The 144,179-nt window shown below is 39.1% G+C and overlaps 3 protein-coding genes across 6 annotated transcripts; 2 read left to right on the top strand and 1 right to left on the bottom strand.

Moving 5' to 3' along the window:
* The first annotated feature begins 41,342 nt into the window (after positions 1 to 41,342).
* On the top strand, positions 41,343 to 82,522 carry GUCA1C (guanylate cyclase activator 1C). The gene is made up of 4 exons (XM_071572567.1): positions 41,343 to 41,546; positions 77,025 to 77,174; positions 79,354 to 79,441; positions 82,392 to 82,522. The coding sequence occupies exons 1-4, from the start codon at positions 41,343 to 41,345 to the stop codon at positions 82,520 to 82,522; spliced, it is 573 nt and encodes a 190-aa protein (XP_071428668.1).
* A 19,262-nt stretch (positions 82,523 to 101,784) lies between these two features.
* On the top strand, positions 101,785 to 120,217 carry HJURP (Holliday junction recognition protein). 3 transcript variants are annotated; one of them, XM_071561893.1, is made up of 19 exons: positions 101,785 to 101,969; positions 102,733 to 102,799; positions 104,123 to 104,187; positions 105,468 to 105,495; positions 108,291 to 108,346; positions 109,483 to 109,522; positions 110,475 to 110,536; positions 111,379 to 111,477; positions 111,606 to 111,704; positions 111,833 to 111,931; positions 112,068 to 112,166; positions 112,295 to 112,393; positions 112,529 to 112,627; positions 112,758 to 112,856; positions 113,598 to 113,685; positions 114,634 to 116,198; positions 116,748 to 116,811; positions 118,016 to 118,102; positions 120,116 to 120,217. In XM_071561893.1, exons 1-19 carry the CDS (start codon positions 101,892 to 101,894, stop codon positions 120,130 to 120,132), a joined length of 2,910 nt encoding a protein of 969 aa, XP_071417994.1. In that variant the 5' UTR covers positions 101,785 to 101,891; the 3' UTR covers positions 120,133 to 120,217. The 3 variants fall into 3 exon arrangements, with proteins under 3 accessions (XP_071417994.1, XP_071418003.1, XP_071418013.1); XM_071561902.1 differs by lacking the exon at positions 112,068 to 112,166; XM_071561912.1 differs by lacking the exon at positions 112,295 to 112,393.
* Positions 113,479 to 135,221, bottom strand: TRAT1 (T cell receptor associated transmembrane adaptor 1). Of its 2 annotated transcripts, XM_071561937.1 has the most exons (7): positions 135,042 to 135,221; positions 129,996 to 130,106; positions 128,335 to 128,371; positions 127,168 to 127,229; positions 125,860 to 125,918; positions 124,571 to 124,714; positions 113,479 to 115,086 (listed from the first exon to the last, which is right to left on the bottom strand). In XM_071561937.1, exons 1-7 carry the CDS (start codon positions 135,142 to 135,144, stop codon positions 115,069 to 115,071), a joined length of 534 nt encoding a protein of 177 aa, XP_071418038.1. In that variant the 5' UTR covers positions 135,145 to 135,221; the 3' UTR covers positions 113,479 to 115,068. The 2 variants fall into 2 exon arrangements, with proteins under 2 accessions (XP_071418038.1, XP_071418029.1); XM_071561928.1 differs by having other exon boundaries at positions 113,479 to 124,714; positions 135,042 to 135,220.
* Positions 135,222 to 144,179: the final 8,958 nt, after the last annotated feature.

The following is a 144,179-nucleotide window of genomic DNA, read 5'->3' as shown; positions in this document are numbered from 1 at the left end:
ACTTTTACTGTGAATTAAACCCCTTGGTGGCATCCTTGCAATATATTCAGGTTGACCATGGGAAGGGCACAGCAAGACTCAATCACTTGGCCCAGAGGAGTGGGGTTTCTTTCATTCTTGTTTTTACTGTTTTGTTGGACTTTTTCAGTCTGGATCCAATAAATATACTTGGTAAAGTAGAAGGAAAGCACAGGGAAAGGGCACAGGTCAAAAATAGTACCAGTGGCAATTTCCAGATAATTTTTGCCTGCTGAGCATAAATGGTAATCAAATAACTGATGTGCTTTCTGTGCAGCTGTCACCTTGTCTGGGAATACATGTAGAGACACAGACCAGTAAATGTCCTGACACCTCTTAAGAAGCATATTTTGTGTAGAAGGATATTAGCAATTCAAAAACTAAACTGGGATCTAAGCAAGGTCATTGGCTGGTCAGACAGTTTATTTTTGACCTAAGCAGTATTTAATTTAGGAAGCAGAAGGACTGGGATAAGCAGATACAAACCTAAATGGGCAGCTGGCTGCTGGGTGATGTTGAAGCTGAGTCAACCTAAAGGGCAATCCCTTTGTCCCCTCACAAAAGAGAGGAGGAAGATGAAGACCAGAATGAGAGAAAGGACACTCTCCCTGTCCCTTGTGATGCTTCAGAATCAGTGAACTTAAACCATTTCTGTGCCAATAGCAAGGAAAGAAAAATGGAAAGGCAAATAGAGAAAAACTATAAATTTTAAATAAAATCTGCCTATGTATGCATGCAAATCAGCTGTAACTCGGTTTGTCCAACTAAACACAATGTTTAAAAAATTGTAATCTGGTTTTTGTAAAGTTTCTTAATTCCAGTGTGTATTACAAATATACACAGTGTGAATAAAATCTGAGCTTTCTCATAACATCTCAGAGTGAAAGTAATGAACAATCTTGGTATGGCTTTCTTATAAATAAAACATGCTACTCTGTTTTGCTTAGGGTCTTTAAGTCCTCAGCTCTATCTTGGTGGCTGGAATAATTAGGTTCTGTGTTGAAGGTCATGATTTTTTTATCAATATAAACATGAATTTGTCACTTTGAAAAAGGAATTTTCTCATGGTTTACAGAATATTTTTTTCATAGTTTTAACTTCTTGGATCTCCCAGATCTGGTTTTTTTTTTTGCCAAGTCTAGTTTTGTCTTCTTACATTAGCATCAAAAATGTGCTTTGGGGGAGGAGCTTTTGGCTGCCTCAGAAGAGTTGCTTTTCTATTTCATCTTAGGTTTCCTTGATAGCCCTCCCTCTTCTACCTTAGGTGCAGAGGTGCTGTTGTAACAGTTGCTGACCAAAGGAAAACGGCTCCCCAGTGAACACTCCACACTCAGCGTGGGGGTAAACCTAAGAGGCACTTTATTAATGATAGAGCCAACCCATAAGGGGTCAGTTAGGGGAGGTACTTGGAACTGGGAGGAAACCTAAAGGGGGTTGTGTGAACAGTGTCAGCAACCATTAAACATCCAATAAGAACTGAGTCCTGAAAAGAGGAAGGAAATCTGAGGGGAGAGCTTTGGAACTTGGATGCAGTTGGGTGAGGGATGGGGTAAAGTGGTTAACTGACAACTGGAATAGCCAATGGGGAAACACTCATCAAGTGACAAGAGAACTGACTAATAGGGACTCAGGGATTGGGACAGGACAGGCGGAAGGGGCAGGTGCATTTCCAGTGGCTGTGCCGGCAGAGGCACAGGGACGATTCCCCCAGGCAGGGCCATGCCGGTCTGGACCCCCCAGCGTGTCTCAGAGCTGCAGCGCAGCAGCGACACCGGCAGCAGCAGCTGTGCTAGCAGCGCAGGCAAGGACCGTGCCTGGACGGGGACAGGCTGGCCTTAGAGATTCATTAGGGAAAAAAACGCAGGGGGAACAGGCAAGAGGGGAATGAACATGGGGTGTGGAAACTGCAGGGGGTGGTACAGAACTAAAAACCTGTATAAAATCTTTTCAACATTCAAATTTCTGGAGTTTCAAGTCTGCTGTCTATTTCTATTCCCATTGGTTCTGCTTCTTCTCGGTCTTCACCCATCCATTTCTTCAGCCATCCATTGCTGGTACTATTGCTTCCATTCTTCTTATGCTATTCATTTCCCTACAATTTTACAATACTTAAAAGCAGTATCTAATATATCAAATGTGACAGAACTCCCCTAAACCGCTGTAAAAAGCTTTTTTGCCCAATTCCCACCTGAAATATCACTGAAGTGTTGTTCGACAGATTTGTATAGCTATAAAAGCTCTCTATTGCTACTATTACACAATTCTCTGAAAATATATTGGTAGGCTTAAGTCTCCATATTTCTGATTCCACCCACTAAACACAACCCAGGCTGTTTCTCTGGCTGACTATCTTTCCCCTTTTGTACAGAGTCATCTGTCAGTTTGATTCTGTTTAAAAAAAAAAAAAAAAAAAGTTGTCATTGTCTTGGTCTCAACACTAACTGTGGAAAAAGGGGGGAAGGAATAAAATCCTTCCACTGGTGCCATGTCTGAACCATCAAAGCTGAAGTGAATACCTGCTTGCTTCATCACTTATTTTTAAAAATGAGGAGTCACCCAAGCATGAACTGAAGTAAGCAGTTAATCTCATGTACGAAGGGAGATGTCGGTTTGATTTCTGATAGTATTTTATACAACTTTTCCTCTCTTTCTCCTTCCATTGGGCTTTCTTTTTACTGTGGTGTTTAATTTACCAGTGGTTAGACACAAATGAACCACTTGTTCTCAGATGGTGTCCCCAGGCCTTTGGGTTTCTGTGCAGCTTGTGTTCCTGTGCAGAGCATGAGAACCAGCCTCTGGTGACTTCTCCACAACTCTGAATTGCTCTGAGAGACCGAACACCTTGGCCAAAGACACACCTGGGCTGTGATGTCAGGGACAGAAACATGGAGCAAAAGAGAAGGTGCTGGTTGTTCTTTCAGGCTACCAATACCTATGGATGCAGTGCTATGGCTTGTTTGCTTGTTACTTATGAGATTTAGAAAACTAATGATAACTGCTGAGTTTCATGGATCACCTCAAAAGCAATTTGGCTCTGGCATGGCATAAAATTGAGCAAAAAAAGTCCCTACTTCTAAAGATGCATTGAGGCCCACAGCTAACCTGGTCAGATGTATGGCACCTGAGGATGTTGTAAGAGGAGAGGGGCTGACTGGGGCAAAGAACTACCAGTTCTGCAGTCACAGTGTGCAAGGGTGGTAATTGCAGGTGTCACAGTCACACAGGATGTTGTTGGGGAGGTTTGGCCCTGAGCCTCCATTTGCACAACACACCGCCTAAAAGCTGACAGGCTGGCAAGGTCACTGTGTCCTTAAGGCAGCTTGAGAGCCAGGTAAACAACTTCAGACCCGAGGTAAACATAGACCTGGTGACGCCTGAGAGGAGCTGCTTGGTGCGTGATCGCTGACTCCCAGCCAATGAGAGCAGACCACCGCTGCGTGATCAGAGACCTTCAGCCTATCCAAAGTTGTTGTGGTCCTCATGTTCACTCCAAAACCCTGTATAAGTTGTTTTCCCCCCAGTAAAGTTCTGAACGTTCCTATTTTTTAACCATCGGAGACGAGACTCTATCTCTGTGAGAATATGTCTGGGTATCTGGCGCTGAACCCGGGGTACCGTGTGGGTTGGCAGCCGAGGCACAAAGAACCCTCTCACAAATGCAACCCTTTCCCCTTCAAATGGTGGAGAATGCGGGCAGGTCCTATCAGAGCTTGAGGTGGATCGTCTCTACCAGCAGCACCCCTGAAGGGACGGACCCAGAAACGGGTGGCCGAGTACTGGTAAAGCCAAGTGCAACCGTGACCGCCAGACGGGACTGAGCGGGACTGTGCTGGGCCAGGACGGGGAGGCTGAGGAAGCGGGAAAGAAGAGACCGAAGGCGGCCAGCCTCGAGTCAGGTACAGGGGTAGTTCCCTCGCTTCTATCATGAGTCACATCGGAAGGATGGAGACCAAATATTTTGCTGCCCAAAGACTTTTACTTAATATGCTCACTAAGCGAGAGGTGGCAGTAACCGGACAATCCCTTGGCAAGCTGGTTTTGTGGGCAAGGGAGCAGGGTTTCTTTGGGAGCCCACCAACACTGTTTGAATTAGCACAATGGTGAGAGTTAGGAAACCTGTTATGGCATCACCATGCACAGGGGATGGACGGAGAAACAGCCCCCCTGCACAGTACCTGGCAATCAGTCAGTAATGCCCTGGAGGAGATGAAGGCGGAAAAAAAGGTCGTTGCAGCTGCGGCAGGCTTTCTAGCGCCGGATGAAGAGTCCTTTGTTTCCCTCTCCACGCCATTGCAAAGTCCCAATCATCAGGTGAAATGTGCACGCTGTGGAAAGCTTTCCTGGGGATGGGGAACATCAGCTTTGCAGTCACGGACATGCCAGCTAAACCACTCCATACTTTAAACGAACTTTTATCTAACGCGGAGCCGGGGACAGGAGAGAATGTGTTAGCCCCGTCTCCAAAACTCGTGCCGCTTGAAAGCCACGCAACGCATGCACGGGGTGCCGAAATCTCTCCATCTGCTGGAACGGAAGTTTCCCCCCCGACGGGCAGATGTCTTCTGCCGGTGAGCGTGGAGGTAGCGGCCAGCCCCCCTGCAGAAATGGGCAGACCCAACTGTCACTCAGCTTCAGTTCCCACGCTCCCCCTATTGGTTCCCACGCCCCAGGCAGCTCCCATGGTTCTCGCTGCGGCGCCAGCTGGCGCCACTCCCGTGAATAGAGAAACTGCCACTCCAGGGGGGAAAATAAAGCCTCTTCGCGAACGAGCAACTGAGGTGAACAGCCTATGGACGTGCATTTCTCACCAACACTGAGAGCCTTCAGCGCTGGCAGAGGAGAGTGAGGAAGTCCCCGAGCCTTTGCAGCCTGGCAAGGGCGGAGCCCTGTCCTCCTCAGCCTCAGGAAAAACGAGACTGGAGCAATGGTTTGGAGTTGTACAAAATGCAGTTTTGGAGGGTGAATGGGCAGAAGCGAGCTCAATAGTGTGCCCTATAGTGCAGGACATTCATGGGGCACAACAATATGAGCAACATGAGTAGAAAGCATTACAACAGGCGAAAAAGACTCTAAGGGAAGGAGGACTAAAAACTGAATCAGGCAGAGCAGTCTTGGATTGGCTTTATACAGCGGAAACAAACTGTCCATATGACTGCCAAAACATCGCCAAATATCTGCTGACTGCCTCCCAACAAATAATATGGAAAAAGGAATGGAGAAGACTAGCTCAGCTGGAGGCTACCAGACCCCGGCCGGCTGGTGACCCTCTTGCTGGACTGACACCTGAGATATTGGTAGGAGATGGTGCGTTTGCACATGTGCAGATACAACTGCAGTACCCCATCGAGGTCCATCACATCACAGCACGGTTGGCCAGACAGGCCTATTATGTGGTGCCTGAGCCTAAACGAGTGCCTTCATTCACTGATGTGAACCAGGGAGTGACTGAACCCTACCAGCATTTCATAGACAGACTGCACCAATCCATTGCTGCTCAATCAGGGTTTAGCAGTGACGAAAAAATATCCGTGTTTAGATTATTTGCCTTTGAAAATGCAAACACTAATACAAAGTCCTTATTGGCTTCGCTTCCAAAGACAGCAGATGTGTCTGAGATGCTTGAGGTGGCAGATTGAGCCAGCCAACATAACCAGACCCAAGCTATGGCAGGAGCCTTTGCTGCAGCCATGAGATCCACACAAAAGCTTCTTGCCGCTGTAGCACAGAAACTCAGTCAGCCTGGCCACTCCCAGGACCTGAGTGCTGACCCAGTGTGCTACAAATGTGGGGCTAAAGGAATATACGTAGGACTTGCACAGAGACTGTATGGTGCCACCATTGCCAAAGGGACACCCACGACACCATTGTTTGTGGATGTACAAAAAACGGGAAAGGGAACGCGAAGGCTCACCGCGCCAAGACACAAATGGCTGACCCAACGCCCTTCTCCAGCTTCCAGCCCCGACCACACATGGAAGCTTAGCCTTTGATGTAGTAGCAGTCGCAGATTTTACCTTATCCAACCAGAAAGCCAAGAGGTGCCCACAGGCATCAAAGGGCCCATCCTTCTCAGAAACAATCCAGTTGGAGCTCTCCTGATTGGACAGTCACCTGCGGGTACAGCAGGGTTAGCGGTGCTCCCTAGAGTTGTCAAAGCTGACCACACTGGAGACATCATGCTAACCTGCTATACTGTTACTCCTCCCATAGTCATCAAGGCACACGTATCACTCAGCTCATCTTCTTTCCAACCGAGGACATTGGGGAAGGGTCGTCAACATCAAAGAACACCCAAAGCTCTGGATTGCCAAGCAGCCCCATTGTTTCTCTCGTTCAACAAATGAAAACCCAACCAGTCGTCACAGTGCTGCTGACATCAGGAAGTGACACTAGAGTCCTCTCCATGATGCTGGACATGGGAGCTGATGTAACCATCGTCAGCCGTGATTCGTGGCCCAAGCGCTGGGAGCTTGTCCCTGCTCTTGATGTGGTCCAGGGAGTTGGAGGTGGCTCCAACCATCAGCAGTCAGCTCAACCCGTGCAGCTTAAGTTCCCAGAAGGACAGATGGTAACTCTCAGACCTTATGTCATGCCGCTGCCAGGCCAGTTAGGAGGCCTCATTGGCAGGGAGGTCATGAGCCAACTGGGAGCAGTTCTCTCAGCCCCCAAGCCAGCTCAATATTTATAGTGCTAGTCACTGTTGAAAAGCCATCCACTCTCAGACTGAAATGGAAAACTGATGCTTCAGTCTGGATTGAGCAGTGGCCACTCCCAGAATGGCGGCTAGAAATCGCCAGGCAATTGGTGCAAGAACAGTTAAAGGCAGGGCATATACAGCCATCAGTTAGCCCTTGGAATACTCCAGTCTTTGTAATCCCTAAGAAGTCAGGGAAATGGCGATTATTACATGACCTGCGCAAGGTGAATGACCAGATGTGGCCCATGGGAGCCTTGCAGCCTGGATTGCCTCTTCCCACAATGCTTCCTAGGGGATGGCACCTCCTAATCATCGACTTAAAGGACTGTTTTTTCACAATTCCTTTACACCCTGAGGATACAAAGAGATTCGCCTTTACTATTCCATCCGTTAACAAAAGTGAACCAGCAAAGCGCTACAAATGGGTGGGTTTGCCACAAGGTATGAAAAATTCGCCTACAGTGTGCCAACTGTATGTGGCACGGGCTCTCTCTCCAATCTGGAAAAGCATGCCTGCCACCATAATTTACCATTTTATGGACGATATATTGATGTTTCAGGAAAAACCTTTTCCTGCAGGCATTGTAGAAACCCTCACCACGCAGTTGTGGCAGAAAGGGCTAGTTGTGGCACCACAGAAAATCAAGACTCAAGAGCCCTGGACTTACTTAGGATGGCGAATCACGTACTCTATTGTTACGCCACAGAAAGTGGAAATCATTGGTTCCATGAGTACGTTGAATGACGCCCAGAAACTAGTAGGTGAGCTCCAGTGGATCCGATCCATGGTAGGATTGACTAACGCTGATATCCATCCGTTCTTATCGCTTCTTCGTGGTACACAGCCAGATGCACCAGTCGATTGGACTGATGATCATGTCAAAGCTCTCCAGGCAGTGGCAAAGAAGCTAATGATGAGCTGTGCTGACAGGTGCAGTGCTTCTCACCCTATTGGAGTTTGGGTCTGCAACCATCTCTCATTTCCGTTTGCCCTACAGATGCAGGACTTCAATTGGCAAAAGGAGAATGCCTGTCGAAGTCAAAGACATTGTGAGGCAAAGGAAATTGCCATCTTAGAATGGATGTTTCCACCTCATACAGCCCCAAATAGCATCTGGCAAAGGACAGAAGTAATAGACTTTTTAATAAGAAAGGGACGACAGCGTTGTGTGGAGGTTCACAGTCAGGAACAAGAGATCAGTGTCCCTATTAAGGCAGCCAACTTTGCATGGCAGTTGCAGCATTCCGAGCCAATGTAAATTGCCTTAATCGGATTTTCCAGACACATCAGTCATGAAGCCCCAAGGAACAAACGCCTGCAGGCCATCAGCCAGTTCTCGTGGGGCGAGGAACCGATTGTCTCAGAGCAACCACTACAAGGACGTACAGTGTTTACAGATGCTGGAAAGAAGTCCAAGACGGCAGTTTGTGTTTGGCAGGAGAAAGCACAGTGTCTTGGTTTGAGGGGAAAAAAACCAAAATGTCTACCCACAAGCGGGAGAGGGGGCCTTCTCCACAATAATCACGCCACTCTTTATCAAATTTAAGAAAAAAGAATTTTTAATAGAAGAAGAATAACTGTTCTTAACTGCTATATATAAACAGACTAGTGCAAACCGCTTCCCCAACACCACAAGAGAAAGAAAAAAAAACAAACAACAACAAACCCAGCAGGTTTTCCTCCAGGAGGAAAGTTATACCTAGGCAGTGTCAAATGTCACAGTCCGGCTGGCTGCGGAGTGAGTTTCCAGTCGTTCCCAGTCCCTCTCCAGTGAGACAGACGAGTGGTTAGCTCTCAGATGAACTCTGTGTCTCTTGTCCCAGATGAAGGAAAAAGAAAGCTGAAAGTGGGGAACCACCACGTGTCCTGCAAAAGCAGCTGCACACCTCTCTCTCTCCTGGGTCACTGCCCCAGCCAGGGCGGGCAGGCTGTGACGGTGCAGGCGGTGGTCAGTGCAGGCGGTGGTCAGGCTGGAACAGAGGCCGGGATCCCAGATGCAGGAACCAGAAGAAACAGCCGCGGCGAGGAGAAAAGCAGCAGCTCAGCCAGAAGCCCCAGCAGTGCCAGCAGAGCCACTTCTCTCCTCAGCAGCCACCGCTCCTGCCTTCCACCGAGCTAAGAAAGATGTCCCCAAAAAAACAAAAGAGACAAACCTGCCCCCATCCAAGTGATCAGTAGTTAACTACTTCTTTTGTTAACTGCTGGCATGGGCAGTTAGTGGCAGGGGAGAGAATTTACATAATAATCCCAAACGACAACATTATCTACCCCTAAATTCTCTTCCATGCCAACACTCTACATTAAACTTAAATTTTCTTTCAAATATTTAAATGTTTACAAATACAGTAATATGAGTCGTTTACCCAGAGATAAGTTCCCCTTGAGGTATACATCGTGTCTCTCCATCTTCCTGCATCACCCACCAGGTGGAACCAGATCCTTGAGCAAAGACAACCCCACGAATGGGTTTGCCTTTGCCTGAGGCAGGGTTGATCCAGACTGTTTTCCCTAGCATACCTCTCAGGTGTATTACAGGGACTTTGTCTCCATCTACAGTGTGAAGGGGTTCTGATTGGGCAGGGCCGGCTCGATTCACAGAGCCTCTAGTGTTGACTAGCCATGTAGCCTTTGCTAAGTGTTGATCCCAGTGTTTGAAAGTCCCTCCACCCAATGCCTTCAAAGTGGTTTTCAACAGTCCATTACACCGTTCAACTTTCCTGGCAGCTGGTGCATGGTAGGGGATATGATACACCCACTCAATGCCATGTTCTCTCGCCCAGGTAGCAACTAAGCTGTTCTCGAAATGAGTTCCATTATCTGACTCAATTCGTTCTGGGGTGCCATGTCGCCACAGCACTTGTTTTTCCAGGCCTAGGATGGTGTTCCGGGCAGTGGCGTGAGGCACTGGGTGTGTCTCCAGCCACCCTGTGGTTGCTTCCACCATGGTGAGCACATAGCGCTTGCCTTGGCGGGTCTGTGGCAGTGTGATGTAGTCAACCTGCCAGGCCTCCCCGTACTTATACTTATCCCAGCGTCCACCATACCACAGGGGCTTCACTCTCTTAGCCTGCTTAATGGCAGCACATGTCTCACAGTCATGGATAACCTGAGAGATAATGTCCATGGTTAAATCCACCCCTTGGTCTCGTGCCCATTTATAAGTGGCATCTCTGCCCTGATGGCCCGAGGCATCATGGGCCCATCGAGCCAAGAACAGCTCTCCCTTGTGCTGCCAGTCCAGATCTGTCTGTGATACTTTCACTTGCACAGCTCGGTCTGCCTGTTGGTTGTTGAGATGTTCCTCATTGGCCCGATTTTTGGGCACGTGTGCGTCTACGTGGCGGACTCTCACCATCAGCTTCTCTACTCGGGTGGCGATGTCTTGCCATATATCGGCAGCCCAGATGGGTTTCCCTCTGCGTTTCCAATTGGTTTTCTTCTATCGGTCTAACTATCCCCAGAGAGCATTGGCCACCATCCATGAGTCGGTGTAGAGGTAAAGCTTTGGCCATTTCTCTCGTTCAGCAATGTCCAGGGCCAACTGCACGGCTTTAAGCTCTGCAAACTGACTCGACTCACCTTCTCCTTCAGTAGCTTCTGCAACTTGTCGGGTGGGACTCCATACAGCTGCTTTCCATTTGCGATTAGTCCCTACAATGCGACAGGAGCCATCGGTGAAGAGGGCGTAGCGTATTTCCTCTTTTGGCAATTGACTGTATGGTGGAGCTTCTTCCGCACGTGTCACCTGCTCTTCCTCTTCATCTGCTAGACCAAAATTTTCACCTTCAGGCCAGTTCGTGATGATTTCCAGGATCCCAGGGTGATTTGATTTTCCCATACGGGCGCGCTGCGTAATCAGTTAAACAAATACAGCACAAGTCATTCTGAACATCTGAGGAGACAGAGGTTCCAAGGCAAAAGTTTAATAGGAGGTATCTTCAAGGAAACCCTCTGTAACAGGGTGGGCATTATTTCCCCTCAATGTCTCTGAACTACAGTGTTTTCTTGATTAAGTTATCTGTTTTCATGAAGAAGACTACTATAATAACAGCAAGAGTGAAGAACATGGCATTTCAATTGCCTTTACAGTTATAAAGGAAAAAGATGCAGATCATATATGAAATTTTGAATGTCTCTATCTCAGATAAGTTCCTCTGCTTCAGTGTACAGTTTAAAATATCAAATTATTTTCTTTATCCATTAGATACATATTTTTTCATAACTGAAGATTTCAATATTGTTACAGCAGTACTGAATATTTCATTTGCACTTGCACTTAATGTTCAGCCTGGATTAGTGTCAGACATGTTTCTTCTGTGACACAGAAAAAATATTGAAAACATTAAATAAACAGAGCTCACTGAAATTTGCCTTAGATCATCAGAACCTCATGCTGTCCAACTTCAAACCAGCATGCAAGGTACTCATTTTCAGATTTGGAAAGACATGATGACTTGAATAAAAAAATTAAAAGTCCTAAAATTTAACATCTGTCTGACTTCCACAGGGCACTTCAATTCAAATGTAATTGATCACCTTCTGGAGCAAATTCAGTGGAACAGGAAGTTAGCCAGAGCTTAAGCCACCTAGAGCTTCTGAAGCAATATAGATGAGTCAGATATATATACTTTCTAGTATCTGCTACTTTTTCTGATATTATGATCAGCCTTCCAATGCCCTTTTGTGTCTTAGCATTGAAGGTTTCAGAAAGAAGAGATCTTGCAGGTCTTTAGCCCTGAGGAATATATTGTTGATTTCTCCCTTCTCATCTTAGGAGGCTCTTGAGGTATTATTTCTGCATTTGTTAATGTGTCATGCACCTTGATTATTCTTTACCGATTAGTTCATGGTGCAACAGAATCTCCTATATATGGTGTCTTTCACAAAAGTTGCATGCTTGTTCTCTGTTCTCTTTGTACCTCTAAACAAGGTTTTGCTCAGTTCTGAGTCTTCATTTCTTCATTTCTTGAACTGATCAGTTGAAGTGGTGAGTTGTATATAGCACTGAGGCCTCCCATGCCAGCCTACCACCCATCTCTCACCATCCCATGCCTGCATTTCTCTAGACCATCTGCTCTGTCTACCCTTTCCAAGGTCTCTCCTATAATACTGTATCTACTACAGAAGAACGTCTGTGTAAAACTATTGTTGTACTGTACAAAGATGAGCAAAAATAAAGCATATTAGGCATAAACACCTGGTCATTAGAAAAATTGCTATTGTAGCTAAGTTGGGAAATTGGAGGCAGCTCAAGAGATGTTGGGAAAAATTATGCTTAACAAGCTGCTGTCTTGAGGCCTTGCAAACAACACTGCTGCTAGCATGGTAATACAGTATGTATGTCCTGGGTGTCAGGGCTATGCTGCACCAGCTATGAAATGATATATGTTGTCTTTCTTAGTAATGTGATTGCAGTAAGGGACATCACTCTTGGAAACATTTTGGAACTACTTCAACTAGATATTTTTATGTGTAATGTCATTTCTATGGTACCATATTTTCTCTCTTTGAAGGATTTATGGTCCCAGTTCCTGACTATTGAATGAGAAGGCTGACAGCAGGTTTCAGTCATTCCTACTTTGGATGGGCCATCATCTCTCACACTTCAAGTCATGATACTTCTTTCACCCTGAATGTTACCCATTCCAGGATGTGGAGGCAGTTCAGGAAATATGAATAGCAGCCTCTTCTGTGGTGGGCTACTCTGAAGGTTTGCTTTTGTTTTAACAGCAGCCATTTGCTTACTTTTGTCTTGATGTGCTAAAGTTCCAAGAAATGATTGGTCATGAAGGTTGCAGTTAAACATAGCATCCAGAAGAAACCAAAAAAAATGGGGCACAGGGTTAGACATCAGGTCCCATATTTACCATAATTTGGTGACTGCTTTGGTTTGCTCTCTCTGGTTGCTCCCAGTCATGTACTGAGAGTTCAAACATATTCCTCTAGTCTAGAAAGGAAAGGGTCTAAGGACTTGTGCAAAAATCCTCAGGGTTTGGGAGGAAACCAATCTTTCAATTCTTCAGTTGAGACTTTTTGCTGTAGTTGTTCCACCATTAGCTATCCTCAGTTCTGCTGCAGTAATAAATCACACCACATAAAAGTACATACAGAAAGTAAATGTGGAATGACTTTTTGGGTTTAGGATTTGTTCTCTTATTGTGTAAATGTAATTTAATACATGTACATATGTAGCTATAGAGAATAAAATACATAGCATCTTTTTGCAAGCCACAGATGACAGCAGGTTCCCTAGGATAAGTTCACTCTCATGACCTAATAACAAGGCATGGTTTTGTTCCATCTCTGCAAACATGCATGAAACACTGATGGTATATATATTCCTATTGGACCCAGCCTAAGACTAAACTCAAACATTTGAGTAAACCCACTCTTTCTCTCATGTTCATGGTTTCAGATCCCAGGGTCTCATCCTAGTGGGATCTTATCACAAAACTGTTCTGTGTGGGAAGCAGTGGAGACATACATGCCAAATTCATGTCCATGAACAGAGTTGGGGACCCTTTTCATCAGGCAGAGGATAAGAAGTCTTCTGGGGTCCTGCATGCAAGGTGCAGTTCTAGTCTGAAAATTAACTTTGCAAACAAAAACTTCAAAAGAAGCCTTACTTCTGGTTACCCTACCAACAGAAACTAAGTGGCAAGGAAAAACTACTGTCCCTGTGATGCTCAGCCAGACTCCTCACATTAGTGCTATTTTCTGGCTGTAGGATTTTAGCACAGTCTTTACAAGAAAGTGGCTTTTACCTGCCTTCAGTGCAATTAACAAATAGCCTTTTTTGCAGATCTAGTACACAGTGCTAGTGTATATCCAGTGCCTGTGTTTGAGCAGTGTATGCTTCCTAGAGCTGACAGCCAAAATTAAAATTGCCTGATTTATGATTTGATGTTAACAGGAGTGATGTGGAGTGCATTCAGAGAAGGATCTATTGTATAAAGCAAAGCCTTTCTTCTAGTTAGCCTGGAGAACAGCACTGTATTTTAAATCTTAAAGATAACTGCTTGCCAGATAATGCAAAATAATGATAGCACAAAATATTCTCCTCTTCCTGCTTCTTTCTCATGTATTGATTTGCTCTATACTGTAGGTGTGATAGACCATGGTGCTTACCCTCTATTCTTCTGAGCACTTTGAAGAAACTACTACATTTGTCAAATGACAAAAAGAATCATCTTAAGAGAGTCAATTGAGAGACATCAAAAGCCACTGGAAAATTTGCAGTCCCAGGTGAGCTGTTACTTGAAGATTATCCAGCTTTCCAGTCATCTGTGGTTTGTCTTTGAAAAGTTCAGCTGAACTCAGTCTGGATCTGAGAACTGAACACTGGATTTTTTTGTTTGTTTTCTGGGCTCCCTTCCCTTCTTATCTCTTGGGAAGAATAGATAGAAAAGCAGTGTGGTTAAAGGGATTGTGGGCCACATGATACTTGTCCCATGGCAGTTATGAGGTAATATTGCCTAGTTAAAGGTTACTTGTTAGGACAAACTCTATAAAAATAATAATTTAATGAAATTTAAAAAATCTCTAAATTGGTCTATTTTTCACATAAAACATTCTGATTATACAAGGATGCTACATTTAGGGTTTGAGTGGTTTTTGAAGTTTGTCTTAACTTAGGGTTTTTCAGATAGGCATTAGGAGTCTGGAATCAGCTGCTTTAACCTCTTATTAAAATGCAATGTACACACTAATAACACTAGAAAAATTATATGTTTTGGCCAAACACCAAGTTTGCCAGGAACAAGACAGAAGGTTGACCAGTTTGAAAGATGTGGACCTTCTTCCTCCTAAACCTGAAGTATAGAAATTAGTACTTGCTTTAAAGTAGTAATAAGTTTAGGAATTTGGGGTTGTTAAAAATAGGATATATTCATAGTTTACAGCCAAGTAATTTGCTAAATGCTGTTAAGGAATTGCCTTCCCTAGTCCATGGAAACAGTGGTCAAAAAGAGTGCAAATGCAAGTATGTCTTTCAGAATCTTGAGCCTAGCCCAGTATTTGGTTTCCAAGGAGAAATCTTGCATTAATCATTGTTTCATTAGATCAAGAGGCAGGGGGTAAATAAACATCTGCTGTTCAGAGGTATTTGTGTCACAAAACTGCATAGTATAGTGCTTCTTCAGATGACAAAGTTCTTGTTCTCAGAAACAAACTTATTATGGTGTGAACAAGGACTTCTGCTTGTTTCTGCCATATTTAAGGAATAGAAAATTACTGTTTGGTCAAGTTATCACTTTGTGATACATAATACCATTTTTATTCATCCTGATTTCAAAATATGTCTTGTCTTGAGGGAAAAAGAAATCATAAGACTTTCCCTATATATATTTAATGTCCAAATGCTGTCTTAACAGTTGAAATTTTCCTTATTGACTAGATTTGCAGTGGTGGCATAGTTCTAAAAATTACTTAGCATGTTCATTTTTAGACTACCTTGTTCCATCTTTCTGTCACATTACACTCTTTTTCAAATTATTCCACTGTTTCCCAAGAAGGAGCTTGACAGAATTGTTATTAATAATCAGAGATGAAAACATAGTGCCTCATGCAATTTCTACCCATTGCTGTGTAGTGGTAAAAGGACAGGAAATTGTTTCATATTTTATTTGTCTTTATAACAAGTGTATATTAAGCTGATTTCTCTAATTCTTACAAAATCAATTCTCATATGTCCATTTTGCTGTTTGTTCACAGATATCACACATACCCTTCTGCCCCATCCCAGGAGCTGGAGCATGCTGCAGGGTTTGGGTTCATGCTGTGGGACTGCCTCCACTTCAGCTGTACATGGCTACACCTCCATGACTGTGAGTCTCTGTCATCCCAGTGTGTTCTGTGGCAGAAGGCCAGTTAATGGAGTTTCCTTCAGAAATTGGGACTTCTAGAGTTTCCAGAGTGGTAAGCACTCTCTTTATAGCCCTATTCCATTGCTGGGGCTCCTTTGTGCTTTATCTCTTTGAACACATGTGATAGTCGAAGCAGATGGATTTTGCACAGCATTTCTAAAATGTTTGCTTTCTTTCCAGCTCTTTGATGAAGTGGGAATTATAGAGTGGACCATCCTGCCATCTCTCTCTATTTGCAGGTGTTCTGCAGGGTATGGTTTGATGTGTTCTCACACTCATTTTCTTTACCAGCTCCACCCCATTATGTATCACTTCAGAAGATCAGACTTTTCTTCTAAATCATGGAGTCTCTTCTCTGCCTCACTGTTCACCGCGTCTTTGGCTGGCTATCATTTTTCAAATTATCCATTCTTGCCTGTCCCCAGTTTCATAGCCCATGAGTTTCTTAGTGACATCTGTAGTGTAGTGACATCTATCTGTTGCTTATCAGATTTTCCATTCAAGTCACTACATTTGAGGGAATTTAGTTTTGTTTAGGGTTTCACCACTGTGCTCTGGACAATATCTGTTTGGTTTATTAAGGATTTCTGACCACAGTTTATATAAGAATCAGATGCTTGGACACATTTCAAGACTTGAAAAAGTTGTCAGCCGGAAAATTCTCACTCAAGCATGGTCAGTAGTTGTGTGGAATTTTTTGAATCTGTTTTTAATAGAAAAACTGAATTCTGTTCCACTGCAGGAAAGCACATCAACCCCACCGCTTGTGATGCTCTTTGCAAAGCTGGTAATACTTTTCTCTTTTATCCCTTCGGCTCATCTGTATTTTTGATCCATTTTCTGTTCTTCTCTTGGGATTTACACACAAGTTCTCTAATATAGAAGATCAAATTTTCAGCTTATATTTATTTCTTTTCTACAACAAATTATATCTCCCTACATAGTAGATAAGTTGACCAGAAATTACCACTAAAGTAACTTATAAGTTCTTTGGGATTTAGAATTTTTCTTTTACCACACCTCTCCTGTTCTTAGTATTCTTTACTTAACATTTCTTTTGGCAATGTTGATTCTCCAATGTTAACCAGTTGAAAAGCTCTTGTCTTCATCTAGTTCTCTTTTTTTTTTCCTGAAGCTTGTCTCTAACATCATTAATTATGCTTGGATTTATTATATATATCCTCTATATCTTGGAATTTAATTGCTTTGTAGTATAATCTCTATGTTCTATTTAGCCCAATGCTTGCAGTTCTTAATTAATCCTGCTTCATTTATACCAAATTGTTAGTTCTCCCAAGAGGAATGAAAGACAAGGATTCAGTAAAGCTAAGACTTTAGAACATATAGAATATAGGAATTTGCTGATGGTCCAGAAATGAAGCAAATGAAGATTTCATGAGTCACCGTGCACCAGCAAACATAGAAATGTTGAAACTTTACTTTGCAATTTAATTTGATAGACTTATGTTATTGCCATACTGATTATTTGTTTCTTACAACATGTCACATTTATCTAAACTATTGGCTTTTCAGTCTGAGGGCAATCTCTAACTAGCTCCTTGAACTGCCCCTCCAGAAGGTGGAAAGAGTGCAGTCATTGGAGTCATCTCTGCTGAACTGAAAAACTGACAACTACAAAGCTTTTCTTTTTGTTCCTCATATATCTTTTTTATTCCATATTCTGGTGTACCTTCTTTGATTGAAATCCATGGGCAAATGCTCTTGAAAAATTTAAATATAACTACATCCTCTAAATTTGCCTTTATCTTGGTGGTGGTACCTTCAAAGGACTCTTGCAGGTAACATAAATATTCTTTCTATGGTACAAATGAATATGGAATAACACTTTAGTTGTGCATGGGCCCGAAGGAATTATGACAAATGTGACAAATTTCACCATGGTGGCTTTATACTACTTTATACTCTGCTTTTCAAGTAAAGTTTCACTGCTTTCACTGAAGTCCATTTTTTCAAAGTTCTCACTTGAAATACAGAATCTTTTGCGGATTTCCAGGTGAGCTCTTTTTGGATGCTACTTCAACTTACATAAATAATAAATGAATTCCTAAAATGTAGTGATAGCACAATGCAGAAAAGGAATGCGTAATATATACTTTTCCAAATGTAATACAAACATTTATTCTTTCAAAAGAAAAAAAAATGGGAGGGTGGAGGGGGAAAGAAGAGAAAATAGCCATTGTTAAACATTCTCTTTTTCCAGAAAAGTATAAATCCTTTCATATTTTTGAAAATTTGTGTTTGTTTTCATGAATAAACATACTTTAGCTAGTTACAAAAAAATGTACAAAAATTTCATGTAAAAAAAAATTAGCTGAAAGAAGCTGAAAGCTATTATAGAAGTTTTACACATAGCCTTGCCCTGTTCTTGTTGTCCCCTAGCATTTTCTTACAACACTTCTGGGAACAGAGTAGGTGGTGGGGTTGGCCCTTGGACTGAACCAAGTCACCAACTTACCTGTACTATTTCGGTCTCACACTTATGAAATTGATACATCCATATCTTCCATCAAGAATGTCCAAATACAATTTTACACTGAGTGACAACTCTTACAAAGGCAGTATTCTTTGTGCAAAGTATATTATGAAAATAATTTCTGCACATAGCATGTTTTCTATGTGTTGAAAATGTATACAGAAGAGGTCTTAAAGAATTCCAATTTAGATGTTGAACTAGTCTGATATATGAAAATTTATTATGCAAACTGCACATATTAAAACATATTACTATTCCTATTTTTTGATAAATTATTTAATAAATTTGCGTTCTGCTCATCTTGCAGTCTTCTGGAGAGTCTAGTTAACACAGAACCTCAAGACCTTTCAGATGCAAAAACTGAAGAGGCATCTCATAGTCTCATTTCTTAAGTTTTCTGAAAGCAGACAATGCAGAGTTCAAGTGTTTGTGTCACCCAGGAAATGCTATGCATGCAGTCTGTGAGGCTGCCCTGCATGGGAGTAGGGACAGGTTTTATGATGTCACCAGAACATATCCAGGATGCATCATCTCTGAAAAAGCAGGTGTCCACAGATGAAGTGACCTTTTCTCCATAAGTTCATAAAGGTAATTAGAAGTCATTTTGAAAGGGGGGTTGCAGCTTATTTCTGTTGTTTCTTTGTGCTGCTACATCAGGGGGCCTGCTGAAACTGAGCATTAACTTCAAATGTCAGTCGCTAACCTTTTGAACTGTAATTGAGTGAGCCCTTACCATTCAATGACAGGCATATATAATTAAGGTGCCTAAATTTCATGCACCTTTTTCATAGAGAGCTTTTTTGTTAGAACTACAAACAGCAAGCTCTTCATTCTGGAGGCAGCAGAGCCACAGGAGCAAATGTATTTCACTGTTTGCTTTCATGCTTTCTGACAAACACCTATGAAACAGTGTTAGAATAAGAATGAAAATACTCCACTTACACAGTCAGCTTTTGGCTTTGTATTGTGCCAAACAGAAATTTGTCCCCAGAAAAAGTCACATTGTGTCTCATAGAGACAGTCTACCTGATTGGAAACCCATTTAGTGTTAGCAGGAAACTAGCAAAGGTCAAAATTTATGCTTATTCATGAGTTAGTCTGTAAAATCTGAGGCAATTCTTAAGTTGACTAGCCAAAGAAGAAGTGGTGCAGGTTTCAGTATAGCTGGCCTTTTACTTTCTCTAAGGAACACCTGGACGGTCATATTGAGGGATTGGTTCTGTTGTTTCTGTGCCCAGAGAACTGTAGGGGAAAAAAGGCCACACACAGAAAAGGGGGCTGTAAAAGGTGCCATACTTCAGGGCAGAGACTTCCACCTCTGAAGAAAACTAATCACCTGAATGATGAGCATACCGTTTCTTTTTGAACCACAAGGATCATGCCCATGTTCCTGAGGTACAGTACTGCAGTCCCTCATTCCCCACCTTACGTCTAGCTCTGCTGTTTGCAGTGTTTCTTTTGTAAGCAAGCAATTTCAAATCTGCTTTCAGAAACATTAAAGATTGTGAAGATACTGTCAAAAGTGATTTGCCAGACCTAATTTGAAGTAATATTTATTCTTTCTTTGTGAGCCCTGTCACCTCTGTGTGACAGCTGATGCATATATCTCCTGTGAAGTGTGGGTGAGAATCACACAAGTCCTCACGCCACAGCCCCTCCTGTCTCCTGGGCTGATGCTGATTTGGGTTTTTATGCAGCAGACTGTGGGCTCTCCCAGGCCCAGCTGCTGTGCCACCATGGTAGCAAGCAGTTGCTTCACTAAAGCTCTGTAGACTAATGTCTTGGTTTGAGGGGAAAAACCAAAATGTTTACCCACAAGAGGGGGAGGGGGCCTCCTCCACAAAAATCACGCCACTCTTTATCAAATTTAAGAAAAGGAATTTTAATACAAGAAGGATAACTGTTCTTAACTGATATATATATATATATATATATATATATATATATATATACCTATATATATATATGTAAACAGACTACTGCAAACTGCTTTCCCAACACCATAAGAGAAAGAAAAAAAAACAACAACAAAGCCCAGCAGGTTTTCCTCCGGGAGGAAAATTATACTTAGGCAGTGTCAATGTCACAGCCCAGCTGGCTGCGGAGTGAGTTTCCAGTCCCTCTCCAGTGAGATAGACGAGTGGTGAGCTCTCAGATGAACTCTGTGTCTCTTGTCCCAGATGAAGAAAAAGAAAGCTGAAAGTGGGGGACCGCCATGTGTCCTGGAAAGCAGCTGCACACCTCTTTCTCCCGGGTCACTGCCCCAGCCGGGGCAGGCAGGCCATGACGGAGCAGGCGGTGGTGAGACTGGAGCAGAGGCCGGGACCCCAGATGCAGGAACCAGGAGAAACAGCCGTGGCAAGGAGAAAAAAACAGCGTCTCAGCAAGAAGCCCTACAGTAGCCAGCAGAGCAGCTTCCCTCCTCCGCAGCCACCGCTCTCGCGTTCTGCTGAGCTAAGAACGGAAAAAAAAATGTCCCCAAAAGCAAAAGAGACAAACCTGCCCCCATCCAAGTGATCAGCAGTTAACTACTTCTTTTTGTTAACTGCTGGCATGGGCAGTTAGTGGCAGGGGAGAGAATTTGCTTAATAGTCCCAAACTACAACAACTAAATGCCTAGAAATTAAGGCAAGACAAACCTCTAACAGGTGTTTGTCCTAGAGCTAAGGCTGATGTCAGGGGACACCAAGTACTGGATCCTGCTTGCTTTGGACACATTGAATAGTATGTTTCTTGAAGGAGGAATTGTTCTCAGTGTTTTTAAAAGGACTCTTGCAAAAAACCCTCTGGCTTTAAAATGTGTTTTCCTTTCTGACAACATGAGAAACCTTATTTCAGGGTCTGAGGCAGTTTTTAAAAATTAAGGAACCATTGATTTTCCCCAGGGGGATTTGCATTTATGTGCACAGGCTGGAGTGTCATTGAAATACAAGTTTTCCCTTTGTCATTTGACAGACAGAGGCACGTGGAAGAGGAAACACAGTAAAAAAAGAATGTTTTCTGTCAAATACCACACAAGCAAGTCTCAAAAAATCAGATCAAGCAAAGAGCAGCCTAAGATGCAGTTACACAAACTTCTGTATCCTCTAAGAGGCATTTGACTTTCCAGAAAGAATGAACATTTAATGTTAAGTTGGTTAGGTTACATTTTTGTGTAAAAATTATTCCTTATAATTATAATAATTATATTCCTAATAATTATTATAATGAAAAAAAGCATTCCTTAGCATTGCAGTGGGTTCTAACCTACTTGGAATAATCTCCAAGTCTGTCAGCAATAAGTGTGTATTTCTGCTGTTGTTACATACCTATTTTCATGTAACTCTCCATTTGTTTGACTCACATTTAGTGCACAACAAAACAAAAATGCATGGTTAGCTCTTGCTGATTTTATCACAGTGGTCATTCAGGGAACTATTAGTATTTTTCCCTCTAGCACAGAGAAGTTGGTCTGTGTATTAAAAAGTTACTCTCCTAATACGTTTACCCTACATGCTGATTTTAGAATTGTAAATATACTGATTAAATGTTACCATATTTCATGTCTTAGTGAAAAGTTTCCTTGTAATTATAAGTATCAACTACAAGTTTTAACTTCTTCATTTTGAAACCAGTCGATGGTTCAGAGCAAGACATTGTTTTTTTTAATTGCCCCTAACAGTGACTGTGTGAAATACTAGTTTCAGAAGCACAAGTTTGTTATACAGTATAGTTAGCAGGTGCTTTGGAAAAGGACATTCATATGTTGAACCACAAATATTTCCACACATCTTTTAGCTCACAAATAATGATGAAGCTCATCTTCTGTGATGGCAATTTTATTACAGTGATTGGATCAACTGAAGATTAACCTTCCTGAATCTGGCAATAGGCTCTTATGCTGGGACACTATAGGTCACACTTTTGACAAAAGGAGTAATTGCATTGCTATTCTGAACATTTGTTTATATTTATGGTTTTTTTCCCATTAGAATAGCTCCCAAGCAATTTTTCAGTTAGCTCACAGTGCTTTGTTACCATTTTTTATTCAGAACAAAAATCCTAACTTTTCTTTAATCATATTGTACTCACATTCCCTCAAGTGTCAAAAAGATAGAACCACTTTTATTTCAGGTGGCTGAAAATTCCACCCTCATTTGCATTTTCAAAGATTAAAGATGGGGGAAGGGTGTATATGTGAACTAAATAAGTGTCTTTGCCTTGGAGAGAGACCAGGCCTCAAGCATTACAGATTTCATTCCTAAAAGAATGTTAATGTATATAAAACTGGGAAAATAATGTGTTGTTACAGCTCCTATAATTCAACTTGCCCAACATTTCTGTGTTGTGCTAGAAGACATAAAATGTCAGAGAGCAGTAAATAAAGCTGTGTACTAGTACAAGTCTAAATTATAAGGCATGACATGAGTAATGCTTTTAGTTAAACAGTCTGGGATAAAAACTTCTTGGTGCTGTCAGTCTACGTGCTTCAGGATGCACACTGATAACTCAAAAAGGCTGGGGAAAAAGATATCTTCCTGCACTGCATTCTTCCTTGAGCACCTTGATTGTTTGCATTCTGGTTTATTTGCTTTCCCCTGTTGTTGACTCCTGCTGAAGATTACATGTAAGATTGGTTTAATGTGATAAAATAATTCCTGGTCACATTAACAGCAAGTAGTAGAGAGGAATTATGTGGCTATGTGTGAACTGATTAGCATTTTATTTGTTTTCTGATTTCCTTAAAAAGAGGTGTGTCAGATCGGTCTTAGGAAGATTAACTTGTCATTAACCTAAGTGCTATCAAGAAGATAAAGGCTTGCCAGCCAATAAGCTGTTAATTGAAAACTTTTTTTTTCTGTAGCAGTCACTTAGCAAAAAATAAAAGCATGCAGTTTCACCAACATTTTTCTAGGAAACCTGCAAGCAGGGTGTTGCACAAGAAAATGGTGCTTTAAAGATAAAGCCTCTATCCTGAAAGTTTGTTGATAAAATCAGAACTGTCATGTTTTAGCACAGAGGTATGTTCCTTCCCCAGAAATGCAATTTAAGATCTCTTCCATGCACCCCCAGCACAGAGGTATAAGTCACATCTGGAATGAACCCTAAGAGACTCAAGACCTCTTTCAAAAAGAAACATGTTCTGTAAAGTTACACAGAAGGAGATATCCAAGGATAGATTTCAGATTGTGAAGGCGTTCAAGATACATGTTGTTAAGGTAAAAACATCTCCATCCTAGCTTGTTTCCTATATAATTTTTCCGGTACCTCTTCGCAATCTAAAGGAAAACACCTGTTTTGTGAACTGTGGATGCTGTTACAATTGATGTGAAAAACAGTGACCCAGAAATTATCTGTGTGAGGAATTTCTTTAAAATATTAGAGCTGTTGTACAAGAATAAATCATAACAAAAGTGAACACAGAGGTGATGCTAAACTACCTGCTGCTTAAAAAAAATTGTTAAACTAGTGTCTTACAGTACTGTATTACCATTGAGGATTGAAAACAGTTGTGCACAAATATTAATTTACCAAGTTTCTCGTAAAGCATGATATAAAGATGTGTTGTGGCAGGAAATGTAGCATGAATGGACTTTCAATGTCTTAAAGCCATTAATACCCTTAATATGGTGACTGAGCACTCTAAATCTCTGGCTTGGGCTATCATTTGTCTTAATTACTTGTGGATCATCTGTCTTAAAGTGTTGACTTGTTCTTGAAAACATAAGGTGGGGGAGGCAGTGAAAGTCAACCTACAAATCTGATAGATAACTTCAATTAGTATTTCTTATAATTAGTTATACAAATATAAACTTTAAAAAATATCAAACCCTCTAAATAGTACATTTCTCTTTTCCTCTCTCTGCCTTCTTCCAGGAAAAAAAAATCGTATAAAGGAGGTGAAGACATCTAATAATTATTAACTTTCTGAAATGGAAATTTGATAGGCAGAGGCTAATTGGCAAAATTATAAAGAAGTGCAGGAAAAGTAGTTTCTTGAAAATAGTGTGAACTGAACACCCCAGAATCAAGGGGGTGAAGCATAAGAAGATAAATCAAGAAAAGTTTAGACGGTACTAACAGGTAATGTTCATGAATTTGTTGAAGCATTTCACTGTAGTACAGAATGGGATTTCTGGAGTTCAAAGAGTATTAAAAAATCCTAATGTCATTTTTAATTGAACAAAAAATAATTTTTGGCAATTTTGGTGGAGAAAGAGAAGGATTTTCAAATCACAGAGCAGTTTCTGTAACAGCAGTAGGGATGGATAAGCTTGCAGTAGAAATTAGCAATCAGTTTAAGAGCAGAACATTCCTGAGCTGAGCGGAAGCAAAATAATTCCATTAAACTAAATGTCAGTAAAGTTCTGAGTGCTTATAGCACACAACTGTTTCTGATAAGGGATACACAGTTTGGTCAAGATGAACCATAGTTGTGTTATTTTCTTTTACATTGTTTCCCATGTTCTTCCTGCCACTGAATTTTACTATATGCAACAAGGTATTTTTAAAGGCAGCATGCATGATAGAGATGGATTATAAATTAGTATCACCCGGCCTGAGTTTTCATATCTTACCAGAACATTTACAAATAAAATTGCCACTTGCTGTTTCCTTTCTGTAATAAGGGCCTGTGCTGCTGAGGTGCAAACAAAAGTTTAGTCTATACACAGTACCTAATATTGCTAAACCAACTCCATTATTAGGACACCTTTTTGTGTTACACTAAAATTTTTAATTTTTTGATCAAGGATTTACCATAACACAAGTTTTATGTACTCTGTATCATTTGATCCCAATTTGTCTTTAATTTCTGCTTAGATATTATTCTGGTTGTCCTATAAATGATGAATAGCTATAAACTCACTTCAAATAGTTATTCTTTAATTGTTAACTTTTCAAAATTACTGCATATTTCTCTCCAGATATGCCACCCTCACAATGCTTATCTTTTCTGATTCAATGTGAGTTTCAATTAGGTCTATGCCACTGTCTCAGTTTGTTTAAAACACCTATACACCTATACACTGTGATTTGCATTTCTTTGCCTAGCTCTCTGCAAACAGACTTTGTCTCATTTTATGTTTCAAGCCATGCAAACTCCAGCATTTTGGCAGAATAAAAGTAGGTATAATTTTCACTACTACTAGGCCCAAGTTCTTTATGAAAACTGGTCTGGGGCTTCTTAAGTTCCTGGATATCTGGCAATTTTACATTCACTGAGATCAGCCATTTAATCTGTCAGGTGGAATAATGTGGGATAGGTTTGATGAATAGTTTGCAGAACATGTATTATCCCTGTTTCATGACTAGCTGAAATGTCTGATAATCATTATAACGTGCTTTACCTCATTCTTATATGTTCAGATAGGTAGTTCATTACTTTTAATACTTTTCATCATGCCTGAATGGTGACAATAATAGCTTCAGTATTGCTTTCTATTTGTAGGAATGTATTGTTAAGAACTGGAGTAAGTTACACCTGTCTTAATCCTTTCCTTCCTTGGAAAACATGACATTGCTTCCTTTCTTCATCCCTTTATCATCTGTTGGGCCTTTTTGGCATTAGCCACATCAGCACACTCCAGGGAAATGCCATAGCTAAGGCTTGTCTAAACTAAATTGAGAACTTACCATTGCCACAATACAAACGAGAGCTTTTAGTGCTCCTCGTCTTGCTGGATCCTTTTGATACACTAACAGCACTCAGCATTTTGTTTTCTTTTCTTACATCTTCTCTAATTCTGTGGGACTTGAGATGGGTTTTTTCTGTTTGGTTTGGATTTTTGCTGTTGTTGTTTGAGGTTTTTTGGTTTGGTTTTTTGGTGGGGTTTTTTTTGTTTTGTTTTCATGGTTTGTTTTGTTTTCTTTAAGCTAAAAGCTTCCCTGACTCCTTTTGAGAACTAATAATTCTTGACTTTCCATGACTCCTAAATCAGACATATGGATCTGTGATTAATTCTGTGGCTGATCTGATTTCATTGTAGGTGACAATCAGCTTTCTGTCACTGCAAAGAAAGTTACAATACTGTTCAAAAACACTTCATAAAACCATCTTTCCAGTGCATCTGTACTGATAGGCAAGAGGGCACATGAATAGAAGATAATCAATGCCAATTACATTGTGAAAAACCTCTACTGTTCTCAGATGGTAACTCCTATTACCTCTATAATAAAGGCCTGCTACTAGCTCTGTTACAAATCCCTATTCTTCTGAAATCTATAACAGTTCTCAAAGTATACTCTCAGATAAAACTTAGTATAAGAAACCTAATATCTGAGAGCAAGTGTGAAATTACCCAGTCACTTTTCCGTAGGCAATAAAACAGGGCAGTGGATGCAGTTATGTGCTATGCATAAATGACAGGAAATTGTAGTCTTCTACAAGTCTATACCTCTGATCAAACAGGGGGTTCAGTTTCTGTCTCTGATAGTCTGCACCCAGCTGAGTGCTTTCCCTGCTTTTCCCGGTCTTGTTTCTGCTTCTTCCTTTTGGACTTTGCATGTCAATGGGCAGAATGAGTGAAGAGGATGAGCTGATGCTACCTTGGACTGTTGGGTGGGAGGTTTAAGCTGCTTCAGTCAGCTTTTCACAGCAGCTATGAACAGGGTTCTTCTGCTTGCATCAGTTCAATTACTTCTCTTAGAGGCCTCTGCAGCTGCTTATGATGTTATTTATTAACTGTCAGCAGATAGACATATTTAAGATAATAAAGTCAGTCAAAGCTCTTGCAAAAAGCTTGATCTTTTTCTTCAACTCCAGTAAAATGTTTTGTCTGTGCTTATATAGATATATATATTTGTTCTATATTGTGGCCAGTAACTGTGTACCAACCAGCCACTTATTCACATCCTCACCCACTTCCAACCCCTAGGAGCCAGAGGAGAGAATGGGAAGGGGAAAATTGAGAAAAATTTGGGGTTCAAGATAAAGACAGTGTCATAATCTGTTTCATAATAGTGATGAGCTGGTGTCTGAAAATGTCCGAAGTTGAATTGAAATGGGAAATAACCAGTCAGGAAATATTTCCACCTCAGCTCTGCTATTTTAAATCCATTAACCTCAGTGGATCTGTTTCTGATGAAAATAGAAACAAAGATAAAGTAGGATGACATTGCACCTGATGAACCAGTAGCACCTGACTCTTGTTAGCTATAGCCGTATTTTTAATCAAAATTTAGGTAGATTAGCACATAGAAAATTTGCATTTATTGTAAATGGCATTTTACAAACTTTGATTCAAGATGAGACTGAAGACTTACTACGGCATGAGGCTTTTCCTAGATTTGAGCAAGATCTTGGTTGAGTCTTCTGCATGGGATTTTTCCCTCCCTACCCATGAAATGATTTTTTTTATTCTTTTAAAGATTTAAATCACAAGTGCAGCTAATTTTAAAAAAATAATCATAACTTTATGTGCAAAATTTCTCTGAAAATAAATGCCTCTTCATGTAAATGATAGCCATAGAATTCTTATTTATTATTGTTCTTCTTAATTTCCTGGTAATTTATTTCATAAACATAGGGTTAAGACAATAAATCTGACATTCTTGATGAAAACAGAGCCTCAATTATTTTCTGAGAGAAGATTTTAAAAGCAGTGATTAAATGTCCATTCCCTAAACTGCCAAAAAAACAGAAAGGGTTTTGCTAAGATCCTGCTGTTCACCCCGTATATTAAAGTCAAGGGCTTGTCCAAGGTTTCAGATCCCTTAATCATGCTAGCTTAGCTTCAGTGGTACATTTTTAGCATGTAGTTAGAACAATATAATTGCTACTGTATGCAGCTGTGAGAAAATGTAGTTGCTTAACTCCAGTGTGCCAGACTCAACACGCAGTCTCGCAAGGCTTGGAGCAGCATCTGCTCTCATAAATTTTCTTTAATAAGACTCCCTAGGCTGGGGTGTGGGATGTCAGACCCAAGCCCTGTCAGATTTGTTAAATGCAATGTAGCATTCAGCCAACTGTCTTGTTCTTTGCTGGATGAATGTGTGTAAAGATGCTTGGAGTGTGGCTGCATAGGGTAAGATAAATGGAAAAGGTGTTTCAGTAACACTAATGCAGGTGTTAAAATAATATTATATCAGAATAAGGCAGTATCTGGAAAAATATTTTTTCTGCAGTGCCTCAATCATTTATCTTTATGTGGTATCTTGAACTGCTGCTGTATGCAGTATCAATTTCTGCACTTTTCTATATGTGTCAAAACCGGGAATTGTTGCTTTGAACGTTCTTACGTGCTTCTCTTAAAAGTCATTGAAAGGAAGTGCACCAAGTAAAGCTTTATTTTTAGCAGATTTCTCAAAGTAATTTATTTTTTCTGGAGATGGCAACAGTCAGAATATTAGCTTGTCAGTACTGAATACTAGATGTTTTAGTGTAAAATACCCAACGCTAAAAAAAAAATACAAATATATAACACTAGATGTTTCTTAAAAATGTTACTGTGTTTCCCATTTTCCTTATCTTTGTGCAAAAGTACCTATTCACCTGTTAATTGCTTGTTTTTGCATGTTTAAGTTAATTAAGTTCTAAAGTTTCATTCCACCAACTACTTATTTGCTCTTTAATAAAATTTACAGCTCTATTCACTTGTCTTCATAGTACAAAAGTACCTGTCTCCTGTTGGGTGAAAGAATATGTTGAAGGATGCCTTTTGTCCATCCCTGACTGATACTATTGGACTACAGCAGGCACAACAGATGATTTAATCAACATTTTCCTGGCTTACACTCTATGTATCACACTCTACCCTACAAAGCCAGGTTGTCAAGGAGACCAAGCTTTTCAAGAAATATATACTCTTGCTCCCAAAGCAAAAGCAGATGTTTGATACCTGAGCTGCTTTCACTCTGCTTCTTTCAAACTTTTCCAAGCCTTTCTCTTCCTGAGAAGTATTAGTACTGCCATCATTTGGAAGGGCTCAAACCTACTTGACCCTATTACCAAGCAAGTAAGTCCTTTGCTTTCACTTTGATCTTACCCCTCTAAATGCACTCTCTGCTGGCTGAAGAAGGCTGGGCTAGCCATCCCTTCCTTACTCCCTGTTCTGAGGACCAAGTGAGCTTTAGAATTGTCCTGCAGGGTTGAAGAAAACCAGAGTTCCCCAGTCAAGAGTCCTGGGATCAGTGCCTTCAGCCCAGTGGAGGCTTCACCTATTTCCACAGCCTTAAGGACAGTATGGTCTCCCTGATTTCAAGTTTTATTTTGACACTGTGGCAGCTTTAGCATGTGAACTACTAAGAAGGCAATAGGAAGGGCACCTCTGACTTTATTTTTGTTCTGTTCTGAGCTTGTTTATTGTACTGAAGAAGTCTGTACTATTATATGGGAAGCTGGCACAGTTACAGCATTCATGGGATCTTGGGTTGTTCCCTATGCATGTGAAAGAGAATGTTGGAAATGTCAGCCTCTCATTTAAGGTAAGCTTTTCTACATGAATACTTAAGCAATCCTAATGTGCTCATATTGTGTGCAGGTGAGTTTGAAACCAATCTCACTTTCTGCTTCAGAGCCTTATGCACAAATACAATGAAAGTTTGAGCACTGTGCAAAATACCCAGAACATAGTAAACCTCTGATCAAGGTTTCGCCAGTCTGGAATATGTGCCCTTGAAGCTTTGCTCTAAGCAGAAATTCTCAGGTGTGTAGAGATCACCTAGCGGTGTGCTTTTGTAAGTCTGTATTTGACTGAGAGTTGCAGTTTTCAGGACTTGACTGTTATATGTTTCTACAGGGACAATGTTGTTCAGCTGTGTGATCAGTGATTATAATAAGGAAAGGAACAGAGATTCCTCCCTTCGCACGCTGAATTCCTATTTTACAACATTATATAACTTTAATCCTGGTTTCAGCACTTCAGTAGGATGAAAGTGGCAGGTATTTGGCTCTTTTCCTGTCACATTACCATAGTGTAATGGTGGATTTAGCAGGGTGAAGTGAGGATTTTCATCTCTTACTACCTCTTATGTCTGTCTCTGAAGCCAGTAATAGCCCCCTGTGGGTGTCCCGGACTGTTTTTCAGGGGCTGAAAGACTGTTCCTTTTTATGGACAGTGAGTTGAATTAACAGTGAAGCTGCAAGAAGTTTGTCCTTGGATGAGGGAGGAAATCTTTGGTTTAGTGCTGAACTCAGCGGTCAGGAAATTGTGTAAGTTTTTTGCAGATGCTGTGTTTCTACCAGATTTGGAGGAGGAATGGGGATTGGAGACCATTAACTTTGAAACATTGCACTTAGAATTTAAACTGGATGCATTGTGACAGCAGTGCTATGTAATCTCTCTTTGCAACCCTCTTTCACTTTTTACTCCATTTTTAATCAGGCTCATCATGCACTATGTGTTTCACTCACATAGGAAGTAAAATACCAAACTGACTCACTTGGCAGATTTTGCTCCTGAGACTGTCTGCTCTGTAGTAAAAAGCAAAGTGTTAAGTCAGATTCTGAAGACAGAAGCAAAAGGAGGGTTAGATATTTTCAGCCCGTTTATCTCCTGAAACAAAAAGAAGTGGTATACTAAGCAAATGACAGAATAAGGGACATATTCCACACCTCTGTTAACATTGATGCTTAAAACTAAAAATCTCTATGTCAGGTCTAAAGAGCACCTGGACCCACAGCAGGTTTCGACTCTCCAGAAGATTTTCACTCTGAATCACTGGGTATAGTTTAGTATATTCCTCTTGAATTAAAGAAGAAAATACAGGTAGGAACAAGACTAAAAAGTCAGAACTTAAACAGGTTTTCTTATTTAACAATTATCAACTTGTGAAGTAAAAAAGTGGGGATATAATTTTTAAAGGTATTTATTACCAAAATGGTGACATTTCCAGTGAATGTAGCTGCTGTGTCCAGTTACCTCATTAAGATTGTTAATATAATTAACCTAAGTCATTTTCTAAGAGAAAGAAAACAATATCTAAATTAGAAAAAAATACTGGATTAATTCAAAAACATTGGTTTTTTTTAAAGCATGGACTCTTTCTATCATTGATGTAAAATTAAAATAAAAAAGCTTCCTGTTCCTCTGCTCACTATGTGTGGAAGACACATTGATGGCCTCATATAGCACAGACACATAGTAAATACCTATTGGATAGCACAAAGAGTTGGCCTGCAGTCCAGTTCCTTAATTTTAATCACAGTAAATTACACACTGTGGATGCCAGATGCCATTTCATACAGCTGGCTGAAAAAAAGAAAAAGAATTAATTATCATAAAATTGAGAAGTTTTCAGCTACTTAAAAGTGTACTAAATTAGAAACTGCCCATTAAGGAAATTTTCAGCTAGTTCTTCTAACGGAATGGTGTGCACTGAAGTCTTGTGAGTATGATTTTAATCTTTCTCCATAAAAGTTCTGACCAGCTTGCAAGAAGTTAAAGCCTTGGGGCCTTTAAAAGCACTGGTTTCGTTTGTTGCAGTTTGTTTCCCTCCACAGTACCAGGGGTGAGTTGCACTACAAGCCATGGCTCTCAGCCTTAGTGACCAGGACATGACTTTTCTGGCCATTGTGCTTTAGAAATCTTCATCCCTGATGTGTATTTGCTTTTATTGTCATTGAACTTCTTAGAGATTTGCTGTAGTTTTTTTCCAAACATAAGTTATTAAGAGAACAGCTTGTCTGCACACCTATAGGAGATCTTACATCTATGTTTACAGTCTGGAAACCTACAGCTGCCTGATTGTATTCACTCAGAATTAGAGTATCTTCAACTGTAAAAGGTCCACAACGGTGTAACTTTGCAGGGGATGGGGAAGGGGGGGGGGGGGGGGGGGGGCAGGCGGCAAAGGGAAAAGTGTTTTCTAAATAAGGGCAATATCCTGTTCTCCAACATTCCAATGCAGGCAGAGATTCTGTTTCATTGGAAGCCAAGGTGACCCTGACTGTGGCAGGGCATGCATCAATAAAATTTTTCCAGTTAGTTTTTCAGTGCAGACTGTTTGCTTTTGTCCCCATCCTCAGCTGCACTGAAATTTTGGTTGAAGCAATGTACAGGGTTCTGGTTGGGGGCTGCAGGGGTGGTGGGGAGCAGCCAGGACTGCCCCATGCTGAGCACAGACAGTTTCAGCTCACTCTATTGGACTCATCAAAAGGCATAGCTGAAATCTGCAGCCACAATGGCAGCGCCTCAGGAAAAGCCTGTGTGAGAAAGGGCAAAATGCCACACAGGAGCAAGCCTGTGAAAAACAGCCCTGCAGACAGAGATGTGAGAGAAGGAAAAGGTGCTCCAGGTGTCCAAGCAGATATTCCCCAATAACCTCTGGAGGAGACCATGCTAGAGCAGGTATCCAAACTGCTCCACTGTGGAGAAGACCACACTATGGCAGGTGGGCATGCCCTGAAGGAGCTGTGGCCCATGGAAAGCTCACACTGGAGCAGGCTGATCCAGAAGAGCTGTAGACAATAGGAAGGAGCCACCCAGCAGAATCGGAAAAGATTGCAGAGGAAGGTGAGGCAGAGAGGAGCTGTTACGCACTTAGCACATCCCCATTACTTGCACTGGTCATGGGGAGAAAGTAGAGAAGTCAGCAAAGAGGGAGTGAAGTTGAGCATGGAAAAAAGAGGCGGAGTGGGAAAGGTCTTCTTTTGTCTTTCTTTCTCAGCATGGTACTCCTTTTGAATTGAGAATTAACTGAATTAATTTTCTCCATGTCATATTTTGCTCATGACATTTGGTAATTGGTGACCAATCTCCCTCTCTTTATCTTGACCCCTGAGTTTTATCATCTTATTTTCTCCCCTGTCCTACTGAGACAGAATGAGAGAGCGGCTGAGCAGGCATCTGGACATAGTGTAATAACAGAAATTTTTACACTTTAGAAGTCAAGACACTGTGGGTAAGTATAACTACTCAGCTAGATTATTTCTAGCACTCCATGTTACATGTTTAGTTGTCATGTTTTTCCTCTGTGGACAAATTGCTACCAACTTGTTTCTACAACTATGTAGATGTACAATAAACTCAGAAGACAGGAATACAGCACCATTCAGAGAAGCTTCAGTTCACTCTGCCCCTGTTAATAAGCTGCTTTTGTCCAGCTTCTGCATATTGCTAATTCAATTGAAAAGTAAATGATTTCAGAAGCCTATAATGTGAAAGGCAAAGATCAGACATTTTCATGCAAATTTTGGATCGCTTCCCCATCAGGGGCCCAAGAAACACGGAGACATTTTTTCAGGAATCTTTTTATATTTTGTCCTATGCTGTCCTGTAGCCTCGGGAAAGATTACTACCTGTGTATGTTTACTTCAGACTTTTGTTGCTGGGAAATTATTTTTGAGTAAATATTCAGCTTGAGAGGAATTTCTCTAGGAGGTGTATCTTGAGTCTTGGACAAATCCCATAAATGTGATGGTTTTAAGAACTGTGAGAGAAGTAAAATTAGTCTGTTACAGGTCAGTTTTCCATGCTCATGCAAACTGCTCTTGCTGTCAAAAGTAGTTCACATATTTCACTGTGAAGTGTTTTGCAAGCAAGAGGCCTGGTTTAGTAAGTAAATGAACTTTGGGGTACTCTTTTTTTGATTTTTATGTGTTATGGAAAAGAATTTGGAAAATCCTCATGCTCACTCTTGTGTGCTGAAAATGTGATTTTTAGGGGATAAGATTTTTTTCTTATCACCCCAAATCTTCCTGGTATTTTCTACCAGTTCAGTGGACATTGTGTTCTCTCAGAAAACAGAAGTTTGGAACAGATTAAAATGTCACCTCACGGATTTGGAGGTTCAGTTGAAGTCTCTATTTTCACCTAAGTATAATGGCTGAGAGGAACTTACTTGGTTTCACAAATAAAATATGTAACCCCCACTTTCTAAGGTAAAGAGCTCATTTCTTTCTATGAAATTAAACTTTCAGACAGCTCTGGAACATCATGCCCTTTTATTTTATCAGCGAAATTGTCTGGAAACAATGATCTTTACTTTCTAAACTTTAACATATTTCCTGTGCCTTTATTTTAATTGCATGTGCTGATTAAGCATGTACATTCCTCTTTTAAATGCACTGAGATTGCACCTTCCTACTCAAAGAGTACAGCTTCTTATTGTAAGTCCTGTAACAGGCATTTTTGTTGGTTTTTCAGATTAAAACACAGATAAATACTTGGTTAAAAAACATTTGAACAAATCTTGTTCCTACTCATATTTTTTCTTAAAGTTTGTCAATAATTACAACAGCCAGGAACTATCTTGAGATTGTTGTGGTGGCATGAAACAACTTTTGAGCACAGTCAGTGCTGCATAGCACAGTGATGATGAAATTCCTCTTGAGGAATCTAAACTATAAAAGGTCGAAGAATCTTCACACCTCTTTCGTTTAAATTAAATTCCATGCTGGTTTTATTTTTGTGTATTGCCTTTCAGGATGTAGCACCAAGTGCTGATGGTAAGATGAAAAAGATACCATTTTTCTGTTTTCTTTGTCCTATCCTATTAACAAACCTTGCTCTCAACTACTTAGAGTCCTTCTGACAGTAAAACAAGTGAAAAAAGCTACAAGCTTTTTCAGCCTGAACCAACACTGTGGCTGGCCAAAGGTTCATGTTTTGGATATGCTACAAAGCAAGTTACTGTAATCATGAGTCCACTCTGCATCAGTTACTGTTGACCAGACATGAACCATGGGTTCCTTACAGGCCACTGTTTACATGTCCTCTGTTATAGATTATAAACCACAGTGAATTAAATAGCTAGTAATTATTTACATGTTGATGAATATTTATAGGAGTTCTCAGTATAAATACATTTTAAAGGGAGTTCAGGGTTGCTGTTGTCTAGGATATAAAAAAAAGGAGCATGTTTAGATTTTAAAGACTCTTTCATACTGTTTAAAAATGAAAGAGAAAAAATTATATCCATCACCATACCTACAAAGCAGACCATGCTTAGAAACTGCAGCAAAGCTGTGAGTTGCAAACATAGCTTTTCAAGGAAAGCTTAGTAGCCTGAGGGGAAAAATGGTAGAATTACTGAAGTGCCTTCACAGAGTAAATTACATTTACTTCTCAAATATTTCTTGTTATTGAACAAAAGAAGAAAAATGTGGCTGGTCCTGGGCTTCCAGAGTTAACAGCATATCCATCTATAAGCACAGATGGATACAAACAGCATAGATGTCTATCTATGGATTATCTGTAGGGAGACATCCCTTGGAGTTGAACCTGCTCCTGTTTCCCACTGAGTCCCTCTATGTCCCTGTGTTCAGAGGGAACATGATGCCTGATGTGCCAGGAATCCTCTGCTTGTTCACATTGCACTAATCCTGCCATTTAGGTAATCCCAGACTCAAACCTAGGGACTGACAGATTACATGCAATTGCTGCTATCAAATCAATTTTTGATTTCTTTTCAAGGCTAAGAGTGCTAAGCATGTTATATATATTCTTCAAATTGTTTATATAACCACTTCATGGATATTAATTGTTAAACTGTTTCATTAATTCCTTTTGGTGGATTTTATGATAATTGGTATCCTTCTGTAGGAGAATTAAGTTTTATTTATCCTATCTCTCTTTTCCACTTAGGGTAGAGGAAAGGGCACAGTTGCTTTTGCAGGGTTTTTTTCTTGGTTTTTTTTTTGTTTTTTTTTTTTAAGACAGAATAGTGTGTGTTGTGTAAGAGTCCCAGAAAGATTATGGATTAATGGTGTCACCTTAATACTTTATAAAGGGCTTTAGTAGCATTAGAACATTACTTAAGTAACCTTAACAAAAATTTAGAAAGCACTTACAAAACTAATTTAAAAGGCATGTAATGAAGTTTGAGAACCACAACAAATTATTAGCTGAGATTAGTAGCTGTTTTGCCCCGGTATGCTTCATGACTTTGGTAGTAGGCACTTTCTGCATATGTACTGTTTTGTCACTTAAGAAAACAGGTATAGGACTTAACACGATAACAAGACACTAATTTACAGGTTTATTGCAGTGTATTCAGAGTTGCATATTTTCACATAAAAGCACACTGAGAAATCTTTTAAGTAAATTAAAATAGAAAGTGTCCTAATAATAAAGCATTAAACCTGTGTGAAAAGAATGGTGGGGACATGTAAATAGAGTTGTACAGAAAATATAATTTATTATCAATGTTTTTATGATAAATATACAGCTTAAAAATAAACTGGGTTTGTCTGCATTGTACCCAGACATCCATCTAAGACAGGACCTTTATAACACCAAAATTTTTTCCAAGATGATTGATCTTCAGTCAGTCTGACTGCCAGCTGAATAAAGATAAGCCATTTAAACACTCTCTGGGTCATGTCTAGTGTGTAAAAATAACCACACTTCACTAGACAGGTCAAAGATACTTCAGATCCACTGTCCTGTCTCTGGCAATAGCCAGGAGCATGTGCCAAGGGAACAGATACCACTCAGTTATGCTCTCAGCTTCCAGCAGCCTATGGCCATTCAGTCAAAAACCAAGTAAAACAAGTGGGTTACATGGGATTTTCCTCCACGAAATTATCTATTTTTTTATTTAACTCATATTTACATTTAGCCTCTGTGCCACATTGCACTAGTTAGTTCCACATTATAATTGCACAATTATTATTTTTTTTAAGAAATCTGATTCTTTCTCATATTACTTTTCAGGAATATTTCAAAGAATTCCAGAAAGACTGCCTTGAGGTTATAGACTTTTCAGATCAGTCACCGTGATTTTTATAGCTACAGCTGAGATCATTGCCTGTCACTGTAGTGAAGGAATCAGATAAAATTTCTAAACAGTGTTGTCTTCCTACATCCCTAAGCCCAAACATCTTATTCCTGTGTCTTGTGGAGACTGATGGTGCTAATACAGAACACTGAGAGAGACTTAGTAAGAATTTAACTGTGGGGGAAAGTGAGGGTCAGACTTTAGTCCCTTGAAGCTTCCCTCTAGAATAGATGTGGCTTTCTCTATCCTGATATTGTTGTTCTCATTGTCTGCAATTTTTATATTTCAAATGCTTCCTTAAAGTTTCCCCTATATTTTATAGCATCATCCATGGAAAACTTAAAATCTCCTAGAAACAGTTTACCAGACCCTCAAGGGTCTTTTGTTTCACAGCCTGTGTCAATAACTTTGAGTCCCCACTGTCAGATATGAAGGTCTAAGTGCAGGTGCCATCTGGAACAGTGCTGAGAAGTTTTATGTAACATGGATGGGTTTTTTTCAATCCTATCCACTGGAAAAAAAGCACATGGTATATCTTTGATACAGGCATTATTCAGGCAATAGGTTTCTCCGTGCAACTGTTGATGTTGAATTAAATTCTTCAGAATTAAATTCTAATTTTTACTCTGATGCAAAATTTCAGCTTCTTCTTTTTACATCTCATGTTTATGGCAGAATTTAATACAAATTTTTTCATCGTTTCTTGAAGTGCCTTACATTCTCAAGGTCCTCTCAGTCTCTTTGCTGCCTCTTTCTTTTCTTCCTCCAGTTGCCTTCCCTCCCTTTTGTATCACATTGCCTGCAGACCTACAATGCAAGATTTTCTCTACTTCAGCATTCTCCCTCCTTCTACTTCTGACTCACTTGGAGGGTAATATACATGAAGAAATACCCCAGCTAACCTGGACATTGAGATGCAATAAATCTGAGAAAATTGTGCTTTAAATAGAGAAGTAACTTTTCCTCAGAGTGAAAGTGAGGGATATTAAATGCCTAAAAAGAACAGTGTTGCCAGCATAGCCCTTATAATCTGTGTGTGCTTCATCACTGTAATCCCTCAGTAAAGCTATTCTAATAGGACCATGGCCAACAAAATTCCTCGAAAAGCAGTTTCTTCTCCTATTTGCACCTAATTCTTAGCTTCCATGTTTCCATTTTATTCTAGGTTATTGCACTGCTTTGTTAAATCTTCTGGGTGTTTTCTTTTACTTCTTTTTTAATTATGGCCTTAGCCGGTAAGCATCTCGTGCTTGTTCATATGCTTACTTTGCCCAATGTGCAAAATTTGAGGTTTTTGGGTTTTTTTCAGTTCATCAAACAGATATTTTAGAATGGTTTCATTATTATCTTGAAGAATTATTTAAGTAAATGTAGATTTTTCTGACATTTTAACCTTGTCTTCCAGAAGGACAATCACAACAGAGTTAGGAGAGTCTTCCACGCCACATGAATGAGAGATGGGCTGATTCCAATGGGATGAAGTTCAACAAGGCCAGGTGTCGGGTCCTGCACTTTGGTCACAACAACCCCCTGCAGCGCTACAGGCTGGGCACAGAGTGGCTGTAGAGCAGCCAGGCGGAAAGGGACCTGGGGGTACTAATTGACAGGAAGCTCAACATGAGTCAACGGTGTGCCCAGGTGGCCAAGAAGGCCAATGGGACCCTGTCCTGCATCAAAAATAGCGTGGCCAGCAGGACCAGGGAAGTGATCCTTTCCCTGTACTCTGCATTGGTGAGGCCACACCTTGAGTACTGTGTTCAGTTCTGGACCCCTCAGTTCAGAAAGGATATTGAGGTGCTGGAGCGAGCCCAGAGAAGAGCAACAAGGCTGGTGAAGGGACTGGAGCACAAGTCCTATGGGGAGAGGCTGAGGGAGCTGGGGGTGTTTAGCCTGGAGAAGAGGAGGCTCAGAGGTGACCTCATCACTGTCTAGAACTACCTGAAGGGAAGTTCTAGCCAGGTGGGGGTTGGTCTCTTCTCCCAGGCAGTCAGTAATAGGACAAGGGGGCATTGGCTTAAGCTCTGCAAGGGGAAATTTAAGTTGGATATCAGAAAAAAATTCTTTCCGGAGAGAGTAATCAGGCAGTGGAATGGGCTGCCCAGAGAGGTGGTGTATTTACCATCCCTGGAGAGTTTTAAAACGCAGATTGGACGTGGCACTGAGTGCCATGATCTAGTAAATGGACTGGAGCTGGACCAAGGGTTGGACTTGATGATCTCGGAGGTCTTTTCCAACCCAATTGCTTCTATGATTCTATGATTCTATGAAATACACATGTTATCAAGGAATGAGATGTGACTGAGATGACGTAGGTTTTGATACTTGCATCTGTGCTGGGTTTTTTTGGAATGTTTGAAAATGAAAATGTAAAAAAAATTATTGCAGATCCTTGTATTTTCAAAATAAAAAGTCTGTGGGTTCTGAAATGTATAGTTCAAACCTTTGATTTTTTTCTTTTTAATACTGCTATTATTTCTGTGGGAAGAGAGGGTGGAATGAGGTCTGAGTAACATCTGAGTTTGCAAAACCTTCCTCTTTTCATTGAACAAGAAATTTGGTAGACATACATGTAGACGATTCTGTGTCAGTATTTCCAGTTCCTAGCTATTGAAAATTTAGATCTGATGAACCATGAAAGACTGAAGATTGCTGCTTTAAGCTACCTTTCCTTTGCTTGCTATTGTTGCTTATTACAAATATAACATTATTTGCCTGTGATATTTTGAAGAGCAGTTTTTCAAATAGCAATTCACATATTTCAGATTTATTCTGCTTTTATTCAGTATTTCATACAGAAAACCCCTGCTGCTTCTCAGTATTGAAGGTCTTGATCTTATAACTGACAGCACATTAGTGGGCAGCTATTATTGCTCGGAAAACTGCTGAAAGTGATACAAGGAAACACTAGAGATTAAAAAAAACACCTTTTAATGATAGCTACAGTATATGTTGCTATTGAAGTCCTGCAGTGTGCTTTTTTCTCCCTTCTGTACCTCCTCAGCAGCACCGCCCTGACTGGCTGCAGACTCTTGTTTATGCAATGTTGTTACAAATACGTGTTAAAAGTCTGTTCCAGTGACAGTCCAGCTTAGTGTCCTTTTGCAGTGAAGGCTTGTACCTATTTCTGAAAAATATTTTGTAAATCTTATCTTACATAATTAGCATGTCACAGCTCTCTGCTTGCCTAAAGAATTAGACTGAGTTCAAAATGCTGCATGACCACGTAAACCTGCATGCCATGGCATAGGTCCTGCCCTAAACCTCATGCAGCATGAGCAGCCTGCCCGTCAGGCTATGCCACCCTCACTGCTGACACCCCCCAGTTTCTTTGCAGTTTTAAGTAGTTTCTTTGCAGTTTTAAGATCAAATTCATCTCTCATGACTGTTGACACCTCTTTTGCCACTGAATCATCATGAACCTAAGCCCAGACGAAAATTCATTCCATGCAGCTACACAGCACTCCAAGGCAACCAGACCGTCCTCTGCAGAGAAATGCTGCTCAGGTGATGCTCTCTGTCCTCTTGTAAGACACCACTGGAGTGCCACTGGTGAGACAACACCTTTGCAGCAGGCATAAGTGTCACAGGTGTATTTTTACATTCTACCATAACTATTGCATACCATAGTATACACTGTAAGGCTTAAATGCTGCAGTAGACTTCTATGTACTCCAATACAGCATAGATGTTATGACACTACAAGTTTCCACAAACAATTTGAATCAGGAGAAGCAGCAGTACTGCATCCCCTGTACTGCTGACCACCCTTCTCCACTTTTGTTGTATATGTTCTCTTGTAGAACCCAATGCTTAGTGAGACCAGGCAATGCAAAAATGTAAATATTATTGTCTAAAGCTAGCTATATGAATTAGTATTCAATGTTATTGCAAGCTTTTTCCTGAAGTTTTTCTTACACGTCTTCCCAAGTGCAACCACAAACACTCATCTGGCCTAAGGGAATGGAAAAGATGGGATTGAAGGAGCAGTGTCAGTGAAGGAGCAATTTTTAGAACAACAGTAGCTTACAGAAGACTTGGATGCTTGTAGAACTGTTGTCTAAAGACAATGGCAAGATTTTTATGCTTAGTGTACAGCTGCTTTGAGTTTTTTTCAGGTTATCCAAGTTCAATCGTGTTACAGTTTTGACTTTTAAGGTAAGACTTGAATCCAGATGTATACGGAAGTAATAAAAATGAAAAGTCAGTTATGACAAAGCAGCTGCACAAAATGTATTCAAGTATTAAAATGGAGTTGAAGCTTTAATTACTAAAATGAAGGTTTAGAAACTACTCTAAAAGTTCCTGCATGTTGCTTTTTCAATATTCATCCAGTTTAAACAGTTTTAGCACCACAGATGCCAGTACAAGATGAGAAATGGTATAATCAGTTCATCTGAGGCTCTGCAGACTGACTGTGCACAAAGACCGTAATCAGCTGATAAAACCACAAGGCACTAAAACTGGGCACCAGTAATCTTGCTAGGGTGCTATATTTACTTAGTCTATCTTGGTAGCGATCTGTAAGAGGTTTAAAGTAGCTCTCAAAGGCAGTGTTGGTGTTTGAATGATCATTGTTGGGAAGCAAGAATCAACATTTTGATGAATAAATACTGAAAAAGTTTATCTGGTATGTTTGATGCAATGGGTGCTGCTGGATCAGCAGATGACATTAATGCTATGGAAATTCACCATTGGTACACAAAATTTATGAAGGAATGCCCATCTGGACAACTTTGTCTGCATGAATTTAAACATGTCCTGGATCTACATGGACTTACCCCGGAAGCTGACAGCTATGTTGATCAAGTATTTCACACATTTGACATGAATAAGGTAAGAATTCATCCTTGACTTCCTGGCTTTCTTATGGTTGTATCATTTGATGTGCCCAGCCACGTGTCTCAGAGAGCTGGGAAGGCTCCTACTCAGAAATAATGAAAGTGATTCAGACATGGTGCAATAAGAAATTATGAGCAGATAAACATGAGTGGCAGGAAAACAATTTTGAATGCTCTGTTCCCAGTACATTTTGCCAATTTGAAAGTTGCATACAGTTATTCTAATACATGTTATGTTTTCTCATCTTTGAAAGCCAAATTTTTATTATTATATTTAGTGTGCATTAATAACTGTTTTTTTATTTATATAACTGCTTGAACGATCTTTCTAAAGTACTATGTGTTTGGCTGGATTCATAAGTATTAAAGTTTTACGATTATGCAACATAGACACAACATGATTTCTTCTGTCATGGATTCATTCTGAGCACCTTCTGTGGCTTAATTCAATCCCCCTTTTCCAAAGACACTCCTGTCTGGTTTAGATTCATCATCCCAATTTTACTGCTTAACATTCTATGTCATCCTAAATATACATCCAGCAGGTGTTAGCTGCATTGCTGTCTGATATTCTTCAAACTCCATGTTCATAAAAGTTCCTTCTAGCCACGAGATTCATACACAAGACTGTGCCTTGTTATTTTCCCCTTAAGCCAAAGTAACACTTTCTATCAAATGCTACTAGAAAAGTAAGAGTCATCTGTAATTCCTACAAAAGTATTTGTCCTTGACTCAAATAAGGTTTAGGCTGAATTGTCAATAGTACAAACTCAGCTTTCAGGTAATAGAACAGATGAGCCCATCATGGTATAAAAAAATTAATTTTAAAAAAAAGTGTTCTCCATCCACATAGAGATATACTATGAAAAGTATGAACTATCAGAGTTCAGATATACTATGAAAAATGTATTTTTACATTACACAAATTACTTTAGTGGCAAGTTAAAACTAGTCCAAATAGTAGCCAAAACTACTCCAGACAGTTTCTAGTTCCAGAAATGGCCTTTCTGTTCTTCGTTATTCATAATATTTGTTTAAGAAAATGCTGAGAGTATAAGGTACTCTGTGTGCTTTTACATACAACATTAAGGTTTTTTATGGTGCCCAGCAGACTAAGAATTCCTAGAGTCAGTACCTCTGTTACACTGTTTTCTTGTTATGCATATTTACACACACACCTTCACTCAGCTTGGTTTTTCGGAATTATGTTATTTTTTCTTGTATAATCTTCAAGGACTGTTCTATAAAATCAGGCTTATTGCATGTTCTTATCTTCCAGCCACCAATTACCAGATGGTTAAACATACTGGAATTTGATTGAGTAGCATCACCTAACTCAATAAATATACTAATTACAGATGACGAGCAAACTTCCCATCCACAAACATGGAACTTGACTGGCAGAAATTGTCAGCTTGCTGTGTTCTTTTCAATTACTAAATCAATGCACTAAGTTCCCCACTAAAGCTTTATCAGTGCTAACCTTGGGCAACATCCTTGGACACTGTCTGAGCTCATCTGGAGCTTTTCCACTTTAGCTTTAAAGTGTACTGCAAAAAGCTCTTCACACTTCAATGGTCTTGAAAAGCATATTTACAAAATTTTTTTAAACAAATACTTTCAAAGTAACTAGTGACTTGAGGACACTTCAGAAAGTTGAGCCTGCAGCTGATTATAGCTGCTTTTCAGAAAACTGGACTATGAAACAAAAACTTCCTGAAATCAGGCTTCTGTCAAGAAGACAGCATACCAGTGCAGGGCTGACCACATGCACAGGGAAACTGAGCCTTTGCCATAATTAGGTAACTGAGGGTTTGGAGAGAGAGGAAGTAAGTAGACTTCAAACAGTTTTGTGCCAACAGAAAAGCCTGGGAGAACTTGCTGCTACTGCCGATACTGGTCTCTATATTTGGAAAATATCTATTGAACTCAGCAAATTGTGCATCCATTATAGGCAGACAGCACAGAATAAATCAGGTACCAACTTTCAGGGCACGGTTACTTTTCACCTTACCCCATTCAGCTTTGTCTACCATTTGCAGTATTTGCAATACTATGTGCAATCAAAATTGTAACAGTTTTCTTCACTTGTTTATTGTACTTACAGAATCAAGAATATACCTATAGACACTGTTTATTCTAACATTTGACATGTTACAGTTGTGAAGAATACTTATATCTGGGTTATTTAAGTGTACCTTTCTGTAAGGAAGAAACATTTTGCAAATGTAGCTACTAACTCTGTATGAAGACAAGCCTTAGGTGTGCCCTGAGACATGTCTAAACAGAGAAAGATCTCTAAAAAGGTGGTGAGCTTTGGGGATTTTAGAGGTTTGGTTTGTTTGTTTGTTTGGTTGGTTGGTTGGTTGGTTGGTTGGTTGGTTGTTTGTTTCAATGGGACAGCATTTTTTGGGTGATTGGTTTTTTACAAGCTAATAATTGAAGGACCTTTCTCCCAAATCCTGTAGCTTTTCACCCCAGGAGGAGTTTGTTCAAGTTATCTGATGGATATTAAGATGTATGCCTTAAACTTGCCAGCTTATGTACACATCAAAGTTCGACTCTTACTACCAATCAATCTCTCATCTCCTTCTCCAAGTTCCCCGCAACGTTTTAATCCATTGGCATATTTCAACCAAACTTCAGAGAGTTGGGACTTCGGTTAATTAGTTCCTAATGTTTTCATAAAATTTGACAGCTGGGTAGCAGGGACACACCCAAAATGAATGCCCCACTGATGCAAAATTTAGCTTTTAGTCATTGTTTTAGGCAACAGTTGGCTGACGAAATGATCAGGCACGTGTTTCCTTTCGCCTGGCAAGGATACAGGGTGGAGCTGAGATACCAGGATGTGAGGACTTAGGGGACAAAAGATATAGTTTGTACTAATGTAGGCTTTTGTTTTTCTGTTCCCAGAAGGGTTTGTTTAATTAATGTTCCATGTTAGATGGAGAAAGATGTTCCATTTTTTTTAACAGTTTGGAAATCTGCCCGCCATTTTAATGAAATTTAACAATGATTTGGCCTTTAGGGCTTCATAAAATACACTATAAAACTGCTTCTGCTAGGCTTATAACCTCATTATTTAATAATAAACTCCCACTAAATATCTGACATTCATTTCCAGTTTTGCTAGATATTGTAACAATCCTCCATTAGCTACTGTAACCTGAGGCTGGATTTCATTGTGTATTTTCTTAACTGAGGTGTTGCTCAGCTGCAGCAGTAGGACCAGGAAAAATTATTTAGAAGGCAGAACAGGAGTGGCCCATTTAGAACTGTAAAATACATAAGATTGTATAGTCTATATACATTTGCAGATGGAAATAATACAAAGATTGTGGCATCTACTTCCAGATAAAAAGGCTGGCAAGTTTAAATCCTTGTCCAATCTATTTATATAATTTAGTGACTGGAAAGGCTTAAACACTTAGAGAAATGAATCAAGGTAACCAGAATATTTTACCTGAATGATTGGGTTGTCCCTTTTTAATAACAGAAAAAAAAATCTATTTTTATGAAATAGTAACAGTATAATTTTTAATGAAAAAGCAACAGTATAACTGCATGATTCAGATATAACATAGCATCTAGATAAGCTGTAGCTCAGTTTTTCTCTTCTCTTGTGAAAGCCTCACTGGAAAGCCTGTGGCAAACAAGAACCAAGACCTTTCAAGCCACATGCCAGGATTTCATAAGCTTCCCCCTTGGGATTCACACTGCGTCTGTTTAGTTTGATATGATGCGTATATTTATCTGTTGTAATTTATGTTTCCTGTGAAGTCATTCTATGGGGTTTCAGGCTGGCTTAGGGGACTGATTTACATAAGAAGAAGAATGAGCTGTTGGTGTACCAGCTTGCCAAGAGTAATACATTTGGGACTTTTATGTCTTGGCATTGGCTTTCTCAGTAACAGTATCCTTATATTGTTTTTGATCATTCTGACTACATCAACACTTCTGACAAGAGCAGGGTTTATGTGTAGTACAATCAAAAAATCATTTGTCTTCTGGATTCTGGTCTTAATACAGAAATCCAGCTCAAGAGTCCTTACCATGCCTAGCAGAGACAAAGGATATTACTTCAAGATGACTCAGCTCTTTCCAAGTTAGACGAATCAAGTCTCTCTGCCCTGCCTTATGTATCAATGGAACAACAACGTATCTGATTTAGTCAGTGCAGAACAACTCTTAACAGAATACAGATATTTTTTTAATCAGTTTGTGGAAAAGAACTACATGTAAATCAAAGTTCTGAAGTGGCATAACATGTACAGGTGTAAAAAGTCACTGTCATTCAGACTGTCTTGTCCACAGCAGTGCAATTGAATTTTGAAGTTGAAAATTTCAGCATTAGTTTTCTTTTGTTTTCTTCCCCATCCATCCACCCCTTTTAAATTCTGTGCATTTTTTTTGTTCTGCTGGAGGATCAGATTTTGTCTGTTGCCATGATGGTAAAAATCACTGCCAGATCTTTGATGTTACCTGATGAGGGAAAGAATTTGTCATCTAATTTCTTATAGCATGTATTTGGCATTTAGGAAGTGAGATTCCAAGCAAACAACAGACCTTGGTGTCTGAAAGCTTCTCCCTGCAAGGTGCCTCCATCATCTTCCAGGTTCTATGATACTGAAAGTGTTATGCTTTAAATATTCAAACTTCTATCTCTGTATTATCGGAAAACCCATCACTGGGACTGTGAAAAGAAAGCGTGTGTTAAGTGGATTATGCAAATGAAGCAATCTGATTACTTTTTAGTGCCCCCCCCCCCCTTACTGTTTTAGAATTATATACATAAGGACAAGTTTCTAATTTTTTTAACCTTAGGATTATATGAAAAGTGCTTATCCCATGCTTAGTTTAGATGGGATGTTAAATCAAGTATGTACTTTTGATTGTAGAATCATGAAGCATCTATTCTCAGCAAAAAGTCACCTTCTTGAATTTCGCTAGCTCTGAGTTATATCCTTTCTTCAGGTTCTGATATGTGAATTTCACCACTGTATTTAAATAACCTGGTATTTTCTGTGAGAGGCTGTCAGAACATTTTTTTTTAATGCTAATGATGCTCTATGGTCTGTTTGTACATTATTTCCTTCAACTGGATGAATACTTACAGGCATACACCAGAGTCACCATACACATCACTTATTTACAGGATTTGTGATTCTTCCTGCTTTACAAGGGGTTGGATGTAAAGTTCTCCAAGTACAGGTCCAGCAACACCATTTCATAGTTTGGGAAGCATTCAAATTCATCTTAATGCATTTTTCGTGCTAAGTATTTTAAGTTTAGCAAGAGTACCAAGGCTGCAAACCTGACACAGGCTCTTACAAACATGAGAACAAATGTCACATTTTGGCTTCAAAAGAATCCCTGCAAAAGCATGTCAAAGAACATGTCAAGGTCATTCCACACAAAGAGAAAGACTCACCTATTGACAAGCTCTTTAAAAATTTACTAAGTGGGTTTGTTTACTTGCATATGGGGCTAGATGAAAGTTTTAAAACTCTCTTTTTCCCCTTTTTCACTACTGAAAGGTTGTGTGAATATTTTTGTCTTCCTCCTCCTTTTTAAAAATTACTTTCCTCGCCATTTCCAAAGCAAAGTCTGTTCAGATCTACTGAGCTGCATTTTCAGTTACAGTGAATCTTCTCTAGTTTTCTTCTTTATTTTGTTATTGCCATTTTTATTCTTATTTGGAAAGATTTTAAAAGAGTAATGTAGCTGTTTTATTTTCCTATCCACCTCTTTAAAAAAACAACTTTTAAAGCTGAGCAGTGGAAGGAAGGTAAATTTCAATGATTGCAGAGATCAGAAAGAAGACTTTGTTACTTCTAGAAGATAAATGGAAAGTATTGATTTAAAGAAAAACTAGATATTCATAGAAAAGCACAATTTTATTACGGCCTGGCCATGGCCAGGGCCATGCAGGGAGCCCATGCCCCCAAGTATGTGTCCCCAGGTATACAAAATTCAGCCCTTTTTAAGGAATTAGCTCCAAATATTATCTGTTACAGGCACTCTGTAGATTTACTTCATGGAATTATACGTTCTGTTGTTTATGTCTTATGTTGTTTACTATTTTTCATCCCCTCCTGTCTGAGTTCTGTTCCCCTCCCCCTCTGTGTTAGAAAGCACTTCTCATGTGCTTCGAGCTGCTTCTCCATTCAAGCAAGTCCTCTTATCTTGGTTGCACATACTCAAGTTAGCTCTAGTTCTTTTTTTTTATCTTAACTGCCCACCTCTTGGGCTAGCCCTATTTGCAAACAGTTACATTACATTACATTTTGCAAAGTCTCAGCAAATTCAAAAGCCAGGAAAAATATAGTTAAATTTTAAGCCATATTATTTTGTCTTTGTTTCAAACTGAGAAATGGAGGGGGAAAGTACAGTTAAAACAAAAAAAACAACAAAACAGGAATAGGCAAGACTAAGTAGATAGCAGCTTTTCAGAAGTGGGAAGAAGCAAGTGAAATGTAATATAAGGAGATGGAAATAAACGTTCAAAGAGTGGAAGGAGGAAATAATGTCACATCTCTTTGTACGTTAATTGAAACCTTTGTGGAACTGAAATGCAAGTTGCAGAGAAAAAGTGTTGAAAAGACAGTTAAAATCTTAACAAGAGATTCATTCTTCATCAGAAAATGGAGCTGATACTTGGACAAAAGCAACATAGGGGAATAAATGTGTTTGTTTGCTCAGCTGCAATCAGAGGGAGAGGAGGTTGGCAGTGACTCAAGCCCTCGAGGTGTTTCTCCACAGGGCCTATCACTCCACTGGCCCAGAAGAGCACTCAAACAGGGATTACTAGACAGAAATATCTCCACGCTATTTAGCAACCACAACCAAGGTTTGACTTACAAGCCCGGGCCACTAGGAGATGCTCAGTGTCTGCTCAGTTTGGGGAAGACTCCAGGCACCCGGAAAGGAAACGTCTTCAATCAAAACAATGGTACCTAATTAGGGAAGACAGCCTCGCCTTTTAATTAAATGTTTGCTGATGACTCTGTTAGCTTGGGTTTCGCTTGTTCGAAGTGCTTAACTCAGTGGATATTATTGCTATTAGGAGGGGGGGGGAAAGAAAAAAGAAAAAAAAGAAGGATGCTTTAATATCAAAATAATTTCAAATAGCTGTGTTGTGTAGGCAGATAAAAACAGGAAGCTGGCATTTCGAGTTGCTTAAGGACCTATGTGTAACATTATTAAGTGGAAAAATCCAATTTGTCTAAGATGAAATCCTTCATTAAAACAGCCTGTGGCATCAAAATGTTGTTGGAGCAAGGGCAAATTTGGAGATATTGCTCTCAACATAAAGCTTTTTGAGGATGCCTTCCTTCAGTTTATCAGTATGCAAAAGTTCAGGAACTTCTTTTCCTCTTATTTCTCCCAACCAGGATGTGTCATTGACCTCTCAGGTCTTCTCTGCATGTGAGGATTCTCTCCCTTACTTCTAATAAGACCACTGAAAAGCAACAGTTTAACAGTGCAGTTACTCTCACTTGCAGTTCTTGATGCCCACCAGGCAACGTGCAGCCCAAGCTCTTGCCAATCCTGAGTTCAGGAAAATCAGTGAATTTGCAAGAGCTACAAAAATGAAGTATTCCTGACTTTTCCTCCTGACAAAGGTGGATGAATCTCTTTGGCAACTAGAAAGCTTGGTGAAAATAAAAGTTTCAGCAGTGGGCCCTCATTGTGTAGTCTTGAACCCCAAAGGAAAAATGTAAAGTTAGTATCTCAGAGCACTTCCCATAATCATTAAAACTGAAACAACTGCACTACAAGGGTTCTGTGGGAAGTACAAGACTTGTTATTTCATTATACATGATCTGCTCATTATTTATAGATACTGGAGTACTGTACCATATGGGGCTAACAAGACCCACAGAATCATGTCTGTAATTGGCTTAATGACAAAAACCCCCACCCTAAACTAGACTGTGCACAACTAAGATAAGCACAGTTGATTATTTCATCACCAGGACATTATCACTGGGCTAGATTCATAATCCCCATGTCAGGAATAATGAAGCAGAAGTACAAAAAGAAATCAGGCTTCTATAGATGTATTTTTAAATGGTCACTACCTTCTTTTTTGGTTTAAAATCCATACACAAACTCAGAGTTCATTGTTTGTATAACTATAGAAGCAGGCACACAAGGAATGTGGCTGTGAGCTAGCAAAGCTGTGCCAGTGTTTGATTAGTGTTTTCAGTAAGAGAATAACTAAGCAATTGTGTGTCCCACAATGGTGCCAGAATTGAAACACATAGAAAGCACCAATGACCTCTCTTTTTCCTATCCCTGTGCTTGAATTAGCAAGAATTTGGTTAGCCCTCTCAGCTCAGGCAGATAGATTAAGGGGTTTGTCCTCATTGGAGCAAAAGCTTTCTGGTGTATGAAAGGGAGGAAAACAATCCTTAAAAGCAAGCTACACTCCGATGAAGATAGAAGAAGGAAAGGCCAGTTTGGCCCTCCTCCTTTTGCTATATTAGTTTATTCAGTTCAGCTCCCTATTGTTAACAATTTTTCTATTTGTATTTATAAAAGTAGAAATGCTCCAATGCCTTGGCTTTTGAAACAGGTGATTTCTGTAGAATTTCTACCATCTCAGCACATGCTTTGCCTGTGAGTTTATCAAGTGCTGTCAAACTACATAGCAAGTTATAAATTTTGGTCTTTTTGTGCACTGTAAAACTCACCTTTCTATTTATGTCAGATGTTATATCGGCTATTATACACTGTTCCAGTTCCCTGCTAGGGGTGAGGGATGCTGTGAGACTGAACTATAAATCAGATCATTTTCTACCCAGACAGTTTTGCTGTCTTTTACAGGTATTTTAGTTATTCTTATTAAACCAAAGAGATTTTGAAATCAGGTATTACCTCAAAAGCATTCCAACTTTAACTTAACATTCTCTTAAAAGTTATTTACCAGAATCTACAAAATCTGACAGAAGTCTGACTTCTAAAGTCCTGTTTTTAAGGCAGTGCAGCAGTCGTTCCTGTGTCCACTCATCATGAGAACACTTTCCCAAGACTTGCTATTTGGAAGCAACTACAAGAAGAAGTGTGGGTTTTTTCAGGGAGAGAAAAAAGGAAGAAGAGTAGAGAGATCAATATATGTTAGCAACTCTCAAGTGCGCCTTGGTGGAATCCTGTGAATAGTGTTTGCACAAGATCATGTGAAGAGATGAGACTGAGTTGTCCAAGTGCAAGAGGTAAATAATGTAAAAGAGGAAGGATGACTAGCACTGGGTGAGTTATTGATGGACAGTTCTTAATCTAATCATATCATGTTCCTGGTACCCTGCTGTCTTGGTTTCAGCTCGGATAGAGTTCATTTTCTTCCTAGTAGCTGGTACAATGATGTGTTTCGGATTTAGCATGAGAGTAAACCTGATAACACATTGATGTTTTGTTTGTTGCTGTGTAGTGTTTATCCTAAGTCAAGAACTTTTCAGTGTCTCATGCTAAGCCAGTGAGAAGATACACAAGAAGCTGGGAGGGAGCATAGCCAGGACAGCTGACCCCAACTGACCAAAGGGATATTCCATACTATAGACTGTCATGCTCAGTATGTAAACTAAGGGGAGTTGGCTGGGAGGGGCCACTTTCTGCTTGGGGGTGGGCTGGGCATCCATTAGTGGGTGGAGAGCTAATGTATTTTACATTACTTGTATCTTTGGGAGTTTATTCCTCTCTTGCATTATTATTATCATAATTCACTTTATTTTAATTCAATTATTAAACTATTCTTAACCCACAAGTTTTACCTTTTTTTTTCTATATTCCTCTCCAGCCCACCAAGGTGGGGGGCAGGGGTGAGAATGAGAGTACAGCTGCCTAGTACTTAGTTGCCAGCTGGGGTATTTGACACAAAGACTGGTTATTCCTTTAGGAGCAGGGCATGATGGCTGAAGAAGAAAGTTCGGGATTGTTTCAGACTGTGCACCCCTGTAATGGTTTGACCCATGGCTTCCTCAGTAACAATTGTATCTAAGGAAGTTACAAGTATTCCACACATGTCTTCTCGTAGCAGTGGGGGAGTGGTTTGGTTCTTACTTCCCGGTCCTTGGCTGAGAGGCTGGAGGGAGGTGGTTGAAGTCTGGTCCCTCTGATCCCTGGTGTTTCTCCTGTCCTGGGTGAGATTGTTTCATTCTTGTTCCCCTTCCTTGACAACCTGCGACATTATTGGAGGTTCCACCGAGATACTGACCTTGAATTGTTTTGTAAATAACTCTCTGTTTAGAGAACAGTGGCCGGGAGAACTGCCAACTGAAGTGGTATTATCAAAAGAGTATCTTTTTGTTATAAACAAGGTTTTTGTTTGGGAACAGAGGACTCAGGCATAAGGTAAACAATAGAAAGAATGGTTTTCACCCTTTTTAGCAAGTACCTGAGAGGTACCAGAGGAGGTCAGTCCAACCATGCTGGCATGGCCTGGCAGTCTCTTGTAGTGTTAAGTGTCTTTCTATTCTTTTACATACTGATGGTGCTAATGTTTACTCCCACTCTGAGAGGTCTCCTAGGGACATACCTAGGTCTGCCTGATAATTGTCATCCATGTAAAGCCCTCCTGAATCTTGACATTAAAGACTTGTTGACATGTGACATTAAAGGCCTGTTAAATTATGACATTAACGGACTATTGAGAGAGATCCCTACTGTTACAATTGGTCCCAGTTATAACCTAAATTGTGTTGTGACAGCACTAGTGTTTATGAAGGTAATGAAACTGTTGTATAAGATTGGAAGAATGCTGGCACTTTGTTGCTTCCCTTGTTTCAGACCTAAGAAAGGCTATGCCTCTGGGGGACTCGCTGGAACATTGGAAGGGGCTTTGGACAGGCCTGTCCCTGGGTGGGATGGGGCTTGGTTGGATCTTGGTAAAGTGCTAGGGCGTATTTCACCCCCCATTAATTGGAAGTTCACGTCAGAACAAGTGTGTGACTCTGCCGAGGTGGCCCGCTGTTTATCAGAAGAGTGTTTCTCCTACAAGGACCCATGTATGCAAGTCTCTGCTTTGTGTTGGGGCCTGGCTAGTGCTTATCGATGTGCCATGAACTACTGTCACTGGCTTGAGGACAGGATAGAATATGGAGATATGCCGTCCGAGACCCGTGTAGTCCCCGTTCAGACTACCGAAAGCGGAGTCCAAACACAGCATGAGGTCAAGGCTGTTTCTGTAGAGACCCAAACTCAAGCAGCTGAAACAATATAGTCTCCGTCCGCTCTGTAGAAACCCAGACTCAAGCTGCAGACCCGGACATGGCTATCTCCGCTGTCCCTGCTAAAACTACAGTTGAAACTCAGACTCAAACAGAGGCCAACAAAGCCCCCGTTCACTCTGTAGAGACCCAAACTCAAGTTGCTGAAGCTAATACAGCCTCTGTTTGCTCGGTAGAAACCCAAACTCAGGCTTCAAATCTGGACAAGGCTATTTCTGCTGTCCCTTCTACAACCACAGCTGAAACTCAGACGCAGGCTGAAGCAAATACAGTCTCTGTTTGCTCGACAGAAACCCAGACTCAGGCTGCAAATCTGGACAAGGCCATTTCTGCTGTCCCTGCTACAACCACGGCTGAAACCTAGACGCAAGCTGAAGCTAATACAGCTTCTGGTTGCTCTGTAGAAATTCAGACTCAAGCCGTAGATCTGGAGGTTGCCATCTCTATTAAGCCTGCTAAGACCACAGTTGAAGCTCAGACTCAGGCCGACGTCAAAACAGCTTCTATTTGCTCTGTGGAAACTCAGACTCAAGCTGTAGATCTGGAAGCAGCCATTCCTACTAAACCCACCAAGACCACAGTCGAAGCTCAAACTCAAGCCGACGTGGATACAGTTCCTATTCGCTCTGTGGGAACTCAAACTGAAGTTATGGACCGGAAGATTATCATTGCCCCCATAAAGAAGAAAACAACGAGGACGAAGGAGACTACAAAACCCATAGAGCCACCTCCGCAATTGGAACAAGAAGAAGAGGAACAAGAAGAAGAAGAAAAAGAAGAAGCAGACGAAGAAGCAGCTGCGAGAGAGGAAGAAACTACTGTGACGATGGAAGGAGCGACGGCACAAGAGGAAAGAATAGTCACAGTAGAAGAGGGAGCAGCCGCCAGAGAGGGAGGAGTGGTCACAAGGGATGGGGCACACCTAATGGGACTGGGGGCACGTCCAAAAGAGACCAGAGGCATGCCTGGAGAAAGGAAAGGGACGGTGCGAGCATCCTGGGATAGAATAACATTCAACGATTGGTGCTCTGACTACATACGCAAGTACCCAGTGGAGGAAGAGAGGAGGTCAACGCGCTTCCGTCAGCCTGAGGAAGGACCGTTTCAGCCTCTCCAAAGGCAACCCTCCTCTGGAGGTATGATTCCACCTCCCCATACTAGACCTACATTTGAGGGAATAGATGACCGGGGAAGGCCCTTACCCCGGCCTTCCAAGGACTATGTGCTACCTCCATTCATCAGACCTGATGAAAAACGCAGGAGCTCCCTTTCACAGGGTGCACGAGCTAGGAGTCTTTCCCCACGGCTCGAATGAAGTAGAAGTCTCTCTCCACAGCGTGGGCGACGTAGGAGCCCATCCTCCCGGAGTGAACACCATAGAAGCTCGTCCTCACGGCGCGAACAATCCCCATCTTCGCGTGAGAGGGTCAGAAAGGAAGTGAGAGAGGTTCCACGAAGGAGTGGAAGAGTAAAAACACAGGTAGAGAGAATAGTACGTGGGAGAGATGGACAGGAAACAATGAGGGAAAGTGAAATTATACGATCATTGACCCCAAAGGAGATTCGAGATATACGAAGGGATTACAGTCGGTGGCCCGATGAACGCATCCTCACCTGGCTGGTGCGATGTTGGGACCAGGGGGCCAGCAGTCATGTGCTGGAAGGTCATGAAGCACAACAATTGGGATCTCTTGCCCGAGACCGTGAAATAGAACAGGAAATGGGACAGGGGGAGATGGCATCCAGTCTCTGGACCCGAATCCTCCGTGCCGTGAGGGCAAGATACCCATTTAAAGAGTATTTGGTGAGTGCTCCAAGAGAGTGGAATACTGCAGAAGAAGGCATCCAGTATCTGCGGGAACTGGCCATGCTGGAGATTATATACTCTGATCCAAATTACTATGACATCTTGGTCCCAGAGAAGATGCCATGCACACAGCCGATGTGGGATAAGGTGATGAATGGGGCCCCTAAGTCTTATATGCCGTGTCTGATATCTGCATACCCTCTAAGTATGGACGAGAATGAGATACACGTTGATAGAATGTGTCACTGGATACGGAGAATATCGGAAACCATGAGAGTCCCCTCTAACTACCAGCATTCTTCCCTCTACAGTGGGGAAAGGGTAGGGAGGAATCCTAGACGCTCTGTGTATGAAGAAGAACCTAGAGGCAAAGGTTCTAGAGGTCGCAAAGAAAGGTCTCGTTCTCATTCTCATTCAAGTTCCTCTTCCCGTTCTCGGTCCCGTTCCTGTTCTCCGTCCCGTTCCCATTCTCGGTCACCTCATGCAGCACGAGGGAGAACTAGAGGCCACCAGAGGAATACTAGACGCTCTGTGTATGAAGAAGAACCTAGACACAGACGTTCTAGAGGTTGCAAAGAAAGGTCTCGTTCTTATTCTCGTTCCAGTTCCCGTTCTCGTTCCTGTTCCCGTTCTCCGTCATCTCATGCAGCACGAGAGAAAACTGGAAGCCCCAGGAGTAAGACACAGAGTGAGCGTAGTGTCTTATGGACTGTTCTGCGTGAACTAGGGGAAAACATGAAAAAATGGCACGGTGAACCCACCTCCAAACTTAGAGCCCGAGTGCAAGAATTAAAACGGGAAGTAGCTGGCAAGAAAGCTGTCCACATAGTTGAAGCAAAGACCCCAGAAAAGAAACATCGATCTCCGAGACGCAAAAGAAACAACTCCCCCCATGCTGATGAAGGAGCCTCTGACAGAGCATCGCACACTTCAGATGGAGAATGCTCCGACCAGGAACAACAATAGAGGGGCCCTGCCTCCTGCCAGGAGGAGGAGAGGGACGAGGATAATAATCGGGTTTACTGGGCTGTGTGGGTTCGATGGCCTGGCACATCGGATCCTCAGAAATATCGAGCTTTGGTAGATACTGGTGCCCAATGTACATTAATGCCATCAGAACATGAGAGTACAGAGACTGTGTCTATTTCTGGAGTAACCGGAGGGTCTCAGGACCTGTCGGTGGTAGAGGCTGACATGAGCCTAACAGGAGACCAATGGGAAAAGCATTCCATTGTGACAGGACCAGAAGCCCCTAGCATTCTTGATATGGACTATTTAAAAAGAGGACACTTTAAGGACCCGAAGGGGTACCGGTGGGCTTTTGGTGTAGCCACAGTGATTGAAGGAGAGTCCAAACAGTTGTCTACTCTCCCTGGTCTCTCAGAAGACCCTTCTGTTGTGGGATTACTCCAAGTCAAAGATCAAGAAGTACCGATGGCCACTACAACTGTACATAGGTGACAGTATCGTACAAACCGAGATGCTGTGATTCCCATCCATAAAATGATCAGGAAGCTGGAGAGCCAAGGGGTGGTCAGCAGAACACACTCACCCTTCAACAGCCCTATCTGGCCTGTACGTAAATCAGATGGAGAATGGACACTGACTGTGGACTCTTGTGGCCTGAATGAAGTTACGCCACCGCTGAGTGACGCTGTGCCAGATATGTTGGAGCTCCAGTATGAGTTGGAGTCCAAAGCAGGAAAGTGGTATGCCACTATTGACATTGCTAATGCGTTCTTCTCCATTCCTCTGGCACCAGAGTGCAGGCCACAGTTTGCTTTCACGTGGAGGGGCGTGCAGTACACCTGGAACCGATTGCCCCAGGGGTGGAAACACAGTCCAACCATTTGTCATGGGCTGATCCAGGCCACATTGGAGAAGGGTGAGGCCCCAGAACACATCCAGTATATTGATGATGTCATTGTATGGGGAGACACAAAAGAAGAAGTCTTCGAAAAAGGACGAAAGATTATTCAGATTCTCCTCAAAGCTGGTTTTGCCATCAAAAAGAGCAAGGTCAAGGGACCTGCCAGAGAGATTCAGTTCCTTGGAGTGAAATGGCAAGATGGACGTCGCCAGATTCCAACTGATGTCATCAATAAGATTGTAGCAATGGCTCCACCGGCTAACAAGAAAGAGACCCAAGTGTTTCTGGGAGCCATAGGCTTCTGGCGAATGCACATCCCAGAGTACAGCCAGATCGTGAGCCCTCTCTATTTTGTGACCCATAAAAAGAACATTTTCCAATGGGGTCCTGAACAACAACAGGCTTTCAAGCAGATCAAGCAAGAAATCGCACATGCTGTGGCTCTTGGACCAGTCAGGACGGGACCAGATGTGAAGAATGTACTTTATTCCACAGCTGGAGATAAAGGTCCCTCCTGGAGCCTCTGGCAAAAGGTGCCTGGTGAGACACGAGGGCGACCACTTGGTTTCTGGAGCCGAAGCTACAAAGGCTCTGAGGCCAATTACACCCCTATGGAGAAGGAAATCCTAGCAGCATATGAAGGCATACGAGCAGCCTCAGAGGTAATTGGTACTGAAGCCCAGCTTTTCCTGGCACCTCGACTACCAGTGTTAAGCTGGATGTTTAAAGGAAAAGTGCCCCCTACACACCATGCCACTGATGCCACGTGGAGCAAGTGGATTGCTTTGATTACACAACGTGTTCGAATTGGGAGCTCGAATCGCCCTGGAATTCTAGAAATTATAACCAATTGGCCTGAAGGTGGGAACTTCAGCCTGGCAGATGAAGAAGAGGAAGAGTCAGTGAGTCGAGCTGAAGAAGCTCCACCATATAATCAGCTGCCAGATGAAGAAACACGTTATGCCCTTTTCACTGATGGTTCTTGCCGTATCGTAGGGAGGAGCCGGAAGTGGAGAGCAGCTGTGTGGAATCCCACCCAACGGGTGGCAGAAGCCACTGAGGGGAAAGGCGAATCGAGTCAGTTCGCAGAACTCAAAGCTGTCCAATTGGCCCTAGACATTGCAGAAAGAGAAGGATGGCCAAGGCTCTACTTGTACACCGACTCATGGATGATAACAAATGCTCTCTGGGGATGGCTAGACCGGTGGGAGAAGATGAATTGGAGGCGTAGAGGGAAACCCATCTGGGCTGCAGATCTGTGGCAAGACATTGCTGCCAGAGTAAAGAAACTGAACGTGAGAGTCCGCCATGTAGATGCCCATGTGCCCAAAGGTCGAGCCAACGAGGAACAAGATAATAACAGACAGGCAGACCGAGCTGCACAGATTGAAGTGTCACAAGTAGATCTCGATTGGCAGCAAAAGGGAGAATTGTTCCTAGCTCAATGGGCCCATGATGCTTCAGGCCATCAAGGCCGGGATGCAACCTATAAATGGGCGCGAGACCGAGGGGTGGATTTAACCATGGACACTATCTCCCAGGTTATCCGCGATTGTGAAACCTGTGCTGCCATTAAGCAGGCAAAAAGGTTGAAGCCCCTTTGGTATGGTGGACGCTGGGACAAGTATAAATACGGAGAGGCCTGGCAGGTTGACTACATCACATTGCCACAGACCCGCCAGGGTAAGCGCTATGTGCTTACCATGGTTGAAGCAACCACTGGATGGTTAGAGACATATTCAGTACCACATGCAACGGCCCGGAATACTATCTTGGGCCTTGAGAAACAGGTCCTGTGGAGGCATGGCACTCCAGATCGCATTGAGTCAGATAATGGGACTCATTTCAAGAACAATCTAGTGGCCACTTGGGCACGGGAGCATGGTATTGAATGGGTATATCACATTCCATATCATGCACCTGCTGCTGGAAAGGTTGAAAGGTGCAACGGACTGTTAAAAACAACTCTGAAGGCACTAGGTGGAGGAACCTTCAAGAACTGGGATAAGCATTTAGCCAAGGCCACCTGGTTGGTTAACACCAGAGGCTCTGTCAATCGAGCTGGTCCTGCCCAAGCAGAATCCCTCCACACCGTAGATGGAGACAAAGTTCCAGCGATTCACTTGAGAGGCATGTTAGGAAAATCTGTCTGGATTACCCCTCCCTCGGGCCAAGACAAACCCATTTGTGGGATTGTTTTTGCCCAAGGGCATTACCTGGTGGGTAATGAGGAAGGATGGTGAGATCCAGTGTGTGCCCCAAGGCAATCTAGCCTTGGGGAAGAACTAATTATGTGCTTTGAGTTGTGTTTTGCAGGAAACCAGACACGAGATGAGAAAAACCCAAACAAAGCCGGTATCCCATGATGTCCAACGATAAGGCAGCCCTAAACTGTGGACTAGGCCTCAACTTGGAACTGTGACTCTAACCAAAAGGCAATGGACTAAAGCTGAACTGATGCTGGTGTTGATCCTTGATGACAAGACATCTGCCTTGAAGGACCGCATATGGACTATATATATATATGTGTGGGATATAAGCAAATGCAATAATACAAAGATTGCATGGAAAGACCAGTGTGGAATAAGGGGTGGAGAATGTAATGGTTTGACCCATGGCTTCCTCAGTAACCATTGTATCTAAGGAAGTTACAAGTATTCCACACATGTCTTCCATGTAGCAGTGGGGGAGTGGTTTGGTTCTTACTTCCCGGTCCTTGGCTGAGAGGCTGGAGGGAGGTGGTTGAAGTCTGGTCCCTCTGGTCCCTGGTGTTTCTCCTGTCCTGGGTGAGATTGTTTCATTCTTGTTCCCCTTCCTTGAGGTTTTTAATTGTGTTTGTTTTGATTCATTCGGTTTCTTTGGGTTGGGTTGGTGTCTTCCCTATTTTCCGGCTAATCAATCCCCTTTTCTCCCTTCCCCTCTCCCCTGGGGGGTGGGATCCTATGTATTGTGTATACAGCGTGGTTTTTAAATGTTAGTAAATATAATTTATTCTTTTTATTCAGTTCAGTTTCTTTAGAGTGCGTTTCTTTTCAGTTTTTTTTCCTTTCCTTTGCTGGGAAGGTTCTGGGAGGGGGAAGGGGGGCCAGTCCAGGGTTGGCAACAGCTAGGCCAAACCTGCGACAACCCCCAAGAAGTTTGTCTGCTTATTTCCTTTCACCTCCTTTTGTCCTTAAATCCTCTTCATTCACCCTCACTGCTCTAGCTGGCACTCATCTGCAGATAAGATGCCTCCTTGGCATGTGTTTTCACTCCCTCTCAGTCGCTGGGTCCCACAGCAGCTCTAGAGCTGACATATCATCTCTGGGGGAAAGACAACACCCCAACTACCCAGTTTGCTCTACGTTCTTTGCCTACAGAATCAGTTTTGGCTAAACTGATGTCAATGTCTTTAGTTTTCTGTTTGATCTTCAGAAGTTCATAGGTATCCAAGGAGTGTTCAAGCTTTTTTACTTGTATGCTGCATTTTGAATTATATGATATTAAACTTAATTATGTCCTCTTGTGAAGAGAGCTGTAGCACAGACCACTAAGTGTATGGGAGTCCTCAAAAATGGGCCTGACCCTATAAGATATTGATTTCTCTCTGGCTGAAGACAGGCTGAAGGACGGTTGCTGTTTTCCGTGGGCACCCACCACCTCACAGGACTGTGCTCTTTAACTCCACTGTGTGATTATAAATGAAAAGAATGAGTGGCAGTACCTTTTTTCTGCATCATTAACATTCTATATATTTACACTGGTATTTATAGCTCCAAATTTCTTTGTCCAATAGTAAAGTTCCTGAGCCGCTCATCTCCTTGTATAAAAGCTAATCAGTACAGAAGTATTACTGATACTTAACTCCTTCCCTGAGCTTACAGAGGAAGAAGGAATTCAGCTCATGAAAGCTATAAAATAGCAAGAGCAAAGAAACCTGCATTTAATTCACTTATCATACTAAAGTGATTCTTTCTTAAGAAGTTAAAGATTGCTCTTCCACTCAGGTTCTGTCACAAGGCTGGTGGCCAAAATTTTGTGTTATATCTAGAAGCCCATGCTGAGAGGGAGGAAATAGGGTGCAATTGTACATAAATGCAAGATAACACACAGCATACTTACGATTAAAAGTACCTCAAGGAGGAAACCAAAGGGCTCAATTTTTGGAAAGGCTTAATCCACTTACAGCAAAGAGTATGTAATGACAGCCATTTCTGTTTGCACTCTCAACCTTTTCCATCCTTATTTATGGCAAAAATTATAGCTATTCATTACAGGCAATCTAGGATTAGACTCTTTTGTATTGCTAATGGTTTTTATATAGTTCAAAATCAATCCTTTTTAGGATCTCCTCATTTTTCTTTTCATAACATGCATGTTTGTCGCCAATGGGAGAGTCACAAGCTACAATTTGAGCATGGTGGTTTTTGCTACCACTTGAGCCTGATTGTGAAATCCCATCTATTTTAGAACTGGGCATTAAAGGTAATCGCTCGTGGCTAAAGATAGGTGCTCAATAAAAATAGAAACTTACGCTCTAAGATGTTTAAGGTGGCCATTTAAAAGCCATATTAACCTGAGTTGTGGTCATGAGCAAGACTGAACCTGAGAGACAGAAATGTGAATAGAGACAGTTTCTCTGTAATAACATGGGTTCCCAAGAATCAATACCAAAAGATGCCCCTGCACAGATGCACCATTATTACAGCAAATTTATGAGAGAATGTCCATCTGGGATGCTTAGTCTGCATGAATTCAAGAGACTTTTAGATCTTCCAGGACTGGATCCACAGGGAGAGCTATACATTAAACGGGTGTTTGAGATCTTTGATCTGAATCACGTAAGCCTTCTTTTCTTTATTTTATTTTTTTATCTCATGCTATTGCTTTGTTTGTGATCTGTGGTCTGCAAGGTTGTCTTTGTGCTCTGCTCCCAAAACTGCTGTTGTGAACTGGGTTGTCATTATGGTGCACTAGAGGTGAAGAAATGGGACTGCTTTGAGAGCTTGGAGTAGGACTTTTTTAGTATTCTCCAGGGGCACTTAAAAACTGTCAAGAAACAATTCTGAAAATGAAATGTAATTTCCAGTTCATGGGTTATTCTTCTATCCATTGCTTATTCTATGCTTGTATTAAGCATATGAAAACATACGTATTCTTGAAGTTACCAGGTTCTTACAACAGTGTTAGACAGAGGGGAAATATGGCCTGCACTTAAATGAAGATGAAGTGCAGTGTAGATAAATGGATTGTCTCAAAGTACTATATTGAACCTGTGGCAGAGAGGAAAATGTAACTCAGATGAGGTGATCATACATGGTGTACAAGTCCAAACAGACTATCGAGTGAAGAGGTCAAGAAGTTTCTCCAGGCTGTATTTCTAATTTACCCTCCCTGCTACTGCAATAACTGCTTGTCATTGCAATCAGCTCTCTGTAATGTAGCTGGGTTCCAGACATATAACATATACTTTCCTTAGCTGAAGACATGGTCATCTGGTATTTCTGTGTAGCACCTTTCAGTAGGTGTAGAAGACCTTAGTTGGTGTGGCTGTGGAGGGAAAGGGCAAAAGATATCAGAGGATTTGACAACTGACAGATTGGCAGACAAGTGTGGGCTGTTTTCTAAGTCTGTCTTGAGCAGTGCCTCATGCTTGTAAGGTCCTGGAGCTGGTGACCTCCAGCCGTCCATACATTGCAATGCTGCAGTGTCCTGGAGCACTGCCTGTCAGCACATGCTCTGCAGTGTTGTGAAACCTTCAGATTTCTGAGACCCTCAGATGCTGTGTTAATGTAAAAGTGAGGACAGTGAAATAAAAGCAGGTTACAGAAAGAGCATTTGCCCACTTTTAGTTGCTGTGGCAGTGGCCAAACACATTTAACACAGGCATTATATGCTAAATGTTGCTTTTCTATCTGGTGTTACATAGCTGTGTCACCCTGCTCTTCAGGTTGTCATCACTCATATATGAAGCAGTTAAGTTGCCAGATATCAAAGCAACTTTCCTCATAAGAAGTAGAGGACAAATGCTTGGGGGAACTCAATATGTGTTTTAAAGGTAGATGGACAGATGTAGATGTATAATGTTGAGAACAGAGAGACATGAGATGCTGCACCAGGATTGCCATCTGGAGAACATGCTGCCTTTTCAGCATGGCTTTCAGGATCGCTGTCCTGAAAGATCTCAGCTGCTTCATCTGTGTGTCTGAACTGGCTCTTTTAATGGGAAACTTCTTGCTGCATCTTTTTGAGCTTTTGTCATCATCCTTATCTTCCTGAGATAAACTAAGATCAATACAGGCTAAAGAACGGAAAAACAGGGTAATGAGTAGGATTTCAGTCTCAAAGAGAAACTGCTTCATCACCCATCAGAGTGCTAACCATCACACCTTTCAGGAACACATCCTTGGAGAGCAGCAGGGTATGGCTATGTAGCAAACACAAAAGAATTCTCCTACTGTCTTTCACCTTGTCTGTATTTTGGAATTCTTGGAGTTGTAGTTACCAGACCAAGGAGGGGTGGCCTGTTTGATTACAGCAAACTGGGTGGGTTGGAATGCACTTTCTCTGCCAGAGAAGGCCATGTGTGTCCAGATGGTGCCTTAGCACAGCACTTCTAGTCCCTACAGATACCCTTTTTTCAGGTGTTTCACATCCAAGTTTGCTGAAAATTTCAGCTCTTCCTGTAATATGGAGTTGAACCGTTACAGCAAGAACATTCCAACCTATAGATCAGTTTCCAGGCTAAAAGAAAAACTAGGAATTAAGCCCTCAGAAAAATAAAGTAGAGGAATAGCTATTAAAAAATTATAGCAACCAGAAATCAAGCTAGAGTGCAGCAAGGTTGTGAAATCTATGCTGATCATTAGCCTGTGAGTATTTGTAAAGGTATGTTAGGTTTAGAGAGGATCAGCCTGGTTAGGGAAGGATGTCAGGCAAACAAAATTAAAACCAGTGTATTCGAGATGTTCAGACATTTTTATGCAGAAAAAAATAAAATGGAAAGGAACAATATAAGATGTAAGATTTATATTCTGAGCCCATAACATCTTTTTACAGAGCTTAGCAGATCTGTTTCATTTTAATATCTCTTCAGTGCAAGTATTCCTCTTACCATATAGCCTTTTTCTTTTTCCAGCATTGCTAACACCCCTCTGTTCTCTCAACCTTTTTTCCCTTTATTGCCACAATTAATAATCACTATGATTAGGGAATACTTTTAGAAACAACAAGCATCAATCAAACACTTTTCAAGTACAGGACTGTGGTGATTTTTATTTGATTTACCTGTGAATAAAGGGGCAAGAGCCCAGTCTCTCAGGACAGGAAAAAAGGAACAGTTTATGTTGTTGATAAGATAAAATAAGATGATCTCTTTATTCCATAAAATTCCTATTTGTCCTATAACCTTTCTACAGCTTTTTCTCCTCCCCAGGATTTTTGGCAGAGATGTAGACTTCGATACTGAAAAGTGCTTTTTAGTTAAGTACAGATGTAAGAAGAGTGGTCAGTGGATGGCTGACTGGGAGTCAGACACTGTGGGCTCTGAAATCACATCATGATTGTACAAATAAGGATACAATATCTTTCTATTTAGGCTACATTGGATGTAAGCGGTTGCAAGCAGAACACACAAATTCAGAAATACTTTAGACATTTGAGTTTTTGCTTACATTCAGTTCCTTGAGTACTATAACAACTTCTCAGGTATGTAGATCAAAATCTTATTTATTTTGCTATGGCATTCTTGTCTGGTTTTTGTTTTCCAATAAATAGGTCATTATTCCAGTGAGTGGTAAAGTATGCAAAAATTCTTGATAGAAATTGTTTTCTTCCTCTTAATAGTACCCTTTATATGGAAGTGCTGTTATAATTAAACAGCTACCATAGTCACAGAATATCTTGATCAAAATATAACCTTCTCCCATGCTTCCCCCAGCTGATTTTTTGTAGATCTTTTACCTTTCTAATAATGGTTTAATAGTGGGCTTTTTTAGTTTAAAATTGTTATAACTTCTATTGCTTAGAGTTTAATTTAAGAGCATATAGTTTAGGGACTAGTTTACAGTTGATCTAAATCTAAAGCAAGTCATTAGGGAAAACTTGAGTCATTTAATATGATCTTCTATTCTCAGCATAAAAGATACTTTTCTTATGTAGGCTTCCATTTTCTCAAAATAGGAACCTGCTCAGAAAGCTCTGATAAAGGTTTAGCCCTGAGATTAATCTACTATTCCAACTACAGCAGCCTAATGCCTTCTGACTTAAGCTGAGGACATACATGCTTGGAGGTATTCTATCACAGAATAAGATGATAAAACACTCTTGGAAAGTTGCATAGACTTCTTCCTCTGTGTTTCATGTGTGCCCAGTTAAAAACCTCTAGCATGTAAGGTGTGGAATATTAACAAGCGTCACGGGATGCCAATGAGACTGTGGCAAGGGAAGGTAATTACTGTTGTGACTTGCATTTCACCTCCTCATTAGCCTTCCTGCTTCCAGATGAAGCCTCTTACAGACATGCTCCTCCTTCTTAGGATTTCCATTAAAAGAAAACCAAACAACTTTCCAGTAAACCAAAAACAGTTAAAAATTAATAATGGCAGCATGGTAAGTTTTTTTGAAAATTTGTGACAGACTGAAAGACTTCACTCAACTGATTCAGATAAATATCAACAGGAATTCAGCTGCAAGTCAAACTTTATTATTCCTTGTATTTTTTTAGGTTAGAGATAATAGAGTAGTTCAGCTCCCCACTCATGGAAATTACTATGGTCAGTGCACATATGCCAGGGAAGGGTATATCCTCACAGAGAAATTCAATATCATGTAGAGATTTGAGGTCATCTCTGGTCTTGGCAACAGGCAGATCATGTAAGCTCAGAGCATTGCACTAAGTTACCGAGCCAAAATGCTGCTGTGGCTGTATGGCTTCTTAGACTCAATTACCTCATGTGCTTATATGTATCAGAGCATAGTACTATACAGGAAATCACACCTCTGGCTCCACAGAGTGCACCCATTCAATGTACAAAGGCTGTTTCCAGTCCGGACATAAATGTTTCATTGGGAGACTAGTCACAAAGACAATGTCCTAAAAGGTTTCTTGTCAAGAACATGCTAAATAAATGTTAACCATTTCTGGTGTGTCTCTTGTGCAGACCATGAGAAGTTTCATAATTAAATGACTTTATACTCCAAATACAGAGATGTCTAATTTTTTGACATTTCTTAAAAACAAGGACTATGTGTGAAGACTTTTCAGTCATTCCTTAACTTCTGTGTAATATTTTGCTAATAATTAAACAAACAAACAAATAAATATGCTAGTGAAGTTTGAATATTATTTTTCATCATTCTTAGCAGCACTGAAAATAGAGATGCTGAATGTTCAGAACTGTACTTGCAAAGTTAACTTTCCTTGAGATTATCACGAGGAGTGCAGGAGGAGCATTTCAGCAAACATTTTATTGATAACTCATACATTAATTCTTCTAAGCATTATTTATATAATGTCATTGGCAGTCTAATAAATGGCAGGTTTATCTTTTGCCACAGCTTTCCAATGAAGACCTTCAAAAATAATGTGTTTATTAAAATACAAGTGCAACAAAATTCATTTTTTAAAGGGTCACCTTTATTAGATTTTAAAAGGGTCCCTCTTTAGGGAAAAATTATCTCAGTCTTCTTCATCTTTAAGCTCTTTGTAATACAAAAATGAATAATCTGGAAGCACATACAAATAAATTTAATTCTTTCTCCTTTTTTTATTACCTTTGCATTTCAGTCTACACATAACTGGCATGCAGTCCTGGTTCAGCCAACCTACTGATGATTTTTAGAGGGGAAACAGATATGTTTCTCTAAAATACCTCAGTATACTCAGGATACTGATGAATATTTGGTTTTCTGTGAGAATATGTATCATAATTCAGAGCAATTATATGTGTCAAAATGAGGTTCCACCTATGTCAGAGGAGAAAACATACCTAGGAAAATAATATTTAGTGTATCCATAATGAAATTAGCAGTGTTACTTGCTCTAAAGCAGAACTAAGGACAAATGCTATAGTCAACACTGCTATTATTTAACGCTTACTCTAAAATATCTTCTTTTTTTTTAAATCAGAAACCCAGATCATTTTCATTCACTTCCACCGGCTTGCAGAGAGGTTATGCCACTACTAAAAATGAAAACTGAATACTGAGAGGATTGATTGATTGATTGATTGATTGGCTTCTTATGACCTATGAAGGACAAAATTCGCATAGCCATTTAACATGAAGATTCATACTGAAAACGGGATGCTGCTATTGTAGTTCTCTTACTGCTTCTTTTGACATTAATTGAAACTAGTTACAGGAATATCTGTCTATTGCTTTGTAAGAAAATTGGATTTTAAAAGGTAGGATTACTGTGAATTGCAAAGAAGATTAATAGGTATGTGTCACTGAAGAAAAATTACACAAGTTCAAGAATTTTCTGTTAACATTTATAAAGTATTAGACAGACTACAAACAGTATTTTCTGCTATACTTTGTATGCAGAGATAAAGTTGGTAGGTGCACAAAAATGGACACCCCAGCAGTTTTAGAAATCTTTAGATAAGGCACCAGTTAATGTCAAATTTTAATCATTTTTCTAGTTTGTGCTTTTCATTTAAAATTTAAAGTAGTTCTAATAAAATAGAGTTCATCTGACAAATTATGCAGATTAGAATGATAAAAAAAATTTAAAGGAATCCATTTTAAAACATAAAGTAGAAAGTTTAAAAAGGCTGTTTGATGTAGAACAGATAATAAGGACAGCAAAAATGTGTTAATTCACTATAACTTAGTTGTGCACCAAAATGACTACGCAGCAAAGTAAAGAAAATATCAAGTTACATTTTTTTTTTTGGAGAATAATTGTTTCCCTTCACTCTTTGTACTTTGCACAATGCTGACAAGTGTTGGGAGGTATACCACCTTTCCTTTTTCTTATCCTAGCTCCTTCTTCACTGCCCCATTGTGTCTTTTTAGTTCAGATTTTCATGTAGACTTTTCAGCACCCGATTTTGTGTTCTGGATATAAATATAAGTTTTTTTCTTTGGTTATAGGGACTATGATTAGCCAAGTACATCTTCTTTCGTATTTTAATAGAAGGAAATGAGAGTCATTTGGCCACAAAATTCTCTGTGAAAGCAGTGGTTGCACCTCATATTCCACAAAAAACATGCAAATGTTCACAGAAATATGTAATATTTTTCAAAAGCGTTTTTACAATTATTGTAACTTATTTTTCATTTGTCTTTCAGTCATTTTCTTTCTCCACCTTTTCCCCCTTCTTAAGAATTGTGAGAGACAGAGGAACACTATTTTCATCCGTATGAGGCAATTAATCTAGAGATTCTAGTGAAGGCATCCTTTTGTTAAAGATTGACATGACCCAGCTGTGCAAGGGTACCCTAGCACTATGTGTTAGCTGCCTTCCACATACAGAAGGCAGGAAGAGCTCTCAACAGATGAAATAAAATGAGTGCTGGTGAGCAGTGCTTCAAAAACTACCTGGAACCTAAATTTTAAGTGTTTCCACCTTCTGTGGGATTAACTATAATGGTTCAGGGGATCTTTGCTAACTCTCCTCTGCTGGAAAACTACATCTTCATCTGGGCTTTTCTTTCTCAGATTGTCTTGCTCTAATGTGTCCTCAAAACCAGGAATAGCTGCAGTGACATGAATAGTCAGGCTGCCTAAGGAACTGTTTAGTCTATTGGCTACATCCTTACATGTTTGTAGCATAACCAGATTTGACACAATAAGATTGAGTGCACTAGTTAATAGTTAGGCAAAGCAGGGAGAGTAAGAATGATGATTAGCAAAATATTTTCCTGAACAACTTTCATCTTTTGTTTCCTAAGTTGTTGAATAGTTGTGCAAATGTAAGTTCAGCAACACCCATAATTTTAGGGATATCTTCAGCCTGAAATCATTCCTTGGACACTTCTCTTAGCTTACTCTAACCAGGCAGTTTAACCAAGGCAATTATGTTGGAGCAACATCTGCATTACAAACCAGACTATGTGGCCAAGAGCCATGTAAGCTGGTGTTGTGTCCAGGCAGGTTATGTTTGACATTATTCTTTTACCATGGTTCTTGTGTTGGCCCAACATATGTAGATAGCACTACCACTTTGCCCAGAGAAGTCTAACTCTCACTTTTTCATATTTTGAAGCCTTTTTCACTCTGCATAATTGCCAAACAGGAAATGCTTAGAAAATTTATTTTCTTTTCATGACAGTCATACCTATCACATTGTAGTCAGCAATAAAAGCCTGTGTGTCAAAAAATTAATCAGCTTCTAATCCAAGGCCTAGAAGAAAATAAAAAGGTAGATATGTCTTAGCCAGAAAGAATTCGTTTGTCAAAAGTAAAAACAATCCTGAAATATGTGGACTTTTTGAAGGTGACATTAGTTTCAGACACAATCCAACAAAAGCAACAAAAACAACAAAGCCAAACCATTTGCTGTTCTTTAATTTGGAGTAATGTTGAATAAAACTATCCGAAATGTAAAGTAACTAGCCTGATTACTATAAAGGAGGAGATTAGATTGTGCTTTGCTGTGTTCAAGGCAGTGCAGTTATATCATTTTTCTCAGCATGCTTAAGTGCCTTTGAAAGGTGCAGCATCCTTTTTAAAAAGTCTATGCAATAGAAACCATGTCCTATTAATATTTCACCTGGTTCCATGGCATTTTATTTATTTATTTATAGAATGTTCTAACTAATGTCTTTTTTCTCCTTCTTAACTACCTCCCAAATTTTTATGTTCAATTTTGTATACTGTTACTTTGGAAGAATTTCCCACAATTATTGGTGCAATTTCATAATCTTAATTTTTTTTTCTAGTGGTTTGGTACAGGACTCACTGCTACAGTAGTACAAACTTATGCTATAATAACGTGTGATTACCAGTTAAAAGCCTACATTATTATTAAAATCATCACTTGCCTAACTTAACTTGACTATAGGATTTGATATTATGTGTTTTGAGTTATGATCTAAAAGTTTTGGACCAGAGCTTAAAATTGGCCAGTAGTGCCACAGCACCATCAAGCATGGAAGGCCACTTCTTTATACAGGACATTAAACTGATGTCTGTCTCATATTTCTACTACAGCACTGCACAATTTAGCGGCTTTTTTTTTCTTTTTTTTTTTTTTACATTTCAAACGGGGTAATCTGAATGTCCAAGAAATGTTTCTCTTTATAATAAAAATTTCAAAACATTCAAATAGACAAGTGCTAGTAAGTAATATTCCAGCTGAATTCTCTTTGCATCGCACAAGTCTTGATGGGCAGCTGGATTGGATTAAGTTATGAGAAGGGGCAACACTACTCGCAGTGCACACCATGGAGTGTCCCCACCCCACTGAACAGCCCCTTCCTTGCCATCTGTACACAGCATGTCCAGGCTCACTGCATTTGCCACAGAGATTTGCTACCTTTGGGCAGTAGGTCCATCATACTGTAGTGGACGCCTGGGCCAAAGACATGGTTTGTGCATGATGCAAGTCCAGATGTACTACAGCTACCCAGGCTTTGGCAGGTGGCTGTTGGGGGTCCCCTTTCAACACTGGGACACAGCACCTGAGATTTGCAGGTTAAGACTGCCCAGCCTGTAGGTCCTTCGTGAATCTATAATATCAACTACATTGCACAGAGACCTCGAGAAAACGTATCATTGCATGGGATTCAGAAAAATCAGTGCCAAAATTACAGACAGTAAAAATCGAGCACCTAGAGGTTTGGTCAAGTGATTCTTTGGCTTTATGGGTTTTTTGCTTTAACATGGATTAAGTGTGTATCACAAATATTTTCATAGAATGTCCTGCAAAAACAAATGTAGCTAAACTCAATGTCAGTCAGTATAGAAAAGGAGCAATATGAAAGAATGATGAAGTTCAGTTATACTTAAAAGTAAACTTCATTGTCTACACATTCTCCCATTGAGCTGTCTACATCTGTTCCTATACTCCCTGGCTGTTTTTAAAACAAAAGAATGGATTTAGAGTTGTTTCCTCCACAATTACTAAGGGACAAAAATTATACGTCAAACTGAAGCAACTACACTTTTCTAACATGTTTCTTTGAAAATTTAAGTGCAAACAAATTAGCTTGTACTCTGAAGCTTTCTTGTACTCTGAACTTAAAAACTGTTTCAAGCATATTACTACCATTACCAGCTAACACTGTACTTTTGTCACATTACATGAATAAGCAATGAAGATCAACTTTGTACAATTAATCATAACTACTTTTAAATATTACATGTTAAATTATTTTGTATATAAAGGGGAAAGTAATAATATGAAAAAATCAGTAATCTGATTCTTTTATTTAAAGAAATTTTAATCATTTCTTAAAAGCACAACCTTTTTTTCTATTTATTTCCTTATTAATTAAGAATAGAGCATTAAAATGTTTCAATTTTCTTCTTTTTTCTTCTTTATCATTTAAGTGTTGATTTGAAACATCAAAAAATATGCAAACATGATTCACACATTTGTTGGTGACAATGTTTCTGGTGAACAACACTTTAAAGTACATGTTGCAGAAAAAATAGAGCAGAAATTGAATGACCTGATTTAACTAAGTTGGCTGCAAACTCATGTAATGACAAAAAATTCATAACTACTTGCTCGCAACCAAACATGTTCTATAATCTGTCATTTTTACAGAAAAAAAATGCTTACTGGGTAAAGAAGACAGAGAGTATTAACTTTTTATTTTCCTGAGGTTCTTTATCTGGTAATACCAAATAGGTTACACAATGAAAGTATATGCCTATAACTTTCAGAAGTCTTGCATACATCCCTGGAGATTCTAAGAGCATTATTTAGAAGAAGCACCTGAGATAACCTGCCAAATAGAGCATCTTTGCTGCTAGAAGATATGTATGTTTTCAGTGTACTTTTCCTGGAGGTTTGTCCTGCTACATTTTTGGGTTTGTCAAACAACAAAAATTGGCATGAATTATCAGCAAGAAATTTGCGGAAAAATGTGTTACATTGCCATAGCTGTAATTTTTTTGTGGTTTTTTTTCTCTTTTGCCAGCTTTTTTTAAGTTGGGAAAGATTGTCCTAAAAGCAAAGGCAGAGGCTCAAAAGTAGAAAGCTGAACCCCACCATCCAGGACCAGATGGGAGAGAGCTAGATCTTTCTGGTACAGCCTTCCTGGGCCATGCTGCAGGCTGAGCAGAGGACACAGCCCAATGCCTTGATGACTTCCCTGTCTCCCTTCTTCTCCAGTAATCTCGAAAGAAAATTGTGATGGATGGCAGGGAGTTGGGGGGCAGGGGTGAATTTTAAAGAAATAAACTTATTTGTCATCTTAACACATAGGATTTCAGCAGGTTTTCCCAGGGGAGCGTACAAGCCAGGACACATATCTGGCTCTGCATTTCCAACTCCTCCAACACAAAGGTCCAGGTAATTTCTAAGTCCCCAAGCCTCTCAGGTCCTCTTCATCTGGGCAAAGCAGAACCTTGTGTAACAGTCTGGTCAATACAGCCTCAACTCTTTACATAACACTGGGCATGTAGTGATTACAAAACCACTTAACCATCTGCAGCTCCTAATTCCCTACTTTGTTCTTCATCCTTATCTAATAGTCTTTGCTTGCTGAGGTCTCCCTCGCCCTATGACAAATGCCAGCTTTGCTTACTTACGAAACTGCTGATTCTGGCCATAACCTGTAGGGTACCTGGAGCCCCAGACTCCAATATCAGGTCTTATGGATGTATCAAAGTAACAGAGTTAGAAGGAGCACTGTATTTGTTCGATAATATGTATGCAAACTTTGAGGAACAGCTGAACATCTTCAGAAGGAAAAACAAAGCAAGGGTGGTTGGACTTGATGATCTTTTAGGCCTTTTCCAATCTAAATGATTCTGTCATTCTATGATTCTATGAAATGGGGAAGATGAAATGGAGAGAAATGAAACCTAGGTTTCTAAGGAAGAAAAGCAGTGTTATATTTGAAATTGGGTGCAAAGAGAAAGAGAGAAGCATAGAGGATTAGCTATAAATTTCACAGTTATTCCGAGCTGTTTGATCTGTGCCTCCTCCCCTCTGCCTTAAGAGGTTTAAGTAGTATTCTGAAAGACAGGGGGTGGGGAAGGAAGGTAGCTTAATGACCTAAGCCCTAGGTTTGAAATACCTGGACCACCTATATTTGCACACTTATTAATACCAGGTTGAGTTTAGAGGTTTTTCAGGAGCAAATTTCATAAGCAAGACACTGCTTATTATGTAAAGACTCTTGGTCCTCCAAGAGTCTTCCAAGTAAGACACTGAGTTCACTCACCATAGGGTTTTGCAAGGATAGAAACTGTCCCTTTCCACTAATGTAGCCATGGTGTGAGGCAGGACATGGCTGACTACCCCTGTAGCATTGTCACTGCCAAGAAATCACTCTCAGATAAGAGCTAGGCTGCCAAAACACAAAGTTCAGATCACTCTGGTGCAACCTTGAATAACCATGCCATTTCAGATAAGCTGTGTGTTCATAGCTGAGAAGTCAATTATTTGTAATCTCTATAGTTCAAAGTCCTAAGAGTTTTTTTAAGTATCTGTGAAGATTAGCAATGCTGTTCTGGGAACTGAAGGGTAATGCCCTTCTACAGCTCTGGAGCTGGGATATTAATGGCCATCATGAAACATGACGGTCCCTCACTGCCCAGATTTTCCCTCAGAGGACACACAACTCTGTCCTCACTGAGTAACAGTGAGCAGCCTCCAGCTACAGCATGTAGACTGAAATTCTGAAACAAAAACCTCTCATAAAAAGAAAAAATTAAATTCCTTTCTTCTCAGGAGACCCAGTAACTAATGAAAAACTGAAATAGGCCTTGGACCCTAGGCAGGGGCAGTCAGGGCGGGTGGTGCCCTCAGTGACCTGAGGACCAATTTCATACCATCAGTGAACTCTCCTTCCATTTTTGGAGCCTTCTTTTGTCTTTGTTATGCGAATCAGACTGTTGCAAGCAGCTTAAAAAAATCATTCATCAGCAAAAGCAAAACAAGTTAAAAAAGCACAGTATCAAAGGGCACAAACACATGCGTGACTCTAATATGTCCTTAAGCTTCTAATTCATCCAGTCAAGATGTTAACAGAATAAAAAGAATTCTATGTTTTTAGAAAGTCCAGAAGACTTGGGGGAATTTAAAAGAGGTTTTGAACCCTTTTTTTTTATTGGTATCTCTTCAGCCCACTCCTCAGAACCGCTTTAGGAGATCCCTGTCCTACTATTTTACATCATATCCAGAGGGGCACCCTGTGAGCTGACCTCTGCCTCTGCCCATTTGTGGAGGGCGCAGGACTTCACCATTCGTACAGATGTCCATGGGATTCCAGTGTGACGTGCTGCAGACAAGAAAAGCAGGATGAGCACCGTACAGGCACTGAAAAGAAGTGCTCACACAGAACCAAAGCATCCATCACCCAAATCTGTCCCGTATCCTAAGCAGGTTTAACTCCATCTAACATAAATATTACAAATTTGCCCTTTGACAATAACAGGGTAAAACATCAAAAGTAAATTATTTATATCATACACCACTGATAATCAGCTCTGCTTATAATGTTTTTGGGATTGCTTTTAAATTTTATTTTCTTACTATTTATTTTCTTATTTTTATGGTAGTCCTTTCCTTGTGAATTAATGACTTCCTAACAAGCAACAGATGTTTTACTGTGCATGCTGCACAGAGTGATGTTTTACAGAGCCCCATAAGGGCCTGCCTAGATACTTGTGTTGTGAATGATTATAGAGCAGCAGATGGGTAAATCAGCACAGCAGTATTCTTTTAATAACATCATAACACATTTATTACATTATTTGTACTCAGAGAACCACAGGATGATCTTCATGTTATGATTTTTTTTCATTATTTAATGTACAATTTTGAGAGGTTACTGTAAAAAGGGCAGTATTTCTGTTTATCTGAGAAAGCTCTGTATATGTGCAACAAGATCGCTGTCCTTTTGCATCACATAAATGTTTTCTTTTCTACCTACAGTGTATGGGGTTTGGTGTAGAAAGGAAAACCAGTACATTTCTCATCAATGCTTTTACGCAACACCTCTACCTTCTCAGAATTTCTATTCCTGGTAACATATTGCTGGTGCTCTTTGGACAACTACAGAGTGTGACTGAGGCTTTTCTGGCAGCGACAATTTCTCTCAGGTGTTTTTCAGAGGTGGAAATCTTTTGACCTTGGCCTTCAGTCCTTTCCTGTTTGGAATAGGACATATGATCCACCAGATCAGAACTCCATACCCAAACACACTTTGTCCAAACTTCTGATGTTTTGATAGAACAACAACAGTGACACCAAGATATAGAAAGAAAGCAAACAAAATAATATTTTAAAAAAACCCAAGTGAAATGTAAGGGAGAAAGGAGAAAATTAATCTGGTCTTGTACATCTGGCAATCCTAAAATTAATCTGTAGTTTCAATAAGCAGTATGAAATGCAATAAAAAAGCAACAATGTGAATGCATCTAGCCAGATTCTTAACAGATACATCAAGTCAGATGACAGAAATGTAATCAGCAAATTACATTTTGCCCTCCAGTAAAATGTTTTATGAGATCCTTCTTGAAATATTACTTGCAAAATCAAAATTCAAGACCATGTGCAAAAGAAGCATAAAGTTTGTGGTGCGTGATATTTAATTTTTGGTAAAGCATCTGCTTTTAATACTGGGCCTATGTTTGAAAATTACATGCAGTCAAATTTCATTTAATCCCAAACGGTTGTTGAATGGTGTCTTTGCCCCTGCTGTGTTTGCTGTGATTGCAATTACAGTAAAACCAGCAACCACAATATACCCTGCAGAGAGCCTGTGAAGCAATGGTCAGTCTGCACAAGTTATGCATGCACCATTTCTGCATGTACACTGAATCAAGTGTGTTTGAATACATTATCTCTTAGGTACCACTCTGCCAACAGCCTTGCACAGAAATCAAAACAAGCACTACAAGGGTCTGCTAGGAGCCCTGATCCAGATCAGCATCATGTGAACACAACTCTGAGGAATCTAAAAAGATAATGAAGAGGAGAAAAAAGAGGATGGAGCCCTATTAAAAAAAATCAGCCTTTGAGAACTCATATTCACTTTCACAACCTATTGCAATTGAGTCTAGGCAGATAGATGGGTGGGGACAAGTTTAGGCATTTTGGCTTTTTTTCAACTGAAGGTAGACAGCAGAGCTCTCAATCGCAGTATCTTTTAGTCCCTGTAAATTCTTGCTTTTCATCATTCTTCACATGCTTACATGTTTCCTTCATTGTCACCAAACTATACTGATAGTGCCTAGACATCTTCAAACTACACCTAAGATGTGGCAGTTAAGGAACACAGTTTAGCGGGGGACTTGGAAGTCCTAAATTAACTGTTGGGCCTGAAGATCTTGAGACTTTTTAATAACCTAAATGAGTCTACAGTTTGAACTTTGGCAATGAGTCACACTGTACCCTTAGAGGACTTCTTTTCCTTCAGTACAGTATTGAGGATAGATTCATGCCTGTTAGTTGCAAAACCTCAACTGGCAAGATGTGTGTTGATATATTACAATAAAAATAAGTAACATGCTAAGCCTATGAGATGCTCATCCAACTTTCTCTTTTCAGTCATAGGCCATCTGAAACTGATGACAGTCTTTCCAAAGTTTTCCAAACAATTGGATTCTGACCAACATAAAGATCACAAGACTAAATTTATCAGCTGTTAATTCTTTATATGCACATAGGAAACAGTTGGAGCAAGTACTATCCAAATTCAACAACTGTTTCTTCCATCCTAATCACATTTTACAGAAACAGAAGAACCTGACTGTAGAGGCCTGTCCTTGACAGGCTTCTATCAGTACCTTCAGAGAAGTCAGAAAATAATGGATTAAATCAATATCACATGCTCTTTTGCTACAAATACTCCCAATCCTCCATATTAGAGACTAGTTTATGACTTCAAGGCGTTATTTCCCATGCAAAATATATTTTTCAGAAAGACTTGATGTTCATATGGATAAACCACAGTACATGGGGTTCATGCAGGTTATTACTATTACATAATCTCTCAGATGAATAACACCTGGAACATCTCTGTTGCACTGGAAATCATATGTAGTTCTGCAGTATGGATATAAGCAACTCCACTGTAAATATTTCATTAGTAACAAACCAGATATCCCAGGCCCCTTTTTTGCATGTGGCAGTTTGCTACAAAACTATTTTTCTCCTCAAAAACTGTCAATAACAATTGCTCAGAACAGATTTACCTCTCACCTCCACTGCCCCCAGCTTTTAGGGGAGAACAAAACTGTCTTTCCTAACATCTCTTTCTATAGTTCTTCCACTTTTTTAATACCACGGGAGATTTTTATCCTATGGTGCTTCATAAATCAATTGTAATATACTGAATTTGATTGCCTGTTTCTGTGCAAGTACCAGAATGAAAACAAACACTGTTAAATATGTGTTCTCTCTCTCTCTCTCTCTCTCTCTCTCTCTCTCTCTCTGTGTCTTTCTCTCTTAGGATGGATTTATAGACTTCTTGGAGTTCATAGCTGCAATAAATTTGGTTATACGAGGGAAAATTGACCAAAAATTGAAATGGTATTTCAAGCTCTACGATGCTGATGGAAATGGATGTATTGACAAAAAAGAACTATTAAGCATATTCTCGGTAAGCAAGTAATAACCAATAGCAAGAGCATTTGACACAGCGCTTTGCCCCTGAAACAGTGGTTCATCATGTCCTGTAAATGGATTGTCTGTACTTTACCTAATGTTTTACAGTTGTAAAACCAGAATTTACCATGGCTGGTGACACTCCTGCCATTAGTTTCTTCCTTGAATGGATCTAAGTAGTATTTTACTTTAAGACATAGCTCTACAGATAAAATACTTTACTGAAAGTGAAAAACTGTAGAAACACTAGAGACATTACTGTGATAAACTATACTATAAGGCAGGGTAGATCTATAGCAGCATAATGAATAAAACAGTTACAAGTACTATGTACAAGTCCATTGTGGAACACTGGTTTCTCAAACTGAGCTTGCTGCAAGAAAAATATAGATGTCATCAAAGTAGTCCAATATTTTAATTTTTAAATGGCTTTTAGATTTGTTTATTACAAATGACTTTACTCCTATTTTAAAAGCAAATCAGGGAAATATAATTTTACTATTAAATCACACAGTGACATTTGGATAAAAATATTGTCAAAATTTTGTAGAAAATGTATCCACTTCAAAGATGCAAAGGCAAAGCAGTTCTATTCTTTCTTTAAAATTATTTCTATATTTTTCAACTTGATCTAGTGAAATAATATTGTGGACTTCAGTATTTGCTTTTATCCAAAAGGTACAGATCAAAGTTTTGCTTAGAATTATAATATGGATCAGTAAAAAAGGGCTTGTCCAAAAAGATATGTCATATCTGAGACATTAATTTATAATGACAGAAGTCCTATTAAAATTTCATCTGTCTCTACAGCTATGAAAACTTAGGCCAACAAATCATTATCAAACATCAAAACTTCCTTCTAGATAACAATGAATCTTTTCAATGCTGTTATTTTATTTCACTATTTAAGGTGATTCTATGGCAGACAGTGACTCAGATACTTCAGGAACCACTACTTTACTCTGAGCACTACAGTACATTTAACTGTGGCAGAAGTACAACTTTCTTCTGAAGACTGGAGCAGGGTCAGACACATAAAACACCAAAAGTATCTAAAGTATGAATTAGTAATACAAACAAATTTATTGTGCCCCTTTTTGCAAAATTCTTGCTTCCTTTTGAAATGGAGAGGAATTTGGGCATTTTGAAGAGTGGCATTCTTATGGTCTTATTTGATATATTAAGGTTACTTTTTAAAAAACCTGTGAAGTAAAATAAAGACGGTGATGGTCAAGAATTCCACTTCAGTTCTGAATAGGTTTAACTTGCATTTTATTTGAATATAATGAGTTCTAATATAATATCAGGAATACCAAAAGAAACAACTGGCACATATGATGAGTTTTCTTAAACAACACAGTTAACCTCAATATAATTCAACTGTAGAAACTCTGCAGTATGCCCACTATCAAACACATATGCCTGTTTATATATGCATCTATTTTCCCAGTCAATTACTAATTGGGATACTGAGTTTGAATCTAACTCTGTAAACACATCCCTGTTGCATCTGAACTACTGGACATTAACATGTAGGCTCCTATTTTATTAATCTGAATAAACACTACCATGCAAAAATTACCATCTCAGCGAAAGGGACACAATTTTGCAAAAACATTCATTTATATCTTTAAATATTGAGTCCTTTTGCTGCAGAAAAAACCAAACCAAACCAAACCAAAAAATGTAGAGGGGATACTTTGGTCTTTTTAACTTCTTTGGACGACAAGTAAATTCCGTCAACTTCCAGGACTGCTGGTCTGACTTCGTGATTGCAAAGTTAAACATGTCTTAACAGAAAAATGACTTAAGCTTTCTCTGCATGTGCTTTCAGCTGTGAAAAACAATACTGTATTTAAATCACATAGACCACAGGGCACTCTCTAGGGCCAGATAAAAATGCTGGTGTGGAATCTAAAGTGTATTACAGAGCAGAGGTGCCACATGGTTCTTCAGACCTTCAGAGATATGCAAATTAGTCTTTAACCTTCAGCCTGTGTTATGTTAATTTAATTTCCCATTTTCATTACTGAAGATTTACTTGAAATAGCTAGTTATTTAGTGATCTTTTCAGCAAACTAAAGTTGCATTGCAATTACTGCTGCTGCCAATGTATTGTTTTCACAACGTGATGGAAAAAACTCTGAAAGAACTTTCTGTGTTTCTGCCCTCAGGCTATCCAGGCTATTAATGGCTACACCAGCATGACTGCTGAAGAGTTCACAAACATGATATTTCAGAAGATAGATGTGAACAATGATGGTAGGAATCTAGGTTTTGTTGGCATTGGCAGGGAATCTCCTCTGCAAGGGGGGGGAGTTGAACACACTACTGAAGAACTGACTGTTTTAGATTAACTGAAAGCCTGAAACTCTTCTTTATATTACTTCAGCTTTACAGTGAAGTACAGATAAATGACATAGGAATTACATGTAGAAGGGGCTAAAACACAGAGGTCTTGTACTGTTCATTGAAAATTCCAGGTTTTTGGTTGCACAACAAAATGAAAGTGTGATTGAGTGGAGTGTTCAGTATATTTGTGTTGGCTTAATCTATCTAAAATCATTTAAAAAACCAAATAAGATGCATGACTGCAGATGCTGTAGTATGTTCTAGAGATTGGACAGCATATTGGATGGTCCTTGAAGGCTGACTGTTAACACATGCTAAGACACATGCTACTGTTTTTAATTCAAGATGATTAAGTCAATTGGACTTGCATTGGAAACTAAGACTTCAGTTCACTGCTTCAGAGTTGTTTCTAACGAAAAACTTGTCACATGTGAATATCTCCCCTCAAACTTCTAATCATGAAGATCTTCCTTCCACTGGCAATTACATTTTACATCAATGTTGCACTTATTGACAAGTTAGGATTGTTAGGAAAGCATTATAGAGCAAAGTCAGGTCACAGACAGGAATTCAGGGCATTTTGGGGGTGGCATTTTTATGGTCGTATTTCGTGTACTAAGGTTAATTTTTTTAAAAGCTGTTTGCAGTATCTAATCACAGTACAAAAAGGGATCTTGTGACACGTGTGGAGAATGTATCTGAGGAGGATTTTATATCCCCCACCTCCTTGGCCCATTCTTTGGGTGAAGACAATTTACAAAATGAGTCCAAATAACACAGTCATGATCTAGCACTGAAACTCAAATTCTATGATTATTCCCTTATTTGACTAAATCTTTACAAGTAACAATTGTATCTGAGCTGAACAATCAGCTGAAAATAGAACTTTTGTGCCATACCTTTTAGCAAGGAAAGCCAGAACATGAATTATTCCGAATTTTCTTCATAATAGTTCCCTGTCAAACTGTTTTCTATGGTTCATTAGTTCAAAGCAACAGGACTAGCTCTACCTGAGGAACAGGCCAAGTTTCAACTCTGCTACCTCCCTGTAGCTTCTTATTAAAGAAAAGTTCAAATTGACAAATAAGTTGCAATGTCCCTCCGTACATGAAAGTACGATAAATAATCCCATGGTCCTAAAGAACAATTCTTAAAACAAATCTCCTATTGGTTTTGCAATTTATTTTCATTAGTTGAAGGAAATCTGAGGCCCCTCTGGGCCTGCCAGCTTAGCCACATCTCACCGGCAACTGCAGTGTGGTTTGTACACTTGTGCACTGCAGTTGGCACCTTGGAAATGTACAGCCTGAGATCGGAAGGAAGGAATCCCAGACCAGTGGACGTGAATAAGCAGGAAAACTATGTTGCATATGCATGTGATGAGTCCAGGAACCCCATCCACCCAAAGACCTCAGTCAAAAGCAACACAGAGGGAAGGAGAAGGAAACTGAAAGGAATGCCTGCGACAGGAGAAGAGTTCAGAGGAAGTCAGTAGATGAGTCGCAAAGCAGGGGATGTATACAAGCATACAGAAATAGCTTGTTCTGTCTGCTTCTGGGATCTTTATATAAGGGCACTGCTATTAAAAGAGGAAGCACAAACATCCCCAGGGCGAGCTCCTGGACAGGGTCTAACTACTTTCACTGAACCCTAAGAGCCAGGACTTCAGTCAAATGATGTCTCTCCTCCTTAAATGAGACTGTCAGCCATGTAACAAGGACACATGTGATTAAAGAGAATGCAGTCTTTACTGACTATGAATAGAAAGCGGTTTTCACTTTTCAAATGTGGATAATTTTCCATTTTTATATCAGATGAAGTTTTCAAGGCTGCCATGGACGAAAACAAAAACACCAAAAAAATCCATACAGGTAGGAGTTGAAGCTGAAAAGAGCCAAAAGTCAGCTAGCTAAGCATTCACCAGACGTGTACTCAACTTGAATTCTAGCTCCCTTGCACTCTGGGGCCCTAACTCATCCTTTGCCTGGCCTGGACTCTTGTCATTTCTTATTTCAGTGAGAAATCATTTGTTGTTGTGAATTTAACAAGAAACTTAAACCATTCCCAGAGGAAAGAATCAAGCTTTTCTTATTAAGCTAAGCTTTATTTCCCCTCTCAAAGTAAAACAGTGTCACTGGAATAACCTTTAACCAGAGAACTGTGTTCAGCCCTATGTACTACACAAAGACACGTGCCTAGAACTGGCCTTTGCTGACAGGGAAGAGAGCACAAAAAAAAGAACACTAAATAGTATTCCTCCTTTTCAATAGAAGAGATTTTATAGTTGTCTTTCAACTTCCAAGTTATTAGCTGATTTTCACATGAGCCCAAAAAAATGCACTCTAAATGGCCATTTCAGTTCTTTGGAAGCATTTATCTAATCAAACCACTTAGCCAATACTTATTTTTAGTACATCTGATCATGGCTCTAAATAATCCTAGTAGTCAACATAGGGACTATGCCTAGTAATCCTCAATAAATCACCCTAATCTCTGTTAAAACCAGCTATAAGATAAATTCTAAGTTAGCTCACTGAGAATTGGTCCATATATCTAAATTCAGCCTTGATATAGGCTTCATTAGTGCCCTTTTACACACATTTATGAGCACTTACAATTGCCTCAGACTTCAGTGAAAATTGTGTTTGATCTGTTTTAACAGATAAAAAAGTGAGTCTGTGTTCTAGGATGTGACTGATACAAAGAAAGAAAATACTGTCATATACTCTACCTGCATTGGCCTATCATCAGAGAACAGACACCTTCCTAAGGGATTCAATCTGGCATGAATGGCCTTGTGTTGGATGAAGAGTGATTGCTGGGTTTCTCAGTTTCTAAGGAGTATCTGACTTTCTTTTAGGGGAACTGACTTTGGAAGAGTTTATCAATGGTGTGGAAAAAGACGAGGACCTAATGGAATTGATTACGAAAAGTTTTGACCTTTCCAACGTACTCAAAGTCATACAGAACGGCAGGAGAAACAGCGTCTGAAGGATCCAGTGATAAATGTGGCCTTTGTGTCATCATTTCAAGGAAGATAATATTTGATATATCCAGAGAGTTTGATGTTGTTAAGGCCTGCCCAGGCAATATTGAGCAGCCTGTTCCAGGAGTAACAATTTTCACTCTTCATATATCTAATTTTCTTTGCTTTATTCTTTTCCTTGCTAATGACTGTGGCAGCCACAGGAAAAAAAGTAAATAAGACCTTTGCCTGTCTATAATAGAAAAGGCATTTGATGCAGTAAAAGTAACTTACTTGGTCTCTAAGAACATGTTATGGTTAAACCCCAGCCAGCAACTAAGCATCACCCAACTGCTGGCTTACTCCACTTCAGTGGGATGGGGAAGAATGACAGTGAGAAAACTTGTCGGCTGAGATAAAGACAGTTTAATAGGTGAAGAAAAAACTGCACACTCAAGAAAAGTAAAACAAGGAATTAGTTCACCACTTTCCATGTGCAGGCAGGTATTTAGCCAACTCCAGAAAAGCATGGATCCATCAAGCATAATGGCGACTTGGGAAGACAAATGCCATCCCTTTGAACATTCCCTCCCTTCCTTCTTCTTCCCCACCTTTATACGCTGAGCATGACATCATATGGTGTGGGATATCCCTGGGGTCAGCTGGGGTCAGCTGTCCCAGCTGTGTCCCCCTCCCGGCTTCTTGTGCACACCCCGAGCTCTCTCACTGGTGGGATGAGAGGTAGAAAATGACTTGACAATACACAAGCACTTCTCAGCTGTAATGAAAACATCTCTGTGTTATCAATGCTGTTTTGGTCACAAATACAAAACACAGCCTCATACCAGATACTATGAAGAAAATTGCCTCTATCCAAGCTGAAACAAGCACATTCTTTTCTGTTCAGATTAATCAATAAAATAATGAAAATAACACAAAAAGCAACCTTTCTAGATGACACAGAGTTAATTAATTTCTTCTTTTAATTCTGGGTTCTTTAACCTACTATCTAAAGGGTGGACACAAACTCCTAGGTAGGACTGCGTTCTATCCAGATCAATCAAGAGCAAACCCTGCTTTGTATTAACCTAACATTTGCTCTTATCAGTACTCAAAATTGGATTAAGTTCTCTGGGAAACACCTCGGTCAGCTTAATATTTCCAAGATGTGTATCCTCGTTAATAAGCTCTCTACCACTCTTGATTTTATTACATCTGTAAGTTAAAATAATGTGATATTTTGATGTTGCTTTTTTCCAACCTTTTATAAGAGTGCTGGAATTAAATTTTGTTATCCTTGTAGAGCAAAATTAGAGTTCAAAGAATAGCTAAAATATTTTGTAAGCACTAAAAGAGATTTGTGTCCTTTGATTTGTATGTCTTTCTTTGCAAAACAATTTGTTTTCACTGGGCTCATCCCTAATTATGATACTGTTGGCTTCTGCAAAACAGGCAGCCTTTCCCTGACACGGAGTACTAATTTAGGTATCTGCCCTGCCCAGATACTTGGACAAAAGCTTTTAGCAATTGAGTCTCTTTGAGAATTCTACCTCCTTTCAAACTGGGTTGCAATTGAAGGGGGTAGCTGTCAGGAGTGAAGGGAAGGCATTTGCAGATGGCATGACCACATATTCCTCTTTCTTTTTTTTTTTTTTTTTTGGAAACCAGGCTTAAAACAACACAACCTTACTTTATAAATAACAAGATTAATTCTATGAGCTGAAATGGAATGGCATGGAATGGCATGAAATATCTGCAAAATGAAAATTATATTTCTTTCTGGTTCTATTGGGATTGATTCTCTCTCAAATCTGTGACAAATTGTATCAAATTACCAGATTATATCATACAACTAAGTTCTCCTTGGCTGACAGTGTCCCGTGGGCATCACGCTAATACTAGTTCTTGTTAGAAGCATCAGTTTTATGCAAAATAATTTGTGTAGGATTGGTGCAGACTTCAATATGAAAAGATTTTTCTTCCAAATTCACTTCAAATCCATGTCCATTGCACATGAAATTACTCTATCACCTCTAATTATAATCCCTGATTCTGGTTTATCAATGTAATTTAGTAGGAGCATGCAACATGCATCACTTGACATTATAAACAGTCCTGACATTATAGTTCTGACATTTGAATTTTTATATCCTTAGAAACAAAAAAAAAAAAAAAAAAAAAAAGAAAAAGAGAGAGAGAATGATGTATGAGATTGCTGGTGGTTTGAATTTTAAGGTCTTGTCTTTATTCATCATTGACATATTAATATGTCACTGTCACTATCACTTTTCTCACACTCAGACTTCAGAAAGCCACTTTTTTTTAATCTAATGCTTTTGTATTTATAGCCAATGAGGGTGGTGTCTGTGCCCTTCAGAACTGACTGTACAATATCTAAAAGAAAATGGCGCAATCCAAGCAGCCTGGGCATATGGAAACAGTTGTGTCTGGGATTTTTGGTTTTAAACTAATGAAGTGACAGACTTGGGAAAATGACTGTCTATGTACACTGACTCTTTTTTACAGATGATTTTTAAAAGAGTGTTTCCATTTAAATTTGCCTAATTTTTCTGTGTAACTGTCATTTTATGAAGGGAATTACCAATTCAGGGGGAGGGTTGTGTTGCATTAAAAAAATTATGTATCTAAGAAAATACTTTGCCATATTTTGTTAGAGTAAGTTTTAAAGGTGTAGCTGATGTTCATTTTCTACACTTTAATTGAAAATCATTTAGCAGAAAAATGTGTAATCAAGAAGCAAGTATCATTGCAGTTTAATAGAAACACTGTGGCACATCACTTCAAATTATTTACCTACAGTAACTTCACATGTTTGGAACTATGCATAAAATTCTATCTAATTTTTATAAGTTTATACCTTTCCTTTCACTTTGTCAGCACAATGTGATAAGCAGCTGCTTGAGATAAATGCATTCTGGCCACAATTTCTATTTGTTTTATTCTTATAAACTTGTCAGCTGCTCATCAGATGTACCAGTTAAATCAGATGGCACATGGAAAACCTTTCAAGTGTGACCCTTCAGCCATAAAATCATGTTCTGAAACAACATGAAGCTGCAACTTGTCGTTCTGGAGGTGCTTTGTAGTCATGAAGGTATGTTGTAAGTTGACCTGACTATCAGAATGCCTACTTCTACTTTAATAGAGAGCAGAAAGAGAAAAAGGCAGCCCAGTGTTGGTCCGTGTCATGTGCCCACCTTAGCAAATACTCACGTGGTTTAGGGCAGTGCTGAACTGCTGATCCTGAGGGTTGCTAAAGCAGAATGCTTTTGTACAGAAGTCCTGCATGGGCTGAGGAAAGACATTATAGCACATTCTCTCAAGAAGTGTCTTTGTCAACAAGATTGATGCAGACACCAGCTGTAAGTGTCTGGAGAAGCTGAACTGCCCAAATCATCATCACAGGGGGGGTAAGCTTTAATTAAGATGGATGTGCACTGAGAATAGCTAATGATTTTGTCACCATATTCACCTCGGAAAGAATCACAGATTTCAAATTCACTCTCTGCAGCTGGGTGAGCTTTGTCAATTCACAAGGTAATTGATAGTTTCTCTTCTAATATAAGCTCTTTAAATGTTAAGAAATCCTTATAACTTTATGTCTTATTGCATTCAAACAGCTAAGGGTAACTAGCCTGACAGTCACCTGTTTCAAAAAATTCCTAATTGTCCTAAAATTATCTCCTTTTCTAGTAGCTCAATATGCTAAGAAAATAAATAGGTACTTTTTTTTCCCCTTTTCTGGGAATATGGGAATTCAAAGCCACAAGCAAACTGCCTTTCCTTGTTGATATGAAATTAGCATTAATAGGCAGGACTAAACCTTATGTTGTAGTCATGCACCCATGACAAAGTGGGATGATAGCTTCCTGTGGTATGGAAGAGATCTCATAGCTGCATTTACTTTTTGCTCTTATGTAAGATTAGCTGTACCATACAGACCGTAACAGATAAAAACTCAGCTAAATAATCAAAGCTGTGGAGTTCCCTAAGTGCAAGGACATATGTCCATTTACTACATAAAATTTTTCATATGGAGAGACTTCTAAAAGACCTTCACAGTTATAGAACTTGCTGAAGATCTCAGGAGGAGATTTTTAAACACCATTTCAAAACTTCTGCTAAATACAGTAGAATATTTAAAAAAATAGGAAATGTATGTAGTTTTACACTATGCTTATTGATATGCTCTTATTTTAAACATGATGTAAAACAAAAAGCACATGTAACTGTTACTCGCCAAGGCAAACAGCTCCAGTGCAGGCACATCACACCATGCAGCAGGGAATCATGGTGGGCAGGGGGAATTTTGAGAGCCAGGGAAACTGCAGGAGATGGCCAAGAGCCACGTGGAGCCAGCAGCTTGTCTTGGAGCAGCTCCCTCAGCATGGCTGAGCCAGCAGTGACAGAAGCTGTTCCCTTTCTTTCATAAGGGACACACAGGGAGCACAGAGAACAGAGCAGGCAAACAGGTGCAAAGGGGCAGTTCATGCAAGGCAGAGTGAGCAAGAAGGGCTCCTCTCCAGCCACCTGGAAGCAGCCAACAGAGGCAGTGAAAAGACCAAGTATTTGTGAAGAAGGGCACAAAGAGATCTTTTTATCCACAGTCTTATTAGTGTATGCTCCCTCAGGTATGGTTTTGACATACTACAGAGCTCATTCCTCTGTAGTTGCTGAAGTCCCTCCACCAGCCAGGTCAGAGGCCTCCAACCAGCCAGACCTCCTGATGGTAGATGGTAGATATAGTAGGTGGTAGGTGGTAGGTGGTACTCTCCCTTGAAGGCAAAGAGCCCTGCAAGGAGGCCTAGACAAAATGAGACAGCTGGGCAACCACCAACTGAAACAAACGCAGGAGACGGGTTCTGCAAGGAATGGGGCAACCCTGGACGAACAGACAGACTGGGGAACGAGATGATGGAGAGCAGCGGCATGGAAAGGGACTTGGGGGTCCTGGTCAAGGGCAAAGTGAACGTGAGTCAGCAGTGCCCAGGCAGCCACGAGGGCCAACCATGTCTGGGGGGGGCATCAGGCACAGCATCACCACTGGGCAAGGTCTCAACTTGAATATTGTGTGCAGTTTTGTTCACCACAATATAAGAAAGATACAAAGCTCTTAGTGTCCAAAGGAAGGCTACAAAGGTGGTGAAGATCCTTGAGAGGAAGCCGAATGAGGAGCAGCTGAGGGCACTTGTTCTGTGCTGCCTAGAGAAGAGGAGACTGAGGGGAGACCTCACTGCAGGTACAACTTCCCCATGAGAGGAAGCAGAGAGGCAGGAACCAATCTCTTTACTCTGGTGACCAGGGATAGGACCTGAGGATATGAAGTTGAGTCAGAAGAGGTTCAGGTTGGATATTAGGAAAACTTTTATTATCTGGAGGGTGGTTGGGTACTGGAACAGGCTCCCAGGGCAGAGGTCATTGTCCCAAGGCTGAGAGAATTCAAGAAGCATTTGGACAGTACTCTCAGGCCCATGGCATGATTCCTGGGGCTGTCCTGTGCAGGGCCAGGAGTCAAACTTCAATCGAACTATATGTATTGTCATTGTACTACATAGATTGACTTGAAAGTGGTGTCTTCTATTTAGGCCTGCACTGATTTTGTCTTTCAGCAGCAATGTGAGAGAAGATTCAGTCACCAAAGATAACTTAGACAGTAATTCTAAAAGTGTTCCTGTATCACTACTTAATTTTTACTTCCCCCTCCTCTGCAGTAGAATCATTGACAGTTTTTGGTTGAAAGCGACCTAAAAGATGACTGTTGTAGTTTGGGATTATTATGTAAATTCTCTCCCCTGCCACTTAACTGCCCAGGCCAGCGGTTAACAAAAGAAGTAGTTAACTGTGATCGCTGGGGTGGGGGCAGGTTTGTCTCTTTTGGTTTTTTTTTGGATTTTCTCCTCAGTCTTGGCTCGGCGGAACGGGGGAGTGGGGGCTCCAAGGAGGCAGGCTGCCCTGCTGGTTACTGCTGGGGTTTTCCCTGGCTGTCTTGCCGCTGCCTACTTCGGATTACTTTTTCCTGCCGTGCTGCTACCTGCCTTGGATTTGCTGCTGGTTGCTCCCAAGAAATGTCTCGGTTTGAGGGGAAAAACCAAAATGTTTTACCCACAAGCAGGGGAGGGGCCTCCTCCTCAATAATCACACCACTCTTTATCAAATTTAAGAAAAGGAATTTTAATACAAGAAGGATAACTGCTATATATATATATATATATATGTAAACAGACTAGTGCAACCCACTTCCCCAACACCATAAGAGGAGAAAAAAAACAACAACAACAAAACCCAGCAGGTTTTCCTCCGGGAGAAAAGGTTATACTTAAGTGTCCTTGTCACAGCCCGCTGGCTGCAGAGTGAGTTTCAGTCCCTCTCCAGCGAAACAGACGAGCAGTGGGCTTTCAGATGGACTCAGTCTCTTTCCCCTGTGTTCCCCGTCCAAGAAGCAGACAGGTACGAGCAACCAGCAGCAAATCCAAGGCAGGTAGCAGCACGGCAGGAAAAAGTAATCCGAAGTAGGCAGCGGCAAGACAGCCAGGGAAAACCCCAGCAGTAACCAGCAGGGCAGCCTGCCTCCTTGGAGCCCCCACTCCCCCGTTCCGCCGAGTCAAGACTGAGGAGAAAATCCAAAAAAAACCCAAAAGAGACAAACCTGCCCCCACCCCAGCGATCACAGTTAACTACTTCTTTTGTTAACCGCTGGCCTGGGCAGTTAAGTGGCAGGGGAGAGAATTTACATAATAATCCCAAACTACAACAATGACCTAGTTCAAAACCTCCTGCCATGGGCAGGGACATTTCACTAGACCAGGTTACTCAGAGGGTCATCTAGCCTGGTCTTGAATACCTCCAGGATGGTGAGTCCACAACCTGTAAGAAAATTCAAGACAGTTTGCTAGGTAGGCAGAGTTTACTGTGCTTACACTAAACACTGCAATGAAACACTAGCTTTTGATTTGCTAAACCATCAAATACTACTGGCTCCAGTTTTGAAGTGAGGCCTGGGGCTTTTTTGTCTCATTTAAAGCTGCTCTGTTTACAAAAAACATAGATTAACTTGCAACCCATGCAGAATCCTGGAGAGGCTGGGAGGGAGGACTGGAGGGAGTCACAGAACACCCAAAAAGACCACAGGGAAAAAGAAGCAGGGGAGAAACCTTAAAAGAGAGATAGCAAAGACCAGGCCTCATGAAAAGGATACCATGGTATTACAGTTCTCTGTCCCTAAGGGACATGTTCTAAAAGAAAGTCTAAACATCAAACTATGCAAATGAGGAAAAGGAGAAGAGTCTAAGGCTATGGAGAGACATGTTCATTTTGTGACGGTTCTGCGCCTCAGACAGTACTTGACAACTCAGTTGCTTCTACCAGTGTGCAACAAAACCTTATGCAGAAAGTATACAGTACTTAATCTGAGGATCTGCCTGAGATTTGGCCTTCCTTGATGCCCTGATAAAATTGCAAAACTTCCAAAAATGCACTGTTGAAGGTAGAACCCAAAGAGGTCAGACACAATAGCCAATACACTTATCATCTCCTGTGCAAAGGCACAAACCAAAATAGTCTTCTGAAATTGTCTAGCATTCAGAAAGAATCAGATTAGCAATGTTATAAATAAAGAATGTAAAATAGTGATAATCTGCCCAGCAGTTTCTTCCACCTGAGGAAATGCACACTGGTGTTGCACCTAATTTCTCAAATACCAAGGGAACCAATCACTCAAGATGTCTTCTGTTTATTCACTGAGAATCTTCAACCTCCCAGAAAAATAAAAGTATGTTTTGTTGTTTCTCTCTTATTTTCATTAGCTATGCAAGTTAGTAAGGTGGAAATGGGTGTGTTGGCATGTAGAATTTTCCATGCTGTGAAAAACTGTTAATTTAGGAAACATAGTAAATTCTTCCTTACAGGTCACTAAATGCTCTCTGAGCAGCAATTCTCAGCAGAGTCTGAGCAACTGATGTAAAAAGAAAATAGTTAGTACCTTATTCTCCTACCCCATGAGCCATCTAGTCTTCTGGGTTTTTGAATATATATAGCAATTACAGATTTTTTTAGATTTCACCTTTCCTGGAAAACTCAAAGCCCACTCAGAATGATAAATGAATATGGACATATAGTCCATTTGTGGTCCCATATAAGTCAGTGATCCTATTGATTGCAAAACAGAAAAGAATTTTTTCACACTGACATCTAAAGAACATATAAAATCCTTGATTTATTCAGACTCTTATTAACCTTTTATGTAGCACAATTTCTGTGGGCTATTGCAAAAGGGTGTAGAGAAGGAATGATATAAATATTTTGAAAACACTTTTTTAAAAAAGGTGATGTATTAGAATCATGATAATTTTCCTTTTAAAAACCAATGAAATATTCATGGAAGGGCTGACACAGTTTTGAGTGTATCAAAAGAAACTAAGCTCCCATCAGGCTTCAGGCGCAGCTTTTCATTCTTACTATCCGTTTGCATGTTCCTTCCATTCCTGTCCCCAAAGCAATAAAAATTATGTGTTTGGGGTTTTTTTACACTGGCAGCATACCTCCGGCTCACAGGTTTAATGGTTTGGGACAATATTGGAAGAGTTTGCACTTTTCCTTCTCTTTTTATTTAAATTACAAATATTTGACAAACTGCTTCTATCCTGGAGGATTTCAAATCCCCTTAGATGTAAAACAAGGCTCACATTTAAAAAGCTGCTAACAAAGAAAAAAGTTGAACATTTGCAATTAAACGTGTTTTTATTGTTCTTTCATTGTTCCTTTCTTATTCTAATTGTGCTTATATCAAAAGACAATCTTAATTCCCTTGTCCTTTGTTTAATTTTTAATTAGGTCAGTCTTCCTTTTCATATCCTGTTCACCAGCTCAACCTCTAATGGCAATGTTAGTTAGCAATCAGCTTCTAGGAAAGAATATAACAATTTAGTCATCTTCTAACTAATGAAATAGAAATACACAAAAATGTACCAAAAAAATTCAGGCTTTTAAATTATCAGTCAATTTTTTAAGTATCTAAGATTTTGAGATCAACTACCCAAATTAGGACCTGAATTTCCTTAGATCATCAGTGGGAAGAGGAAGTTATTGTAGTGTTAGGTCAGTACAGGAGACCTACCATTTAAAGAAGCTGATATAAAAAATCAAGCAAAATAAAGGTGTAGTGCTGCTCCTGAAAAAGGGAAGCTCCCCAAAAGATGTGTTCTTCCTGCCAAGGTTAGGTTAGTAATGGCCTCTGGAGAGCACAATTACAAATTAACTTGCTATTTTCTGGTGGGTTTCATTGTTATAGAAAGCACATTTCTGCCCACTCAGATACAGGATGTTCTGCTGTCACTTTCACTGCCTCCTTTCCAGAAAAGTGCCAATTGCTGCCACATCTTTGAAGAAATATCAAATGCTCACAACAGGTAAAAATGTTAAGGGAAAATTGTTCAACAAATCATAGAATCATACCACCAGAGAAGGAAACTTTAAATACCATCTAGTTACAACCCCCCTGTCATAGGCAGAGACACCTTCCACTAGACCAGGCTGCTCAAAGCCCCATCTAACCTGGCCCTGAATATTTCCAGGGATGGGGTATTCACAGCTTCTCTGTTCCAAAGTCTTGCCACCTTCACAGTAACAAGTTTCTTCCTAATGGCTAAACCTACCCTCTTTCAGTTTAAAGCCATTAGCCCGTCCTGTCACTGCATGCCCTTGTAAAAAAAGTCTCGACCTTTCTTGCAGGCTCCCTTTAGCTACTGGAAAGTTGAAATTAGGTCAGCCCAAAGCCTTCTCTTCTCCAGCTGAATAATCCCAGTTCTCTCCTCCCTTACTCATAGAAAAAATGCTCCAACCCTCTGATCAACTTGGTGGCCCTACTCTGGACTTGCTCCAACAGGCAGATGTCCTTCCTTTGCTGGGGACCCCTGAGCCGGAGGCAGCACTGCAGGTGGGTCTCACCAGAGGAGAGTAGAGAGGAAGAATCACCTTCCTCGACCTGCCTGTCCACACTGCTTTTGATGCAGCCCAGGATATGACTGACTTTCTCCACTACCAGCACTCATGGCTGGGTCATGTCCAGTCTCTCATCCACCAGCACCCCAAGTCATTCTCAGCAGGGCTGCTCTGTTTATCCCCAGCCTGGACTGATACTGGGAGTTGTCCAGACCCAGGTGCAGCACCTTGCACTTGGTCTTGCACATGAGGTTCCCAAGGACCCACTTCTCGAGCTTGTCCAGGTGCCTCTGGATTGCATCCTGTCCTTCAGGTATGTCAACAGCATCATTCAGCTTGTCGTCATCTCCAAAGTTGCTGAGGGTGCATTTGATCCCTTCATCTACGCCATTAAGGAAGATATTAGATAACATTTGTCCCAATACAGACATCTGAGGGACACCACTTGTCACTGATCTCCACTAGGACTCTGAGCCATTGACCACTACCCTCTGGATCCAAAAGTCCCACCACTTTCCTATTCATCTAATAGTCCATCCCTCAAATCTGTCTCTCCAATTTAGAGAGAAGGATGTTGTGGGGCATCATGTCAAAGGCTTTACAGAATCCAGTTAAATGACAACTGTAGTCCTTCCCTTGTCCACTGATGCTGTTACAGACAGAAGAAAAATCCTGAAATCAAAATCCTTCTAGCCCCTCCACCTTGACTTCTCATGAAAGCGGTTATGGCAAAGCATGTTTGTGACAAGCCAGTCTGCTGCTGGCAGGAGGAATATTTATGTGACGAGCAAGAAAATCTGATATGAATGGGTTATGATGGGTTGTTTGTCCATGTCTTTTCTCCTTTTCCCACTGTTTTGGTCTGCTTGTGGATGACGTGGCTTTTTTCCGCCTTCAAATCCTTTCTGCTTTCTTCTACTTGTACTGCAGTCTCAAGGGAGAGGGAATCAGACCCTGAGAACAAGCCAAAGGGACAGATAAAAATGGTTTTCTGGCATCTGGGGAGTAGCTTTGTCATGGAGAAAACTGTTTACTTACATATGTGCTACTCATGCTGCTTATTTTAATTTCATTTCTGCTTTGCATTGACATTCAAGGCACACCAAGAAGACAAACTTTCATTTTTACTGAAGAGATAGAATAAAGCATCTTGCCCTATATATCTAAAACAGAGACATCTGGAAATGAACGTCATGGCGCACGGAGGCCTTGTGACACTATTCCCATGACAAGCCTCTGCTTATCAGACTGAGAGAAGCATTTCACCTGTTGCAGTAATTTGCAGTAAAAATTGCCACAGATGGTGTTAGTTAGTTTTTGTGGAATTTAAGAGATTAGTATTTGGCTACAGATCAATTTCCGTGTTTTTGTGATACCAAAAAGAGTGCAGAGATAAAACAGCCTGAATAATCACAATCTTCTTAAAGGAGACTTTGTTGAGAGGCAGTTTCACTACAGCCTCTGTAGTAATACAGGGATGAGATACTGTGATCTATATAAATCCAGCTCTAATTTTTCTTCTAAAAGTAATCCTACTCTGTATCTGTAAATGACTCTGAGACAACAAAGACACATCTGTAAGTATGTCACCTACTAACCTTATAGTCATGAATTCTTACAAGCTTTACAATGGGGGAAGGGTGCACAGCACACCTTATTTTGGGTAGGATATAAGTCAGTTTTACAACACATGGGCATACATGTGACATAACTCTAATTTAACCAAAAATCTTTGGAGACAGACACAAAAATCCTTGAGAACACAGCAGCATGCTTTAGGACTCTCACATGTGTAGAGTGTCCATGCCCTGAGGAACCATACCACCCTTGCTAACGCTACAGTCCCAGTTATCTGGAAGCCAAAGACAACTGGGACACTGCTACCCCAGCTATGTTCACATCTATCTCTTCAGGACAGACCCAGCAACACTTGACTTCCGTAAAGATTGCCATGGACGTAAGCGAAGCAGAGGATTGAAAGAGGAAGCAAAATATTAGCTCAGGCATAGCTCTGTTTTCTTTTTGTTCTCCTGAGCAGTGACCTTGGCTTAGAAAGGTGTGTCTTCACAACTGCAGCCCAGAAAAACTATTTCTTGTTTTCTTCAGGCAAAGACTAACTTTTTCTGTGCTCTTAAACCCCATACAACTTCTGTAACCAGACACTGCCACAGCACTTGTGCCAAAGTATGCCATTCTGATCATGGCCTTTCTGCATACAGTAGCTCTCTCAGGCAAATGCAAAATGAGCAGTTTTCTAATAAAGACATAGATACATCCTTTAATGAAACTAGTCTTCTCTAGCTGAGGAATCATTCTAATTTCATCCACTTTCAGGGACCAGGCATATGTTGTTGAATCATGAAGACCAAATATTTATTTTGAGCTCTTCAAAAATAACTTGGGGGCTAACTCTGGTCTGCCCAGCTCTTTGTTAAACAATTGCAAATAAGAAACATTAGAAAAATCACAGCTCGTTTGTGCATAATTTGTACACTCGGTGCAGAAAGTGGCATGTATCTCAGCTAAATCATTTGCAATCAATAATTCCACCATTCAGTACAGATGCAAAGCATTGGAAATTTACAGAACATTATGGAAATATATCTTCCGCCCTCAGGAGATGGGGGAATTTTAATTCCTGGCACTGAAGGAAGGCTTGAATGAGAATATGATTAAACTTTTATAACTGCTTGATGTTTTCTTGGCTCAATCAATATTCTTTTCAATAAGCCCTTGGCCTGTTTCAGAAGCACTGCCAATATTTGTTGTTGAGTAAATGTAGGTTTATTCTTCACTCCTGCTGATCTGATCAACAAAAATTACATTGATCACAATGAGTGCTGTGTTCAAACATTTTAAAACAATTTAATCTGCTCATGCAGGACAGAGGTTAGATAGCAGTGCTGATTACAGCACACCTCTTAGTAGTCTCTGTTACAGATGGATTTGCTTTGATACCACCCCCGATGTATCTGACTGCAATCATTCATTTGTGCAAGCTGGCAGGAACAGATGGGGTCATGCATAAAGGAGGATTGGACAGGACACAGCAGGCAGCCATGCATGCCTCAGGAGGACTAGCATCCTGGGGACAGATCCTGAGCCTTCCATACTGATGTGTGTGAAAGCATATTATTAATAATACTGTCAAGCAGGGAGATGTAGACTAGAATTTCAGATGTGCTTAAGGCCTATTCATGGATGTACCACCAGCATGTAAAACCTTAGGCAAAGGCTCTGTGCTATGGGCTTTCTGTCTCTCAAGCAAGTTTATTAATTCTTACCATTTTTTGTGAAACAGTTTGACATCTATGAAAGAGAGGCATGATGTGACAGTTGAGTCATGGCATTTGGTCAGCACATTGGTGACACCCAGTACTTTGCCAATCCAAGAAGGAGCTACTTCTACAAAATGCCAGAGAGAGTGAAAGGTTTGGAGACAAAGTCAATTTAGACAATTTCAGCAGAAGCTGAGAACTGAGGAAAGTGATGAGTAGTGAAAGGGGCAAGAATCACTCATTCCTTTTCAAGGAAATTTTCCTCTTTGCTTCAATGGTAGTACAATGCTGTTAGGTCAAATTCCTGAGTTTTGTGCCCTGAGTCCTCAGTGATTAAATATTATATTTGTTCTCACTTCTCCATTCCTATATGTGATGGAAAAGAGCATCACCATTTCAAGGTAATTGCTGTCCTAGTAATTGCTTGTTCCTCTATTCACAAACATGGTGGTTAAAACTGGAACCTGCCTTTATAAATGAGTTTACAGTCAGACATATTTCAGTGACCAGAAGGCTTCAGAAATAACCAGGTTCTGTAGGTTGCTTCCTGTCAGCAGAAAAGCACCCCCACACGCCAGTAGGGCAGGGAAAAGAATAGGAAGAGCAAATGTAAGAAAACTCAGGAGCCAAGATAAAGACAGTTCAACAGTTCAGAAGGAAAAGGGGGAAAACAACCCCATGAAAACTACAGGATGCAAAGGCAATGACTCACTACTTCCCACAAGAGAAGTCTCCAAGCAATTGCCAACATGGAAGAAAAAATCCCTCATTTTCTTCTTTCTCTACCCCAGTTTTTATTGTTGAGCATAATGTTGTATGACATGGAATATCCCTTTGGTCAATTCAGATCAGTTATCCTGTTGTGTTCCCTTGCAACTTCTTGCATAGATCTAGCCTAATCATACTCACTGGAATATGGGGGAGGAGCAGCACAGTGGGAAAAAAGAGAAAGTCTTGTGTTTGCAAGTACAGTTCATCAATAGCCACGTAATAAATGTGTTACCAGCACCATTTTAGCCACAAACTCAAAATACAGAACCACAGGGCTGCTCTGAAGAGTTAGCTTCATCCCAGCCAAACCCAGTACACCAGGAAAAAAAAATGAAAATAGCAAAGTCTCATTTTGGCAGAGGACTGGTTAGACTGGAACTCATAAAATTACTCAAAACCAAAATTATATATGTTCTTGACAACTGGAGGCAGTACACAGCCTTCAGAAAATAACTGATCGAGCAAGCACAGCCTTAGAACTCCAAGGTGCTTCCACCAGACCTGCACACTATTTTCAGAAAGAGGGATCTAAATAATGTTACTCAACCCTGTAGTGTGTTTGGGAGCTCAGCAAAGTACTTGGATTGACAGGCAAGACTTTTGATGCCTTCCTGATGGCCAGCTGTGGCTGGTTTTACGTTTTGTTTTCTTTTATGCTTTATATAAGCAGAGTTATGGAGTGGTTGAGCATGTTTAATTATGACATGGTTTGGAAACATCTGTCTGTTTAACAGACACTTACAAGGGGGCTGACTTATGTGAGGAAATTAATTTATGACCTTGGATAGGGTTGTGAGCAAGGAGGAGTAAAATACTACTTTCTCTCCTGTCGGGGTAGACCCAGAATTCATTAAATGGCAGCAATATTACAAGAGATGGATTGACAAAGACATCGAGGTTGGGGAGTCTGGACCTGTTGATTCAACTGTTTTACAGACGATTTATAAGGACTTTAATAATTTTACATCATATATTGACATGTCCCATGTTTAATACTGTATGGTCATCAAGTCTACCCATTGTATTTTCCCTAAAGTTATTCAAGTTCTTCTTCCCACAAACCCCTAGGTTTTTCCCTGTTTTCCTTTCCTGATTGGTCCTCAGTTGGTGCATTGCAGTATTGTTCCATATATGGTTCTAATTATACCCCTGTTGCCCATTGGTCCATCGTTCAATCCTCTATTTGCATACGCCTGGACCAATGGGATGCTTGGTCACCCCCAGTTTACTAGACTGTTCCAGGCTTACCACCCTATATAAGTCCCACGCTCCCAATAAACTTTGCTTCTCTCATGGACTCCTGCCTTCGTGTGGTTGTCTCTCTTTGGGCGATCGGCACCAGGGCGGGAGTGGGAGGAGCCTTCCCGGCTTCAAGGGGCTTAGAGCTAAAAGAGCTGTCTCACTTGGGAGCTGCATCACTGGCCCCATGGAGCAATACACCCTGCTCCTAATTCTCAGAGCAGCGCTCAATCCGCCGATACTCTCCTACCTCTAGGAGAGCAGAGAAGGCAAGGCTCCTCACCTGCTGCAGCACCTGGCCTGTGCTGACTCATTTACTGTGGTGTTTTCCTAGGATGCTCACACTTCCCTTTGCCACAGGCAGCCAGCAATTCTGTATACCTACAGCTAATACCGCCTCCACATTTCTCAGTTCTTTTATACAGTCTCTGAATCTCTAATTGTATTCACTGACTTGACACAAGCTGAGCTGTGCAAGGCTTTCTGGAAAAGAGCGATTATTTTATGCTTTCATACTCTGCTGTATAAAGGGTGAGAGCAGCATGTAGTCCAGGAGAAATATACTAAAGAAGGATGAGTTTGTCATTTCAGTAGTCACTGTGATGTTTTGGCTGTATCAAAAATCAACATTTACAGAGAACAGATGTGTAAATTGCTTTTTATATGGTTCTTCAGAGGTCGCTTTCAGAAAATTATTTATTATTCCAGATGACTACATGGTCAAAGATACTGACTGACTGGATAGAGTTTAGAGCAGAATAGTAAAAATGATCACTTAGTGCAGATGTTCTGATTTATAAAAAAAAAAAAAGATTAAAGGGATGAAATATAGCTTGAGATTGGACTAAGTGATGAGCTGGAGAGGACACAGCCCTCTCCAAATATGGATAAACATGAATAAAACAATTACATATGGCAGTCAATAACAGGGTAAATATTGGCACACACAACTCAGTCACTCCAATTATGTTCTACAAGTCAAACTAATCAAAGAATAGTTGAAGTTGAAATCTTCTGTCAAACATTTCTGTACAGACCTATTAAATAGAAGTGCTGAAGATGTAGCACTTGAACAAAATGAAGGACAAGCTTTTAGCACTACACAGGCACCAAACAAGTTTTCTTCTTGGAATGTATATCTTTCTACATCATATTAAAATATTCTCTTCTATAGCAACAGAATGGCACAATATTCATTGTTTATGTAAACATAAGATTAAAAAGAAGCTGACAGTCTTCATACCGTAGGAAATTTCCTGCTGACAGCAATGTGCACATTCCCAATGGTAGAGCAAGACTGAGAACCTATCTAAGAGCAAAGACTCAGAAGTCTGGCTGTGTACTGACTGTGGGACCAGAACATTTTCCTCTCTCCTCTGGTACTGTCCAAGACCCCTGCTTCCTCATGGCACATAGCAGAATTACATCTTTACCCCCCCCATCACCTCCACTCAAATGAGGACTGCCAACTACTATTCCCAGTACTCAGCTGAGTGTTAAGAAGAGATAGGCCATTCTGGTCACACAAGACATATCAGCAGTTTCTGCTTCCTCCACGGACGTTACATCAAGATTTTAACGCAATAGGTCTTCCTTGTTTTCTTTCTTTTGCTTGTTTATGGTTTGATGCACTACCTTGCTTTGTACTCTACATAAATGCACCCAAGCATTAGCTAATCTTTGTTAACTTTGTGATTCCTAAGGTTATAAAGTTTGAATTTTTTTTTTTACATCTTATCAAATATACCAGTTACTGCTGGTTAAGGACAGTTTTAATGCACATCTGCTGAATGTAACTCAGATTCTCAAAGGGATGGTAGAAGAAATTCTTTGCAACTGTGTGCTCCTTTCACTCTATTGAGATGTAGCACAAACTCAAAGCAGTTGAAAGTAATTCCTGGATAGATTGGCTGAAAGACTGGTCTTCTCCCAATAAAATTGATATAACAGGTTGGAGATTACCTCAAATATCAAATAGATTGGGGGCTACTTCTATTATTTCTAGTATAAAATTACATATTAAGGAATTAAAAGACATTAAGGTTGTAAAATGAATATGTCCTAACCCAGGAAACCTCAAAGTAATTAATTTCATCCCATGTGTACAGGTCTTATTTACTACACATCACATAAAGCCCTGAATATATATAGACCTACTTGACTACTAATAAATTCCCTACTACTATTCCAATCTGTGCCAATATTTGACTACGTTGAAAATATCACAGAAATTATTTTTCCTGTATTCAGGGGTGTAAAATTAGTCATATATTTTACCCAGGGGGAAGGAAATATTATAGGGACTCAGTTCAAACTACTGAGTGTCCACCAATTTCATCAAGTCAATCTGTGACACTGAAATTCTGATTTATTCAGGGTAGCTACACTTTATTTGTTATTTTTAAATCTTAGAAAGTTTATGAGTTAGTATTTTTTATATATTCAAAGCAAAGTTTCCATTAAAGTGAATATAAAGTACTGAGAGCTTCTCCAAATCCACTGCTAGGGGGATATCAAGAAAATAAAGAATATGCAGTTAGTTGAATATCAGGGAGATTCTGGGAGGTTTTTTAGATGATTTGTCCTGCATTCATCCTGATGGAAGAAGAGTGACAGATATAGGTGTGAGACCTACTTTGTTTAGGTTGGAATTACTACACTCATCTTTCCTCTTCCTGCAGGCTGAAATCAACACTTCACTGCTGTTCCAGCTGGCTTGCTCATCACACACACGATTTAACCACTGAGCACGCGAGTTCATGCAGTGGTGGTAGAAAAATCGTATCTTGAAAAAGTGTAAGGCCTTAATGCAGAATGAGAAAAAGGGTAAGACCTGCAGACACAAGGTAAGGCCTCAGTGCAGAACTTGTCAGCTCAGAGATCTGCACAACCATGTAAGAATGCATAAAAATGAACTGATGCATTTCTCTTTAGTTCTGCCATTTAAAACACAGCATTTACTACGTATGAATAAACAGTAAGTAGATAAATACGAGTCAGGTTTAGACAAGAAGGCATTATGAAAATGCATCTCCATCTTTGTCTTTGCAAATTGGTGAATGTTTTCATGATAGGAGGTTCCAGAGAACTTGATGTGCTGTTGTTTTTAAAATCTTTATTTAGAAAGGGAATGAAGAATATTGGGGAGGAATGAGATGATGTCCAAAATACCAGTGTTGGTGGGCAGGTAACGCTTTTGCTGGTGCCGGTTCCAGCGCTCCTCACAGAATCTGCAGAGTTGGAAGGGATCCAAAAGGAACTTGGAGTCCAACTCCTTGCCCTGAACAGGACCATCCTCAGGAGTCACATGAGCCTGAGAATCTTGTTCAGACTCCGTCAGGCGTGGCTCCTCCTCAGTGGCCTCCAGCTTGGAACCCTACGGGCCTACTTGGAGAGTGATTGGAAGGCGCATGACTCATGGCAGCCATTTAACATTAAATTCCCCAGCCCTGAGTCCTCCCACCGTCTCTGCCGCATTCGAAAGACAACGCTTTGGATAGCTCTGCCTGGAGCTGCCCGGCCGGCGACCCCAAAGGCCGCAGGGAGCCTCTTGGCATCTATTTCACATGAAGTAGCCCACCCCACTTTTCAAACGTAGGTGGTGTGCCCACGCCAGGGCAGCGCCCTCGGGGCAGTCGGGGCTCCCGATTTCCGGCTCCAGACTCCCGACTCGCGATTCTCGACTCCCGTCTCCCGTCTCCCGCCTCCCGCTCCGGCTCCCGACTTCCGGCCCCCGGCTCTAGACTCCAGACTCCCGACTCACGACTCCTGACTCCCGGCTCCGGCTCCCGGCAGCCAATGGGAGCTCTCGCAGCCGCCGTTGCCAGGTAGAACAGCGACTTCGCGCCCCGCCCGCGCGAGCCGCGCTCCCTCAGGCGGGGCCCGGGGCCAGGCCGGGCCGGGCCGGGGCGCGCTCTCGGCCGCTCCGACAGCCAATCAGAATGAGAAGCGCCGCGCACTGCGCGCTGCGGCGCCCGAGCCTCTGCGAGCAGGAGCCAATCAGAGGCGGCGAACGGGGGGCGGAGCGCGGTTCGAATCTCGGCGGGAGGGGCCGCCGGGTCCGTCCGCGTTCGGTGCGGGGAGCACACCGAGCGCCGGGCGGGCGGGGAGCCGCCCCGCCGTGGGTACGGATACAGACACGGATACAGATATGGATGCGGATCTGTGGGAGAAGTTGGGGCAGAGCAGCGCCCGCTTCCTGGCCTCCATGAACCGCATCCTGGAGCGGGTGAGCCGGAGGGCCGCGGGTTCCGGGCGCCCTTCTGGGGCAGGCAGGGCGGCGGCGCGGCCCTTTGTCGCCTTTGCGGGGACCAAAAGCAGCCGTGCAGCCTGTGCAGGAGAGAGCTAGCGAGGAGTCCGCTCCTGCAGTGCATCCATGAAACTGAAATCTGGGTTTGTCACTCTGTCATAAATGCGAGCTGACCTACTAGAGCCTCTCACCCTAATTGGCTGGAGTTGGATATTTTCCGTGAAGCTGCAGAAAGTGGGAGACTCCCTCTAGGAATCCTCCTCACTTCAGGGCACCTCCATCCAGAGATGCACGTGTTTATCCACGGATGTAAGCTTTCCTGTTCAGGGAAATGTTTTGTACTGGCCACGTTTTTCCCGCCGCGTGTCAGATTGGATGTTTTCACATGTCATGAGCTGTAGGTCTATGTTAAGGGGCTGCTTGCTTCCAGCTACTAAAGACCAAGTTTGGAGGAAACTAAGAGAGGAACTTAACCACTTTTGAAAACTCTGATGCCCTGTTTTGTCACTGCCTGGCTATGCCTCTGAATGAAATGGCTTGCATACACGCTTAAAATATATCTGTTTCTTCTAGGAATTCATATTTCCTAATTGCTGACTTTTCCCTTTGACCGGTAAAACAACACATGGATAATTTCATATTTTGGACAAACCAGAATTGTCCTAAAATCAATAGTTAAAATGCATGTTAAAAACAATGCTTTAATCATTTATTCTAATATTTAATGGTCTTTTTTATTTAGTATAATCATCCTTTTGAAGATGATTTCCTTGTTTCCATGGAAACTCTCACTTACAATACACCTGATGGTAAGAACTAAAAGTTTCAATATTTACATACCCTGTGTTTAGACTTACTAAGGCATGCAACTGTTGGCAGCTATAGAACTTTTAAGTGCCACAAATATTGAATTTTGCTCACTTAGATAAGACATTTCATATGTAAACTTTGGTACATGTGTAAAAGAATTTACTTTTATGTACCATTTCAGTCCATTGCTTGCTCCATTTTAGACAAAAAGAAAGTTAATAGCAAAGTTCAAGATAAAAATGGTTAATATTTGGATGGCTTGTAAGAAGAAGAATCAAAGCGGAGAAGACTTAAAGGAAGCAAAGGAATGGACATCTTAGCAGGAGTTGATATGCATGAATAGATTCTGTAGTTTTATCTCCACTTAGTATTCTGAATAGTGCTCTGATAAATTTCTGTAATGCTAATGGTCAGCGTGGACTAGGAAGTCAAGTATCTTTAACTTTTTATTGAGTGCTCCCATGTGGCCAGCATAAATCTATACCATGTTGAGCCATGTCATATTTATCTAGTGTTTCATTGTAATGGTTGATCCATTATAGAGTGATAATTCTTATGGAAAGCTGATTGTGAAAAAAGCTATTGTTCTAAAATATATTGCTAAAGGTTTTAGTGGAACTTGTGACAGGATCTTGGTAGCTTTACTGAGAAATGAAATATTCTGTGACTTTTTATTATCAACAAAGTGAGGACTATGATATATAAATTGCCTTATTGATTCTTATAGAGTAGCACTTACTGGACATCCACAGGAAGTACTAACTGTGCCCCAAAGGCTTTTACAGACTGAGAAGCTTGCATTTTATATACATTGTCAGATGGAAGAGGGAGGAAACCTTCACACTACTGTAATGAACAATTTTGGATTAGCAAAAGCTTTTGGTTTACTAACCTCTGTTCAATACAGAATTAAAATGAATCTCAGTCCTGTAAAGCCTCAGTTATGGCTTTAACTAACCATGTAGTCTGCATTCATTAAATAAAATGTAAAATGTAGAAGTATTTGTCTTTTTTTTCCCCTCTTCATAGCATCTGGGGCTGTAATGTTCTTTGGCTTTTAGCTCAGTGTTTTTAGACCCAGTATGTGATTACTTTTATTTTCCTTGCCTGACTTCTCAATTAACTTGAAATTACCATGTTCTCTTGGTTTGTTTTCCTCTAAAATTTTATTCAACAGTTGTGTTGTAGGCTGTTCAGATTTGATAATATTTTGTTATTCTGTAATATGTTCTTCTTAAATATTTGTCTGTTTCAGTGATTTTTGGTATAGATGGTGTTATAAGAAAAGCTGTATTAATACTGATATTTCTTCCTATTTATAGGAGTGAAAAAATGGGGGAACACGTCAACCAAGAATGTTAAAAAATGGAAAAAGGAAATACTTGAGGTACCTGATAATGTGGTCCTACTGTGCAGTCAAAATGTAGCAATATTTTTTTATATTCATACATAAATATATATATATATATATTTTATATATATATGGTTGCGTTCAAATTTTGCTGTGCCATATAATATTTTTAAGAGATATTAATCAATGAAGGCAGTTTAATGCCTCCCTGACATCCGATCCTGTCAGATCTTGGAAGCTCAGCAGGGTCAGCCCCGGTTAGTACTTGGATAGGAGACCTCCTGGGAATACCAGGGGCTGTAGGTTCTAGTCCTGAGGGCTCCACTGTCACTGTCCAAGCTTGCTCGGCCGTGGCAGATGAACCTCAGGAGTTAAAGGGTGGGGCCAGTTCTGCACACAAAATCCACTGTGCAGGCTCGAAGGACACACTCACATGGGTAGAGCCCTTCCCAAATCTTGGTTTGTGAAGTGTACATAATCAATGAGGTTACCATCTGCTTTAAAATGGGGATTTAGGATAGTCTGGATAGTTAAGATAGATTTTCAGATGAGATAGACTAGTAAACCAGTAGCAAACAAGTAAACCAGGAAATTTTTTTTTAAATTGCTGTCTTTTGGGAGCACATACTTTTGGTTCTCATCAGAATGTTGACATTGAAGTTAATGCATTGAATCCATTTATCTTGGTTCAGGTAATCAGCTCTCTAGTTCTGCAGGGCTTGCTTGTTTCATCTTTACATTCTTTTTTTTCTCCTGTAACATATTGCTAAATTAAAGTATCTGCAGTCTCACCACTCACTGTATCAGGCTAAAGGCATTACCTGTATAGTGTGCCTTGGAATTTATATAGAAACTCCTCTGAACCCCATGGTGTGAGGACATGAGAAATGAAATTCAGTCTTGGGGGGCAAGAGTAGATTTAATAGAGACAGAAAAGGGTCTGTATTTATGGCTCAGCCTCCTTTCCACCACTAGCAATACCTCGTGCATAATTTGCTAAGCATTGCTGCACAACTTTACCAGCTAAATCCATTAAGGACTGTAAGAGAAATTCTCTATCTTAAGCCTCTTATGTGGGCCAAGGTAGCTATAGATTATGTTCATGTAGTGATTTTAGCAGCATCAGTATGTGAAAAAATGAATGATCAGGTAAGTTTTACTATATATTTTCTGGCTAGGCCATGGGAAACCTGAGGGAAATTGAATGGTTATTTAAGAAGTGTCTAGTTGTGGAATATTACTAAAGTAAATAAAGACAATGGTTAAAATAGTTTTGCTATTCTAAGATAATTCTGACTTTTTTTTTCTAATTGCAGCATAATAGAAGAAGTCAAAGAAATGCAGGTAAAGGTTAAAAAGAAAAAAAAGGTGCTATTAAATCATCTTATCCAAAGAGTCTTGACTTAATAGAAGACATTCTGGGTTTCTACTAGGCTCTTCAGGATACTTATTTTTTTGTGTGTGCGGAAACCATCCAGTATATCAACAAGACTTATATTTGTAAGGATTCAGAAATATAATTTTAAATGTTCAAGATGAGTAAATGCATTATAGTTGATGTTGCTATCATAACAAGTTGATTAAAATAAGCTTCCCTTATCAATTAAAGCACTTTTTGTTGTACTCGTTGGTTTTGTCAGATGCTCTTTGAATTTAAAAATGTCAGCCCTGACTTATGTACAAGTGAAGAAATTTGAATGTCATTAGGTTTTTGAAAATAAGTAGATAAGTAGGCATATTAAAAAATACGTATTAAAAGAATCTCGTGAAGTTGCATGAGGAGCTACTAAAAATTTAGCAGATTAGTCTGTGTACTGAATGAATCAGACTGCCTGCAGGAAAGAGTATAGTTACTTCACTAGAGATCAAGTATCATGATGGAAGTCAAAACGGAACTGTACAACAAAGTGTAATTATAGTCCTGGTGGGGGGTGTTGTGACACATGAACATTTTCTCTGTTCTGAAAAGGAGCTGTATGTTCCAATAAACTGTATGTTTCTGCTGGGATAAGTGATGGGGGTAAATTTTCATAATCCAGTGAAGGTATATTGAGCTTTATTTTCTGAAGGTTTTGACATGGGTTTTTTGGTGTTGCTTATCTTATGACATTCACCTGAGAAACTTATACTGAACACCTGAGAACAAAGCATGGCTTAGTGCTTCTCTCTGTACAGTGTTCAGGTATAGCCTTTGAATCAGCCTGTGTAGTTTAAATGTAGAGTTGGGAAGTAAGGGACTGCTACAAAAAGATTTGGATGATCCAGACCTTTACCTCTAATTGCTCCATTCAGCTGATGGGGCCAAGTAGTACAAAAAAACTCCAAAAAAGGTCAAGTACTAGACTTCTTTGTGAATAATCAAATGCAGGAAAAGACAATTTTGAAAGCTGGTTGTGCCAATCAAGAATATCACACTGTTGTAAAAATAGTACAGTTGTGTTAGAAGATATGCACAGGTGCCTGGTATGTAAAACACACAAAACAGGTTGTTTTCTGCATTGTTCCACAGTGGTAAAACATGTGATGGAGTACTTTATGTTTGACATTAGCCTGACTGGCTGGAGTGGGTCAGAAAAAGAAACAAATTACTAGAGCCACCGGTCATAGGACATAAATGGAGGGGAAAAGAAAAGAATGTTTTAAAAAAGAACAAAATAGGTTAAATGTTATTAAAGCTTTTGAAATGTAAACATAAGGAAGTCAAATACAGTTCTTCAAGATGGAATCACTCTTAGGAATGGGTTAGACTTGTAGAGGTACATTAGTTGTTGTTCCTGCTTTAAAATGAAAGAAACAATAGATAGTATCTTTAGGTTTCTTTCTATATCCTTTAAGCCTTAAGAAAACTGGAAATCGCTAGGTGTTTTCTTGGCACTATTAAATAATGCAAAGTGTTTGTAGTAGTAGATAATACTTATGTGTCTAAGTTAGGAATAAGTTTTCTCACCGTGTGACCAAAACAAGTAAATGGCTTGTGATATTTGGCATCAATATATCTGGCAGCAGAAATGCAGAAAAAGGATAACAAATCCTTCATGAAACTGAAACTTGTTTAATGACAGTCTTGAGCACGATAAACATGCTTGCTAAAGCAGGTGTATTATTTCTGTTATTTAAGTACAAGTTTATCATGCACATCTAATCATGAGAAATCCCACTACAGCTTTAGTACAGAGTCCCATGTTTGGAGATACAGATCTTCTTTTTGGGGAAAGGTTAAATTTCTGTATTTTATACTGTATTAACAATAAATTGAGGCAATCGCTTTTATATGCACATCATAATCATATACACTTGTAGCTTGTTATAGATAAATTTTTTAACTCTATCAGAGAGTGGGTCTAAATAAAACCGTATTCAGCAACACCAAAACTGTTTTTAGTCTGACTAATTTTAGTGGTAACAATATCTATCTCAGAGGCTAATTGTGAAATAATCTTATGTAGAAATCACATTTATTTGAAGGTATTTTCTTTGTGAGTCTAATGCTTTGGAGATTTTTTATATATGGTTGACTTTTGATACCTGAAGAAAACAAAATATATATTGAAACGTGAAAAGGGGAGATCTCAGCCAAATAAGACAGATCTTACAGTCTTTACTTGTCCTACTTCTTATGAAATAAATAGGTGGACAGGGGGAAAGAACCCACAAAGATTGTGGATGGCTCCATCTGTGCAGGAAGACATACACAAGTTTTAGAAGGCCCCCTCACAAAAAAAAAAAGGCGTGATAAAGGTTTGGTGCTCTATCCTCAGACTTCAGGAGTATTCTTTTCCTTATCCTTTTCAACATATGCCAAGGCAAATGCACAAGAAGTTTGCAGTTGTCTTCCTTTTGTTCAAGTAACACCACATGATAAAAGGATGTTTTATTTTCTGTGGTGCTTCAGAGTTTAAGAAGCATGTAATATGATAGGTGTACATCTCTGATCAGAATTAGCCTCCTGTATTTGAATAGAAACTTGTTCTGGCACTTGTCTCTTCTTTATTTCAGTCCTATGCATGTTGTCTGTTAAATATTTGTGTTAAATATTTTTAGAAATAAGAGTATATACAAAGTAAGAGTTAATGGGTTAAGGTACAACATTGAGTATCAAATTGTAATAGAATTAATTTTTTTATCCCATTCATGCTAAGAAATATCAAAGCAACAGATCACTGATTTTGAAGCTGGACATTCATTAGCACATGAGGTATGGGCACTATATTACATCTGCTTTTATGGAGTGCTCCAGGCCAGGTTGGATGAGGCTCTGAGCAACCTGGTATATTGGAAGGTTTCTCTGGCTATCACAGAGGGGTGGGAACTAGATGGTCTTTAAGGTCCCTTCCAACCCAAACCATTCTATGATTCTATGACAGCCTGTTCTGGAAAACATTTATGTAGTCAAAAGCTAAGAAATTAATCGAGCAGGTGGTCCTGAACAATAATACCATGTATCTCAGCTAAATTCTACTCTTCAGTTTAATTGAAGAGGGAGAGAGCAGCTGGATATAGGCTTTTAACCATCAAGTGTCTTTTTAGTTAGCCAGGATGCAGGTGTAACTTTTTCAATCATTGTTTGTAAAATCTGTGTCTAGAATAGTTTCTTTTGACTCCTTATTTTTTAAGGAGAAAATATGCAGCATTTGAAGAGTGATATGGGCCATCACATTGGGCACTTGTAATTATTTCGTTCTCTATAGATGGTAGTTAGGAATGTCTCATTTTATTGATGCTGTTTTAACCCACTATAAACTAATTCTATGATTGAACTGGACAGAATAGATATAGACTTTTTTAAAAAGAAATTCTGAGTAAGGTGATGTCAGATGTAGATTGTAAGCATTTGTGCATTTTATTTTATGCCACTATCGAGATTTCTACAAAATAGAGCAAGAAAACTGTTGGAAATATTATGTATAGATTGTTTGAAGTAAACAATTAAGCATTGTTTAAAGTGGGCAGTTAAGAAACTTTTCTTATCCACTGGAGCGCAAAGAAAATCCCCAGTACATGCTGATAAAGATTTGGTGATTAGAATTCATCTCTCAACTGTTTTTTGCAGTTGTTGGGTAATAGCTACCTCTTGCATTATTTGTCTCAATGTAGAAGAACTGGGAAGAAAACAGTTTTCCCTAATGAGTTCTGAGATAGGAGTTAAGATAAATGTGTGTACAGATTTGTTAATAAAGATGGTATCGTTTGGACAGAATTTGTGGAATACAATTATATTTATAGTTTCACCACCCCCCAAAAACAATTGAGCAAGTAGTGAGAGAAGAAAATTCTACAAATTAATATAGCTGATGCTACCAGGTATTAAAATTCCTTTCATGTATTCTTCAGGAATCTTCGGAAAACTCTTCTACAAGTTCATTTGATACAAGTGGGTATTTTAATTTACTATTTAGCTACCTTAACTTTTTGAAATACATTGCAAATAAATTTTTTATCACTTTGTCAAGTAGTAAAAATAGTTCTAATACATGTTCTGTACCCTTTCAGAAAGGAGAGAATAGGAATAACAAGAGCCTGAGGTAGTGGTAGTACTATGAAACCAATATACACATTCCTCTAAAATTTCAGTTCTGAATCCCTGATATGTAGAAAACCAATGTGGAATATGTTCAACTGTCTTTTCTTAATAAAGGATCATTGAAATGAAAGCCTTAGCCTAGGTGGCAATAGAAGTTTTATTAATAATTACAACATATGCATTAAATACTATGGTGGAGTAAACACAGGTTTGCATTCAGTTGCAAAAATACTTCAGTAGTGTTTGCAATAGTTTCAGCATCAGTCTTGTGGCCTGTCAGCAAAGTTTTGGGTGGTTTTGACTTTGTATTCCCAAATAATTATTTGATTGTATTAACTAGTAACAACAGTCTTTGTTTTTTAAATATTTAATACTTATATTACTCAACATCTTTTGATTCTTGTGCATTAAAACCTTATTATTTTTCTTAAATTACACTATGGCTAGGTGGTAACCTGCAGTTAATGGCTAAAAGAGTAGTTGCAATAAAATATGGTTAGCTAGTGTTTAAATACTCTGGTATTAAATTAGATTCTTTGTATATATATCTGTCTCCAAGGCAGACAATTACTTCTCTGTTGAGGGTAAATAGAAAATAGCAGTCTGAAATGGTTCCTCCTATCATTTGAGAGCATAATTTCAAATACCTATTTGAAAGATAAAATAATTTCTGCCAATTTAGAAAACATGACTTTGTTTTTTCTCAACCTGCTCAAGGAAAGAAATTTCAGAGGCATCTTTAAGTGTACTTTGTCTTTTGCACTCATGGGATAAATATTTAATATTTCTCTTCAACCTGTAGCTGAAGAAAGTGATGTCGAAGAAGTTTCAGGAAAAAGAGAATGTGAAGATGTTCACCTCCAGGTAAATCTCTGGTGTCTAATGTAATGGAATTATATTTGTTCAATAGAAATTATTATTTATTTGAATAGTTTACACATGCCTGATGAGTTGATGCAGTCATCAGAAGACTCTATGTAGTCTGCATCATAATGCACATTTTTAGCAAGTATAGCAAAAAAGACGTTCAATAAATAATGTCATAAAGACTAGTAGGAAGTCATATTATTGCCGTGGTAATATTATCATGCCAGAGAAAACTATACAATGTATTATAACAGACAATCCTGAGAAATTATATTAAAGGTAAGGAAAAAGAGTAACCAGATAAAGCATAAAGTGAAAACAGTTATAAAAAATATGGTCATTCACTGGAGAGTCTAACAGAAATATGTAACATGAGTTAAAACTAAAAGGAAGTCTGAAACAATGGATGATATAACAAAAGCAGACTGGAATCTTCTGCTGTTCCTTCCCAAACTAGACTATGGGTATCAGGACAACCCAGAGTATTTATAATGATAAAGAAATGTATAACACAGGCTTTCTCTGTGCAGTCAGTCTAATCTTGTGTTCTGCTTGCTCAAATACTATTACTAAAAATGAATCATCAGAGCCAGTGCATGTTTTTCCCTGAATCAGTAAACTAGTTAGTTATCCATTTTTGTATATCTTCACATATAGTTCCTTCTTGGGGTTTTTCTTCTTTTATTTACATTAAATGTATACATTAAATATAAGATTATGCTTGTTGCATATCCTTATCTGAGTAACAGAAGTTTGCAACAAGCCTGTGTAATACATTTGGGTTTGTCAGTGCCTATAATTTCTATGTGTTATATTTTTTTTAATTATTTCCCTCTTAGAAGCCAAAAGTAAATGGTGGAAAAATTGAAGCAAAAGTAAAAGTTCCAGTGGATGTGATAGTACAAGATGATGCTAGAAACATTCCCAGATGGATTGAGGTAACATATTTCTCCTATTCTCTTATCAGTTACTTGAATAATAGCAGTTTGCAACAAGTCTGTGTAATACATTTGGGTTTGTCAGTGCCTATAATTTGTTTTAATTTTTTTTATTATTTACCTCTTAGAAGCCAAAAGTAAATTATAGAAAAACTGAAGCAAAAGTAAAAGTTCCAGTGGATGTGATAGTACAAGATGATGCTAGAAACATTCCCAGATGGATTGAGGTAACATATTTCTCCTATTCTCTTATCAGTTACTTGAATAATAGCAGTTTGCAACAAGTCTGTGTAATACATTTGGGTTTGTCAGTGCCTATAATTTGTTTTAACTTTTTTTATTATTTCCCTCTTAGAAGCCAAAAGTAAATTATAGAAAAACTGAAGCAAAAGTAAAAGTTCCAGTGGATGTGATAGTACAAGATGATGCTAGAAACATTCCCAGATGGATTGAGGTAACATATTTCTCCTATTCTCTTATCAGTTACTTGAATAATAGCAGTTTGCAACAAGTCTGTGTAATACATTTGGGTTTGTCAGTGCCTATAATTTTCCATGTGTTTTAATTTTTTTTAATTATTTCCCTCTTAGAAGCCAAAAGTAAATTATAGAGAAACTCAAGCTACAATAAGAGTTCCTGTGGATGTGATAGTACAAGATGATGCTAGAAACATTCCCAAATGGATTGAGGTAACATATTTCTCCTATTCTCTTATCAATTACTTGAATAATAGCAGTTTGCAACAAGTCTGTGTAATACATTTGGGTTTGTCAGTGCCTATAATTTGTTTTAACTTTTTTTATTATTTCCCTCTTAGAAGCCAAAAGTAAATTATAGAAAAACTGAAGCAAAAGTAAAAGTTCCAGTGGATGTGATAGTACAAGATGATGCTAGAAACATTCCCAAATGGATTGAGGTAACATTTTCTCCTATTCTCTCATCAGTTACTTGAATAATAGCAGTTTACAAAAAGTCTGTGTGATACATTTGGGTTTGTCAGTGCCTATAATTTCTATGTGTTTTAATTTTTTTTTAATTATTTCCCTCTTAGAAGCCAAAAGTAAATTATAGAGAAACTCAAGCTACAATAAGAGTTCCTGTGGATGTGATAGTTCAAGATGATGCTAGAAACATTCCCAAATGGATTGAGGTACCATATTTCTCCTATTTGCTTTTCAGTTATTTCAATAATAGCAGTTTACAACAGGTGTGTGTAATACATTTGGGTTTGTCTGTGCCTATAATTTCTATGTGTTTTAATTTTTTTATTTCCCTCTTAGAAGCCAAAAGTAAATTATGGAGAAACTCAAGCTAAAATAAGAGTTCCAGTGGATGTGATAGTACAAGATGATGCTAGAAACATTCCCAAATGGGTTGAGGTAACATATTTCTCCTATTCTCTTATTAGTTATTAGCTAACTAGAATAAAATAAGAAGTCTCTAACTGGGTAGCACAGGAAATTCTAACAGGACTCTGCAATTCGATCTCTGTTCCTCTTCTGCTTGCTGTCTCTGTTAATATTATGGTATTTCAGGTTTCTGACAGCAATGATTTGTAAGAAACAGAGCAATTTGGAAATCTAATTTACAGGTTTTTTACTTTTACACTATGTTCTTTGAACCCTAATATGCAAGTTGATTTTTTATCAATAAGTTTGTTTAAAAACGAAATTTGCGCTTTGTAGAGAAAATAAAGTTTTAGCTTTGTTTTGTTTTGGGGGTGTGGACGACTGGACGTGAAGTGTTATGTTACTTGATACAGGTTCTGTTTTTTCCTGGAGTTGCTGAGATGTATAGATTATCCAGGTATATATATATATATTTATATATCTCCATGTATTAATTCTCATAGTTGGGAAATTGATTAATATATGGTACATAATGTATAAGTTGCAAAAATGATAAGTAGCTTTCCAAGATTAAACTTTTAACAATTCTTGCTGAAGTAGACTAGATGTTTTCCACTTTTTCTGAACTTAGTTAAGCCCCTTAGGAGCATAACTGTACAGGACCTACTGCAGCAAGGAGAGATTAGGGGAAGTCACAATTAGGATTTTGATATTACCTTTAACATGCGAAAAATTCGGAATATTGGCTTGTGACTTTTATTTTTTTTTCAGGTAACATCTGAAGGTTTGTCAGGAAGTCTTCATTTAACTTCACTTGCGCAAGAACTGATCAGTACAACTAAAACTAAATCTTTTGACTGTAGGTCAAATATATTCATTACAAAATGTGATTTATTTTTTTTAAATTTGTCAGAAAAAATACTGAACTTCTTGTAAACAAAAAAGCATGATTTAACCAGCAGAAAAGCTCAATAGGCTGGATTTTGAAGGAAAGTTAGACATGATTTTGCTTATTGAAAAATGTATTTGAAAAACAGAAAATAAATAATTTGTATTTATAAAACCAGCATTTCTTAAAAATAGCCCCATTTAAAAAAGAATGCATAGATAGAAAATTCAGCAGCATTTTAGTCTTTGAAATGAAATCATGATTTTTTACTTTTAAATTCAAGGAATGTAATAGGATAGCTTTTAGTCTGTTGGTAACTGGTACTCAAAGTGGTACTTTGCTAGTAAAATTTCTGCAGAAGCTTGCCAGACTTCATGCAAACCTATAGGTAGAGTTTTGGTGTAAATATTTCAACTAACAACTACGAAAAGCATTTCTTTTAATCATGGGTTTTGTCAAGGAAAGCTGGACTGGTACTGGCCAAGTACAAAAGTTTCAAGTAACGTGGAAATAGAGTAACAAAATCTTTTGGATATGGCAGTTTCTCCTGGTCAGAAATCACAAAGGGCAAAGAAGTCTTCCTCTACAATTAATTTTTTTTAATATCTGTATGTTATATTACTTTAAAATACTGGATTCCTTTTCCAACACATTTAATTTCTGTCCTCTATAGCTATGTATTCCATATGCTTAGGAAAAGTATTAATATTTTTCCTAATGAAGTGTATGTTAAATATCCATTTAGCCTGGCAATAAAGTTTAATTAAATATGCTATTACAGTAAGACTAGCTGTATATAACATCTGCCACTGTTTCTAAGTCATACAATACATTACTGGAAGTGCCCTAATAGTTGTGGAATTTTTTGTTTCTTCTGGTTTTATTTCTTGACTAATTTGGTTGGGTTTTTTTGAATAGGCAATCAAGCTGCTGTTTGCAGAAAGAAACTAGAGTTGTCAAATGAATGTTATTCATCCACATCTCTACAGTCACAATATTTTGGTGATCCCATTCCATCAAGTACAATTACCATACCCAGGCACCGACCTTCTCCAGAACTGAATAGAACTTGCTGTGATAGTATCTTCGAAGAACACCAGTCTGTAGATGGGGAATGCTCCAGGAGCAATGTAGCTCTTGTAGACTTGTATCCAGCAATGGTAGATTTATTTTCAAGGCTCATGAAAAAGGAGTCTCAGAGAAAAGCACAAAAATACTTGTTTGGACATTCAAGGTTCAGAGGATATCATTCTAGAAGACTGAAGCTCAATGCCACTATAGACATAAAAAGAGGGTTCAGACATTGTAAATTTAAAAAGTCTCGACACAACATATGCAGCAGTAAAAGTGAAGTCAATCGGAATCCAACCTCTGGAAATGAGAGCAGAGAATTTTGTTATGATGATTGTCTCATTAATAACTCCTCTGCTTTGGTACCTTATACTGATAGGAATGAGTTTGGAACAGACTACTCTGACTCAAGTTTAGAACATCATTTGGTATCTGGAAAAGGCCAAAAAGTCTCCAAACAGACTGTTTTTCCTAATGTTATGGCTAGAATGGGAGAGACATTTCTAGTAGAAGATGAGTTGCAGACTACTGCCTCACCGAAGAGTTCGGAATGCAAAGAAAGTGAAAAATGTTGGTCAGGATACCATTTTGTACCACCTACTGCCAGTTCAGAGTTAACAGCACATCATCTTGTAACAGAGAGTAAGACTCAGAAAGCTGACTCTTCCTGTGATACCTCTGAGTTGTGCTCATTTTTTTGCAGATCCTATGGCAATAATAACAGTTCTGCACCTGTCACAAAATATTCTTCTGTGAGAGCATCAAATACTTTCCTCATGAATCCTGAAAAAATAATTTCTGAAAGTCAAAATTCTTTCCAGCATGAACACTCATTTTCCTCTTTGTTTATAAAGCAAAGTCCTTCAAAGACGTCCCAGAAATATAAAGATGCATTTGAAGAACTATACTACAAAGTGTGTTCTGGAGAATACGAAAAGTCTTTCACATTGACAAGACCTCTTTCAAATTCACAGAACCTTGAAGAGAATGGAAGATTAGTGAAAAGAAGAGATTTTGTGAGGTCCAGGACAGACTTGGGTAGAGAATTTGACAGGCTCTATGAAGAAGTGTGTCAGGAGCCTGTTCCAAAACTTCCTGGGTTTCAGAGAGCTTCAAATTTAAGAAAATATGAAGGAGTAAAGATGTCTGACACTGTAAATGATTTTGTTAACTCACCTGTTCAAAATTTGCCTGCAGTTGCCAGAGTTAAAAGACTAGGAGATTTTCCACATTATCTTTCTTCACCAGTAAAGCGAGTGAAACACATACCAGAACATTATTTTTCTTCTGCAAAATGTCAAGAGATTTCTCACAGACAAAAGCTTAATCTTCAGACAGGTGGCATGGATTTTTTGAGCACTCACAATAGCAGCAACCCCAGGTTTTTTGAAGATCACAACTGTCAGATTCAGGTATTTAAGGACCTTGTAAAATCAACAAAAAAAATATTGTGCACTCTGACGTATTTGGAGAAGGGCTTAAAAATAGATTAGACCTGCAAGCTGTTTGAACTACTGATAGCATACTTCTGGTGCTGTTTGGTCAGTACAGATGTTTTACAGCTTTGGGGATATTTATTTGCTAAAATATAAGTTGTATAAGTCTCCTGGATTGTGTAAATAAGCTCAATATATTTAATAACCTTGCAAATGGTTATAAAATGCCCAGTGAAGGATTTTGTTACATTTTAATAGACGTCACTGGTTAAAATAATCTCAAGTGACAACCCTGTTAAACTGAGGTGTTGTTCTTCTGAAATTACAATATTTTATTAATTTTATAGGTGGACAAGATGAGGCAAACAAATTAAGCTTTACTGGGTTTCACTGGAATCATTAAACTTGTTGATTTAAATATTAAATCAGACTCTTATTTCCAGTTACACAATAATTTATTCTGAGGCAAGCTGTGAAATAATGAGTTTTTTTCATCAATGTCATCTGTTGATGCTTTATTTTCAGCACTCTGGATTTCTTGATTCCTCAGATAAAACTTCTTTTGCTGTTCCTGGTACTTCACTGCAAGGTTAGTTTCAGAGACTTTGAGTTTACTACCTTGGCATTCATAAGCACTTCTTCAAATAGTAAATCTACAGATTGCAATAGAAAACTGTCTAGGTGACAGCTCTTCTTAGTAATAATTGGGCATGCTTCTTCCTTTAAGTAAGGAATCTATATACAAAAGGGTTTTCTGAATCATGTTCTTTAAGAAGCTCTACGTTAACTAGGACTTTTCCTACTAAAGTATTTCTTATTATCCACTAGTTTTCTCTCTTCCAATTTTGTATTTTATTCAAAGCTCACTGTTACTTTCTGTATCTAAATGTTCAGCAGGAAATACATACATGTTAATCCTACACTTAAATAACCAATGCTTTTGTTCGGTTTCTTCAGTTTCACAAAAGCTTGGAATTGAGTTGTTGAATGGCTACTCTCACACTTTCTTAGGTCAGTTAGATTATTAATATGGATAAAGACTCTTGCCAATTCAGAACAGTAGAATGTTATTATTCAGAAAGAAAAAATCAACAACAAAAAAAATAATCCTGAAAACCTACATCAGTTTAAAAGTTTAAATGCTAATATTTTGGTTTCCTTTTCAAAAACTGATTTTGGTTAATATATGTATGTAACATAATCTTAACTTTTGTACTGCAAAGTAAAATCACCGATATTTATTTTCCGTATTTTATTTTCATTAATCTTGTCATCAAGACAACAATAACGTGTGAAGGAATATACAAAAGGGGACTTGAAATATTGTCAACGGCACAAAAGCAGAAAATGGCAGACAGAATATACTTTTTTGCATGGTTCTTGCCCCATTGCATCTTCATTACTGATTAATTGTAAAGGATTGGATTATTTGAGGTTAACTTATCCCATCTATCTTACTTTGTTTTCCATAAATTTTTACTTATATTTTATGTATTTCATTTTTTTCTGATGTCAACAGTTTCTTATACATTTTTCTAATGGTTATAAATTATAAGCATTTTGAAGAAACTAACTTACACTTAAATATATTCAGGTTTTTTAAAATGTATTTGAAAATAAATTTTGCCTCAACCTTTTACACAAGAATATTTTCATAAGGAAATTTGCTAATTGAGGTATGCTAATGAAGTATTTCCAGTGTTTGAGTAAACTAATATTTTAACAACATACTGTAGTGTTCATTCCACTTAGCATTTTCTTGCCCTTTTCATAGTGCTGTTTTTCTTCACCAGAAGCTGACATTGCAGATGCCCTCTCTGGCTGGCCCAAGGCAAAGGAGAACTGCAGCTCTCCCAGAAAAGCATGGAGTGTCACCCAAGGTAAGAGCCTCTTGAAAAAAGAAAGTTCAAAATCAATTCTTGCTGCTCAATATCTATATTAAAGATATGGATGTTACATGTGTGCTTCTAGAATGAAAATCAGTATGGGACAGCCCAAGCTAAGCTACAGACTTGAACACTGAGAGGCAAATATCTGTTGACAAAACTAGCCAGACTCCAGGGTGGATAGCCAGCAAACACAAGTTGGCCTAACTTGGTTACTACTCTAGTCCTTATTTTGTGTTCATTATTGGAGGCATTTATTATTTTAGCTACACCAGACAATTGTTTATATTGTGGCTTTGTATTTGAGCTCAGAGGACCTCTCAGATCTGTAGACTGTGGAGAATGCAATATATTGCCATTTAAAAGGACTTTCAAAAATTAGCCTCTGTGCAGCTGGGCATTATTACCTGCATTTTGGCTCTGTATACAAGCAGTGGCTCTGCTTGGAAAATGCCAGAGATCCCCTCCTCCTGCTGATATCACTACTGGTACTGTACTTAGATCTCTGGATGGAGGACACTTCACGGAATACTGGCCTACTACGTCTGTTTTTCTTACAAAATCGGTAACTTTTAAAGGATTATCAAGCTTTAGATGTAATACTTTAAGAAGTATTAAAAGCTCTGTAAACAGTTACTTATTTTATTTTCTGAAACATTTTATGTGCTGTTTTTCCAAAAAGTCCAATTTGTTGCCACAAGATATGCTGGCTCCTCAAGCTCAGTCAAGAAATATTGAGAGGATCATACAGCTGATATAAAAATTTACTGACAATATTTGGATTAAAACTTCAAAATAAGCAGAAAGCATTTTTAAACTACTTGAATGGAGAACTTAACCGGAAAAGAGGTTTCATGATTTAAAGAAAAAGCTTCAGTTTATGCAAAGATGGAATTAAAACTTGAAGGTTTGCATTAAATATACATACAATATTGATAAGGATTTTATTTGGATTATTTTAGTTATAATGGAAGATTAGAGACAAGTTGATGATTATAGAAGGATGTTTCTGTGATGCTGAGTATACCCACTTCACTGAGTAAATTTCTGCTCAGTTCTTGGATTTCCTTTTGCTTTTCCTCACTACTTTTTCTTGGCTCCATACAAAATAGTTATCCTTATAAGATTAGTTACTGTTCTAAAGGACATGGGGTTTTTTCTTTCCTTAGTGCATGTAAGTAGAGAAATCAGGATTTCCCAGTATGTTTTCCTGCCAAGCCATCTGGAATAAAATCCATTTTTTTGTTCTTTAATTACACAAATACATGTCTGCTGATTTGTAGCCAAAATGGACTATCAGCTGGCAAGTTTTCTTAGGCTTGTGGTGTGATATTTTTAGCTTTCTATGTTTCCCAGTATTGAAGTTCTTTAGGGGCTTCAGATCCCCCAGAAGTTTTATGCCCAAGCCATGTGGCAAAATGCTGTATGTGGTAATGAATGGTTCTGAAAATAAATGGAATATTGTCTTTCTGTCTGGAACTAGATAGCCTTTATCTAGTTGATTATGAAAGAGAGATTTCTGAAAAAGAAATGTTCATAACTAATTAACTTTTCTTCAGCTGTGTGAATGCTGTCCTACAGCTGCACTGCCATACTTAATTGTCAGATGTAAACTAAATTGGTTTAAAATAGATGACAGAAGAAAATTATGCAATTTCTTAAATAATGTGCAAGGAAATAATTGTGTTCTCACTTGTCTCTTTAATTCTTAGCTATTTCTGAATATATTCAAAGATTACATCTCAAAGTTTCATAAGTATAACTTAGGTTGATGTTGTAGCACTACTGAGACATTAAAATGACATAGCATGAAAAGCCTCCTGTCTATCTGAAAGCACATAGGAATGCAGACAAGGAGTCCTGCTGCTGTTCACAGTTAAGATGTTCTGCTATCTTGCCCTGGCAATTTGTTTCAGTTTCATTCTGTTCATTGGAATTTCAGCAAACATAATATTTTTGTGTAATTTCCTTTATCATCTAAACAGGTTGTTGGGTTTTTTTTCATAGGGTGTACAGAAAACTAACCTACACTGGTGGGAAAGACCAAAATCCTAGCAATGCCTTTGACGACTTCCTGGGAAAAGCTCACCAAGGAGCGTTCACAGACTACTAAAGATAAAACGTTTGGATTTCTTTCTTCTTCCAAGAATCAAGGATGCATGTCATACACAAATAGTTTTGATACGTACTTCCTTGTAATATCAGTCATCAGGAATGGGTTTATCCCTTCTGACAGGGCATTTCTTACTCAATATATGGCTAAGTTGGAATTGTGTATTTAACAGTGTTTATAATAACAAAATGCTATCTGTGTTTTTCTTATCTGTTAATAAGCTTTGATTCTTAATGTGTTAGTAATAAGATAAGGAACAAGCTCATTCACCTAAATTCCTGCCTATTCATGCTTCCTAGATGTATCAGTACACACCCAAATGCAGGGTTATACACTATGATTTATGTCTGTTATGCCATATTACTGTTAAAATTTTATAAGTAGTTCACCAAAGTTAATTGTTCAATAAAATTTTATAAATTTTAGTGGATTTAGTGTTCTGACAAAATTCTACCTGGTAGAACATATGTTCTAAATAAAGTTATTCTGAACAAATACCTGCATACAAAATTTTTATTTCAGTATGTGATTTCTCAGGAGGAATTTGTATACCTACAGCAAATACCTGAGAGTGTGGGACCCCAAACCATCATTTTTCATTCCCCGGGTTTTCATTGCTGTGGCCTTTTCTTGACAAGGAGATTGTGTTAGTGGTGTCAGGTCAAGTACTCTGTTTTATCAGCATTGCCCCTTGTCAGATATCTGTGCTCCATAAAAGTTAAAAATTGTTTTTCTTTGGCTTTATTTCTGGGCAGACAGGAGTGCTTTGTGTTATCTTAGCTCTTAAAATCTTATTATCTGAAGTACTGTTCTTGAATGAGACAAGAAACCTGCTTCAGTGAGTTTTCTCTGCAGGAAGAACTTTTGCAATGTGCACACACATTCTATATTCACTCATTTGGATATTATGTTTCCTTCAACAACAGCAACAAAAGATTTTGTTTTAAAAGTACTTTTGTAGCTCATTTTAATTCCTGTTCACATATTCATTCACTATAGGGAATATGCTTTATGCCTTACCTTCTCCTTTGATTTGTTGAGGTAATTCTTTTCCAGTGTTTCTTGAGACACCAGTACTGAGAGATTGCAAAATTTATCCATGTTTTCTGTATTAGAGTAACTTAGAGGTTAACTGGAACTGAGTTTTGAACATGTTCTGGCTCTAGGTACAAGTTCTACACAACAACTTTAATGCAGGCTCACCCACGTAGGAAGATAAGCTTGTTTATACAACACAGCAATAGTTCATTATCTCCATGAAAATTACTTTGAAAGAATTTGAAGATAAGATCATCCCAATGTCATGTTTTTGATGCTAGCAAAGTTACACGATGATTGTTTGAATTTGAGCCTCCAATATCCATTCGAGTCAGCAGACTATTAAAAGTATGATATAATCAAAAGTTGGTGCTGTTTTTCATAACAATACTGTTTAAACAGATGCATCTGCAGTGATTGTCAAATGCTCTAATGACTGCTGGAGTACATCTGCCTTACAAAGATTTCATGGTGCTACCTGATGTCTCTTGCGTTTTGAGCTCCATTCTTCCCTTTCAAGCAGTTTTGGTTCTTCCACCTTATTTCCTCTTGTTTACTCTTTCTTCACTGCTCCACAACTGATACTTGAATGGTAAGTTTATTGTTAATAAAAACAGCTTTACATTGTTTCCCTTTGCTTCAAAATTTTTTTAAGGAACACTGGAAAAACAGATGAGGTTCCCAAGACAGTATAAACCTAGACCTAGCACCTCCTTTTCTTATTTTGTTGTAATTAGCTGAAACTTGCTTATACATAAAGAATTTAACTAGTACATGATAGTTTATGTAGGTCTTTCTAATGGCTTGAAGATGCAGCAATATTGAACATGCTCTTACGTATAAGAATTCAGTAGTCATTTGAAAAATTACCCCAAAAGTCATTAAAAAATTAGGTCGGTCACTCAGTTGCTTACTTAAGCAGATGGAGGTTAAAGAGCTGGAGAAATAAAGCTAAATCTGAATGTTGCAACATTAGAAGTGCCTTGGAAGCAGTTGATATGCTGTTGAAGATCATCCTGAAGTAGACTTTCTGTAAGCAATAGTCAACAATTTAATGGTAGCAGGGATTAAATGTGGCAAGGAAGGATATATTGAAGGGATGATATTTACAAAAATGCCCTGCTCTATTAACAAGGTATGTTGCAATGAAAAGCAGCTGATGAAAATTGGAGTAAACACGTAGCTGGACTAAACAATGAAGACTGAGTGTATAGAGGAAACTAGATGTACCTAAATCCCATGAGGTGACTTACACGTACACTCAATGAGGGAGCTTCATTTCTGTTACATTAATTATCAGATTGAAATGACAGGTTGAATTTAGGTAACTCGTATAAGTTCTTTGACTTCTAAATTTAGAAGAACAGCATAATCAAGGGTTGCATCTCACTGATGCCAGCTAAATTAGAATATTTTAAGTAAACATTTTGCATATTAATGTTATTGAAACTTTTGATGTGTGTCCAAGCATATGTTGATATGTGTATTATTACTTATTTAGTTCCTACTATGGAACAAAATATAACTCCTTTCAGTCTAATCAAATTAAGTTAGTGCTTCATGCACTAATGTTTAGCTTTCACTATTTGACTTCAGATTTATCTTCCTTCTTTCCCTCTGTAGGGTCTTAGTCAGGGCCGTCATTTAATATGGGTCTCCACTAAAGGAGTTTCTGTAAATTCTTCAACAGTATTTGCTTTTGCCTATCCAGTGGTAGCTGGGCTAAGACTGTGATAACAGTTATTTTCATTCCAAGTCTGCCTCGTTTCTGGGATGTTGCAGCCAATCATACTGACGATTTCTGCACACAAAAGCAAGTGCTGGTATAAGATAGGCAGTGACACTGGGCAGCTCTAGCTAGCGGGCGTGGCCCCTTCCTTTTGGTCTAGCTTAGAAGTTACAGCATGTTATATAAGATCATTAGCTATGAACTAAACTAAATGTTAACCAGGCTCTCAAAGAACTATTATATTGTCTCATCTCTGGGTGTGTCCATTCCCTTCTGCTTTTATAAGAGGTGTTGGCTGTCTACTGTGGGCCTTTTGTTTGTTTTCAGGGTTATTCTTCAAGACCTGAAACACTTGCAGGGCTCTGTATGTGCTTTAGAGTTTGAAGCTCCTTGACACTGCTCTATGTGGATTTTAAAGAAAGTATCCTTTGTTTTTGAGAAGACAGAACTGTCTGACACCTAGAAGTAGGCATATAACATCAACATGCCTTTCTGTTTTCTGCTACAATTACTTAATGACTCCTAGAATATAAAAATAGATTCCCACTCTATAAAACCTACTATTTAATGAGTTTAAAGTCTTAAACTGAATGTGCACAGTAAGTGAATTGTTTGAGGAAATGTAAAGCCTTTTCTGCTTTTGTAAAATAGTAAGAATGGTAATGTAAAACCCAGTAGGAATGTAGACATAACATAGAGCACTCAAAGGAAGAAATCCTTGCCAGGAGATTTATTGTTATGGATAATTTGATAATGTCTTTGTGGACTCTTGAATATGGTTGGATACAATATTGCATTAGTAGAAGAGTTGAGATTTGAGACAAATTCTGGTATTGCTAAAGGAAACTGAAGATCTATAAAGAAATTGTTAAATCTTGTGAGAAGTGGAATTACTACATTAAACAAGCCATGAAATTACTCTCCAATTACCTTTGGATAGATTACATTATTACGATAGATCAGTCACAGTGGGAAAGTACACACTGTAGAACAGCAGATCAGTTTTTAACTGGTAAAACAACTAAACCACCAAGTGTGCAAGTATGAAATATGATTTCCTTTCAAAAGCATTGATAAAACATATAGAATAGCTGTACTCTGCTAGAGCTCTACAGACAATGAATGGGTCTTTGGGCACTGTTTGAAAGCTGATGGTTGTTTAAAACACAGGATTAACTTTTACTGGAATCAATACCACATGAATGCTGAGATACCAGATTCTACAACTCTTTTAAATTATCCTCAGAAAGGCAGATCCTTCAAAGTAGCAGTCTGGAGCTGCACTTATTTCTTGCTTAGTCCTTACATATGCTTGGAAGACACTTTGGAGCACTTACCCATTTCATATCACTGTTTGGTATGTCAGTTTGCCAGGATATTATCTCTAGTCACACACTGTTCCTTCAGAATGAAAGAACAGATCTCACTTCATGATTACATTTTTGTTTCAGGATACCACTTCAGATTTCTCTCCCTTTGCCATATGAATCAAGCCCATTAATCTGATGGGATCATCATGAATGGCTTCTACTTTTGCCATGTTTTCAGCAGCCAGCTGTTCACTATTGAGGTAAATACTAACTTTGGAAGCCATCATGGTGGGATTAGATGATCTTTCATCTTTGTCTTCCTCTAATGAAGGATCTTTCTTTCTCCTTGGTTTTCTGCGTTTTCCCTTGACACTGTGATCAAGCGAGGCATAACACATCTGACTGGCAGACTCCACCTAAAAGAAAACTCACTTTAACATTCAGTAGTTTGCTTTAAAATTATACCTATGACTGTGAGTATATCTACTCTGTAATCATATTAGTGGTTGAAGTATGCTCAAACTATAACTGTAAAACAAGTTATCAAAAGTACAAATGATTAAAATGTGGGAGCCTAGAAAACAGATGAACATAACCTAATGGTAAATGACTCATAGTGGCAATAAGGAAAAATTATTCAAGATATCATTGGAAAGATTCTGTGGGAAGCAGGTAGCTTATGAAATCAATCCAAGTTCTTTGAGATGCAAGATATTTGACCTGATTTTCTTCTCACTTTTGTTTAGTTAGAATCCAGTTATTAGCAACATTGTTCACAGGCTTTGTCTCTATAGAAAACCAAAGGTGGATGCTTCTCATCTGTATATATGATCTCATTTACAGTGCAAGATATATGCCTTTTGTATCTCTTCCCTGCTTCTCTGTGTTTTTCAAGACAAACTGTCAATGACTATTGACACTGGAATTTTCATTAATTATTCTGTTTTCATGAAGTTAATGAAAACAAATGTCTAGATTAGAAAAGATATTTTTACCCACTGGAAATATTGTGTGAGAGAGGCTGTGAATCGGTCCTAGTGAAATACATGGAATTCAGGCAACTGATGCTGGGAATGCTTCAACTACAGGCATGTTTCAGTTGAAGTTTGCATGCTCGTAGGCATGAGATATCTCAACAAAATACAAACCAATAGAAAACAGTTCTTCACTTGTTAAGGCATATAGATTTTTGTGTTGGGCAGTAGAGAGCCACTCAAATTCATGAGTATCATGTGATACAGCTTGTGTTTTCACTTCGGCATCACAAAAAAATAAAATTCATTTTTTGCATAAGCCATGGCAGTAGATGCAAATTTAACTCAGCCTGAGCTGCATGCCTGTGACAGCTTTATCATGCCATATGCATGGACTCGAGCTGTCTATATTTCTTCACCTTCCTCATGAATGGTCAAGTTTGTGCTGAAAGACCCTGGTGAACTGAGACAATAATGCAAGGTAATTTTTGTGGTAGTGTGAAGATTTGTGTCATGGGATAAACACAGGAACTCTGAGAGACCACATTACCCTAATTCAGAAATACAGAATTTAAAATTAAAGATACCTGTAGCTGGTTAACTGGCCTTTGAGACTGGGACTTCATCTGCTCATAACAGCATTCTTCTGTAATTTATCAAAGTAGAAAAATGTTTTAGTTATTAAGTTATGTTACTGAGTCTTAAAAGATCGGATCAACAGATCCTCTCTATTACAGAACTTCCTCCCCCTGTTTTCATTCCTAGAAGTTTTGTTTTGAAATTACACACAGATCTTTACATATAGAGAGGCAAATAGCTAAGAAACTCAGACGCACATAGTGTGAAAATGAAAATCATTTTCTGTCCATGGTTGGGGGGTTTCTCATTAGTCACTAAGTGGGCATCATCTTAAAGTGCTAGGAGGACTTCTTGCAGTTAAAGGGTAACCACATACTGATGTATTTTTCAGCATAGGCAGCCTTTCCTTTGGATAAGAAAGGGTCTGTGAGTTGCAGCAGCTGGTGACTAAATTCTGGTCCTAAATTTACTTGCAGTTTTCTGTAGATTTGATGCAAATTATTTTCTCATTTCATATCTCACTTTAGTAAAACAGATTACTTCCTTACAGCTTTTAGACTTTTACACTATCAATGCATTTAAGTGTTGACTTAGACTAATTCATGCAAACCATGTATGAAAATGTTGGGTTTGGGTTTTTACTTTTTCCCTGCAGTTCAGTACTTTAGTTTTGCTTGAACCCAAATAAAGCCTGCAACAAAGTTATGTACTTGTTACTTAAATACAAGCACTTCAAGAGACGTACTCTCAGAATATCTAGTTCTAGCTGCAGTTAGATGATATCACTCCCTTTAATGTGGTATTTCTCTGCCAAGGATTATTAACTTCAGCACAGTAAATCAAAGAAAAGCTATCTGCCCGCAACTCAGCCACTGGACTTCAGCATATTTATCAATGTTGCTGATGACCTGTGGGTAGCTACAGCAAAGAACTGGTATGTGTTTGATTCTGCCTGCTTTGGTGGGAGCATTGACTTTGGACCATGAGTAATATGTGGTTTAGATTGTTTTAACATGCATGGATCAAGCTGTTATTTCAAATGGTGCAGCTTTTGTTTTCAGATACTCATTTTATCTGGACCATTTGAACCATAAAGAATCAAATTCAGTATGAGAAGTGTTCTTACAAATAGTAGTGTAGTATGATAGCTTTCATTTCTATCCCAAGTAGGTGGTAATACTTTTAATTATATTAATGGCTGAAAAGATTCTCAAGCTTGACATTTGAGAAATGCAAAATGTGTTTGTCAAGTCAGTGTTTAAGCATACATTTATTATAGCCGCTGAATAGACACATGTTCCTAAAATGAATCTTACCTAAAATATCTTGATTGAGATTGCCATAAACTGGGTAATCTTCTGTGGGAGAGTCATCATAGCTACAAGAGGAATAGAAAAATACTTTTAATTGACAGAATATGCTTTATTTAGGATCTCATTATTCTACTTTAATAAATATTTTATCCAGATATTGTGTGTGTGTATGTGTATATAAATATATATCAGTAGCAGGTTATATGTGATCTAATAAAGAAGACCAAAAATACTGGAGCGGCAGTAATGACAATGCGCATAATCTGAAGAGAGATTTGTTATGTAGCCAATAATTGAACTCTCCTGTGGCTTAGTTTAGTATAAAGCTTATCTTGAGACTATTAAGGTACTATTTGGTGTAGGTCTAGAAATATGAATGATCACTGAAAGGAACCCAGTTCATATCCTCTGAGACAACTCTGTAATACAAACTAAAGCACTGCACGTGTCTTTTGGAATGGTGTTTCTAAAAGGTCCACTCTTATGTCAACACAAACAGAAAAGACCACACCAAAGTTCAGCTTTGGATTTTTAATGGTATTTTGTGTTTCATTACCTGGTGTTACTTGAAAATGCTTCAAAGTGTGTTTATAACGTGGGAATTGTTAATAGGAAGCACTATGTAGCCTTTTTTCTATTGCATCCCTATACCGTGTCTCATCAAGGCAATGAATCCTGCACTCTAATACCACTTTTTCAGTGATATTTTTCAGCTGAACAGGCCGTAATAGACAAAAAAAAATTTCATTTATTTTTTGTTGCTTTGGGGTGTCATTTGTAAAAGACAGTTATGAAATGTAAATTCATAATTAAATTATTTTCCAGAAGTATTAACTATCATGTTATAATTTATCATTATTTTCTGAAAGTTCTTTTAAATTATTATGGAATTATTGAGTTTAAGTGATAGTAAATGGTGGTTTAGTTCAGTATCTTTCACTTTTGTCAGCAGATACAATTATTTCATTATTGACAGAAAGGACTGTGGGATGTATCTCCCATATGAATTTTTTTTCTGGTTTTCTTTGGAAAACTTTTTTTCCACAGCCATTCTCTCCAACAATTCCAGATCAACTGCATGAGATAGTGAATTTTCCTCTATGTCATCCCTCCAAAGTCATCTGTCATTATTTCACCCTTGCCAGAAAGGAGTTTTTTTATCCAACTTACCTTGGATTGTTCTCTTCATAGTCTTTATGCATTTTAGCTTGAAAATTCATTTGGAAAAAAAAAAAGGGAAGAAGTCAAGAACGAATGAAACACGTTATTTTAGAACACTTCAGATAATTGCCTAAACAGACATGCTTTTGATTTCATTTTAGAGGATAGAATTGAAAGTTCAGGCTCTCAGAACCTTCAGCTGTCCCTCTACTTTTCTCAAATACTTTTGTCTGATAAAAGAAATGTTTGTGTTATGACCCTGTGCCATGGCTGCAAAGTCTATGTTAGGTTGCAATATCCCAAAAATTTATTGTAACACGTGTAATTCATTCCTTTTTTCCTCCACCTTCTGCTTCTCCCTCATCTCTTTCTCTGTCTATGGAGGTGCATTGTGTGTTTATATTACAAAGGGAAGGTGTATTTATTTTACTTATTCTGTAGCTTGTGTCTCTGAAAGAGAGATATCCTGTGAACCACACAGATGAAGAAACTGAAGCAGAGAGGCAATGGCTACCAAGAGATTTATTGTTAGAGCTTGAATCATAACTCAGAAATGCCTGACTTTCTATCCTCTGCTTCAGGACTCTAGAATTTACCACAGTAAGCCCCAATTCCATGAGCAATGCAACATCAGCTAATCTGACCCAAACCTTAGTCAAGATTAGTTTTGTAAATGATTGTGATTTTTCATCATGGAAATATCTGCCTAGTAGCCCTAAAATACAAAACAAACTGAAGAGCCTAATTCACATCCTTCTCCCCACCCATCCCAAAATTTAATGTCCTGTAATAACCTGATTCTCTTATACTTGGTTTATAAGGACAGGCCTGCTGTTTATGTTGATTATAGATATATGTGTACATAGCGTGGTTAAAGGTACCAATGTTTGCCTCCCCACCCATACAGGTATAGCACAGGTGCAGTTTTCCCAGTGTAAGAGGAATTGTGAGGATTGTACAACTTCCTAACAATAGATTTGTATGCATAAAAGAGATTACACTGACATAATTCATTCTGTCAAAAAAAGTCATAGGTAATTTCAACCAAAACCAGAGTATGACTGCAGTCACCTTCTAACATAAACAAATTAGTTTTTTATTGTGAGTGGCACAGTAGTTTAAGAGCTACTTTAGAATCCCATGATGAAAACCAATTACAATGTTTTTCCAAAATACACTGATTAAGCATAAAATGTGTATGAAGTCTGAAATTCTAATGAGCATTCAAGAATTTGGGGAGAAGAACATTTTCTCAAATATATTTTGCATCAGTGCAGCTATCTAAAATAATTTTTAAATTGAAGTATAAATAATAAACAATTATATGAAAAGTACACTTAAAAATGCATTAAAAATATACTCTAAAAATAAACATTTAGTCAAAACTAAATTCTTTGCCTCATACATGTTCCCTTGGTTTGTCTTTAGAGAATGGATTTGGATGACTGTTTCTAGCAGCAGATTGGGCAGTTATCAATCATTCTGTAATCATATCTGACTCTTAAAAAATTTTAAAAGTTACACCCTCTCTACTAGAATCATTCTTGCTAAAAGATAACTTTTCAAATTAATCAATTTGTTGGCTTGAAATCTCTGAGCAGTGATGGCTTTTTCTGCAGATAATTTAAATATTGTAATTCCATTCCATACAAAGAGACGACATGACTTACCTCGTTTTCTTTTCAGATAGTGTGAAATGTTCATTGTCAATGAAACAATGAGAGCCAAACTCAGGAAGGCCAAAATTCCCCAGACAGAAAAATGGCAGCCCATTTCTGTAACTGAAAGGAAAAAATTTTATTGTTTGTGTTGTCTAACAGTTTTCACTCTATTTTTTGTGCTTTGTTGATTTTTGCTTTCCAGAATTGTAGCTGCTATTTAGTTTTTTAATCTGTAACAGCCATTGCTATACAAGCTAAATAATTAACATCAAACCCAAATGCTAAATAATAAGAAAGCAAGATCAATAAACTGTTAGTAGAACTACTGTTTCACAAGAATTCTGCCAAATGCTGGGCTATTGGTTTGCATGTAAGACAGCTAAAATCAGAATTAATAAAGAAAACAGTGATTTTACTGGAAAGCTTTGAAATTATTTCTGTAATTGTCTCTACTTTTTGCAGTAAAGTTTTGGCTAAATTCTAGCATTCATGAATATAGTTCTGAATTCAGTCAAAACAAATTCTCTGGAAATATCTCTGAATAATAGCTAAGACAATAAGGTTTTAACAATCCCTGCAAAAATCATCAAATTTGGTTATGTTTTCTTGCTTTGTTTTCTTGCTTTTAAAACCATTTACTTGTACTCATTTTCTTGCTTGAGAAAGCAAAGGAAGTGGTGATAAAGGATAAGCAGCAGCTGGGAATCAGTGCACCCCCCAGAACTACGGCAGAGAAAAGACCAAACAGCTCCCGAAAAATCAGCTGGTAAAAGGTGGATCAATTTAATTGAACAAAGTTTCCTTTTGCACTGAGCTTGCCTCTCCTTGGCGTCCTGTTATAAACACAAGAAAGAATGCCCATGCACCGAATCTACTTTGTCATTTAATTAACTCTTTGATCAACCCAGCTTATACAAATTTTCTATGACAAACCACGCTGAAAATAGCTTGTTTGTGACTGTCTAATGCCCAAAATGATCAGATGTATTCCTGGAAATGGCCTGTGAAACCCCGCTATGACAGGAAATGCTGAGCCAAATACACGAGTGAAAGGAGTTTGCAACTAGATTCTTTGCTTTCCCCTAGACGCATGTTTCAGGTTCTCCTGGATTTGGAGTGTTTGAAATAAAGCCCAAAGCTAATGATGCCCTCTAATTCTGCATAAAAAAATCTATCTGGAGCAAAGGGGAGGGATTGGACAAGCCTGATCCTTAATGCACTTAGTTGTTTTGGCCATTCCTGGATTCCTTCAGGAGACTGATTTTTTTTTTTTTTTTTTTTTGCTTCTTAAAGGACAGCTGAGGTGAAAGAGTGTAGGAATATATGTTTCCATGTTGCCAGCAAGGGTTGGGTGGCAATACATTTGCTTCTGCTGAGGATAGAGAGGTTTGTTCCTTGGCTGATGAGCTCCAGCTCATCTTACAAACTTCTCCTTATCTGTTTTGTTCCCTCATTATGCTGGTGTTGCAAAAGCTATTTTAGATGTTTTTATGATGATGAAACAACATAAGATAAACCTTGGTAGTAAAAAGTCACAAATTGCATGGGCATCTATGATGCAGGTTTCAGAACTCTTTTAGAAGGAACAAAACAGAGTAAATAAGCTGTGACTTTCTGACGGACTTGTAACTGGGTTTTGCACATGGTACTTCTAGTGGCTATTTATCCTTCCTTTTAAACTAAACATCCAGTTTCCATCCCTTTCTTTTCTCCCACTCGAGTTGTCCCAAAGGCACTTGAGGGTTCACTATCCCTGCAATACTTTTCATGTTGAGAGGCACCTTTTTGCAATGAGATTTATGAGGAGAGACACCACCTCCATGAAGCTGCTATATATTATTTTAGTTTTTCAGAGAAGGAATTAAAAGAAAGGAAGATTCTACATTGAAAAGATGTTATCAAGTCAGGTCAAGAATCACCATTGTTTGGAACCTGGTTACCGTATAGTCAGTCATTCATTTACATCCTATGCAACCCGTCCAAAACTACAAGTCTGTCAAAGGCAAGAAATTTCAAGTCTTGATGTTGTGCCTAAAGACTCAGTTATCCTTCATTTTTCTCCTGTCCTTTTTCCTGTTCTGACGTAATTGTTTTCCATTTTTCTTATGTTCATTTTATATTTCTTTTCCTACAAGCTCTTTTTCCAGGGAACAAAAGCAGTGAGAAGGAAAGCACATGTAACTGTGATAGAAGCTATAAGTCTGTGATTCATTATAATAAATAGAGTGAGCAGATACCTAAAGTACAGTTCTGATCCAAGGTTGTTCCTTTAATTTGATACAGAATGCTGTAATTTATCTTTCTGATTCAGGAATCCTATTTTTCCCTGATGGTTCTGGGGCAGAAGGAGAACTCTTAGTTTCAATTTGAATATTTTCAGTCCTTAACTGAAGTGGAGGAGGAAACCCATTTTTTGATGACAAGTATTATTTTCCTGTTTCAGCTTCTGATTTAAATTGGAATTATTATCTGGAAAATAGTAAAGGTTTAAAAAAATTGTTTCTCTTTTCAGTTTTCAAGTTTAACTTCTACAGTTTTTGAGCAATCCCATTTCTCAAGAGCTATAAGAACATTCCAGAAAAACAAGACGTGAAACTTGGCTTTCTAATAAAATATACCAGTTTTTTAAATCTCACAATCTGTAGTTCTTTCTTAAACATGACATAGAAAACTACATAGGTGTGAGGAGTCTAAGAAAAGAACATTTAAATTTCTTCCTAGATGAACACTACTTAGTTTATTTTTAAATTTATTTTCCACAACTCTGACTTAAACATCTGCTTGTGTTGCAGTAAAACATATACAAACATACACATGATTTTGGTATCCTATTTTTTTAAACTTTTTTGCTTTGCAATAAGAGCTAATCTTCAAGTTAATCTTATTATCCAAATATAAAATATGAGAAATTTTGATTTCATATCTTAGCTTTACAGATGTAAAACTCACAGATCTTGCCCAGGTATTCTTATAGATGTTGCAAATGTGTTATTTATTTACATTTATAACTGCATTATTTAAATAGTAACTACTTTGACAATAGCAGCAGTGGAAGGAAAGGTAACAGGTAACTACAATGCTGTCCCTATATGTATAAAAGCAGATGTAACCTGTCACAGTTAACTGGTTGTGTTTAAGGTAAAAATAAGAAAAGGAGACTGTGGATAGTGAGTGAGAAAAGAGAAAGTCTATTAGACTAATTAATTTCATTCTGAAAATAATGTTTTCTATTCCATTATCTAATTGTAATTCTCATTTAAATCATCTATTCTCAGATGTAACAAAACCAGATTGTTATTTTTTGCATAGCATACAGTGATCTCAAAGAACTCATGACACTTTTCAGGGGCATTCTCACTCAAGCCGTCAATCGGAGTATTTTTAAAAATTTTGTTATCTTTGATAAAAAGTCATGTAGAAAAATTATTCTCTTGGGAATAGTACACTATGATTCCAATCGGATAAACTCAAATCCCATCGGAGTTTTCTGTGATAGTCTATCTATGATGAGAAAACCTAAGAGAGGTTACAAGAAATAATATTGAAACTATTCTTAAAATAATGTGCTGCTCTGTGAAAGAAAAAATTTCATCATATAGCCAGGGGTTTCATAAGAGGGACAATTCTTGCTTTATTGTTAGAAGAATTTGGGATGTATGAGTGGGGAAGTAGTACATTTAATCATTATAAAGATGACAGTATTGTGAAAAAATAATATCAGAATTTCTCTGATATTAATGATACACTCCTATGCTGCTGTTCTCCCATTTCTCTTTGGAAACCAAAGTAAAGTTAGAGTTGCATCCAAGTAGAACATCTGCCTTAGGTAATTTGCTTCATCTGGGTGATGTTTTCACTTTTCTGACTTTAAGGATGAGGTTACTCACCTCCTCTTGGTATATTTTATATTGCTATGAACTGAAGGTACTATATTCACACTACAAAATATGGGCAAACGAAAGACTTTCAAAATACTTAGTTAATTGTGGTTCTTTTTTTTAAATCGGTTGACAGTTTTCTCCACCAACAGAGACAAGATATGAATTTTGGTTATTTGTTCTTTGGTTTTCTCTTTGCAGGGTTTATTATACTGTTATTGGAGGGGTATGAGGGGGAAGAAGCAAACAAAAAACCCACACCATCCAAACAAAAGCCTCCAAAACATTTAAATCTTTCCTGGATAAATTTCTGCTATTCAATTTATTGCAATTCAAAGGAGTGGACATAGTCATGTACTTGCCTTTGAGGAAAGGGGCCAGATTTAACAATTTGTGTTAGATGTTTGTCTTCTTAACAAAATAGGAATAGGTAGCAGAAGTACTGCCTTCCATTCTTTCTTGTTCTAATGCATTTTGTTTAGAGAATCCATTACAAAGAATAACAGGAGGGTAGTAAAGTTTTACTAGGTTTTGGTACTGAAAAGGAACGTGAGGTGAGGAATACCATCAAGCTGGACATGTCATCTATGGTATCAACTCATCACTCACAGAAGCAGATTAATTGCTGTTAGATTTAAGATGATGATCTGGAGCACAAAACTGTTTGTTTCCTTTTGGTTTTGTCTGTAAATTTGTCAAAGATGAGATAAAACTGTCTTTCCTCCCCCCTTCCAAATAAATGTTTATATAAATAATATTTTGTACTAATGACCTTTAGAAAAAGAAACTCATTAAGAGACTGATGAATACTAAATTAGCATTAAATATGCTTCCACCTGTGTGAGCATTTAATACATGATTAATTCTCTGGAAAAGATTCCTTAAACTGCAATTAATTAGTGCACAAATAATTGCTTTGTAAGATATCAACTTCATACTTCAGAAGGGAAACAGTACATTGTAAAATAAGAGGACCCACTGCACAATAAGTATTTTCAGCACAAAACTAATGCCAATGCTTAGTCTTCATTAACAAACCTTAATTGATGAAGGTTTAATTGTTATTAATAGTTTTCATTTAAAACCTTGAGCAACGTTCTTGGAAGATTAGTAATTACCATAGTGTGGTTTTACTGTGTCTTTCTTTACAATTTTATAACTAAAAGATAGGGCTTACCTGTTTTTATTCGTTCTAGGAATATTCCCTGCCCCGTTATCCAACAGGAAATCCAATTATGTTCACAGACCTTGGATGCTCTTTGTTTTGGACCTGGCAGCATGGATCTATCTCTAGAGTTGTTGTCAGTCTTAAAGGCCTCCAGTCTTTTATTTCACTGGCTTTCTTACAAACAGGAAATGTGGTTCGGGCTTCAGAAGCTCGCTAGCAAACTCAGCCTCCTTCTGTCTTTGCCTTCAAGAGAGAATTAAAATATTTCTGTGTGCATTTGTATTTATTATGCACCTGCCTCTCACGGACGAACATGTACAGGACTATTAGTTCCATTTATGCGATACCAGCTTACTTTTGTAATATTCATATGAGACCCACGCTCGTAAGTCTTCCCAATTGTGATGTTATGTTGAATTTAACAAAAGTATTTAGGTATCTCTTAAATTAAATTACAGAGTATTTTACCTAGCTATGGACTCTTTATTTCTTGAGGTTTTTGAACCAAGTCTGAAAATCCATTGCGGAGAGCCTATAGTTTCTGTACAATAGGAATCAGAGAAATGAAGAAGTTACAACATTGCCAGCTCTTGAAGGTCAGGTTAGAATAACATAATATGGTCCCTCCATTCCTTACAGTCTATGAATCTGAGCCCGCAGTGCAGCCCAGCTGTGAAAAGAAAGGGTAAATCAGCACATGGCTTACTGTGTGTGTTTATTTTTAAAATTTAACGAAATGTCTGTGTTCAGGTAGAGAAGCGATTTTATTCTCAGAATTGGGTAGCTTCTTTCACTGAGCACTGTCAAAAAAAACTTTGCTAACTTTTGAGGTTTAGAGTTTGTTTCTTTGGTTTTTCTCCAATTATGTACAATTTAGAAGTAGGAAGGGGTTTTTAAGAAAAAAAGTGAATCACATGATCATGTTTGGTTTTTTGGAAGATGTACATTGAAATAGTTCTCAACGTAGTCTAAAGAACAATGTAAAACTTTGCTCCTCAAGAAAGGCTCTAATGTGAGAAAATTTCCGGTGCAGGAATATTATTTTATATTAACTGCCTTAGATCAATGTTTAAGAAATAATTTACTGGATTAGCATCTAATTTGAACATGAAGGAAGGGGTTAGTCTTAATTAATATATACACTTCTATTTGAGTCTGAGGATGATACAGGCTCTTAACAACTCAGAGCTTTATCATAATGAAGTTAATTGAGGATGAGGAATTAATATAAAAATGCTGAAAATGGTGGGAATTCTAACAGATACGGAACTGAGAGAGGAGTTGGAGAGAGTGGGAGATGTGCATTGTGAAAATGAAGACAGTTGCTTAGTTTCTCAACTAAGAGGATGACGAGTAAATCTTAAATCTGCAGAGGGTTCAGAATAAAATGCTTATCAGCCTGAACAAGAAGCTTACAAGGAATAAACTCCTTTGGAGATAATTAGGGGCATAATGGAAAGGTGAACACTGAGAATGCAGCAGGGGATTTCTGGATTTGTAGTCCTGGTGGTGTGTTAGTAAATCTGCTCTCCGGGAGCAAATCATTGCTGTACCCTATCAGCTTTAACTGGCTGCAGAACCAAAGTCTGGATTGAACATGAGCTTGATATGCTATTTTGGGCAGCCTGCAAAAGACTGAAAGCTCTGTTAGATAACAAGGAAATATTCACTGCAGGCTGTAAAATCCATTGTGAATATGACTTCTTACTTTTTTTCCTTGTCCTTTATCTCAGCACTGCATTAAAAAACTTAGTGAGCCAGTGCTCTTATTAAGGTGCTGTATTCAGGATAGTAAAGACAAGGGCAAATCATGCCTATATTTAGAAAGATAAAACACAAGGTAATGCTACTCCATCCCCATCTATTGTGTACAAAGACATTTCCTCCTTTTTTCCAAGTCCCCAAGATATAAACTGCTGGGCAAATATTCTGGGAAAGTATCTCTGACTGCTTAGCTTCTTATGTGATCTTTGGTAAACATATGTGCTGGTATCTTCAAGATAAGAATCTGTCTCAAGTGGACATCTGACTTGGCTGGGAAAAGCTCTTGCTATTGAAGATCTTGGAGTAGGTGAATGGAGTACTATTAAATATTTCTGTGCACAGATACATATGGAGTAAAACTCTGCTCAAATGGAGTCAAATAAACCATATCTTAGTACATTTTTGTAATGTATGCATGCTGCCGGCAAGTCGTGCTTTTCTAAAACCTCAGAATGAATGTTTATTTTAGCTTCCTGAAAGTGAAATAAGTTGCACAGCTGACAGTAAAATCAGGCCTCAAATGCCTACTTTATTACTACTCAAATTGCAACCTTACATTGAAAAGTTACATCATTTTCAGTGCTAAGTGGTGTAGTGGAAACCCTTTTTCAAAGAATGAAACACACTTTGTAGTAAAAGTCTTGAAAAGTGTAGGTCTTCCTGCAAGATGTAAATTATATTTCCATTTGAAGTGGCAATATATTTTGAATAATGAAACCAGGATTTGCTGGGGAAAGTAACTACAGCAGAAGTTCTTTGAACAGAGCTTATGCTGAAGTGGAGCCTGTTTTGGTTCTGAGCACACAAACACATTTGAGAAGTAGAAATCTTCCTTTAAACTTAGCATGTGGCTCTTTCTTTAGATTGCAGGCGCAGACCTGGTGCCCCTTGATCAGGGGACACAAATGAGCAAAGGTACTACAGGAGTATTTACAGGTGTAAAATAGCTGCCAGAAAGAGTGAGGCCTTTCAAGTAAGCCTCAAATGCTGCAAAGAGCTCTTCTAACTCTTACCATGAATGTTTATTTAATGATAAATTTGAAAAACTAATCAGTGTCATTTGTGCATTGTACACAAAGTCCTGTCTTTATTCACTGCTTAAACCACTGTTAAGCAAAATGTTATTAACTGCCCCTGAAATTATGGCTCCTATTACAAGCAGTATCATGGGTTTCCTGCGGGGAAACCACAGGAGGTTTTTTTCTGAATGTTACAAAACCCTAGTATCAAGGATAGTAAATAGAAAATTCTTATCTTGGTAATTCTGCACTGAAAAGTTTCCATTGAAAGCTAACACTGCATATCTGTGCAGCTTTGGGTGGGGGTTTTTGTGTTGTATGCTATGAGATAGCAGAGCTATCAGCAGATAGAGAGGTTTTAGGATTTTTGTAATTCCCTCTTGACACACTTATACAAAGAGTGTGGGCAAATATTTTCACCTGGGCAGACAAAGACCTGACCCTGCAACTATTCCTCATGTGAGATCCTAGTGAAGCCAGTGGGTTCCATTCTGTGCCTGGTAGCAAGTTTACAACTTTTACCAGAGCACAAGAAGAATTTGTGAGCAAGAGAGTGTCCTTAAAATAGTGAGCTTGTTCTTTTAAATGTTTCTTGTGCCTGTTGGAGCCATGGCTTCTGTCCATGTGGCTCTGTTGGAGTTAGTGCAGAAAACCCAAACTCGTGTATGTGGCCTGGAGCCTTGTGGAGAATCATCCTGAACAGTTTAAGTCACTTGCCACAGCACTAATGCTGACTAATAAAACTGACTCCTCAACTATCCTCATTGCTAACGTAATTAATATGACCCCTGTTCTGCAATGTGTCCTTTAACCAGGTTAGTCTTCGTAGTGGATTTTTGAGTCAATTGTTTCGGGCTGAACTGTTCGGCTAAGCAAATGTCAGAAGCTTGTCCTCTGTGTTGCAACAAGTTAAATTTGCTCTAGGATAGTCTGTGATTCTGAGAAACACAAAGAAACAAACATACATTCAGTGAAGTGTTCCCAGTTATAATTCTGAATGAAAATAATGCTTGCTTTCAGCAAAACACCACCTGTGCTCTACTGAATGGTATCAGAGCTAATGAATTGTCCTGACTCAGGATGCTGTCTCCATGGTTGAACTCCAAGCCTCCTCCACCACATTTTGAAGCTTATATTATCACAGCATGGTTCATGCTGGGTCTTAACTAGACCTTAGTCTATCCTTCCGGGCACAACAAAAGTTCTGAGCTCTTTAAAACCTGATGGAGACTAGTATAGGCTGTTTTGTTGGAGATTCTTGTTAGAAGTCAGACTGTGATGCATATGTATGTGTCTGTTCCCATGTCCTTTTGCCATGACAATGCAGAATAAAGCATTTGAACTACGTGGTTTTCTCCTCTAAAATCCTTTTTTCATTTTGTCCCAGAGGGACACTATTCTTCTAACATGACACAGTTGCCAGAGGGCAGTAGGAGAACCACAGAACTGAGAGTCAAGTGCAGGTCATGCGCACGTGTCTGCCAAGTCAGAAACAGTGACAAGGAGATAAAAAAAGTGTATGAGCCTGCCTCAAATTAATCTGTGATTGCATTTAATTACCAATAAGTCAAGTTATCTCTGCAGTGCAGCTGAATGACCACTTAGATCTATCTAATTAATGTGCATGTAGGTTAAGAGGAAGATTTGAAATAATGACTGTGAAGCTAAGCCTTGAAAAACGATCAGTAATGCATTGGAGTGGTGAATTTGAACTCATTCAACTACCTAACCTTTCAGCTTAACAGTGTTGTGGTTGCATCTCTATTTAAAGAAGTATCTGGTAAGCAGATAAAAGTGCTCACCTTGCCACATTCACGGCTGTTAGAACATTGTTTTCTTACTACTTCCTGTTCAGCAGCACATTTGGGCACAGCAAAGCGTGTGTTAGTTCTCTTGTAGTTTAAACTGTCAGAGACTTGTTAGAATTTACAGAAAGCAAGAGCACAGGTGCATGGAAAATGTCCCACAAAATGTTGAAAGCCTATGAAGTGACTCTTCTACATTCATATGTACATTTTGGCACTTCTCGGAGGCTAAAGTAGGTACTATGAATGTTTTAGGTGGCATTTTGGGGAATGAGAGTGTTGGATTAAAGTGTCTGTGTGAAGGAAGCAGGATATAGACTGAACTTCTGTCTCTGTGATAGCTGAAAAATGCAGTCATGGACTCCATTAGATGTCATGGGTGACCTTACTCTGTCATATGCAAATTCTGCATCTGCAGTGGTAGGAAGATGGTTTGGAAATAGATGATCTTTATGGTTCCTTCCAACCCAAACCATGATTCTATGGTAAGTTTTTCCAAGAGAGTTTTCCACAGAGAAAAGTCATGACACATTTCACTAAGCTTCCTGGTGAACAAGACCCTGTTGTCTCAAAGTGTGGCATTGCTGAAAAACTGACCAACTCTAAGCAAGCTCTGTTGTGGCCACCTCAAACTTGTAAACTAGCAGAATAGTCCCATAACCTTAATTTTTGCTTTATTTCTAATCTGGCTTACTATGGCCTTTCTATTCATGTCCTGTGCTTATTTTGAGTGTGACTACTTAAGAAAGGTGTTTTCCTCTTTTATGATACATGCTCCTTAGGAGTATTTGCTATCTTTGTTGTGTATGCAGCTCCCACTTTCATAGCCAATGATTAGGAAGGAGTTCCTCAGTATTCTGATTATCAGTGTAAATAAATTCTTGCTGTGTTGCTTAGTTAGTGCTATATTTGTAGCACTGTCTAGGGGTGAAGAAATATCTACATGAGTGACTTTTCTTCTCTTACAATCTAAGAAACAATATTATATAATATTTAAAGGTGTGATAGCCAATCTCATGATTAGGTTGCTATTCAGATATTTCTGTTCAGTTGCTGATGTAACTGAATAATAAAAAACTGCACATCCTTCTACATCGCCACTGATGTACACATGCATGTGGGTTCAGTTCTCTATGTCAGATATGACCAGGGAAAGATATCATGACTGAGATGGGAGTTGAACGACACCAAAGCAGCCAGCTGGGCTACCCCTCTACGTGAGCCCTGCAGGAACAGATGACAGTTCCATCTTTAAAACCGCATGTCGTTTTAGCAGAAAGTGTGCTATAACTATGTAGTACATAAAATAACTTCTTAGGCCCTACTCTGCAGCTGCTGAAAAAAACATTCTGTCTTGGTTTGAGGGGAAAAAACCCAAAATGTTTACCCACAAGCGGGGGAGGGGGCCTTCTCCACAATAATGACGCCACTCTTTATAAAATTTAAGGAAAAAAAGAATTTAATAGAAGAAGGATAACTGTTCTTAACTGCTATATATAAACAGACTAGTGCAAACCGCTTCCCCAACACCACAAGAAAAAGAAAAAAAACAAACAACAAAACCCAGCAGGTTTTCCTCCAGGAGGAAAGTTATACTTAAGCAGTGTCAAATGTCACAGTCCGGCTGGCTGCGGAGTGAGTTCCCAGTCCCTCTCCAGCGAGACAGACAAGTGGTAAACTCCCAGAAGAACTCTGTGTCTCTTGTCCCAGATAAAGGAAAAAGAAAGCTAAAAGTGGGGAACCACCACGTGTCCTGGAAAGCAGCTGCACACCTCTTTCTCCCGGGTCACTGCCCCAGCCGGGGCGGGCAGGCTGTGATGGAGCAGGCGGTGGTGGCTGCATCAGAGGCCGGGATCCCAGATGCAGGAAACCAGGAGAAAACAGCCGCGGCGAGAAGAAAATACAGCGTCTCAGCCAGAAAGCCCTAGCAGTAGCAGCAGAGCAGCTTCCCCGACGCCACCCTAGCAGAAAGGTGTCGTTGAGTTGTAAAGTGGGGTAAAGCGATATGGGGAGGTGGATTATACGCTGTACCACAACACACCACACCACAATGGGGGAACAAAGAAGAGTACCAGCATGCCTGAAGCTTGAAAATGAAGAGACAAGCAAGAGAATGGTGTTAGTGTTACTGTTTGATCTTTGTGCGCCAAGCTTTATTTTCTTCTCAGTAGATAACTAAATGCATGCTTAAAATTGTCCATCTTTGCTTTGAGTCAGCATCCTGAATACAGCATCAATTTCATATGTTGTTCTACTCTTTACTTGAAGTGAAATATTTTTTAGGATTTGAAGCACCATGCTAAAATTGAGAGAAGAGTATAAATTATTTTCTGTCATGTTTGAAAAAAATTATCCCTTTTAGCTGAACAGTCACAACCTGGGTATTGCAGATATTTGGGAAAAAAAAAATTGTTGTAAAGGCTGACCATTCTGTTTTGTGGCTTTCTTCTACTGAATACTTTTATTCTGGGTTTGAGACATGCACATCATGACTTTGCATGGTGGGACAGTTCATAGGGGGTCACTGAATCACACAGAAATGAAAGGTTCTGTTATGCCTTGCACCGCTTTTCCTGGAGCTGTGCTACAGCTCAATAGCAGTAGCAAAACTGGCATGCAAAGAAAAGCTGGAATTTTCTCCATATGTATATATGACTGCTTTTTTTTAAACATTATTAACTTCCAGTATACATTAAAAGTTCACACTGATAACACTGTTGGACAAACATGCAATGTAGACATCAAAACCCAGAGTGTCTTTCTCCAGAACTGGAGGCTAAGGAGGTTCTTTTAAAGAAAGTGTTGATAGCTTTTTTGTTTTGGGAGGGGAGGGGAGGAAAAAACTCAGAGGCTATTTGTAGCTCACTAAGTTTTCTATGTTACTGGTTAAACATGTATAATTGGATGCATGGTTCATACATTAATGCTGTGACTTCAAGCTAACTTTTCCCTGCTATCATATAATGGAATTCTGTATTTTAATGGGCCCATCTTCTCAGTTTAGGCAATGAAATCCAGAGACAAACTATTCAGAAATAAATCTGTTCTGAAGTGCTCTTTAAGGTTGGTACTATTAGAGGATTGTCTGTCTTTGAAACTTATCAAAACACTTTACAAAATGAAATCAATAAATACTGTGTGTCATACAGAGCATGATCATATACCCAACACTAAATTAGAATACATATCTTATCCCACAGCAGCTCTGTGCAATTGCTTAAAGCCATGATGGACGGATGTGTTATGGGTTCACCTAGGTGGGCCTAGATTTGGGCCCTGAAGTCTGGACTAGGCCGAAGCTGTCAGCTGACTTGAGCTGGGCTGAGCTAACAGCTGACCTCTTCTAGCCAGTAATTTTGTATTCCATACCACATTATGACATCATCTCCAGGGAAGGAGGAACCAGTGTGGGAGTGGTTAAGGCAGTCGCTTCTCAGCCCTCCTCTTGGGGAGGACGCACGATGCTGTCCCAGGGGGGATGGAGAGGACCAGGCCCACCACTGGCTCGCAGGGTACCTCAGGAAAGTAAAATGTGTTTTTCTGGGTCTCTCCTTTCTGCTTGGGTTTGTCTCCCTGGGGAATAAGCTTCTTCTTAAGTAATGTGTAGTTAAGACAGTAGAATTTGTGTGTTCGTTAAGAAGTTGAGGTGGGGAACTTGTTGTTGTAGACTTGTGTGAGTGTATATTTGTACTCTCTTCTAATTGTCTCTTTCTTTCTGTGAAAAATATATGTAGATTTAGTATAAATGTAGTTTGAAGTGTTTTTTTTTCTTTCCCCTCTCTTTTCCTCCCTTTCCCTGGTCTTAGGAGGGAGGCTTTTCTCTCTGTGCTTGGGGGGGTTGGCAGTTGCTTATCTCAAACCAAGACAGGATGCCATCAAATGAGGAATGCAGGTTGGCTTCTCCTGAGCAGAGGTAGTAACACACAATTTCCTTCACACTGAAGTAACTTTTTTTCCTTTGTGCAAACAGATCTCTAGTATATATGCAGAGTCATGGCTCTGAATTTCCCATGAGCATTACTGTATTTGCAAGTTTAGATCTCCAATGACTTGCTGAGAGCATTAATTCATGTCTAATTTAGCACTGGAGAAATTTTGTGGATTTAATGCTTTTAAAAATTAATGTGTCCAGGTTTTCAGGAAGGGCATTGTATTAGTACTTCTACAATTTCTGGAGTGAGGGAGTTTCAACCCTACCTAACAGGCTTGTGTTTTATAACATGACTTACGTATCAACTCGATAATATTTCCCTGTGGCTCTAGATAGCCTGGTAAAGTAACTGTGAAATGCTATCTGTATTTCTCATTCTGATGCCAATATTTTTAAACATGTCATATTGATGGTTACATTTTAGGTTTGGAGAAGCAAAGGAAGGGAGCAGAGCACTGTTACAAGGAATTTTGTGAATATGTGACTAGAAGTACTTACAGTACCATCCTTTTATGTCTCTGCTTTTTTGCTTTGACACCTGCTGCTTTGAGTAACCTGGTCCTGAGGTGGGTGAGGGACTCTTGCCACAGGCTACATTTTGAGCATTGTCTTTCCTGACATGACTTGC

Source organism: Pithys albifrons, chromosome 1 (genome assembly GCF_047495875.1).
Source record: "Pithys albifrons albifrons isolate INPA30051 chromosome 1, PitAlb_v1, whole genome shotgun sequence".
In the NCBI taxonomy this organism is placed as follows: domain Eukaryota; kingdom Metazoa; phylum Chordata; class Aves; order Passeriformes; family Thamnophilidae; genus Pithys; species Pithys albifrons.
This window is presented reverse-complemented; position numbering and strand designations above follow the sequence as displayed.

What these genes read in the sequence shown, in the direction of transcription:
- GUCA1C (XM_071572567.1), top strand. Translation starts at nt 41,343, where the DNA reads ATGTTTGATGCAATGGGTGCTGCTGGATCAGCAGATGACATTAATGCT. An exon ending in ACACATTTGACATGAATAAG is followed by an intron (nt 41,547 to 77,024) that starts GTAAGAATTCAT and finishes TTTCTCTCTTAG; the next exon opens with GATGGATTTATAGACTTCTT. An exon ending in GATAGATGTGAACAATGATG is followed by an intron (nt 79,442 to 82,391) that starts GTAGGAATCTAG and finishes ACTTTCTTTTAG; the next exon opens with GGGAACTGACTTTGGAAGAG.
- HJURP (XM_071561893.1), top strand. Translation starts at nt 101,892, where the DNA reads ATGGATGCGGATCTGTGGGAGAAGTTGGGGCAGAGCAGCGCCCGCTTC. An exon ending in GACATTCATTAGCACATGAG is followed by an intron (nt 108,347 to 109,482) that starts GTATGGGCACTA and finishes TGTATTCTTCAG; the next exon opens with GAATCTTCGGAAAACTCTTC. An exon ending in ACATTCCCAAATGGGTTGAG is followed by an intron (nt 112,857 to 113,597) that starts GTAACATATTTC and finishes TTTTTTTTTCAG; the next exon opens with GTAACATCTGAAGGTTTGTC.
- TRAT1 (XM_071561928.1), bottom strand. Translation starts at nt 135,144, where the DNA reads ATGCTGCCAGGTCCAAAACAAAGAGCATCCAAGGTCTGTGAACATAAT. An exon ending in CCTAGAACGAATAAAAACAG is followed by an intron (nt 130,107 to 135,041) that starts GTAAGCCCTATC and finishes TTTTCCTTTCAG; the next exon opens with TTACAGAAATGGGCTGCCAT. An exon ending in CTATCTGAAAAGAAAACGAG is followed by an intron (nt 128,372 to 129,995) that starts GTAAGTCATGTC and finishes TGAATTTTCAAG; the next exon opens with CTAAAATGCATAAAGACTAT.